Genomic DNA, 144179 nt, shown 5'->3' with positions numbered 1-144179 from the left:
GTTTATCTTCTTGCGTTGTTGTTTATTTCATGTGATACTGTCTCAGTTCTGTCCTCTACTGAACACTCCGGGACGAACCCATGTCTGAAATGATGGTATAGTGATGTACAATAGACATTAAATAAGACTGGCATGGAATGTCCACGGAACAGACAGTCTCTCGTGGCAAAAGAATGGAGTTATTTATAGACTGGAAGGTGACTGGAGAGAGATGCCCTGAGAGAAAGCAGACATTCAATGAAGGAAGTGCTGGCATGTGGGCAGCGTTGCCTTCGCCTTCCTTGGTGCCTCTACAGAAGCAAAGCCCAGGCAGTGCGGGCCCGCAGAGCCCCGCGTCCCGGGACGGCTTCTGCCCTTCCCTGCTGTGTGACCTGGGGGTGTCCCTTCTCTGGACCTTAGCGTGCCCAACTAGGAAAGGGAATTTTATGGCATGATCTCTCAAGTCCCTCCTGATGCTACAGTCTGGGAATTCACTCGTATCTGGGAAGGATACCAGAAAGACTAGTGTTACTCAAAGGCAGCATTTCCTGGCTGTGACAGTTGTCAGTACCTCTGTTCTCAGCTTTCTTTTTCTAATTTCAAATTATTCCTTCATTTAAAAACTCATTTTCCATATTTTCTCCACTGTTTGAAACCCCTTACAAATGAGAGGCAATACTGTTCAATGTTATATGTAGTTATTCTGAAACTTGTTAGAGCACTCATATTCCTTTCTGCCACTTCTTGTGAGAAGTGTCTTCTTTGAATATTTTTGCATCTGAGAATCTTCCTGAATTATTCTGCTTTATTATCCGGTCTTCTTTTTGCCAGTATCTATAAAACCATTTTCCACTTCATCTCACAATTTATTTTTCTTTTCCATTGCTCTGTAAAATGTGCATTTCATAATATACACATTATACAAGTCCCCAGGCTCCTTCCAGCCCTAAAAGAATGTGCATAGTTTTGTAACCAAGGTTTTTGTAAATAGATTCCTATTATTAGTCTAGTTGATATATAGGCATCATTTAAGTATCTTTACTTTTACAATAGAAATGATAATAAGCAAGATTACTTTTCAAATTTTCTTTATAATTTCTGCTGCAAGTATTTAAGAGCTGTAACTTTTTCTATCTTTTGTAACATAATACATTTTAAATGTTTAGTTTATTTAACTTTGATATTAAATATTATTACTTTTTATTATTAAGGCAAAATAACAAAAGCTAAAGAAAAATTTAAAAGGAAAAATATTTACCACAATTCCCTCAATTTACCACGGAAGTCTTCATTCACGCGCGTTGTTGACATGAATATTTTAACAAAGTTACATTCATAGCATAATGCCATTTTGTAATCTTTTTCACTTGCTAATGATTAAACATTGTCTCATAATCGTTATAATTTTTTTTTTGAGGAAGATTAGCCCTGAGCTAACATCTGCTACCAATCCTCTTCTTTTTGCTGAGGAAGATTGGCTAACATCTGTGCCCTTCTTCCTCTACTTTATATGTAGGATGCCTGCCACAGCATGGCTCACCAAGCAGTGCAGAAGTCCATACCTGGGGTCCGAACCGGTGAACCTTGGGCCGCCAAAGTGCAATGTGTGAACTTAACCATTGCACCACTGGGCCAGCCCCTCATTATAATTTTTAATGGTTGCCTAATGTTTCACTGAGTTTGTGTGACATATTTCCCTTTTTTTTGCACATTTAAGTTTATCTATTTTTTAAGTGTTTTGATACTGCTGTGAACATCTTCATGCAAATAGCTTTTTAAGATCATATCCTTAGGATAGGAGAGCTAAGTCAAAAGATAGAAACATTTTGGGGTGTTTCTGACAAAAATTATCATTATTCCTTTCCAAAATGAGTTGTATAAAGTTACATTCCCACCCTCAGTATAAATGCACTATGTAAACACAACCTTACCTTAAGCAGTTACCGGTATTTTAAAAGATTATGGTCAAATACATCTATAGCATAAATTTACCCTATTAACCATTTTTTAAGTGTACAGCTCAGTGGTATTAATTACATTCACAATATTATGCAATCATCACCACTATCCTCTTCCAGAACTTTTTCATTATCCTGCACAGAAACTCTGTATCCATGAAATGATAATTTCTCATTCCTCCCTCCCCTCAACACCTGCTATCCTGTATTCTACTTTCTGTCTCTATGAGACCTATTCTCGGTACCTCATATAAGTGGAATCATACAATATTTGTTCTTAGGTGTTAGGCTTATTTCACTTAGCAAAATGTTTCAAGGTTCACCCATGTTATAGCATGTATCAGAATTTCATTCCTTTTCAAGGCTGAATAATATTCCATTATATTTGTATACCACATTTTGTTTACCCATTCATCTATCGATGGACATTTCAGTTGCTTCAACCTTTTGGCTATTGTGAATAGTACTGCTGTGAACATTGGCGTACAAGTATCTGAGTCCTTGCTTTCAATTCTTTTGGATGTATACTGAGAAGTAGAATTGGCTGGGTCATTTGGCAATTTTATACTTAACTGTTGAGGGGTGCTATTCTTTTAATGGTTCAAAAAAGTTCTTCATTTGTCTTACTTAACATAAATTTTATTTATAAGATTTGAATATTTTCTTCACCTGTATTGCTTTGTATTGCATCTTCTGTGAATTATCAGTTCATGTTGTCTGTCCCTTTATTGATTTTCTCAATGTTTTTCTAAAAATCTGAATGAGGCTCCTGGTGGACATCTGTTCCTTTTGCCTGCCAAGAGTCTGTTCCCTTTCTTACCTGGATTTTCCTTTGGGAACTACCCTTCTTCTGCTGCGGGCTACCCTGGTGGAGCATCAAGTATGTCCCCACTCCCTGACCAATTAGGTGCTCCCTGCAATTTGAATTTTGAGAAGGATGAAATGAGAATAGAAAATGAGGACAGCTACATTATGATGCTCACGGCTTTCTGAAAAGACTGCCCAGCCGTTCGAGTTTCTGTTACCCATATTGACACACTTCCCCCATCTCATTCATAATGAGACCTGATTTTTTTCCAGTGTTTAGTTTTGCAAGCTGTATCATAATTCCAATAAAATTCCTTTTTCAAAAAAATTCTTAGCTAAAGTTCATTTCTATTGTTTATAATCAGACGATAGAACATCTGTATTATTTAATCCTTAATCAAATTTTGTATAAAATTTTTCCCACTTCATTGACTTCTTTTAAATTTTAGTTTTATTATTTTTTTCCACTGTTTAGAAAACTTCAATTTTGTAGAATTAAATCTCTAAATCTTTATAGGACTTCTTTTTCAATTGCTTCAAAGCTAAAAGATTAGCTTCTCTCCACCAGTCACTAATTAATCTCTTCACTTTCTATTTTGATTGTATCTAAATTGTTCTAATTTCTGCTCAATTTTGCATTATTCCTGAATATGTCATTTTTTCACATTCCTAGTAGCAAGTGACTTTGGGTTGTTTAATATATTTTTATGTAGCTCCAGCTCCCCGGGCTGTGAAAGTGTAGGATTTTAGGGTGCAATACTGTCCACGTGTGGAGGCATCCTTGCCAGAGCTCCTGAGGATCTGACGTGCTATACATTTTAGGGAGGAAGGAAGTAGTGGAAGCATGTGCATAGTCATTCCCCATCTCTCTTCCTAGTCTCATTTTTTCTGTTTCTTTCCGGTGTCATTTCTTCTGTTTCTTTCCGGTGCAGCAGGGATGAGAATCGTGGAGGAGGCAGGAGGGTGGCTCTGGATTATAAGCTGGAGGGGAGCGAAGGCCTCTGCTGTGACGAGTGCGCAAACCAGGAGCAAGGGCTGCGCGGGAGGATGTAGAGCGTGCGAGGGTTAACTAAAGGTAAAGACCAAGTATTGGGGGCTCACTCAGCCTCATGCTAAGGGGTCTAACCTGAGAGCCAAGAGCAGCGATGTAAAAACAGTAATAACAGTGATATGAAACTTTCATCACATGAAACCTTACACAGAAGCTACACGTCTACAGCAGGTAGCAGCAGAGTTGCTTTGTTGAAACCTAGCCCATCAGATCTCTTCTTACCCTGCAAGGATCCTTACGTTACCCTTGGGACTCTAGGAGTCTGCAGGACACAATTTGAGAACGACTGGGTTAAAGGAGAAAACGCAGCATACAGCATCACAGTTTGTACCCAGGAGAAAATGGCTGACAGGCGCTCCAGTAACAGCTCTGTCTGAAGGAGTTTTCATTGGACTAGGGCTCAAAGGGACCGAGGCTCGGTGGAAGAATTTCCTGAATCAATCAGAGCAAGCGGAAGAACTGGCCAGGGAGGGAGGTGGGGGCAGGCAGAGAATCAATTCAGTGGCTCTAAAATCATGTCGTACATCCTGTCACCTGTTTCCTGGCTGAAGTGCTGGCCACAGACAATTTATTGTGAGTCTTTGTCATCACAAAATGCTTGATACTTTTTTCTTTTTTTTAGGAGCCCTCTGTGCACTATTCACACAAATTAATCCAAATCCTACCAAATAGACCAACTTAGGTGTATACCTAATAATAAGTATACGTTTGAAATGATTCCTGAGACAGACTGGGAGAGGAGAATAAAATCTGACCACAATTATGGCAAATTAGAAAAATCTAATATTTTCTCCCAATCAATCAAACCAGGCTACCATATGTAAGGGGAAAATGGCAAGTGGTGATTATTTAGCGTCTGAGATCCTGACAGAGGGTTTTATTTGTACTCTCCGCCAAAGAACTGAATGTTCCATAATGCTGCTGAAGAAGAAAATGTCATCTGGTGGAATTAATGGCTGATAAATTTAGAGCAAGTTGAAGAAACGATTACTTTGTACCACATTTAGCCAACCTGTGAAACCCTCTGCCACAGGAAGTCATGGAGCTGAATACTCTCTTTGGATTTCAAGCAGAATGAATAACTTTGTGACAAAGAAATGCCAGTTCCACCTCTTCATACTAAGATAAAAGAGGTAATCAATGTACATATTTGAGAGCACAGGCCAATTGCTGCAGGGGTCAGAAGCAGGGACCTTGCCCTTCTAAACAGTGATAAATAATTAGCGGTACAGAACACAGGAAGCATTTTTGCTTCTCTCCTAGAGATAGGTATTGCCCCCTGCAGTAGCAGCCCCAGGAGAGGGGCTGCTGTGGAATTAAGCATGCAAGATGGTCAGTGAGGTGCCTGTGTGAGCTTCCACAACCCGTGAGCTACTCACAACAAACAAGCAAACACAAGTTAAGACTTTGCTCTTGCCATCCTTAGTTACCTATTCCACCAGCCTTCAACGTTTTCATCCTGGGCTCCCACCCTGCTGACTACAATAAATGTTGAGTCTCCCCTTTCACTGGCTGTGTAGATGCTTCTTGCTTGTTCATTCTTCTCTTAGCTACAACAAATGAAGATTCCCTATTTCTGAGCTCAGAATTCCTATGCATTCTCCCATTCTGCTGGTCTGGGATGGACCATGAAGAATTACAAAGGATTCCTGAACACTTTCATCTTACACAGGTGCTCAAAAACCAAAAGTCTGAAAATTCCAGGTGGGTGAGGTAGGTGTGTGCCGTAGCCCAACTACGAGAACATTTAACTTGCAGAAATAGAATCAACATTCTTTACTTTTACTAAGTTAGAAGTTCATTGCAAAATTTAAACATGTATGATATTTTGGATTTTAGATTGAATTCAAAATAAGAAGACAAAAATTTCTAATCCCAATTCTTCTGATTTGGAATTAGAAAGCTAACATTTTTTTTCTGCACAAGATATAAATGGACAGTCCAGAATTTGTTCTTAAATCCCTTAATTGGGAACAATATTTAGTTTTATTCCCATCCATAATGGAGAACAGATGTACCCAAATGTAGGGACTTCCAAACATAGTTTGGATTTATATTTAGAGTAACTACTCTGGAGACATTTGAGGAAATCTAATTTTCCAACACCATCATATTAGCTTTCAGTACCATATTGTACTGCTATATGATTTTATTTGATAACTCTTCATTCAATCTATCAGTATTAATTGCAACAGCAAAGTCAACAACATTAGTTTATTCTCAAAAAGTTTGAAGTAGAGAACCATGTTTGGAATGGATCTTCAACTGAGGAATTCCTATAATTTCCAATACTGAAAATTGATTTTAGATTAAGCATAGTAGATTACCTTATTTTTAAGAAAATTTTTTCTTTGGTAAGGAATAATCAAAACATACATTTTAAATTTATAAGCTTCTTTGCATTTTTATTGATAGATAACTTTTCATGGTAGCATTATTTATTTTATTTGCTTTCAAAATAGAACACCATTGAAATTCTATTCTTTTTCTCAGTTCATTAAAATTTCTGTTACACATTGCCTTTCTATAGTTTTTTCATGATGTCTTAAATTGCATTGTTTTGACACCGATATCCCTTGTGCATCAAACATGTAACAGCAGTCTCTAATTCCACAAAGAGCTCTGCTCTCTCCTACTCTTCTTGAGTTATATTGCCCGCTAGTCTCCGTCTCATTTTCCACTTACGGTAGAGACACGAGACACAAAACACTTCTTACTTCCAGGAAAACAACAGCACAACCATGATAAAAAATGAGAAGTGACTTTTACCCTCAGTGTCAGGCTCATAAAATAAGATACGTCTCTCATAAACTGGAGAGCGTGTGCCAGTCTGAAGAGAATGGCAATTACACAGCCAATTGCTGCCTTATAGTACGGAGACCCAGTGTTGCGAGAACATCTGAAGGGTTCCAGGAAAGCCAGATATCTAGATTTTTTTCCCCAAGTTTTAAAAGTAGCTGGCTAATTAAAAACTTTTAAATATAATACACACCACTAAAAACCATTAGGAGCACTATATTTCAAAAGATAGTAACAAGTGTTGGTGAGGATGTGGAGAAACCGGAACCCTCAAAACATTGCTGGTAGGGCTATAAAATAGTACAGCTACTTTGGAAAACAATTTAGCAGTTTCTTAAAAAGTTAAACATAGGGGCCGGCTCCGTGGCCGAGTGGTTAAGTTCGCATGCTCCGCCGCAGCGGCCCAAGTTTTGGATCCTGGGCATGGACATGTCACCGCTCGTCAGGCCACGTTGAGGCAGCGTCCCACATCCCACAACTAGAAGGACATGCAACTAAGGTATACAACTGTGTACGGGGGGGCGGGGTTTGGGAAGATAAAGCAGCAAAAAAAAAAAAAAAATATTGGCAATAGTTGTTAGCCCAGGTGCCAATCTTTAAAAAAAAAAGGTTAAACATAAATTTAACATACAAGCCAGTAATTCTATTCCTAGGAATTTATCTAAGAGAAATGAAACCATATGTCCGCACAAAAGCATTTTTGCAAAAGTTTATGTCAGCATTATTTATAATAGCCCCAAACTGGAAACAACTCAAATGTCCATTAACTGGTGAATTAATAAGCAAAATGTAGTATATCCACATAATGGAATATTACTCAACCATACAATATTATTACTCAACCATAGAAAGGAATGACCTACTGATATACACTATAGTGTGAATGAAATGCAAATCATTATGCTAAGTGAAAGAAGCCAGACGCAAAAGACTACATATTTTATATCTTTGTTTATACAAAATGTCCAGAATTAGACAAAGTACACTGACAGAAAGTAGATCAGTAATTACCCAGGGCTTCAGAGATTCGGGGAGCTGGAGCAAAATGGAGAATGACTGATAATGGGTAGGAGATTTCTTTTGGGTATGATAAAAACATTGTAAAACTGATTGTAGTGTTGGCTGAACAACTCTGAATATACTGAAAACCACACCACTGAATTATACACTCTGAATGGGTGAAAAGTATAGTATGTGAATCATATCGCAATAGAGCTGTTTTTATTTTTTTAAGTGTGAAAATGGGAAGCAAAGCCTTAGGAGAGGAAACAAGAGGAACCAGAAAAGAGTAGGAAAGAGGGCAGGAGTGAGACAGGAAGCTGGGCATTGAACACTGTGGCCTGGTGAGCAAATGCAAGGTCTGGGATTGGTGGAGTGATGGCTGAGAGGTTCAGCCCTAAGTCTGCCCAGAGCTGAATGCCTAATGGGTTCTGGAAGTTTAACGGTCATCGCATCATTAGGGAGCAGAAGGAGCAGCATCAACACTGGTGACAACCATGCCTAACCAGCACCTCCTCTGGTTTTCTGAATTTGCGCGATCGCATAGAGAGAAGGAGGGAGCCCCAATGACTGCAGAAATTAAATGTCCCGTCACTGATGCAAGTGGGATCTTGGTGTTGGCTAAATTTGACTTAGTGTAATTCTGCAATAAAGCTGGCTGAAGAGGGCATTATGATTGTCTCACTGACATTCACTCTCTTCCTCCTCCTTTGTGTAGTGGCCAAGCCGTTGGGGAATACTGACCACCAAGAACAAGTCCTGGTCAGTCTCAGTCAATCAGAGTAAATCCGTCTCCGTTGCCTCAGTACAAACCTGCCTCTCAGAAAATGTTCTGCTTTTAGCTATGATAGTTCTTGAAACATCATACTATTTTCATTCCTTTTTCCTATATGAGGCTTTTCCTTTTTACCCTAAAACACACTAAACAAACAATAGAAATAATAGTGGCTGTAATAAATTTTAAAAAATAAATAATAAAAGTAATATTTTTGAGATTATGGGTTTCAGGCAAAGACATTCTCAATTTACTCATCACAATATTTTCTAGTCAGACAATATCATCTGGATCTGATTTGAACTGCACGCAATGTTTAAATAAACCTAAAACAATTGACTTTGCTTATTATGTCAAATGACAGGGATAAAAGGTTTCCAGTTTCCACAACTCAATATGTTGTGAACATATGCTGTTTCCATGTGTTTCAAAGCATTCTTTTGCTTAGCTTTTACTTTATCCTAAAAGTTATATCACAGAAAAGTAGTTTTTTTTTTTTAATATTTTTCCTTTTTCTCCCCAAAGCCCCCCAGTACATAGTTGCATATTTCAGTTGTGGATCCTTCTAGTGGCATGTGGGATGCCGCCTCAGCATGGCCTGATGAGCGGTGCCATGTCCGCGCTGAGGATCTGAACTAGTGAAACCCTGGGCTGCTGCAGCAAAGCACGCGAACATAACCACTCGGCCACAGGGCCGGCCCCAGAAAGACACTTTTAAGTACAGTTGGAATGCAAGATCAACTGAGCCCCAAAAGGTTGAAAACTTGGTGAAGAAAATGGTACATAAGAAAAAGAATAAATAAACCCTTATTACATCCTATTTTATATATAAACATATTTACATTGAAATTATTAGATTTTCAAAAATTATGTGAACTAATTTGCATTGCTCAATTGCTATATAAAATAATCAGATAGCTTGAGTTGGGATGAAAAGCATCACAATTTCTCTCTTAAAATTAAAGGAAATATGTTTTCCATTTAATGTCTTTTCACTTAGTTTCAGGAGTTTCAGGAAGGAATTCGTCATTAAACAAAAGACAGGTGTTAAGTGTTTCAAGTAACTAAGTCAATCAGAACATGACGTTTCTCTGGCTGCAGGATTTGGTTCAGTGCCTGCTGGAAAAAATTAAGGGAACTCATTTGATGGTTCAGGAAGGGACTGACTCTCTCTATGTAAATGTGGACGAGGAAGTGTGTGGCTCTGCAAGTAGCTGGCAGCCACGTCTATCAGGGAGATAGACGGCTTTGGATTGAAGCTGACATCATGAAAGGCAGAAGGAAGACACAGAAATAATCTATGGCTTTGATGATATAATTTATCTGCCAAATCAAACTAAACAGAAAAATCACCATTTTTGTGGAGTTTCCATTTATGTCTCTTGTTTAAGGCATACTGATCTGGGTGTTCCATAAGTTACAACAAAAAGTGTCATAAATCGGCTCTTCAGTTTCCAGGAGTATGGGAGACTACATGTGCAAAGAAATCCTGTCAGGAATAAAAAAAATAATACAAAGTGAAATATTTTTTACAATCCTCCTCAGAGCATAGCTGAGCTGAGCTGGAAGTTAAGACGTGGAAATAGAGGAGACAAGCAATGAGAAAGTGTGATTCCATTAGGATGAGGTGAGCACTGGAGCTGGCGTCATCCCTGAGGCTACCTGCCAATTATAGTAGCCTCATCTGGGTTTTAACTGGCCATGTGTTTAGGGAACAGATGCTGAAACCTGGGGCCAGAGCAGAGTAGAAGTTAGGATCAGAGACACCTGCATGGAGCCAGGATCACTTGATGAGCGGTTCCCACAGTGGGTGAATAAGGAAACAAATGACTCGCCGAAGGAAAGATGCCTGTCTCAACCTCTCTGGATGGAGCAACAGTAAAGGAAAAACTTCCCCTTGAGATTTCCAGGCCACAAGCCATCTTCACTTGGGTTTGCCACTGAACTTTATACTGCCTGAATAAAACCCAAACTGAAAATGGAGTGTAAAGGGATCCTAGGTTGGTAACCCCTCAGGTACCACTGTGATGGAGAAATGCGCTTTAAACACATATCTCAAAGAATTCCCAGAGATAGAAACTCAAGGATCATGAAACCACAGGGAAAAATGATTAACACACAAGGAAGCAAGCAACCGTGAACCATAGCCAGAATGAAGTACGACGACAGAAGCCACTGTGCATCAACAAAACACCACAGGGCAAAACTTCTGGAATAGAGCAGAAAGTCTTTAGAGGGAAACTTAAAGCCTAAAACGCTTATATTAGAAAAAAGCAAAATTCAGAATCGATTGTATAAGCATTTATCTTAAGGAGTTAGGAAAAGAATAGCAAGATAAACCCAGAAAACAGAGAAGGAATAAAATAATAAAGACAAGAGCAGAAAGTAGGAAGTAAAAAAGATATGTGAGGATTAGCAAAACCAGAGGTGGTTCTTTGAAAATACTAATGAAATTGACAAGCCTCAGGCAAGATTGATTAAGGAAACAAAAGAGACGGCACAAAATATTAGGAATAGAAAAGAGGGCATAACTAAAAAGGCAGCGGAGATCAAAATAAGGAAATATAAATAACTTTGTTAACACATTTGAAAAATCAGGTGAAATGGACAAAATACTTTTAAAAGAGACCAAAATTGACTCAAAATTGGTCAAGAAATAAAAATCAAAATGGTTATCAATAGTTCAAAATTCCCCCTCAAAGAAAATAGCAGGACCAAGCGATTTTACAGGAGAGTTCAATGAGGCATTCAAAGAAGCAGGAACTCCAAGACTCAACTTCCAGTCAACACAATAAAAGGAAAGACCCAATTCAGTTTATGTATCTAATTTCTTTTGTTATTAAAAGAGAATAAAAGTGGGGCTGGCCCCGTGGCTGAGTGGTTAAGTTCGCCGAACTCTGCTTCGGCGGCCTGGGTTCAATTCCTGGGCATGGATCTACACTGCAGGTCAGTGGCCATGCTGTCGTGGCAGCCCACATACAAAATAGAGGAAGAGCTGCAACAGATGTTAGCTCAGGGCAAATCTTCCTCAAGCAAAAGGAGGAGGATTGGTGACAAATGTTAGCTCAGGACAAATCTTCCTCAGCAAAGAAAAAGGACAACGAGTAGGTGTTGGTAAGGTTGTGGAGAAAAGAGAACCCTTGTGTGCTGTTGTTGGGATTGTAAATTAGTGCAACTACTATGGAAAATAACATAGAGGTTCCTCAGAAAATTAAAAATAGAACTATATGATCCAGCAGTACCACTTCTGGGTATTTATCTGAAGAAAATGAAAACACCAATTCAAAAAGATACATGCATCTGTATGTTCATTGCAGCATTATTTACAGTAGCCAAGATATGGAAGCAACCTAAGTGTCCATCGGTAGGTGACTGGATAAAGAAGACGTGGTCTATATTTACGATGGAATACTACTCAGCCATAAAATGAATGAAATCCTCCCATTTGCAAGGACATGGATGGCCCCAGAGGCTATTATGCTAAGTGAAATAAGGTAGACAGAGAAAGAAGAATACTGTTCAATTTCACTTACGTGTAGAATCTAAAAAAAGCAAAACAAATGAACAAACAAAACAGAAACAGACTCACAGATACAGAGAACAACTGGCCGTTGCCAGAGGGAGGGGCCTGAGGGGAAGGGTGACACACGCGAAGGAGGTAAGAGGCACAAACTTGCAGTCATAGAATAAATAAGCCATGGGATGTAATATACAGCACAGGGAACATAACCAACAATATTCTAATCATTTTGTACGATGACAGACGCTAACTAGTCTTATCAGGGTGATCATTTTGTAATGTAAATAAACGTTGAATCACTCTGTTGTACACCTGAAACTAATATTGTATGTCAACCATACTTCAATAAAAAGAAAATTTCTTAAGTAATATATCACGTTAATGTATAAAAGGAGAAAAAGTATACAATAATTTCAATAGAGGCAGAATAAGCAGTTGATAATATTTACTAATCATTTTTGATACAAATTTTCAGCGGAAAGGTATAAAAAGGAATTTCTTTAACCTGAATGGGAATACATACAAAAAACTTATAGCAAACATTGTAATCAATAGTGAACCATTATAGTCATTCCCAATATAACTGTTTCAATACAACATTGGACTAAATATCATAGTGCAATAATAAAAAAGAAAGAGAAAGAAAAGCTCTAAAGATTGGAAAGAAGGTAAGTTGCTATTGTTCAGAGATGACACGATTTTCTATAAAATGGAAAACCCAAAGGAATCTACCCAATATTAATTAATCATAGCTTTTAGCAAAGTTAGCAGTTACAAGATCAATAACCAAAAGTCACTGGCATTTTTGTAAACCAGCAATAAAGAGCTAGAAAATGAGAATTTAAGAATATACTATTTATAACAGTAAAATATTAAAAAGTACCCAGATTCTAACAGAAAGTTTGCAAAAAAGCATATTTTTGTTTGTTTTGGTCATTTGGGTTATGCCTTAAAACAAAACAAACAGAATCCTAACCTGTCATTTAAGTAGAGTTTGAGAAGGGAGTGGAGGTAAATGGATACTTCTTAAACAGACTGTCGACCAAGCCTTTCTTCAGCCCTCCCCGTATCCTGCTTCCAGAATTGCTACGTCATGAATCTTGAACCTTTGCCGATTCTGCAAGCAAACTACTGTGTTTCTAATTCCACTAATGGTTTATATTCAGCTTTCTTGGATCTGTGAAATCTATTACCACATATCCACCTACCAGTCAGATTCCACTATCTTCTCCTTTCTCATTCTCTTTGTACTGGAGGGTTTATACTCCCCTTCCCGCCCCTCCCCCCCCCCCCCCCCCCCGCCCACACACACACCCCGCCCCCGCCAAATACCTTTACTGTTGTTTGCAAGAGGCCCCCGAAGAACATGGACGTGACTGTGTGTATTCAATTCACCGTTTTTCGCCTGAGGCCCTTTCTATGAGCACATCCCTGTGGGAAATAGATATGCACTTGGAAATCCGAGAAATCTGGTATTTACTCGGTAACTGAGGAAACTTTTCTGCAGCAGGGCAGATAGTTCCTAGAAACTCTGACCAGTGGACAGCAATCACATTAATTGGCTTGGCCAACATGCCAAGTTGATTTAGCCTAGGTTGAGGGTTATTACCAGTGGCTGAGTTGGGGTCAAGTCTAACAAATAGCTGGGGGTTGGGGAAGCCAAAATGTTGTTCTTGGGGCCCAGTTAAATGTGGCCTTCCTCTCAGGAGGAGGTGAGAGAACCTAGGCACCTGACTAGCCCCCTCAAAAATCCCCTTTCAAGTTGACTAGTACATCGGCTGCTTTTGTAAGGTGCGTAAATAAGGCCTGACCCCAGTAATCCGTCCCTTCCCTTCTTCCCGAGACTGAGAAGAAAAGGTTCAACGCGCTGACGTGCCTTTTAGATTTCCCTCTGTGACCCATGTTTAATACGCTCTCTTTGCCCCACTGCTCTTCTTCGGGTTTTTCATGTTACACATGGACCTCAAGGTGATTGCTCACAATTAACACAGTTTTAGAAATACTTTTGTGTGTGTGTGTGTGTGTGTGAGGAAGGTTAGCCCTGAGCTAACATCCACCACCAATCCTCCTCTTTTTGCTGAGGAAGACTGGCCCTGAGCTAACATCCAAGCCCATCTTCCTCTACTTTATATGTGGGATGCCCCCTCAGCATGGCTCGACAAGCGGTGCGTAGGTCGGCGCCCGGGATCCGAGCCGAGAACCTGGGCGGCTGAAGTGGAATGTGGACTTGACCATTGCGCCACTGGGCCGGCCCCTAGAAATACTTTCTAATGGTGATTTTAAAATCGTTATAAGAACTTTACTAATTTACGCTGTGGATCCTTTTCTATAGCTGAACGAAATTACACTCTAATTTCCTTCAAAACTTGTGATTCAGCACAGAATCAAATCTCTCCTTTCATCTTCAGACCCTCTGCCTAGTGTCCAAATCGCTTGAGATCAATCTAATCCTCTAAGATTTTCTTCCCTTTAACTCATTCCTTCTCGGGACCTCGAATCACGAAGCTTTCGCTCACCGCCTGTCAGCAGAGCCCACAGCAAGTCCTGGGCAACATTCTAAAGGCTGCACAATTGATCTAATGGCCGCTGATCTAAGAGGCCAGGGCTTTGCTTCTAAATTTATCCCAGGTGCCCTGTCCTCGGAAAACACCTTAACCCCAGTTTTTCTCCTCTTGTGAATGAAAATAATATTTATAATCAGTACCTTTATCTTTATAAATAAAGGAGTGTGTACAGGAAGATAAAGATATCATTTATATTATTGTTCCCAGTGCTTGATATCTGAGTACTGAAATATTATGAGAAAGAAAATAAAAGGGAGAAAAAGAACAATGTGAACTATGTATATAAAAGAATGTAAAGTGACTTTTCTAGAGAAAAATGTAGGCAGACTTTTTCAAGAAGCTTCTATTCCAATAAGTGATGTAGGAAAAATCATCATGAGCTACATAAAACAGCTTACCAGAAAGACTGACAGAACAGTAAACAAAAATAAGAGGCAGGTGTTACAGTCTTGGTTGGAGAAATGGGAAGTGGAAAGTTTATTTCATAGAAATAATTGTTTTAAACGCATTCAAAGATTTTCATGCTCAGAAAGAAAAAGAAATGGTGTGCTGCTGTATTTATACCTTTAAAAATCATCTGCTTGGCATTTTTTATTGAATTTGCACTTGTTTCGAACATCATACCCTACTTGAAGCCTTTTCCAACCGCCAAAACAAAATTAATTATTTGCCCCTTAGGGTCTCAGAGGCCTTCGGACTTCCTTTTCTTGCAGCACTTATAGTTAGCGTTTTTGGTGTTCTTCCCTCTGAGGCTGTGAGCTCCTCTAGGAAACAATTGTGCTCTTCTTTTAGCCTCAGTGTCAAGGTACATAATATGAGTAAAAGAATATTTTCTTTTTTATCCTTTTTCATTAATTATTGGCTTTTTAAGGTGAACATTTAACTGGACATTTAACTTGTGTGGTTTATTTATAATGTCTATTCACCTTCATTTAAAAATATATTTATCACTTCTTTCATGTAATTAAATATAATCTCTTTCTAAAATTCTAATTACATTGCACCAAGAGCCATAAAATAAAATGGCAATGATTTCTATTTTCATTTGGTGGTCTTTCTCGTAGACAGAGAATTCTTTATTAAAATATTACTACATCAAGCTAAATGTCCCAGTGCAATAAACAAACAAGCTCACCTGTACTTACTACAAGTTGCTTCCACATAGGACCTAGCCCATGATGATGGGCTGTTTTATTGACCAGTTTTTCTAAATTTGAAGTGTATCTGGTCGAAAAGCATCAGAGAAAAATCTACCCGTGCCAGACTTTCAAGACACAGTTGACTGTTTTACACCTCAAAAACTGTCTAAACGGAAAGAGTAAGAACAGTAGTGAGTTTTTGGGATTTTTTAAATTGCATTTCATTCAAGGAAGACAAGAAAGTAAATGACAAATAGCTCCATTAACAAAGCGTTAGGCTGCGGATCTTCAGGTTTCCTGTCTGGTTCCAATCTCAACACCTCTGTCATTAACTGTATGCTTTTGTCCATGACATTTTAATCTCAGACAAAAAAGTAAAGCTGTAGGACTAGATGCCGGCCAGCGTCCTTTCCAATGCTGCCGCGGTGCCGCCTCGTAACAAAGGCTGTTCCTGTTTCTGTACCCACAGCGCTTTGGATGGAGTTCTATCCCTACCCGCCCCACACAGCCTTTCAGTCCACACCAAGCAATAGCACAGGGAAGCTCCGGAGTGTGTGCATGCAGAATCACACTCCATGCCTGCAAGCCTGGAAATGCAGTTGTATCTGATGATAAAAAGCAGCTTCGAGCTGGTGATAGGTTAACATTAAAAGGATTAAGACTTGCTTTGACATGGGCTGACATCCAAAAATTAGATTTAACGTTAACAGCTGGAATGCTCAAGAAACTAAAGAGTGAGTAAGGAAGAGACAAATGGAGTTAAATTAGAGGAAGTGAGTGTTAAAGGCATGTCGCAATTATTTTCACCTCAGTTTAGAAATGTTTCATTCAATGGCTAAAAAAGGTAGAGTTGGCATAAATTCTCATCTATGATTACAAAGTATAGAAAAAATGCCTTAGGTGGAAATTTTCATCTTTCAAGGTAAGTATTGTACTATTGGAAACTTTTTTTTTTTTAGAGAAATGACTAATCCTGGAGCTTTTTTAGCACTTTTCAGCTTCACAGCACTTGAAAAACATGCTAATACTTAAAAATCAAGAAGACCTGTTAAGTCTCAGGAGGCAGATTTATTTTTCTCTCAGAATATTTGCCAGAAAATTAACTCACAGGTCTGAGCGGCACAGGTTAAGGTTGATTAAAAAGCTTTCTGATGGTTGACAGGGGTCCACCTCCAGGTATATTCAGCGAGCTGCAGGTAGTTGATAAGAACCTGGATACAAGTATCCACGAATGCCGTTCCACCTCCATCTCTGCCCTCAGTGACCACCTACAGCAGAGGCAAGAGTGGGCTGGGAGTTGGTAGGACTTATTGAAAATGCACATTTCTGGCCCCCACTGCAGACCTACTGGAGCAGAAACTCTGGGCATGGGAACAGAACAAGCACCCCAAGTGATCCTCATGCTTATCAAAGTTTGAGAAGCACTGATCTGCTTCTTGACCATTCTCAGCATTCCCTAGACCAGAATACTCATTTTCACTGAAAGCACGCTTGTTAAACACTGACTTACATTCAATTGTGTGGTGGGTATTACCAATTTGAGGTCTTCACTCTTGCCGGTCTGGGAGGGGAGACAAACATGAAAACAAATCCATGCCCATGGTGTTCACTCCGCTTGAAATGCCTCCATTACCCCCTGCACTGTGCAGCCCCGCTAAATTCCTTCCTTTTATTCCCAAGACCCAGTTGCCGCTTCTACTCCTCCTAACCTCCTACAGTAGAGTTGACTGTAACCTCCTCTGGGAGGTTATTTGGACTCACTGTGAAATATACCTGCTGTGGAAGTGCTATTGCAGATGACTGAGACTGTCTCCCCTGTGAGATTACTGCTCCCTTGATGGCAAGGAGAATTTCGTATTTTATCCCCACTTCGCAGTAGAGGCCCGGCACGGAGTAAATGCTCAATAATTCTTGTGTGCTCAGAGAGAGTTCACAGGATTTGGGGAAGTGACTGAATTTTGAAAACGACATGAATTGTAGAGAGATAATGAAATTAACACACAGTATAACAGCCTTCAAGAGTTATAGAGAGCCATGTTGCCTACAGCAGACACTTTACTGGGTGCATTGGTAAATTCCTCCGTTCTAGGATCAATTAAAGGGAGAGCCTTGGAAGCTCAAGGGCTGTAACAGACAGCAGCCTCATGTCCTTCTCTTTGGTAGCTCTGAGGGTGTGGGAAGTGCAGTTAAATACCTATTAGTTAACTCAATGCCGTTAAGAATGTTTCATTTTACTTTCAGCCATTCTCATCCTACAGTCTCTGATGAGTATAAAGAGTGTGGATTTCCTTAATAATTTTTTTATTTTGTTTTGCTTTGTTTTGCGGAAGATTAGCCCTGAGCTAACAACTGCCAATCCTCCTCTTTTCGCTGAGGAAAACTGGCCCTGAGCTAACATCCGTGCCCATCTTCCTCTACTTTATACATGGGATGCCTACCATGGCATGGCTTGCCAAGCCGTGCCATGTCCGCACCCGGGATCCGAACCAGCAAACCCAGGGCTGCTGAAGCGGAACGTGCGCACTTAACCGCTGCACCACCAGGCCGGCCCCCGTTAATAATGTTTTGATGCACATGAGCTATGTACAAACATTTTCTATTTTCTAGAGTTGACTCTAATATCTTTAATTCCAGCCTCCAGACCCCATGCTCTTGCATCCTCCTCCACCTACGGCCTTCACAGCCTATAGTTTATATCCTGCACTAGTGATTGTCATTAAAAATGCCACTAAATTATCATATTTCAGTGATTCTAAGATGCACGTTTCTCTCCACATTTTCACATGGCAGAAATCAAGACTGTCTTCAAACTGGCGATATCTTATTTTTAATGAAATGTAATAGCTTTATTCATATCAGTAGTAACCCTAAGCAACTACAAAGGATCTCAAACACTATATCTAAAACATGCCACATATATAGCAAAATACATTATTTAACACATAAAGAATTTGCTTATAAGAGAAATGAAGAAAGAATTCAACAAATTTCTGTATTTAAATCTTCTAGGGATAATATAGGAAAACATAATACTTTATTTCATAAGCAATTCTATGAAACAGACCACAAAGTTTAATGTAAACTTTTGCCTTCACACCTGAAGCTCTGACTTTGTGAATTATGCATCTTCAGAAATTAAACAATGACTGGAAGTTTTCTCCAAATTACATACACAGACAACCTCTCTTTGGGCTAAGGGCTGTGGCCTACGTTACAAGTACTTGAAAGAGACAGGTGTTCTCAGAACGAGGAAGTGAGGCAAACCTTGGTAATTAAACTAGTTAAAATTAACACAAAATGGATGAAAGTAGCTGTCTGTAGAAGTCATTTATCCTAAGAGATGACTTAAGTCATTCTGGCTGGAAAACTTCAGCAGTAGATAAGTCCAATCAAGGTGACTAGAGAGTAATCACGGGGGCAGGACCAGAACAGAGATGGCCCAAACCAAAGGTTTCCAGAACTGGATGCCTCTTAGGAGGCGAGATGAGAGGCCTCAGAAAAGGGAAGCCCAACGGGAAAATTTGGACGGTTTCTCTGTCATGGAATAGACACTCTAAGTCTGGCGGACACAAATATTTTAATCCTGAAAAGCTTATTTCATTTTGTGGGTCGGGGTAATTCACAAGTCTTTACCACATGCTACAAAACTCATTGTGCTGATTTTATTCTAAAAAATTTGATATCACTGCCATATTTTAAAAAAAATCAATGAGACATTCTATCAATTTAACAATCGTTTTTCAAGAAAAAAGTAGTGCATATATCAATGATAGTACAATGCATCTGATTTAAGAAAGACTGAAATACGAAACAGACGACGAGATGAGAGAGAGACTGTGAGCAGAGATTGCTGCCTTCTTCCTCCGACATCCATTGTCCCCTTTCTGCTTAGTAGCAAAATACTAATTTAATTCAGGACAGCAAGGCATGCATGCATGCATTTCAAGATTAAAATTTTAAGACTCTCTTGCACCAGTTACGATCATAAATTGTAGGGAATGTGATATAAGTGAAATCCAGTAAAGATTTGTTTCCTTCCTCTTTGCCTTCCTTCCTCCCTCTTTTGTGCTCCCTGGAATATGGAAGCAATGGCTGGAGTTTTAGCATCTTGAACTTCCAAAAAATTTTGAAGATGGAAGCTACATGTTGAAAATGGTAGAACAAAAAGATATGCGGTCCCTGATGACCCCATACTCCACAGCCATGCTGGACTGTGTACCCTCAAATTTGTTTACTGTGAGAAGAACATAAATTTCTACCTTGTATAAGCCCCTATATTTGATAGTTGTCTGCTATCTGCAGCCAAACCCATCCTAACCAGTATACAGGATGATTCTACTTCCCTGGTACCTGGTACCAGAAGCGGATATCTTAGAAAGTGGACATAGGGGCTGGCTGATGGCACAGCGGTTAAGTGCCCACGTTCCGCTTCGCGGCTGCCGGGGGTTCGCCGGTTCGGATCCCGGGTGCGGACATGGCACCGCTTGGCACGCCATGCTGTGGTAGGCGTCCCACATAGAAAGTAGAGGAATATGGGCACGGATGTTAGCTCAGGGCCAGGCTTCCTCAGCAAAAAGAGGAGGACTGGCAGTAGTTAGCTCAGGGCTAATCTTCCTCGAAAAAAATAAGTAAATAAAGTGGACATATGTATTATGGTCACTAGAAAGGAATATCTCCCATAATAGAAGAAGAAAATGTTCTCCAGTGGGCGCATTAGTTTCTTTTGAATCTGCCATTGTGTATCAGTTCCTGAGAGACTCATCAATTCTTAACAGCCCTGAAAAAGTGAATTCGGGAGTTCTGTAAAACTGAGAGGAACCTAGAAGGTCTTGCCCAGTTGATTAGCTGCTTTTTCTTTCTCTTTCATCTTTGTATTATCAAATTCTCTCAACAAACTGTACATTTGCTCCTACAATATTCACATGTAGAATTCTATATATGTTCAATATATAACATTCCATACTTTATAAAGCAAATTATAACTCATTTTTCATCTTATGAAGCCAAAAACCTACAAAATTTTAAGATAAGAGCCATCCACTGATTAAAACAATACCTGGCACACAGTTGCTTCTTGAATCAGTGTATGCTGTGTAACAAACCATGTTAAAACTCAGTGGCTTTCAAAAACAAGTATTTATTTATTTCTCCTTCATGCATTGGTGGGTTGGCTGGGTTTCAACTGATTTAGTCTGGACGTGGCTCTAAGCTTCAGGTTTGGTCCAGGTCTGTTCTGTGTGTGTTTCATCTTTCTTGGATCAGATGCTACATCTGAACCGTTTTTACTCACAACGCTTCTAACACCAAATATGAGACTTTTTTCCACACCGACAACCAGTTTGCCAACTCTCCAAGTGGGTGTCCTGCCATTCAATTCAATTCGGACACTAACCACCTGGAGTTAGCACAGACCACACAGGTTAAGGGCTCAGTTCTACAAGATTGCCTCCACTTCAGACACCAGCCTCAAGTCTCAGATTGCCACCTGTACTTCCAACCAACTGGCAATAAATCAGGGTTCCCAGAACTCCCTCCTCAGGTTTGCTGGTTTGCTAGAATAGCTCACAAAACTTGGAAAAACACTTTACTTACTATTTTTTATTTATTATAAAGGATACAACTCAAGAATAGCCAATGCCACAACTAGAAGGACCCACAACGAAGAATATACAACTATGTACTGGGGGGCTTTGGGGAGAAAAAGGAAAAAATAAAACCTTAAAAAAAAAAAAAAAGAATAGCCAAAAGGAGGCGATGCATAGGGTACAGGGCAATATATGTAAGGGGCCAGCAGGGAGCTTCCATGCCTTCTCTAGGTGTGACAACTTCCCAGCAGCTCGATGCGTTTCTCAACTCGAAAGCTCTCTGATCCCTATCATTCAGGTGTTTTTATGGAAGTTTCATTAGATAGGAACAAAGGATCAAATCATTGGCTATTGGTGATTAATGATTAATGATCAATATCTAGCCTCCCTTCCCTTCCCGGAGGTCAGGGGTGGAGCTGAAAGTTCTAGCCCTCTAATCGTGCCTTGGTCTTTCTGGTGATTAGCCCTATCTTGAAGCTATCTAGAAGCCCCTCAGCCAAGAGTCCCCTTATCAGCATAAACTCAGGTATGGTGGGAAGGAGATTGTCATGAACAATATAAGATGCTCCTATTACTCCTATTGTTCAGAAATTCCAAGGATTTTAGAAGCTCTGTGTCAGGAACTGGGGACAAAGGCCAAACGTATATTTATAACACTACCCAAAGCGCACTTTTCTCATGACAAAGTCAGGAGTAGAAGCCCATATCAAGCCATTGTTTACATCATATCTACTAACATCCCATTGGTTAAAGCAAGTCATATGGCCAAACGCAAATTCAAGAGGCAGGGAAGTACTGTATACTCTGCCCACCCGAGCCCACGCCGAGAGTGTGGATGTGCAATAGTAGGACAGGGAGTGAAGAATTGAGCACGATTATTTAATCCTCCACAGTTCTCCATAAACAGTGGTTAGACAAATGAATGACGATGGTGGCAGTTATAGTTGAAGTGTGTGGTAGGAGTCCAACTGAATCAGGCACTGTAAATGCCAGAGAAATGAGTACAAAAATTTTGAGATGAGTACAAAAATTCTGAGAACTGTAAATGTGGAGGTAATTGGGGCCGAGCCGTGTTTGGATATTTATGACATATTAACCAGGACCCAGCAGGAATGATAAGGTAAGCAACCGGAGACAAAGGAGCCATTCTAGGGTCAACAGGGTACCACAAAGAAAAAGTATACCGCCATCTGGAGACAGTAACTAAGTAATGATTTGTTGGTTCCAAATGAATCTGGGCTAGCTAAAATCTTAACCCTCTCCTTTGTCAAAACTTTATCCTTACTTGTTGAGAAATATTTTTCTCTATAGAAACACACCTCCGATTTTATAATGATAGTCAAAAATTTGATTCACTTTATGGAAATTCACTTTGAGAGAACGCATCTACTTTGCTTTGAAATACTATGGTAATGAACTGGACAGAAAACCGTGTCTCCCCAAGTGGCTAATTAATATCCAGAGAATGATTTAAGCATCAGGAAGAATAGAGATCCAAGAATCATCATCACTTGCAGAGAGGAAATATAGCATTGTGACGGCGAACACAGTCACTGGAGCCGTTTATCTTCAGTTCAAATCCCAGCCCAGCCACTTTCTAAAAAAGGAGCAATGATAACGATGCCCACCTCATAAGCTGAAATGAGAACTTGATGAATTGCATTAGAAAGTGATTAGAATTAGTAAGCAGTTAATAAATGTTAGCTATTATCATAGGCAGATGTTTCTATCTTCTCAGCCTTTGGTAGACCAGAAGGAACAGGTAACATTTAAGAATTAATTGTCCCATACAGGTTCAAATGCTTCTCTAGTGGACAGGTAAGCTTTGATACGGTTTTATACATCTATGTATTATATATATATTTATGTAAAATATATATACACAAACACACATATAACACAGCTATATACATACATATATATATATATATCTGTACATGTGTATCTGTCTAGAAATATTTTAAGAACGAACACAAAATTCTTCTGGCTTTCTCTTTGGGGAAGGAGTATTCATATTCTAAAGGTAAATGACTTGACAGTTTTATAAAAAGTAACAGAAAATTCTTGGCATCTCTTGATTTGGTACATTTAAAAACCGATATTGATGAAATGACATGAAAACAAGTAAATGAAAAAAACACAGAGCATCAGAATACGTTTTTTACTGTGATTTCCATAAAGTAGCCATGTTACCTCTTCTAAGAATGCCTTCCAGACTTTTCTAAACAAATTTTGTCCTACCTCATGATTCCTATAAAATTTGGTTGTATACTCATTCTAGCCTGCTTAGTATTAATTTTTTAGAAATCTATATCCCCCATTAGATAAGTTCTGGGACATAGGACGTCTGTTTAATAATAATGATGATAATTATAACTGAATTTAAACATTCTTATAGAGTTTACAAACAATCTTTCTTTCACAAAAGCCCTGTGATAGTTTTGCATTTTTATCAGCACCACATGTAATACTTTGTGTACAATAAGCTTTCAAAAATATTTTTAAGTTTAGTTAAAATTAAAACTGGGTAGTGTGGATTCCATTAAAATGTTGCCAATTCCCTGAATTTTTATTTGCTCTAAAGTAGTTGAGAGGGAAAGAAAGTTTTGAATGCTTTCACGTTTTCATTTGTATACAACCAATACATCCCTGAGTTAAAAAGTTAAGAAAATATTCATTTGACGATTAAAATTTCAGAAAATGACAACATCTAAATCAAGCAGGTTTTATGTATTAGGTTGGAATGTCTCTTTCCTGTTGTTGTTTTTTTTTTTTGAGGAAGATTAGCCCTCAGCTAACTGCTGCCAATCCTCCTCTTTTTGCTGAGGAAGACTGGCCCTGAGCTAACATCTGTGCCCATCTTCCTCTACTTCATACGTGGGACTCCTGCCACAGCATGGCTTGCCAAGCGGCGCCACGTCCGCACCCAGGATCCAAACCGGCGAACCCTGGGCCGCCAAAGTGGAAAGTGCGCACTTAACCGCTGCTGGCCCCTTCCCTGCTCCTTCTTGTCTGCTGATCCAGCGCTGGTCAGCTTTGTCTAAGCACCACATCCAGTGGTACATCATGAGGGAAATGAAGAGTAAGCCTCCAGGATAATAATTCTGTTGGTAATCCAGAGACAAGTCAGATTTCCCCATTCAATACTTTTCCTTTAGAAGACACAGCTTCCTGCAGCCCTTTGGGGCCCATTTAAATTCTGACATTCCTCTATTGGAAAACGAACTCAAGCTATCAACCTGCATTTCACTGCACAGATATCCTTCAATCGCCAGTAACTACAGCTGAATTATAATCTCCTGATAACTATCCCACAGGACAGAAGCTTTCTCACCCATTATCCACTCAAAGGCATCTGGTTTCTCTGCCAAGACTCTATTTTTCATGAGCAATTTAAAAATCACTTACAATTCAGAAAATAGCTCACCTCTTATTTAGTTCTTTAAGTTGACTATAAGTAGATTCTATGTTATGTCAAAAGCCGTTTCTTATTTTCACTGGACTCAAATTGCCCATGCTTCTCTGGAACATAAAGACCATTGAAAATGAAACGGAGTGAGAGGCTAATATCCAGAACTAGATTTTTTTCTTATTAAAAACAAAATTTAAGAAGAAGAGCCCTAGAAGCTAAATATTATTAGAATGAGAGGTAAGACCTCTGGAAAAAGAATAAAAACAGAGTCGAGTTGATCACCAGAAAGGAAAGCAAACAATTAAGAAAAGATTAATGGTATTTGCATGTAGAGTACATGCAAGAAGAAGAAAGAAAAGAATTGGTTTTGGAAGTCCATTTGCAGCTCAGACTTTTTTCCTGTAGGCATTGAGGACATATTAGACAAAAGTAAGACTTTGCTAGCAAAAGTGGCTGTGTTCCCATAAGCCCCCCTTGGGCCAGTCATGTGTGAAGGAAGAGTGATAACAATGAACAGGCCCCCGTCTCGCTCACAGCCTGATTAGGAAGACATGTGTGTACACCACACAGTGTTATAGAAATCAGAATGACAGAAATGCCCAAACTGAGGAAATAGAAATATTTTTTAAAAGTGCTCTGGGCGCATAAAGGTGGGAATAATTAATTCAAATTAAGGGGGATTAGGAAAATCATCATATAAGAGTTAAAATTTAATTTGGGCCTTGAAATGAGTAGAAATTCATTGGTAGAAAAAGGAGGAAACAGTAAGGAGGCATGAAAATGAATGTGCCTTCAGGAAACAGCATGTCATCCCCCGTGGCTGGAACATATGGGCTGAAGGAGAAAGGGAAATGATACCAAAACGTAGTTGGGAGAAAGTTTTTGTGTGGATGTGACACCATCATATTTGTGGCCTAGAAAGGCCCCCTCTGGCAGCATTATAAAAAAATTATTAGAAGGGAAAGACACTAAGGAAGAGGTTGCAGCCACTGCAATATTCAAGAATCTGACAGTGACCCTGGAATACTGGAGGCAATGAATAGACACGACATTAGGAGATAAATTCAGCTGGGCTTCATAACTCCTGGGCTATGGAAAGTTAAAAAGGAAGAAGTGAAGCTGGGAAGATCACTTAAACTTTACAGAGCCCTGGATGGACAGTGGACAAGCTGTGGGACGCACTGATTGGGAGATGAGAAAACAGGAAGAAGAGAATGCCTTGGAAAGAGAGACACAATAGACTCACACTCAGTGGAAAATGTCACATCATGGCACGAAGGCAACAGTTGAAATCGTAGCAGTGGACCTCACATCTTAGAACGAGTAGCATTTTAAAAACTTTGTGGAAACACATTTATACTAATCGACAAATTGCTATTACAATAGTTTAACTGATTTCTATTATTTAATACGTACATCATTAACCTCAGTCACTGAGATACAAGAGAATGGATAGGTGGGTTCTGCTTTACCAGCTTAGAGCTGAGGAAACTTCTAATATTCAAAATAATATGACTGAGCTCCTCCCCATCCTCCTTGTCCTGTGAATGTCTACTTTTCCTGCTCATTACTGAGTTCTAGGGATCTGTCCTTCTTCCAGCCTTCGCCGAGGGAAAAATGAGTCATCTCACTAGTCTACCAGAGGCCCCCTTCTCTGCCTCGCTGAGTCGCCTCCTGAAACTAACCAAGTCGAAGCTTAAGGGCCCCTCAGTCACAGGGGCCCCTTCTATGGTCCTGGGAAGGGTACTCAGCAAGTTTGTATTGGGAGTTTTTTATTCCTCTATTCTTAAAGGAGGAACCCAACATTTTATAAGTTCAGGTTCAACATCACCTTGATTGGCCCTCACCCACAGCCCCACCGCTGCTCTGAGAGTGGCCTCTCCACACTGGGGAGGGAGCAAGCAGCCCCCAGGGTCTCTGTCCAGTTTGGGTTGTGCCACACTATGGCAGACTTGGGCGTCTCAGCTACAACTCTTTAATGACAGCAGTGGAGTTTAACTGTGGACAAATGCAGGAAGCATGCGCTGGCCTCGTGGAAAATGCCTAGGTCATCACCTACAAGCTGTGATATGAAGCCCTGGTTCCCACATCAACCCAGGGTCTGGTGTGGAGTGCCAGGCACCAGTTCCAACCTTTTCTCTTCTAGAAGCTTTCCTCTCAGAGTCCTCTGTGGTTCATACTGCCAACTGGCCTTAGACTAGAGGGTTTCGGTAATCAGACACATTGTAGTGACATTGAAACTCAGAGGGTCAGAGTCTCATTCCTACTCCTCCCAAAAGGCTCCTTGGCCTTTATGCAAATATTACCAACTTCTTTTTTCTCAGGAACCTTCCAGTGTCACAGTTTTGAAGGGCAGACAGCCAGAAGCCATCTACCTTCAGAGCTAAAGTTCCAGGCCTTACAAGACTAAGGGAGAAAATTGTCTCCTTGTACCTTTCCTTCACAGAAATCAATGCCTGTTTAACTTATATAATGAAATGGGCCATTAAAATGTGTTTTCCCTGGGGCTGACCCAGTGGCGCAGCAGTTAAGTTTGCACATTCCGCTTCTCGGCGGCCTGGGGTTCGCTGGTTGGGATCCTGAGTGCGGACATGGCACCGCTTGGCACACCATGCTATGGTAGGTGTCCCACATATAAAGTAGAGGAAGATGGGCATGGATGTTAGCTCAGGGCCAGCCTTCCTCAGCAAAAAGAGGAGGATTGGCAGCAGATGTGAGCTCAGGGCTAATCTTGCTCAAAAAAAAAAAAAAATGTGTTTTCTCTAGAACAAAGAAAGGCAGTTTCAATAATACATCTTCTAGCTATAAGTACATGTGTTCCAAGCTTTAGATAGCCTGAACTCATTCTCAGTCTCTCTCTCTCACACGCACACACACACGCACCTTGCACCATTAAAATTCTGCCTCATTGAATTCATTTCAAAATAATTACATGGACATAAATAAATTTAATTAGAAACTTCACCAGATACAAACTAGGGTTCATTGCTACCTTCACACTTCTGGGACTTGTACAAGTCCTTTGAACTCCCAAAATATTGCCTTGATTTTCCCAGACCCACAGTGGAACTCTCTGGCTGTGAGGACTCTGGACACAGCCCTTTTGTTGCTGCCATCGACCTAACTGAACCTTGATTGGAACCTAAACTGAAAGTGACCGCCTTGTTTCAAACTTAGGAGGAATCTGAGTCATTAAGGCATATTCAGGATTTACATTTACAATCATGCACCACATAATGACATTTCGATCGATATGGACTGCATATCTGACACTGGTCCCATAAGATTAGTACCGTATAGCCTATGTGTGCAGCAGCTATACCATCTAGGTTCATGTAAGTACACTCTATGATGTTCGCACAATGATGAAATCACCTAACGATGCATCTCTCAGAATGTGTCCCCACTGGTAAGTAACACAAGTGTATTTCAGAAGAATAAATGTCTCACAGTAACTTGTCTTCTGATCCAATTAACTTAAATGATATAAGAAGTCATGCTTTAGCGAAATAGGACTATTTTTGACTCTTGATTTTTCTGGTAAAATTCTAAAATCTTATTTGATTACAAAAAAGTATTTCCAGAGGCAATTTTATCTTCTCTCTCTCAATCTTTAAAAAGCCAAATTGGAATTGACTTTATGCACTATTTTCAAAATGTGGAATAAGAAAACTCATAAACACGAAATTGAAAAAACAAACAGCGAAAATCTCTAAGAAAGTTTCAAAAACGTGTAGTTAGGGGGAGATTAATTCACAAGCTATTAAACGTGTTATAAAGTTAAACTGAACACATCAGTGTGGCACCGACAAAAAATATCATTAATTAAATACTTACTAGCGGTTATTTCCAATGACAGTGTTATGACAGGGACTCTCCGTGCCCATCCCCAGCACAGCACTTAGTGACTGGAGGTTCCTGAGTCCCCCTAGTCAGAATCCCGGTTTACAGGAGTGCACCTGCGCTTTTCTCCAAGCTCAACGCTGAGTCCTGACCCGGGTCTTCAGCCAACTCTCTTCAGGCCACTTGTTGTGCTTGGCCACACAGCCTCCGGCTTGGGAGCCCCTGCCGTTCTCCTCGGCAAATTCAGTGTGTTGGAGGATCTTCTTTTGCCTCCATACCAGGCCCTCAGCTCTGTTGTCTCAGGATTGATCTCTTTGCCTTTCCTTCATGTGTTCTAGAAACCTCTTGCTGCTCTGGATGGCAGGTGGAGTCCTCCTGGATTTCCAGAGTTGCTATGTATTTTATTTTTAAAATATATACTGTCATTTCATGCATATATGGTCAATTAATGTACAACAAAGGAGCCAAGAACATACAATGGGGAAAGGAAAGTCTCTTCAATAAATGGTGTTGGGAAACCTGGACAGTCACATGCAGAAGAATGAAACTGAACCACTTTCTTAAACCATACACGATAATTAACTCAAAATGGATTAAAGGGGCCGGCCCGGTGGCACAGCAATTAAGTGCGCAAGTTCTGCTTCGACGGCCTGGGGTTTGCCGGTTGGGATCCCGGGTGCATATATGGCACCGCTTGGCAAGCCATGCTGCGGCAGGCATCCCACATATAAAGTAGAGGAAGATAGGCATGAATGTTGGCTCAGGGCCAGTCATCCTCAGCAAAAAGAGGAGGATTGGCGGCAGATGTTGGCTCAGGGCTAATCTTCCTCAAAAAAAAAAAAAAAAAAAAATTGGATTAAAGACTTGAACATAAGACCTGAAACCGTAAAATTCCTAGAAGAAAACATAAGTGGTAAGCTCCTTGACATTGGTCTTGGTGATGATTTTTTTTAACCTGACTCCAAAAGCAAAAGCAACAAAGGCAAAAGTAAACAAGTGGGACTACATCAAACTAGAAAGCTTCTGCACAGCAAAGGAAATCATCAACAAAATGAAAAGGCAACCTACTGAACTGGAGAAAATATTTGCAAATCATATATCTGATAAGGTTGGCTAGGCCCAGCTGACTCCAGCATTTGCTCAAAAATAAGACCACAGGCGCACATGTCACTGTCTAGTTGCCCTGAGGAACTCAAGGATGGGTTTGGAAGCATTTAACTATTTTTCCAAATTGTTTTTTTCCTTTTATTAAAGAGATGCAACAGACCAAGCCTCACCACCAGAGCTACGCCAATGACCTTTGCCTTATTTTTAATGCTCAGATCTCTCCAGGAGCAGCTTAGGCCTTATTACTGTAACCTGCAGTGTGTGTGGAAGCATGTTTCCAACCGAGCCTGTGCAAGCGAATGCTTACCTCCCCCTTTTGAATATTCATCCCCATCTGAAATATATGTCCCTGCTTCCCTTTGTTCAGGACGCCACCACTTTGGAAATGATTCCGCATCGTCTCCTATTTGCTGCAAATACACTTTACTTTGTGAGACAACTACTTCTGGTGGGGAGTCTGATTTAACTCACGAGGAGAGAACCCACTTTGGTTTCAGTAACACACATGTTCACAAATTGAGTATTACTACAAAACAGTAGCAAACATGCGTTGAACTCTTTCTGTATGCCAGGCACTGTTCTAAGAGCTTTCTATGTGCTGATTAGTTTAATCCTCATAACAACTACTCATCACAATTTTAGACCTAGGGAAACTGGGCACAGAGTGGTTAGGTAAATTTTCCGAAGTCACATAGCTGTATGTGGCAGAGCCAGGATTTGACTCCGGTTGACCCGATATGAGGGCCCACCCTTCACCTGTGCTCTGCTGCACAGCCTGGAAGACCATTTGCTCCCCGCTTCCTGCAGCCACCAGCACTCCCGAAAGCAGAGCATGGATTCCAGCCACGGAAGTGAAAAGCCTCACTTTGGAGGGGAAAAAAACACCCTAAACATAAACAGTGCGTTATCCAAACGTTTGTCTAAAAGAACAACCTGGAAATGAAGAATCACCAATATTTGAGAAGAATCTACAGCAGAGAAAGCATAAAGGCCAATAAGGGAGAAAATTAACTCCCAAGAGTTAATATAGAAAATAGAATAAAATATTAAAAGCATGATTCATATTTTCAGAGAGATACAGGGTTGTGTTCACACAAACTACACAAGTCAGACTTCTTGGAAATTAAAAACATGGTTACTGAGATTAAAAATTGATTAACTGTATAGCAGAATGAACATAAAAGATCAAATTAGTGAACTGAAAGACTAACGAATTCCCTCAAGATGTTATGTAAAGGCAAGGGCATAAAAATATAAGAAAAAAGTGTTGAGATAGAGTCAGAAGTTCTGTGATGGGCAGAATAACGGTCCCACGGAGGTTTCCGCCTCCCCAGAACCTGTGAACATGCCACCTTACATGACCAAAGGGGCTCTGCAGATGTGATTAGACTCAGGATTTTGAGACGAGGAGGTTATCCTGGATCACCCCAGTGTCATCACAAGGATCCTGGTGTGTGCAGGAGCCAGGAAGGAGAGTCAGAGGCTTAAAACACACATGTATTATCTTACGGTTCTATAGGTCAGAAGTCCAAAATGGGTCTCATTGAGCTGAAATCAAGGAGTCAGCAGGGCTGCATTCCTTTCTGGAGGATTCTCTAGGGAAAAATCCATTTCTTTGCCCTTACCATCTTCTAGAGGCCATCCACATCCCTCGGCTCTTGGTCCCTTTCCATCTTCTGAGCCAGCAGCGGGGGTGGAGCTCTTCTCACAGCCTGTCATGCTGACTTCCTCTTTTATATTGAAGGACCCTTGGATAGATCCAGAAAATCCAAAGTCATCTCCCTATTTTAAGGTTAGCTGATTAGCAACCTTAAGTCCATCTACTGCCTTAATTCTCTTTGGTCACAAAACATAACATATTCACAAGTTCTGGGGATCAGAACATGAATGTCTTTGTAGGGGGCACTATTCTGCATACTAAAGCCCCATGCCCACCCCCAGCTTCAAGTGCCTTCTGCCTCTACAATGGAGATCATTTCAAACATGCTAAACTTTGACCTTTAAAGTGTCACATTCTGGGGCTGGCCAGGTGGCGTAGTGGTTAAGTTCAAGCACTCCACTTCTACTGCCTGGGGATCGCAGGCCCGGATCCTGGCCCCTTGTCAAGCCATGCTGTGGCAGCATCCCACATAAAAGAGAGGAAGATTGGCACAGATGTTAGCTAAGGGCCAGTCTTCCTCACAAATAAATAAACCAAAAATTAAAGTGTCACATTCTAATATTCTCTTGGAAGGCAGGGGTTGGGAAGAGGTGGCATAGATTGGTACAGGGAGACAAAAATCCTACTGGATGTCCTGTCTAACGTACTCTTCAGAGTTATTTTAGCCTGTCATGGTCTTTGAACTATTTTACAATTTTGTAAGTTGTAGAAAACTAGAAAACTGATAGTAGTGCAAATGAGCCTTCCTTTTAGAAATGCACAGTGTCCAGAGGAATGCCACAATTGTTGCCCTGTGGATAATGCGCTTTTGCCAGTTTGCATCCATTTGTCAGTTCTCAGTATGACTGTATATTTGCCTTCTCTTTGAATTTTCCTTTGAACCAGTTCTAACATTTTACCCATTCCCTCATTAACTAACAAGTTATATAAAACCTTTGACACCTTCAATTGACTCCAGAGTTCCAAAATAGTTATGTCAGACAGAGTCTGCCATCTAAGTGGGGAGATTCCCACTGCTCCCCCTCCACTGTCTTCCCAGAATCCTCTGCATCACTTTTAGAGATCACATTTTGCTGGTACATTTTTGTCCATTTCACCATTTTCCGTGTTTAAGGGATTTGGGGTGGGTATTTAGACAGACACTGAGTTCAGTTCTCCAGTTTATTTATTCTCTTTGAAGCCATTTAAGCTAATCATTTGCTGGTTTAGTTTAATCTCTTGCTTCAGGCCACAGTGTTATTACCTGCCCTGAAAATGTTACATTGACCTTTTTTATGTACTTCAAGTTCTATTTACATTTCTAATTAATCAATTAACATATGAATTGGTTGTAAAAATCCAACTAATACCGGTAATACAAAGACCTCCTTGACCTCCCACTTCCATCCTAGAGATGATCCCTATCACCAGCTTTCAGTGTTTGCTCACAAAATTTTTTCTATATATTTATAAGGCTATAGAAGATCACATAGAAATATACAGTTTTAAAACATAAATGGTAACTGTTAATTTTGTTTTGCAATTGTTTTATTTAACAATATGTCTTAAAGCTTTACCTATGATCAGTAAATATATATCTACCTCATTCCTTATTGACTCATAGTTTGGACTACAGTTTATTTAAGTATTGGTTTTGTTATTAAAACAAGCTGCAACAAATTCACTTCTACTTGTACATATATGTGAGTACTTAACCGGTCAAGAACAACGTTTCTGGTCATAAGGGTGTGTACATTGAAAATCCTCACAAAGGATTTTTAGATCCATAGGAAAAGTTTCTCTTTACCTTTGAAGGAGAAATGATTCGAGTAATACATGTACAAGTCTTTCAGGAGGACACATGAATATGATATCATTTTTATTTGGATGAAAATATATAAACTATGTTTTGAAGGACTATATATAATATTCTATTAAAAAAACAGAACAATGGTTGCCCCTGGGGAGGGAAAGAGAATGGAATAAAGAAGGGATATATAGGAACTGCAGTTTCTAATGTTTAATTTCTCAAGCTAGTTAGTAAGTTCATGGGTTTATCTCTACATTTTTTATGGTCAAAATGAAACTAAACACAAATAGGTAAAGGATTAGATTTGTTCTACTTAATTCACTGTTGGAAGATTGGAGATCCCCATTTGCAGGGAAAACAGAAAATGCTTACCAAAATATAGAAATCTATAACTCTGCTGGTAAGATACATGTATCTCATTGGGTTTTTTCTAGGTTGAGTGGAGCATTCAGGTAGAGAGAAAAAGCTTGACATGAAACTAGAAACCTGTTATAGATACCTATAGAAGTCAGTAGAAGTCTATTTATGGGACCGTGACACTTTCTAGAAACGCTGTCTGACCTTTATAATTCCACAGGGCTATTGCTCTGTGTGTGGTGTAATCTGCATGTAATTAATAAGCCACCAATGCCAGAGCCCACGATGCCCAACTTGCTATACTCTGAGATGTTCCTAAAATGAGACTGAATATTTTAGTTTTCCTAGGTAGCACTTTGGGTCCTCAGAGACTCTTGAGTCAGCAATTGTTATTTCTTCATCATTGCAGCCTTCAACCTACTAAACACCCGACGACTCCTGATTTTTTTATTTTTATTATTATTTTTTTTACACTTTTGGAAAGACCCATCCTTGTAAAAGAGGGTATTTTTATTAACAGAAAGATGCTCCCCTTCCTGCCCAGTGGAGCTTAATCTACCAGTTAGTTTGTAAAAGAGGAACTGACTGGAACAGTAGCAACACAAATTCCCAAGAGCTCAATGGCCTCCCCAGTAGAGAAAAGGCTGACCTCATTTCTGAATTGCTCTCTGACAAAAATTTCTCAGCCTTAGGATATTTTAGAGAATTTTACATGATGCACAAGAGAACCACATCCCCTTGCCCCCCATTTGACCTCAACAGAGGTTCATGCTGTGACATATTATATAGACTTTTCCATTATGCGCACTAGAAATGAAAAATCTCAAAATGGAAATTTGGAAACTTTCTGGTCTTACCACAATAGAAATGGGTTCTGGTAGAACTGAGTGATAAAGAAATTGCCTCTCACAAGTTTCAGAGGACAGATGGCATTTTTATGTGGGTGACTTTTAAGAACTAACAAATCACTACCTTAGAAGACTGGACACCCAAATTCCCAAACTTAAGTATCTATTAGGTTAAATTTTAAGGTTAAAATGCTAAGTCCACAAATACGTAGCTAAGAACACAAGCTTCTAAGATGAGCCAAGGAAAAAAAAAACACTGACGTGTGACTCAGTTAGCTATTCTTCCTGACAGGAGATTCAAGCCACCTGTGAGGTTTCTTTGACTCTGATTCATTTAATTCATTTAGACATTGCCAGCAGAGCAAGCTACAGCAAAGCAGATCCATCTTAACATGCTCACTCCTGGCTGTTCTAATAAAGAAAAATAATTGAATTGCTGATTTTGATTTTTTTAAATGCACTCAGCATTTGAGTATTTGGCTTCACACACCAAATAAACACAGAAATATTTATTACATCATCTTCTTCCCCAGAGTGGGGAAAAAACACCATGGAATTAGCTCCAGGTCTCCCTTAGACTAGTGTAGCACTAAAGCATCTTCCTTGTGTTTAGTTTATGATAATTGCACTTTCACACTGAACTTTTAGTGTCTTATTTGGAGCAAGCACCAGTTCTGAGCATACAGATCTACATGAAGAGGTGAATATGCTGACGTTAAGCATCTCTGTAATCAATGGATTTCTCAAGAGGCATCTGCTGCGGCAGAGAGCGTGTCTCCGTCAAAGTGGGCGGCATGGAGAGCTGAGGCAGCAAGCTGGTGGCCAAAGATATGGTTTATTCAACTCAAACGCTTTTTTAAAAAACTAAACCCACATTTTAAAAACAGGAGATTTCACATAAAAATTCAGACTTGCGATTCTCTTGAAAATTTACAACAACTAGCAACAGGGAGCCTCATTCCAAATCCACGGGAGCTGAGAGCAGCAGCCTCTCCATTGCTAATGGTACATGCATGTGGATTCAGCCCCATCGGCATCATTTGTATTCCCTGCCTGACCCCTGTAACACTTGAGTCTGGCACCACTAATGCAGAGATTAAAGCAGAAAACTAGGAATTAAAACACTTACACACTCATTCCAGATTTCTCAAAAAATTAAAAACAGAAGTACCATATGATCCAGCTATTCCGCTTCTGGGTATTTTTCCGGAGAACATGAAAATGCTAATTTGAAAAGATATATGCACCCTTATGTTCATTGCAGCATTATTCACAATAGCCAAGATCTGGAAGCAACCCAAGCATTCATTAAGAGACAAATGGATAAAGGAGATGTGGTATATATATACAACAGAATACTACTCAGCCATGAAAAAGACAAAATCATGCATTTGCAACAACATGGATGGACCTTGAGGGTACTATGTTAAATGAAATAAGTCAGACAGATAAAGACAAATACCATACGATTTCACTCATAAGTGGAAGATAAACAGACACATAGATAAAGAGAATAGATTGGTGGTTACCAGAAGGGAAGGGGAAGGTGCAGGGGGAGGGCAAAAGGGGTAAAGGGGTGCACGTGTTCAGTGACAGATGGAAACTAAACTTTTTGGTGATGAACGTGATGCAGTCTATACAGAAGTCGAAATATGATGATGTATACCTGAAATTTACACAATGTTATAAACCAATGTGACCTCAATAAGTTAAAAAATATATACTCATTCCACAGTTGGCACCAAGACAACCTTCATTCGGACAAATATATTAGCTACATCCCACACAAATCTACTTGATATATGTATCATCCATTAATTGGCAGCTCTACACAGCTATGTCCAATGCTTAGTAAACTTATTCAAGTAATAAATTACACTTTACCACAGCGTGGATGGTCCTTGTATCTTGACTAGGGTGGGAAAGGAAGAGGTTATCATTAAAATCGCACCTGTGACTTAGAACTTTAGATATTAGCTAATTTGAACCTCACAATAAGCTCAGCAGGTAGACAGGTTACAGACTAGGAAAGCGAAGTTAAGGGAAGTAAAGCAACTTACTTGATGCTAAACAATTGCTAAGTGGTAGGGCAACTATCCAACGCCAGGTCTTTGCGACTGAAAAAAAATCTACATTTTATCAATTTCACCACATTTTCTTAGACATATGCCACCACTCTACAAAATGAGAAAAATATTCAATGGGGGGATATTGGTTCATAGCACAAATATTTCAAGCTTAAAAATGCAGACCTTAAACAGAGTCTTCTCTTACCAGCCTCCCAGGGAGCAGTCACTCTTCCTTGCATTAGTTTGACAGAGACTCAAATTAACAGTGACTCAAACACATTAGAAATGTATTTCTCTTCACAGAATACTCTAGAAATAAGTCTACAGCTGCCATAGTGGTTCCAAGTGGTCAGCTCCCAGGTTCTTTTCATCTTTTTCCGCTGCCCTAGAGTGATACTCTCATCTCCGTGGTATAAGTTGGCTTGCCACCACTTCTGCAATCCAGGCACAGGATGGAGAGGAAGGAAGGAAAACTTACCCTTCCCTTTAAAGGTATGGTCCTGAAGTTTCACGCACTAATTTCATTCATATCTCATTAACAATAACTTAACCAAATAGCCACACCTAGGTAGATGGGAGTCTAGGGAATATAGTCATTAGTTAGGGGGCCAGCTTAAATTGTATTGTGAAAGGAGAAGGAAACCAATAGTGTGAGACAACTATCCATCCTGGGCACAAACTTACACATAAGATGCCACCAAACCACACTTCTTCCTTCTGAGGTGGATACATTTCTGTTTCTTACAACTTGACTTTGCCTGTCCTCATGTTTTTGTTTCACTGTCAAAGCCCTGAGTCTGTTGAAAAGTCCTCCCTGGGTTAAATCTTATGTCCACACTGACCCACATCAGATTTCTTGCCATTCTCTTTTTCAGTATTTCCCTCTCTTACCTCTGTATATTTTCCTCTATTATTCTCACTTGCGAATTCCTATTCCCCCGTGTCCCAACAAGCATCAATCTGACTCCAGCTTAACTCAAAATACGAGTTTCTAATACACCTATGTGGGGGTAGGATGATAATCTTAGGCGGTTTTTTCTTCATATTCAGTGGTGTACTATTTTGACTAAAAAAGGCAAGACAGTATACGTTTACATTTCTTTGTTGGCATCAGGGATGTGGATGCATTTAACAAGCAGCAATCCTTGAAAGCAGTGATCCTCACGCTCCGATAGCATCATCAAGCATCCATCAAGAAGGCACAACTGCAGTAGTCATCAACAATTAATACTCATTTCACAAATTGATCTGTAATACTCATTTCACAAGTCAATGCAGTCCTAATCAAAATCTCAACAGGCTTTGCTACAGACATTGACAAGCCGATTCTGAAACTCACATGGAAATGCGAAGGACCCATAACAGCCAAGACAATCTGAAAAAGAGCAAAGTTGGAGCATGACCACTACCTGATTTCAAGTCTCATCGTCAAGCTACAGTAGTCAAGACAAAGTGGTGTCAATTGGGTCACTGGAACTGAATAAGAATCTAGAAATAGACCCACACATATATAAACAACTGATTTTCAACAAAGGTGTAAAGGCAATTGAGTGGAGAAAGGATAGTATTTTCAATAAGTGGTTCCAATACAATTGAATATACATATGCAGGAAAATGGACTTTGATTATTACCTCACATCACATACAAAAATTAACTCAAAATGGATCATAGACCTAAATTATCAAAAGCATAATTCATAAAAGAATAAAGTGGTAAATTGGACTTCAAAGTTAAAAACAGCTGCTCTTCCAAAGTCACAGTTAAGAGAATGAAGAGACAAACCAGGCTGAGAGAAAACATTTGCAAATTATATATCTGATAAAGCACTTGTTTCCAGAATGTATAAAGAATCCTCAAAACTCAATAATAAGAAAACAAACAACCCAATTTAAAAGGCGGGGAGGTGGGGGTGGGGGGTTGGGGGAGGGGGAGAGGAAAAGATGTGAACAGATATGTCAGCAACGATGGTAAATAAGCATGGGAAAAGATACTTGACAACATTAGTTCTTAGGGAACTGCAAATGAAAACCACAACATGATATCATTACAAACCTATCAGAACACGTAGAATTTAGACGACTGACCATGCCAAATGTTAGCAAGGAGGTGGAGCAACTGCTGGTAGGAATAAAGTGGTACAACAACTTGGAAAACCGTTGGACAATTTCTTAAAAAGCATCCACGTACCACATGATCCAGCTATTCCACTCTTGGATATTTTTTTCAAAAGAAATGAAAGTGTGTGTTCAAACAAAGACTTGCACATGAGTGCTCATAGCAACCTTATTTTTAATAACTCCAAACTTAAAACAACTCAAATGAGTGGTGAAACAAATTGTGGTATATCCATGTGATGGAAAACTAATCAGCAGTAAAAAAGCATGAGCTATTGACACATGCAACAACTGTGATGAATTTCAAAATAATTATGCTGAGTGAAAGAAGCCAGACAAAAAAGAGTCCATACTATGAATCTCTTTATACAAAACTCTAGAAAATGCAAACTAATTCATAGTGACAGGAATCAGGTCAGTGGTTGCCTGGGGTGGAGCTGCTGCAGGGCTGACTACAAAGGAGTAGCAAGTGGAAATTGTTTGGAGTGGTAGAACTGCTTTGTATCTTGATTGTTGTAGGAATGTTACCCACTATTTGTCAAAACTCACAGAACTGGATTGCCTCTATGATAGTATAGCTTAAAATAAGTGTTCAATAAGTAAATTGATAGATCCTTTGTGTGTATCAGAAATAAAAGAAAATTCAGTTTTAATAAACAAGAAAGAATCTAAAATATTCATTACTGTTTCTCACTTTTTTCCTTAATGCTGGCCTATAAAATAATACCAAAGTATAATTCAGAAAAGGCAAAATTTGGGAGTTAAAAAAAAAACCAGAGATCTGAGAGTAACGATGACTTTACTTGTTCCAAAGAGAATTTCTGGTACCTAGAAGAATGAGCAGACTGCTTATCCCTAGGCAATTCCTCAACAAATATTATTTCTTACAACAATTCTTGTGATAAGCATTAAACAGCTGAGAGTTAAGTGCAAGAACCTGGAAGGCAGACAGTGTGTATTACCTTATGCAAGATAAGCAGCCCACCCAGGACACATCCAGTTGCAAACAGGGTTTCCTCAGAAAATCATGGTGTACATGAAAAACAAATGGATGAAGAAATTCTAGCTCCTAGGATAATAGTTTTGAAACTCTTAGCAAATTCTCCTTATGATGAAATATCAATAAACAAAACAGATAAAAATGATGGGCAGGGGCTTTAGTTAAGTTTAAATTTTCATATTTTAGCAGAAAATGTGTATTATTGCTCACATTTGAGTTACCATCTGGGCTCTAGAATTCAGAAAGAACTTGTTCATTCAATTATTTTGAAAACAGCTTGTGTCAAGCACTATGATAAATGAGAGGGATACAACAGTGAGCAAGAGAGATTCACACCTGCATGCAGTTTCCCTCCAGCGTGGTCTAGAATCTCTGCCAAAAAGCACGGCTATGGAGATTTTGACCTCGAAAATTTTCAAAACAAGAATAACCAATTACCAGTCTTAATTCCTTTCTCCCTCTCTCACACACAGACACACACACAAACACACAATCTATATATATTTGCATATGTATTTATAATATTTTAGGGTTGCCAGATAAAACACAGGACTTCTACACCAATTTGAATTTCAGATAAACAATGAAGAAAATTTTAGTATATGTATGTCCCAAATATTCCATGGGACACACTTATATTGAAATTTTTATTTATTGTTTATCTGAAATTCGAGTTTAGCGGAATGTCCTGGTTGTTGTTGTTGTTTTGAGCTAAATCTGGCAATCCTAATATTTATATTAGGGTTACCAGATACATATCTGTGTCTACAGTTATAGATGTACCTATCTATATGGTGTATGGCACGTCTATTTTTTTTTTTTTTTGAGGAAGATTAGCCCTGAGCTAACATCTGCTGCCAATTCTCCTCTTTTTGATGAGGAAGACTGGCCCTGAGCTAACATCCGTGCCCATCTTCCTCTACTTTTATACTTGGGATGCCTGCCACAGCATGGCTTGCCAAGCAGTGCCACGTCCACACCTGGGATCCGAACTGGCAAACCCGGGCTGCCGAAGCAGAATGTGCAAACTTAACTGCTGCACCACCGGGCTGGCCCCTCAAGTCTATTTTTAAGCAATTTAACTTCTTAGAAAAATTTGCAAGATGAACTGTGGGCAAACTATTATCCTAGGTAATTAAACACAGTGATCAGTGATTCAAAGTTATTTGAAATAAACCAATTAAGTGCTGTAGGCCAACTGCCAAAAATGATGATTTTCATTTGACCTAGTCAAATTAAACCATTATGATTGGAAATAGTGGGCTATCATACCAGTTTTCTTTGAAGCCACTGACAGTTCAAGAAAATAAAACATCATTCGCATATATCACAGGGGGTTCATATAAAAGTGGGATAAAAATCACTCGGCCACTGGGTACAAAAAGAAGGGATTAGAAGAAAAACATTTCCCTGTTTCACCGTACTAAAATGAACATCTTTTACACTATGAGAGGATTCTAGGAAATGATTGCTGCTGCCTCTCTCTACTCCCAATTCCAGGCTACATTCCTATTGTGACCAGCGGCTTAGATCACATGTAGCTGGGTGTTAGAATAGGCTTGGGCCCTGCGGGCACCCAGGGTAGAGACCCACATGAGGCTTTCCCCTGGGGCTGGCATCAGACTGCCCAGGACAGGAATCAGGAAGAGCAAGTTTTGGAAAAACTTGTCTCCAAGGGATCTGTTTACCATGGAGAAAAGGTCATTATATGCCCACATTAAGATATCAGATCCCCCTCTCCCCCGCCCATAAATAAGCCAAGTGAGTGCTGAATGGGTGTGCCATGTCCTCCACTCCTGAGGCTGGAGGTAAGAAAAGATCGAGAGCCTGAAGGCTGCTGTTGGTAGCTGACCTGGAAACTGGCAACCTGCCAGCCCATGTGGGATTGCCACTATCCATCACTCACCATACTGCCACAACTTGGGAGGTCCCATCAACCAGCCCAGAACAAGTCAGTGATGTAAAACCCAGCTAAGGGCCTAAGAACCAGAGAGAGAGAGATCAGTCAGGGCAAATACAATGCTCCTGGTGAAACAGAATTGCTGTAAGAGAAAGACAAGGGAAAAGTTGTTCAAAAAGATTCAGATGAAGCACATACACACATGCACACACACTTTCTGGAGCTAAAGCAAGCCATAATTTTCCTATGAAACAATTCAGCACGTTTTGAAGAGGATGATCATTATTGAGGCCAAAAAGAATGGCCTAGAAGATTATAGAAGCAATAGTTCAAAGCACAGCTATGTGAAATCATGAAAAGACAGATAAGACAATTTGAGGACAGATTTAGTAGATGTAACATCTAGTTGGAATTCCTGAAAGAGAAATAAATTATGAAACTAATAATAGAAAAAATTTTCTGTAAGCTGAAGTAAGACCTGAGTCTGCAGACTGAAAGGAATTGCTGAGTATTAGGCACGATTGGTGAGAAAAGGACAGGCACCTGGATATAACCAGGTCAATTCCTGAATTGTACAGATTTCCAGGCGGAAAAAGCAAGTTATTATCTACCTGAAAAATGATAGCACAGGAAAAGAGAAGACAACAATAAATAGAATCAATTAACGGAACAAATGTGACAGAAGAATAGAGTAGAACACGCACATTAACAAGTGAGGAAATGGCATGAAAAGTTAGTTGACCAAACAACAAAAATACAGAAAACAGAAGCAAAAATCATTGTAAAGAAGCAGAGTAAGACAGAAAAGATTCAATGAAGTATATCAATCATTACATTAAATACGAATGGGCTGATTTCTTTCATTAAAAGTCAGAGATTAGGGGCCAGCCCGGTGGCACAGCGGTTAAGTGCGCACATTCCGCTTTGGTGGCCTGGAGTTCACCAGTTCGAATCCTGGCTGCGGACATGGCACCGCTTGGCATGCCATGCTGTGGCAGGCGTCCCACATATAAAGTAGAGGAAGATGGGCACGGATGTTAGCTCAGGGCCAGTCTTCCTCAGTAAAAAGAGGAGGATTGGCAGCAGTTAGCTCAGGGGTAATCTTCCTCCAAAAAAAAAAGTCAGATTGTCAGATTGATTAAAATACAAAACCCAACTGCAAATAACTCAAAACAAAGCGATAAATGTTGAAGATAAAGGGATAGACAAAAATATCAAGCAACTGCAAATGAAAAGAAGGCAAGAGTGATGGCGTTAATATCAGACAAGCTTGATTTGCCATATGGTAAATTTGCTTTTTAGAAGCTAATTTTAACAAATTGGAGAATGGAAGAAAGGAATAAGATTGGATAGAGGAAGAAATAATACTAAGCAGTGACTTCAGTAGGTTAATTTTGGTTCAAATCTAATTAAAGTTGAGAACGTTTATTTTAAAACCTTGGTACTTCCAAGGAAATAAGCAAAATCAAATAGTATCTAATTTAGTGTGGTCTTCAGCAGCTTTAGCATCACTTCAGAACTTGTTAGAAATACAAATTTTAGGGCCCCACCCTAGACTTGTAAAAACTCTGGCTGAGCGGCCCAGCAGGCTGTTGAAATAAGGCCTCCAGGTGATTCTGATGTACATTAAAATTAAATACTCATCGCAGTCATTAGGCTGCTTTCTATGAAAATTAACTTCCCTCCTTAGTTACACTAATTTGTTTCTAATTTATTATTTTCCAGCCACACAATGGAATAAGGTCAGAAGTTTACATTTAAAATGAATACCCTTTGTACGATGACCAGTGGTAACTAGTCTTATCAGGGTGATCATTTTGTAATGTAAATAAATGTTGAATCACCATGTTGTACACCTGAAACTAACACAATACTGTATGTCGACTATACTTCAACAAATTAAAAAATAAAATAGGTATCAACTATTTTCCACAGAAGCAATGCCATGGAATACAAAATGTATTGATACTTTGTTTTATTCTCAAAAACTATCCTTGCTAAATTTACCACATTTGAGAATCCCTGGGTTGTAAACATTCTCAGTAAAAGTGGGTTGAGATTGTAAATGTTTAATTTGTGGAAAATTTTAAAAGCATCTTAAAATTAAAAAAAAAAAGTTAGTCACTTAAGAATGAAGAAGGACATTAGGTAATGATTAAAGGCTCAATACAATATGGTGGCTATTGGGCTTTGGTTTGCAGAAAGGACACCTGAGTAGAAGACAAACGAGAAAAACGGAGGTGCACTACTAGCTTGATGAGGAAGGAAAGCAGGAAGAAGTGGTTAAGGAGCCGAAAGAGCCTAACGGAGGCTGTGCCCTCAGAGAATGGACCGTGAGGAATTTCTAACAGTGGGTAACAAATGCTTTCTAAGAACAGGAATGGGCGACATTTAGCCGTGTAATCCCCCTCCATAATCCGTCCCAAAACGTCAGTAAGAGTCAGCTTTACGTAATACGGCAGCTAAAAAATATAACACAAAAATTATTAGAAACACAAAGAACTGGATCAAATTACTACGAGAGAGAAACTTAAATAGAGGTCTTCCAGAGTCGATTACACCTACTAGACCAATTAGTCATTTTATTTAATAGATGTATGTAGATGCTTAAATCCCTTCTAGTAGAGAATATACATATGTTCCCCCACAGGTTCATGAAACAGTGACAAAATCAATCATGTATTTGACCAAAGCAAAAAAGATCTTAACAAGTTGAAGTTTCAAAAAAACGAAATAGAGAATAAGATTTTTCAAGTTATCTTACTTGATCATACCCCAATGAAATTAAACATGAATTATAAAAGTTTTAAGTTTTGGAAAGTTGAGCCATGAATCAAAAAGAAATTAAAATTAGAAACTATTGAGAAAGCAATGACATGGAACAGCAAAAGGTACACTCCGAATTTATTGCCTTAAACATCTTTATTATTAAAGAAAAAAAAACAAATTTAGTACTCATTACCAGAAATTAGGAAATCAATAAAAAAGAATCCAAAAGAAACTAAGAAGGATTAATTATAATAAAAGCTGAAATTAATAAGATAGAAATCAAAAACAAACCAAAATGAAGCAGAAAGGATAAATAAATCCAAAAGCTAAAAAAAAACTAAGACCAATGAAGCAGATAACCTCTCGGTGAACCTGATTAAAGGAGAGAGTGCCCGTGGCAAGCGCGCACACGCACACACACACACACACACACACACACACACACACACACACGAGGGCACTTGGAAAATATGCAGGATTAAAAAGAAGGAGACAAACCACAGATACAGGCGTGATTAAAAGAATTATAAGAGATTACTGCTTGCAATTCTAGGGCTGCAAATTTTAAAACACAGAGGAAGTGAATGATTTCCTAACAAAATAGAAATTACTTAAATTGCCAATCATGTAGAAGATGGCAGGCTGGTGATTAAGAATCTATCATGGAAAAAGGCACAAAGACCAGATGGGTTTAATTTTTAAATAACAGATGATTCCAATGTTGTTTAAACATTTCCAGGCCACGGAAAAAAAAAAAAATTCTAACTCATTTTACAAAGCCAGATTAATTATAATTCCAAAGCAGGATGGTATTTTTAAAAATGCTCGACATTTTACTTAAAATTGCAGATACAAGAATTTTAAATAAAATATTAGCAAATAATATGCAGCTTGCTTCTGTCTGAGGTCAGGTTCCCCAGAGACTCTGAGGTAGAAATATGCATGCCTAAGGGTTTTAGGGGAGCGCTCTCAGGAACAACATCTTTAAGGAAGTGAGAGGCTGGGATTGGGGTAGAGAGAGAAGTTGAAATGCAATATAATTACAACAGTGGCTTCAGCCTAACCCACCGAGAGCTCTGAACCAGTCATAGGGGTGGGCTGCTGCCTGACGATAAACTCAGCTGTGAGCCATCAGCATCCTCAATGCTCCGGACAGCCAGGAGAATGTAAGTGCATCCTGCTGAGGGTGGCATCCGAGCAGCACCCCACAGCATCCATTAGACTCAGGTGACTAGAGTTTCAAAGGATACAATATGAACAAGTAGAATTTGTTCCTGATTCCAAGCGTGGTTTGATATCAAGGAATCTATCATTATAATCCTTTGCATCAAACTTAAAAAAACTATTAAGATCACATAATTATTAGATGCTAAATAAGGCATTTGAAAAATTCATTAGTTCATCAGTCATTTCTGACTATAGTTTTACATATTGCAGACATGTGAATACATCATATTCTGATTTGTGTGTGTGTAGTCTTTTTTCTTTCTTGGTTTTCCCTCTCTCTCTCCACCCACATCAACCCCAATACAGTGAGCAGAAAAGAAACAACTCTAAGGTACTGGCTCTGAGTAGATACAGATTGAAATTTGTCCCAGATTTGTTTCAGGAACAAGCATCCTGCACTACAGGCTCCCTTTTATATAGGCATGTGTTGGAGAATTTTTAATTAAACGTGTATCTCCAGAACCATTCTCTCTCTCTCCACTGAAAACACCACCAGTATTCCCTGAAGATAATTAATTCTGCCAGGATATAAATAACAATAAGTAAAAGCTAGAAATATCGTCAAAGTGTGGCCATACATCCAAACAGAAAGCACGTATCTTTAGTAGGAGAACTATGGGTATCCATTTAGAAATTCCCAGCCAATCTACCTTTATTAGTGGCAAATAGTCCCCCCCCAAAACACCCCCTCCTCTGCCTATAAGAGATTTTAAAAAGTGTAAAATCATAAATACGAAAAAACATATAGAATCTAGGTCTCTTGCAGATATACAGCACATATCAGAAATCAACCTGGATCCTTAACTTTGCAGATTCCACCTGGTGGTTTATAGATGGAGAATTCCAATCACCGGGAGAACTCAGCGCTTCTAAGACTGAAAAGCACATCTGGCCTCAAAGATTGCTTCATCTATAGGATTCACCAATGCCTCGGGAGTCCACCCACTCTGGGGGCATCTCAGAGGTGTACTTTCTGAAAAAGACTGAATGGCTGGGGTGGTTTAGCATTTGGCTCCCTGATCTGTTTGCACATGCCTCAGCCCAGGTGTGGGTGCCTAGGACCACCAGCTGCAGTTAGGGAGCAGAATTGATTTCACCTGTTTCACGTGCATAAGCCACAGCAACCTCAAACCAAAAGAATTTCTAGAGGCTGCTCTCTCCCAGAATGAGTCTCTAGATATGGCTCCAGCTAAGCACCTTATGGTCTGTCCAGGGTAGAGTTTATTTTGCTTTTGTCGGCAAAGCTTCATGGAAATCCAAATAAAACTTTTCTTCGTAAGTATTGAATCAAGGGGCCAATTGAATTTCCAGTTTGATGTCTGCAAGCTAAGTCGTCCTGATATACTGACCTCAAAGTTGACATGAGATGCTCAATGGGATCTGAATACTTCAGGTCTGATGACTAACACCCCGCTTCCTCTGGATGGCAGCTGAATGAGCACCACTAGGATTTTCTTCTACAATTTTCCTTTTTCAATGCCTTTAATTCTAACTAATCCCCCTTCAAAGCGGTCCACTCTTTTTCTATGTATGTAAAGCTAAATTTTAACATCTCTTGGGAAAATTTTAGTAAATTGTTGATAATCTTTTTCTTAGTATTGATATTACGTGAAACAGAACAAAACAGACCTAAAACTGTGTCTGAAATTTGTAATGTTTGGGGTAAATTGTTCTTTAAAGAAATTTTAAGACAAGGAGAAAAACAGGTCTTCACTTTCCGTTGAGTCGTTTGCTTGTTTTTACGTAAAAGGACGAGCTAGCAAAAGCAGACAGGAACCAATTACTTCAAGCAGTTGGGGCGTCCTCCGAACAAAACGGAGGGCTGGCCCGGACGAGCTCCGTGGACGCTGTCCCGGCTCTGGATTACACGGATCATGTGACAAAATTACTTCTTCACATGTTGCTGTTCCACTGACAGTGAGAACATTGCTGAAGAAATGTAAATAATTCTGAAGTTCAACAGATCTCTGATTCTTTATAAGAAACACATTCTTTTTGGACGCTGAGATAATTAATTTCATATTTTCCAACCAGTTGGGGCTACTTTCCCAAGACTTTCTTTTCATTTTAATTCTCCACAAATTCTTTGCTGGAAAACTGTAATTACAGTTAACTATAGGGAGGAAGTTAGATGGCGACTGCATACATTTTATGTTTTCATTATTCTTTCATCCCTTTCTTAAATCAGAGTAGTAAGTCTCTATTCAACTCTTCTAATAACCAAGGTAAATTTAGTTAAGTTGTAATGTTAAAACAAGTCAAAGCACGTTGTATTGAATGCATCATGCTAACAACATGATTGCCTTTTGTCTTTATTTTATTCCTATAAAAAAAAAAAAACCCAGGGGCTGGCCTGTGGCCTAGTGATTAAATTCGCACGCTCTGCTTCAGCAGTCCAGGGTTTCACTGGTTCGCATCCTGGGCACGGACATAGCACCACTCATCAAGCCATGCTGAGGCGGGCGGCGTCACACATAGCACAACTAGAAGGACCCACAACTAAAATATACAACTATGTACTGGGGGGATTTGGGGAGAAAAAGCAAAAAAAAAGAAAAAAAAGATTGGCAACAGTTGTTAGCTTAGATGCCAATCTTAAAAAAAAAAACACACCCTCACATTGCCAATTAGAATAATGTTAAGTGGCATTGAATTAAGGGAGGAGAATTTAGATGGAGGTTTAGCAATAGTGCTTTGCAAGCTTCTCAAATGCTATTCGGCACTAAAGAGAGTAATTGGTCCGTTCTGGCTTCTGCCTGCAGTCCTGCCCTGGGAGGGGTTCCGTGGCTCTACCTGCACAGCCACAAAGAGCCAGGGAGAGATCTTTTTATCAGTCCCGATCATTCACAACTCACCAATGGCTGGTTTTCTTTCTTTGCCAAAACTGACTATTTTTCTTTCCACTTGTGCAGATATTTTGCCCATGTTCTTTACATTCGACACTCATTCCTTTCACCCACGCTACGAATATAGGGGATTTCTCCTTCTAGCGCTAGAATTTGTCTATAGGAGGAACTTATGGACAGCAGTTGCTTGGGACCGGGAAAGGGGAGAAGCGCACACTCTGTTTTACTTAGTTGTATGTTAATTGAAGGTGGGTTTGTGGGAGCGGCTGGGAGTACGGTGGAGAGTGCTGAAAGAAGAGAGGCCTTACAGGGACTAGGAAGAGCAGGAATCCTGTCGCACTTTGAAGTGAGACTACCAGGGCAGAATACAGATCAAGTGCAGGGCCACAGCCAGGGAAAGGGAAGGAGGGCATGGAGCACGGTTGATGGGAACCACAGGGTTCCACTAAATCCCTTTGAGCCAGGCGCACCCTTTGGGCAGATATTGATTGCCCATTAATGCTACAGCTGAGTACCCCACAGGGGGCATGCCATAAATGAGGACTCCTAAGCCTCAGGGGTGAGAAATAGGCCCATTTGAGCTTCTCTGTAACACTGTCCTGAGGATCTGTGGCGAAATGAATGTGTCCCCCATTTCTACTTAGGACACATAAACCTTTGTACAGCTTCCAGAGTGTCTTATCCTAAGTTATGTTGCTTAATTGGCAATACAATAGAAAAATTCCATTGGAAGAGAGAAATGAAGAGAAAATATGCCCTTCTATGTCCCTTTTTTATATGGTTTTCTGTCAGGGTGACTCCACTATTAAGATGCTGTGATTTTTGCCGCTTTGCTCCCACTTTGCTGGAAGATTTCTCTTGCCATGTGTTCACAGCTGTGGCCTGGAAAGTGTGTCAGGTTTCCCGACCTGCCTTTCTCTGCCTTTTAAGAGGCAGCATGATATCGGGGACCATGTCCTTGGACTAAAAATCAGAAGAACTAACTGCTAGTCCTAGTTCTATTATTTTTTAATATGTGTAACTTCAAACAAGTCCGTTTGCCATCAGAAGCTCCATTTATAAAATGGAAGAGTCAGTAACTCTCCAGTTTTTTAAAACTTTTTTTTACTACTAGAATCCTTATTTGCAAGTAGAATTTTATTCAAAAACGCCAACACACAAAGCAGATGAAAGCGTACTCCCTTAGTGTGAAGTGAGGAAAGGCGGTGGCATGCGGAGCCCTGCCCATGAGATCCTGTGCTCTCCCTCCACGCCGCTGCCTGCGCCCCTGGTCCCCTCACTCAGGAAACTGAGAACTTATGATAAAACACAGAGCTAACTGAGCCTTTCCAGACTGAAATTCTGTGACTCAATGACCAGTGACCTCACTCTTCTCCACTTGGATGCGGAGCATCTGGCTCCATTTCAATTTGTGTGTATAATGTCAGAGAAAGGGAAAGTCAAGAAGTAAAAACCTTGCAAAATATAAAAAAGGAAAACCCTCTTTTCCTAACAGACAGCAGAAAATAGACTTCAAATCTCTGTAGGAACGTTTGTTCCATAGGTTGGACTTCTCCTCTCACATCTGCAGGCATCACTCTCTGGGTTCGGATCTGTGCGGGTACCTTAGGGAGTCGAGGCTCTCCCTCAGCGCTGTGTGCAAGGCCGACTCTCCCTACAGACGAAGGCTTGCGCCCCTTCCCAAACCTCCTTAATGGAGGCAGGCCCCACAGCAACAAACTCAGCCTCACCGCCCCTGCCGTTCCATCTTGCAGCACCCGGAACTGTCTTCCAGAATCCAGGGACCTAAACAACTCTGCAGTGCCCCTGTGTCTCCAGAGGCTTCTCTATGACCAGCCCAATAAAGGGCGGGAGCAGCATAAGAAAGCTCTGGTACAAAGAAAATAATTAAAAAAATAATAACTACCCTCATTTCTTGAGCATTAACTATACGCCAGATATTATGCTGAGAGCTTTATTACTATGCATATAGTAGCAACATTCCTGCAAGGCAGATTTTACTATCCCTCCTCACAGATGAAGAAACTGAGACTCAGTGTTTTTTAAGATCCAAAGACAATATCTAGGACACCAGTGATGAGCCCCGGGCACCCTTGCCCCGCCACATTGAGCTATGCCTAGGACGAACCTGCTTAGCTGAGACTCAGATCCTGACAGCCCCTTGCAGCCCTGGACGACTGGTCTGGCCTCTTCCCTGGTGGAGCCGACACTTTGGTCACAGGGGACCATCAATCAAATGCAGGCCATTTCCTCACACAACGACCGAACGTTTAAAATACCACTAGATGTTTAGAAAATAGTTTAGATCACTGACTATGGTGGAAAGTAATTTACATTATGGAAGCAATCATTTAATCACTGCAGTTAGATTATTACCTATTCAGCTAATTATCTTTTAATTATATAATTACAAAATTAAACATTATATTATTCTAGCCAATGCCAAATTCTTTCTTCATAATTTCCCAACGAAAAGTGAAAATTACTGTATGATACAATGTAATTTCCTACAGAAATTGTTTCATCTTATTCTTAATTATAGGATAAATCTTCCCATAATTATCATGACCTGTATATAACCAACGAGAGAACTCGGCCTTTCAGGAAAATGTAGTTGTGGAGGCCTGGCCGCAGCTCTCAGCCGGCTGCTCTTTAGAATTCTCTGTGGGAGTTAAAAAGGAAAATCCCCTTGTGCCCAGGGGTCACCACTATGGATTCTGACTTAATTGGTCTGAGGTGGGACCCATGATGTTTTTAAAATCTCTCCAGGCATTCCTGACATGCAGCCAGGGTTGAGAACCACTGAGAAGGTGATTTTAGCCTGTGCTCCCTTTAGCTGTGTTTCATTTGTTTGGGAGGAGTTGTTGGTAGACAGAGTCAAGAACTATTATGTTGGGCATGTGGGAGCGGTAAGGCAGATGACAAGGATGGCTGCAAAAGATTCCGACGACCAACCTGACTGTAGGTTTATAGCCTAGACAGTTAGGAGATTGCACTTATAGAAAAGTAAGACGTAGGCTACTGGCCAAGATTCTGGACAGTCACATTCAGTGGCCAAACACTCCAGTATCGTTTGTCAGGGACTTGCAAAACCGTCAGGAATTTGAGTAGATAATTTATTTGCTATGGGACTGTGCACCTTGGATCTGAAAGATAAAGTTACCTGAGTTAACAGGCTCCTTAGAAAATTCTGGGCCAAAGTAGACCTATAAGTGGATGCAATAGGCATAGATAAGAGCACTGATTCCACTCAATTCATTTCAGCGTACAAATCCATCCTTGACACTTACCAGGGCCTGGGTAATGCTCCTGTGACAACAAGTGGTTTCTGCCCCAGGGGGCTCACAATCTGGCAGCGTACTTTCTGCCATTGCCTGGAGAAAGCCTGAGGGAGGCTTGGCTACACTGGGTTCAGTCCTGAGGGAGAGAGCAAGCATGGTTGGGAGACGGTCTTCAGCCGTGGAAGATGTTTCCATGAGGTGAGCTCATGATCATGGTATTCCACATGTTAAACAGTTACATTAACCAACCCCTGCGGTCCCAAAAGCATGTGTATGAGACCTGAGCACAGAGCTCAAAAGGAGGCACACATGAGTTTGTTCCTTTAACAGGCTTACTGAGCCATAATGACACACAATCAACTGTACATATTGAATGTACAATCTGACAATTTTGATGCTCCTTTGAAACCATCACCACATTCAAGATAATTAACATTCCCATCACCCCCAAAAGTTCCCTCTTTTTAATCCCTCCCTCTACCCCTTTCTCCATTCTAAAGCAACCACTTATCTGCTATCACTACAAATTAGTTTGTATATTTAGAATTTCATGTAAACGGAATCATACATATGTACTCTTTTTAGTCTGGGTTTTTCGATCAGCATTTATTGCTTAGAAATTTACCAGTGTTGACGGGTGGAGCAATAGTTCACTCCTGGGGCCCCCTGGTGGTGGCAGCGTGCCACTTCGGCAGCCTAGTGTTCGCCAGTTCGAATCCCGGCTGCGGACATGGCACCACTTGGCAAGCCACGCTATTGTAGGCATCCCACATAGCAAGTAGAGGAAGAATAGAGGAAGATGGCAGGGATGTTAGCTCAGGGCCAGTCTTCCTCAGCAAAAAGAGGAGGATTGGCAGCAGATGTTAGCTCAGGGCCAATCTTCCTCAAAAAGAAAAAAAAAAGTTCACTTCTTTTTTGTTTTTTAAAGATTGGCACCTGAGCTAACAACTGTACAACTGTTGCCAATCTTCTTTTTTTTCTGCTTTTTCTCCCTAAATCCCCCCAGTACATAGTTGTATATTTTAGTTGTGGGTCCTTCTAGTTGTGGCATGTGGGATGCCACCTCAGTGTGGCCTAATGAGCAGCGCCACATCCATGCCAGGGATTCAAACCAGTGAAACCATGGGCCACCAAAGCGGAGTGCACAAACTTAACCACTCAGCCATGGGGCCGGCCCAGTTCACTCCTATTTATTCTGAACAGTTCGTTGTATGTGTAGACCATGATTTGTTTATCCATTCACCTGTTGATGGATATTTTGGATAGTACCAATAAAACTATTACGAACATTCACGTACACATCTTTGTATGGACATATGCTTTCTTTTTTCTTGGATAAATAAGAGGAAAATGACTAGATCTGTGCTAGGAGTAGGTTTAACTTAAGAAACCACCAAACTATTTCCAAAATGGTTACCCCATTTTCCCTGCAGTAATCTGTGAGAGTTCCAGTTTACCTACGCCCTCGCCAACACTGGATATGATCAATCTTTTTAATTTTAGCCATCTAAATAGGTGCGTAGTGGTATCTCATTGTGGTTTTAATGTGCATTTCTCTCATGAGTAATTATATTGAGCATCTTTTCATGTGCTTACTAGCCATTACCTATCTTCTTTGGTGAAATGTGTATTCAAATTTTTCACCCATGTTTTTCTTAGGTTGTTGTTTTCTTACTATTGAGTTTTAAGAGTTCCATATATATATATTCTGGACGTAGCCCTTTATCAGGACTATGATTTGCAAATATTTTCTCCCAGCTTGTGGATTATCTTTTTATTATCTTAGTGGTGTCTTTTGAAGAACAAAAGTTTTTAATTTTGATGAAGTTTAATTTATTAATTTTTTATTTTATGGATCATAATTTTGGTGTCATACCACAGTTTTGGTTACTGTAGCTTTAGAATAAGTCTTGTAATCAGGTAGTATTAATCCTCCACATTTGTTCCTTTTAAAAATTGTTTTGGCAACTCTAGATCTTTACACTGATTTGAGACTGTTCTTCTTTTTAAGGTAGATGTTTAGTTTCATAAATTTTCCCCTTACAAGTTGCTTTAAAGGCATCCCACAAATTTTGATATGTTGTGTTTCTTTTTCGATCAGTTCAAAATAATTTCTGATGTTCCTTTTGATTTCTTCAGACTATGGATTATTGATACCAGGCAAATATCTGCATATCTGTCACATATCTTTCTGTTATTGATTTCTAACAATTCCATTGTGGTCAGACAACATGCTTTATGTGAACTGAATACTTTTAAGTTTATTGAGACATTTTTATTACCCAGAATACGGTCTACCTTGGTAAATGTTATGTTTGCAACTTGAAAAGAATATATATTCTGCTTTTGTTGGATGCAGTGATCAATACATTTCCTTACATAAGTTTTAATTGGCCATTCATCATTAGATTTTGAGACCATTTATAAAAACTACTGAAGATTTTTGTGTCATCTCTTTTAGAAAAATAATTTCTTTCTAACAGTTTTCTTTGAAATAAATGCTTGTTTTGTGGATTTCCCATGCTGGCAAAGTACAAAGCATTATTCGTAGTTTCTAAATAATATGCTGAACAATGGGTTCACATCAGAGAGCTAGATACCAGCCCATGCAGAGAGGGCAGTTCTGAATTACCAAGTCCCTCTAATCTGGAGAAATATAAGAACATAGAAGTTATAAGAACACAGAATTAGCAATTATTTATTGATGTGACTCTCGGGCAATTTTTGTCAGTATATTAAAAAATCAAGCTTGTGATAATAGCTAGAATTGGGAGAAATCTAAATGCGTAATCAATAAAATTGCTTCAATGTATTATGATGTATTTACATAATTCTATATTAAACTTTTTATTAAACTTACTCCAAATACTCTCTTCTAAGAACTTCACATGGATTATGTCACTTAATCCTCACAATCCTACCTGATGCCATAGAACTATGGTTTTCTTCATTTTATAGATGAAAAACTGAAGCACAGAAAGGCTATACAGGGGACTCAAGACTCAAGCAGTCTGGCTCCAGAACAGCACATATCCTTAGCCACCCTTCCACGCACGCCCCCATATTTAATTATGTAGAAGAAGTTAGAGATATCTTAAGTGAAAAAAAGTTATGAAACAGTTCATTTAATATATTCCATTTTTAATATTAAAAAAAACATGCACAAGGAAAGAGTGGAAGAGTACGTTTCAAATTATGTACCATGTTATCTCTAGGTGATACAATTGTGGGTGACTTTAATTTTCTTCTTTGTGACTTTTTTTTAACAAAGAGCATGTATTTTACAATTAGAAAAAAATTTAAAGTATTTTAAAGAAAAAGTCCTATTGTCATGTGAATATGGGTTCATCAATTTTGAAATGAGTTTACTAGCCATTGCCAAATTCATCCTTAACCTTATTCTTCATACAATTCAAAAAGATTACAAACGTCTAAAGATAGCCAAGTGCTCTAACTTCATCCCCAAACACAAATTCATAACCAGGAAAGGCAGGATTTATGGAAATTATTCTTGGCTCGCAGGTGTGGTGATTTTCAAGGCTGGAATCAGAACCTACCAAGGTTGGAAAGTACATTAAAAGACACACCTCATATAGTGCTTGGTACTCCTTGCATTCCACCTCAGGGCTGGCTGACCCTTTAGCTCTGGACCCAACTGTGCCTAAGATGGAAAGACCAGAGTTAGTCTAACAATACCACCACTCCCGCCCTTTCCTTCCCCGATCTCAGGAACTGCTGGATCATCCTCTCACCACTGTCTGCTCCAAGCTGCTCTCCCAGATCCCCACCCATTTAATCCTGCCTTACTCTCTTTGGATTGGCAGTTTGAACTCAAACTGACCCTTTAGTTGAGATCCAACATTTCAAGAGGTGGTTTTCAGCCGCTGCCACTTGGTTCCAGACATCAAGGCCCCTGGTCAGACGACGTCAGGTTCCACTCCCAGCTCTAGGCTCAGCTGTTGTTCCTACCCCCAGGCCCTCCCAAGCCTGCCTTATTCCCGCAGAGGTGTCAGAAATTTAGCCCAACACTCTCCATGACTGAGAACTCACTATCGCTAAAGGCATCCCTTTCTCTTTAAACAGTTCTGCCTGTTAGAAAATGAGTTGGGATATGACGTTCAGATCTGTCTCCCAGTAGTTGCTACCCTGTAGTTCTGATGTGGGCTCAGCGAGCTGAAGAGCCGAAAGATTTCTTAGACTCTCGAGGTCTGGTAGTAGTGCTCTTTTATTGAGAGAATAGCATGGAGTAGCATGGGGACAGGACCCATGGGCACTGAAGAGCTGCAGCATGGGGACAGGACCCACAGGCAGTGAAGAGCTGCAAACATGGGTCGAGGGTAGGACTAAATTTAAAGCATAGGTATGTGAGTTATCTCTTTACAAGACAAAGGAAAGATTATGTAAAAAAGTCGTTAAAATGGTATCAGTGCAGGTGGGGTCTGGTTATTGGGTGGTCCTATAACTTTAGATAAGACTCAGATCAGATCAGGTCAGGACCTCCTATGCTTCCCGGAGGATGACATAGATCAGTATGTAGCGCAGGACGCCTTGGGCTTTTTTCCCTGGGGCAGGCTTGATTCTCATTATAAAACACCCCCTGAACCCATTTGGCCCTGAAAACTTTTGGGGATATGGACAATGGTCAATCTTTTGTAACTACTTCCAGCTGTGCAAGGTCATAGAGCTGTCCCTAAATGGGGGCCATAAGGTACAGGCAGGAAGTTCAGTGGACGGGTATGTTGTGCCCAGGGAGTCCAAGGCTGACAAGGTTACAGATCCTCTGGAGATGAGAGAATCATTTGATCAGAAGTGGTCCAGGAGGCGAAACTTTGTTGACATGTGGAAGATAAACAATAGACAACAAATTATAATAAGAAATACAAGCAATATGATTAACCTAATGAATAAGGCTTTGGTAGTAGTCCAGAGACCTGGTCCTGACCAGGAGTTCAACCAATCATTTCGGGATAGGGTAGGGTCAAACATGGATTTAATTTGGTGGCTCATATCAGATAGGAAATTTGTTTAGGGCTTCCATGTGCCAGACGACACTTTCGATTCCTAAGTGGGGAAGGAAAATTGAGGCAAGGTGATCATACCAGTGGAAGACAGAATGTGTCCAGCACTGTTGCAGGTTGGGTAGGTTAGCAGGAGGAGATATAGTAAATGTAGTTCTACCTTGCATGCAGACAAAGCCTAGGGTGCATCATCCAATCCATCCAGGTGGCAGCCAAGGCCATAAGTTGGAGCCACATAACTGTTGAGTGCCGTTAGGGGCTAACCAACGTGTGCTGGGCTGTGTATCCCAGTTAGTCACAAACCAATCAGTATTTTTTAAGGCTATGATATGAGAACACATGCAATGGGGAATTTGTCGCATAGGTCAGGTGCTATTAGGCCACGTAACACAAGTGTGATTGGTTTGTTCCCAACATAGAGTGCCCTTTTGACTGAGTTGATGACTAGTAGGAGTGAGCCAAATATATTCGGCCCAAATTTGATATAGTCCATCCTGTGTATTGATAGGTTGGGGACTTTACCTTTGGAACTTGTCGTTTATGATCCACCTGTGACAAGGCAAATTTAGTTAGTATTTGGGCCGTAGAGTCAAAAGAAAAGATTTGATTGTGGCCAGGGAACTCCCAGGTATCAGAGATGGATGGCCACAAGGAGACATTATGGTTCGTAATAGACGAATCTTGTAGAAGAGAAGAGCTAGAATCTAATATCCATGAATGTGTACTATAGCTTCTGCTGAAACATAATTTTTGTCTCTAAAATCACCCTCACTTTTACAAAAAATAGCCAAATTAAGATAAACTGGTTCGCAAAATAAATGTAGTTTCAATACAACTTGGTCCAAGTATTCACATAAGTGCAGCAAGGATAGCAATTAATCATATAGGCTCTTTCAAATCTGCTTTGCTGGAATTTTAAAATAAGGAATCACGGATTGAACTTTAAAGGCCTCTCAAGGCCAGAAAAGCCCAGCCAAGGACTTGCTGTCAGATTTTGCCTGCAGTACGCACAGATTTGGGTAGACTCCTCTCTTCTCGAGGTTCCCCAAAATATTTTGAGGTTCCTTACCTACCAGGTAAGATTGCCAGAATCTCTGTAAACAAGGTACCAGGCCAATATTTCCAAATGGCTTTATTCCAGAAAGTCCAATCTTTGTTCCAGAAAAGCTGTCTTGTCATATCTGAGTCTGTATGTTTCTCTCAAATATGACATTCCAGTCAAAGCCTTGGTAATATAACCAACGTGTCCTGTTATAAGGAGAACAGATTCCTATTGAATTTATGCAAATAACTATATTGCCAGGAAATAACCATACTCACTCACTCACTGAGTTTCCAAATTCTGGAGGGATCGGGTAGGGAGAAAAAGATAAATGTTTCAGCTCTACTTACAAAGGTATAATTTCACCAAATTGCTATAAGTAGTGAGCATAAGAGAAAAGAGAAAAAGATTTCCTTAAATCTGAGAAAACAAAACATCAAAATCAACAATGTTTTACACAAAAGTCATAAAAAATTATAATCATCCTTATCAGTTCATACAGTCTATATAATTGGATCTTGATCTTAATTTTCTCTTAGCTGATTTATAAGGTCCTTCATTCAGGATTTGAGTATTTTTTGAGGGAGAAGCTTGTCAAAAATGTCAAAAGATTTTAAAACACCTGTTCAAATAAGAAACAATGCTCATTGTGAAACAATGCTCAGGTGTCTATTCAAAGTGACAACAGAAACAGTCAAGAGCAGTTAAAACAATCAAAAAATCTTAAGAGAGACCTCTTTCTTTCTGCACATAGGAAATTATTTTAGCAAAACATAGATTTTCTGTCTTTTAGGTAGAGTTACAGCAGGCCAAAAGTTCAAGAAAATTACCCTTTGAGAGAAAACCAAATTTTAATGTCTACACCAGCTTATTTTTAACATTAAAACTCATTTACTTAGTTGGATTTATTTTAATCTTAGCCGACTTGACCAGGCATAAAACTCCTTTCTGAATTTCTCTTTCACAAACCTTCCACAATTTTATTTTTAGATTCAGAATTTGTCCCATGCTTTCTTTCTTCCCTTCTAGTACTTTAGGACAAATTTGTCTGTCTTAACCCAACAAACAAAAAAACTTCCATTCTTTATACCCTCTTTATTGAAAACATACATTTTTACTTTCCTTGAATACAGAGCTGTTTTCCTTATTAATTTCCAGTAGCTTTAATTACATATATTAATTACAATTTTTAAACCCTAACAGACCCTAGTAAAGACTAAAAAAACCAAGCAATTATGAACCGCCTTTTATATCAGCATTCTAAACACTTTTCATAATTTCCAGAAATATGTTACTTCATGGTAATAAAACACAGCTATGTATGCTAATAGACCCAAACATCCTTTAGCCTCTCCGCAATAAGAAGCCAAAAGTAGAAAACTTAGACACGTTTAGCAATAATGTTTGTGTTCCATCCTATCCAAAAATGCCCCAGATTCTCAGATTTTTTATCATTTAACTTAATTTAGCAAAACTCTAATGTTTTAAGTTACTAAAAAGAACTGGGAAGCTGTTTTTTCCCCAAGTCTACAGAACATAAAATATAATTATTGTACCCCAAAACTCGTACCCATTTTTGTCCATTTAAATCACGTTTCCAACAATTATGTTAAGATTACCCATGAAAACTTCATGAGACATTAGACAAAAATAGCCATCATTTAAAGCTATTGTTTTACTGACTAATTTCTAATAGACAACGTGAGCTTATTTGACTAGTAAACCCAGGCTGCATGGCTGCATCGTATCCAAATACCAACAACTCAGAGGACACGCCTATTTCAATCCAACCAACAAACTTAAACAGCTTTCATTTACCAAAGATTAATCTATATCATGTTAACTTGAAAGACATCGGGTTAATTTCTATTACATTTAGAATTTATGTAAGTGCTTACTTTAAGCCAATTAAACAGAGCTCTTGATTTTGGCCATACCATCAGGAGGTAAAATGCCACACACATATAACATACATACAGACACACATACACAGAATCTCCACAGCTATTGTTTTAAAAATTACTACCAAATCAGGTACAGTAACATAAAGCTCCATAGTTATGAATCCAAATTTTGTTGTAAGCCTTTTTACCACTATTTGTGGAGAAGACATTTAAGATGCTAGATTTTTTTTTTTCAAGGGCATGCTTATGGCTGTTTTTTCCTTTTTCCATTTTTTTTCTTCAGTTCTTGGAGTTAACTACATCACAACAGCACAGAGAAAGCACTCAAGTTTTCTCCCAGATGGAGTTTCTGGGGCATAAACCATCCAATTGAAAACATTTCCAACTAGTTAAAATGCACCCAGGTGGTGAGTCTCCAGGGATGCTTGGGGAGTTCCCCATGGCAGTAAAGCTGGTGTCTGACAGTGGCTGGAGAAAGGGTGTAGAGGCAAATTGTGGGAGTCAACACAGTTATAAGATTTAGTCAAGTCCGGCTCAGCCAGGGCACTTAGTCCCTGAGCCAGCACAAGGCAAGCCAGAAAGGAGGAAGCAAAGGCCTGGAGTTGGCTGGGGGCTGAGGCTCCAAGCACTGGGGTTGAGGGTTAAGTTCCTGGCAAAAGGTTTTCAAGCTTTTGTTCTTACAGAAGGTCCAGGTTCTGCTCAGGTCCAGCCTGAATTTAACCTAGAACTTGGTGACAACAGAGGAGGTGATGAACAAGACAGACAAAGAAAGGAAAAGAGGAGATGAGGCCTCGCTCTCATGGCCTCTTCCAGAGGGTTATCAAGATAAGAGTCATACAACATTTCCTGTGCTGGGGCACACAGCCCAGCAGGACAGTTCACAGAATGAATCACAGGTTTCCTATCTGCATAACCGATTCAGCAGGTGCCTAAAATACTCAACAAGTCAACTGCCAAGAGAGGGCACCTCACTTGGGGTTGCTGGGGTGATCAGGCCCGGAAAGCCAGAGTAGGGGGCTCCCAGGGGTGGAGGCTTTGACTCTTTAAAGATTTTTGTTTCTGGGTTGTGAAGCTCAAAAGGAACCGAAAATGGCCACTGTAACTTTGAGATAAAAGAAAAGGGTCCATTACCTTGAAATCCCCCTGAAGCTACGGCATCGTCCTACCCATTGTTCCTCCTGTGGGGTTCCTATAGCAAGGGGTGATGGGGGCATCCCCCAGCATTGCATCCCTTGTATACCTTCCCCATTATGCCTAGCAGTAATAGGTGCCTGGTGAATGGTCACAGAGAAAAGGATAGAGAAAAACAGTGAAGAATTTTCTGCCAGCTGGGGGACATTCCACCCAATTGCATCCTGGAGCCATTCTCCCATGGGGTTCCCATACTCAACCAAAGGTTAGAATTTGGTACTTTCCATGAACCAGAGTCCCAATTGGGACTTTCCCACGGTTCAGAGTGTGGTCAGGAGCCATAGGAAGGGATGCCAATCCAGACTTAGGAAAAGAAACCTGTCACGGGAGTCTTGGAGATTGGTGACCGCCCTAATGACTTAAGTGGTCAACCCGCCCCCATGTAAAATTTATATATTAGAGATTGGATTAGGAAGGAATGGATTGATTCATTCTCCATCACCCTCAGGCTTAAGGTACTGATGCTCTTTGGGCTGAATGCCAAGATTTGCCCCATAGAGTAGCCATGGGCAGCAAACTTGGATTCATACAGCTGTCCGAGAAGGTTCCCGATAGAAAAGTGAATTTAGATCCATCCCTGAAAAAGAGGAAGGCACAAGGAAGAAAAGGGCACTTGCCAGAACTTAAGCTCACAAGCTGATGAAGCAAGATCCCCATACTGGCCACCAGAAGACATGATGTGGGCTCCATGAGCTGAGGAGTTGCAAGAAAGATTTCTTGGACTCTCAAGGTCTGGCAGTGGGGCGAGCCCCGGGGCCAAGTGGTTAAGTTCACGCTCCACTTCGGTTGTCCAGGGTGTCGCTGGTTTGAATCCTGGGTGCAGACATGGCACCACTCACCAAGCCATGCTGATGTGGCATCCCACATGCCACAACTAGAAGGACCACAACTGAAAATACACAACTATGTACCAGGGGGCTTTGGGAGAAAAATGAAAAATAAAATCTTTAAAGGCCTGGCAATAGTGCTGTTTTATTCAGATAATAGCATGGAGCAGCTAGGGAACAGGACCCATGGACAGTGAAGAGTTTCAAACATGGGTTGAGGGTAGGACTAAATTTAAGGCTTAGGTATGTGAGTTATCTCTTTACAAGACAAAGGAAAGATTATGTAAAAAAGTCGTTAAAATGGTATCAGTGCAGGTGCAGGTGGGGTCTGATTATTGGGTGGTCCTATAACTTTAGATAAGACTCAGATCGGATCAGGTCAGGAGGATGTCCTACGCTTCCCGGAGGATGATATAGATCGGTATGTAGGGCAGGACGCCTTGGGTTTTTCTTCCTTGGGCAGCCTTGATCCTCATCAGTCCTATTTCTTCCCCTTGGGCCTGGGCAAGTCCGAGTCGTCTTCCACATTTCAATGCTCTAAGAATGTGAAGAACCCTCCTGAGTTTTCTCTTTTATCTAATATCCCAGGTATTTAAAAGCACTCCTTACATGACATGATTTATAGGTTTTTCCACCTTCCTGCTCCCTTTCCTAGAACCTGATCCATTGGTCTATAGGAGGGGTAGCCAACTCAAACATCTATGAGAGCTTGTCTGAAAATGTAAATAAGTGAGCTGAAGGCTGGAGGGTACAGGCCTCTAAAGGGGCCGGCAGCTACTCATCTCCAAATGATTATTGCAAGGGGAAGATGGGCTCAGATTTGCCAGATCTTACCAGTTTTTAAGAGAACCTGAAAACCAAGATTATATGAAATTTCTTGATTTTTAAAATATTGGCAATATTTCACTTTTTAGCTACCACCCCTCCACACCCACACCATTCCTCCTGTCCCCCAGGACCAAAGATCCAGCCTGTGGCCACCAGTTTGAGACTTCTAGTCTACAGCCTTTTTAAAGAGAGGCAGCCAGAGCAGATTCAGGACGTTAGGTGTGATCTGAGCAGTGCAAGGTAGAGCTATTCTAGACCAATGGTTCTCAACCCGGGTAGAGGCGTGTGGTACATGAGGACCTCAACCCCAAAGGCTTATCACAACCTTGGGAAGAAGGGCCTCTGCCGTGCATATTTTGAAAAACATACTCTCAGGTGTTTCTAATGTCTCCTGCTCCCAGTTAGAAACCATTATTCTATTTTTTTGCTCTCAATTCTATTTACTTGTTCTCCAATTTAGCTGCACATTGGAATCATCTAGGAAGTTTTAAAAAATACTGATGTCTAGGTCGCACCCCCTAAGATTCTGACTTATTTGGTATGGAGTGTGGCTTGAGCAGAAGGAATTGTAAAAATTCCCCAGTTGATTCTCATGCACAGTAAAGTTTGAGGACCACTGTTGTAGATACTCTGATCCAATTTAATCAGTCTAAACTCTCCCTACCTCTGCTTAGCGGCCATTTCATGCTGTTGACTGATACTAAGTTAAATATCAACTAGTTCCTATAAGTTTTTTCTTTCTACAATCAATTGCTAAGGCACATTACCCCATCCTGTACTTATACTGTGGAAACTTGAATCCTTTTTAAATTTTATTTTATTAGATAGAGCCTGTGGCTTTGGTCAGTCAAAATTCTCTCACATCTTAATTCTTTTATCTGATATATTTTCTGTTCCTGTTAGCTTCCCACAGTCCAAACGTTTAAGGAGGGTGTCTTTAATCTAAGACCTTGATGGAAATGTTGAATACAGAGGAGAGTCTTGCTACTCCACTAGGGTCCTCCCTGCAGGCTGACACTGGGCATTCATCAGCACCTTTAGAGATGCTCACTCAAATGGTTTCAATTTACCTTATTTTTCATGTATCCAGACAATATTTATCCACTTTCATAAGCAATTTATGGAAAACGGGCCCCCTTCCTGACTTTTTAACAGTTCCTTCTTGGTATCCTGTATAGGTTACCCTTTGTGCCCTCCCCCCAACCCCCCTTTCCCCTGGTAACCACCAATCAGTTCTCCTCGTCTATATGTTAACTTCCACCTATGAGTGGAGTCATACAGAGTTCATCTTTCTCTGTCTGGCTTATTTCACTTAACATAGTACCCTCAAGGTCCATCCATGTTGTTGTGAATGGGATGATTTTGTCCTTTTTTATGGCTGAGTAGTATTTCATTGTATATATATATATATATATATATATATATATATATATACACACCACATCTTCTTTATCCAATCATCAGTTACTGGACACTTAGGTTGGTTCCATGTCTTGGCTATTGTAAATAATGCTGCGATGAACATAGGGGTGCATGGGACTCTTGGAATTGCTGATTCCAGGTTCTTAGGATAGATATTCAGTAGTGGGATGGCTGGGTCATGAAGTATTTCTATTTTTAACTTTTTGAGAAATCTCCATACTGTTTTCCATAGTGGCTGCACCAGTTTGCATTCCCACCAACAGTGTATGAGGCTTCCTTTTTCTCCACAACCTCTCCAACATTTGTCACTCTTGGTTTTGGATATTTTTGCCAATCTAACGGGTGTAAGGTGATATCTTAGTGTAGTTTTGATTTGCATTTCCCTGATGATTAGTGATGATGAGCATCTTTTCATGTGTCTATTGGCCATCCTTATATCTTCTTTGGAGAAATATCTGTTCATGTCCCCTGCCCATTTTGTGATTGGGTTGTTTGATTTTTTGTTGTTGAGCTGTGTGAGTTCTTTATATATTATGGAGATTAACCCTTTGTTGGAGCCATGCTTTTTTAATCCACATGCTTTCTACTACATTTTTAACCACTACTTGTACACTGATGGCTAACTGGCCCCATCTTCCCCCTAAGTTTCAGAATCATATATTATAACTGCTTGCCGGAGATCTCCAAATAGATAACCCACAAGTTCAGAAGTGAATTGATCGTCTCTCCCCTGCCCAAACCTGATTCTCCTTCTGATTTCCCCATATCAGCTACTGATAACAGCATTTATGAAGGTACCATGCCAGAAATCCATGAGTTATTCTTGATTTATCATACTCTTTATTACTAGATCCAATGTCACTAAATTACGCCTACCTTGTAACCTCTATGTCTCAGATCTGCTCCTCCTCTCAACCCATACCATCACCACCCAATCCAGGCACTACCCTCTTCTCGATTGGATTCTATCAATAACCCCCAACTTGGGTTCCTGGTTTCCTCTTTTGACTCACACCATTGCCAGACGGGCTCATCTAATTTGCAAATCTGACAGTTTTACTCCAGCAATTAAAATGCTTCAATAGCTTTTCTTTAGTTCTACAATCAAGCCCAAGCTCATCAGCATAGCAAAATGTTTTTCTCTGAACCTGGCCTCAACCTTCATCCTGTGCCATTTCTCACTTTTCACTTTATAACACTATTACACCAAGTTTTATTCTTGCTACCTTGTGCCCTGGACCACTGCTGAAGCGGATCTCTCTGCTTCTAATACCATGCTTCAAGGAGCTGATTCCCGCTCAGGCTTCAGTATTCAACTTGGACCTTGTCTTCTTCTAATTGGTAAACTCCCCCTGGAAGCTCGCTCACCATTCTGGATATACTCCTCATAGTAAGTACTACTGCTTTTTGAATTATCCTTTTATGTATGTGCCTCCTCCACTAGACAATCATTCATCTTTACACTCCCAGTGTTTGGCTTATATTAAGTACTCAAGACATGGTGGTTGAATTTTTAGTGAAGACCAGGTGCTCAGTGTGAACATTTCCCTGATCTGTATATCTAGTAAACCCGATCAAAAAAATATTGTTTCATTGGCCATAACTGTTCTCAGCACTCTCAAGTCCTAGTGTGCAATGCTTCTTTACCTAGAACATGGATCAGCAAGCTTTTTCTATAAAGGGACACATAGTAAATATAGTAAATTACACATATTGGGGGCCGGCCTGGTGGTGCAGCAGTTAAGTTCACATGTTCTGCTTCAGCGGCCTGGGGTTCGCCGGTTCGGATTCTGGGTGTGGACATGGCACCGCTTGGCAAGCCATGCTGTGGTAGGCATCCCACATATAAAGTAGAGGAAGATGGGCACGGATGTTAGCTCAGGGCCAGTCTTCCTCAGCAAAAAGAGGAGGATTGGCAGCACATGTTAGCTCAGGGCTAATCATCTTCTTCAGAAAAATTACACACGTAAAAATAGGCCTTTGCAGGCTGTATAATCTGTGTTGTAACTTCTCAAAAATGTTTTGTAGCGTGAAAACAGTTGTAAACAAATGAGCATGGCTTCACTACAATAAAACTTTATTTACAAAAATAATCAGTGGGCCAGATTTGGCCTATGGGCCACAGTTTGCCCACTCCTTACTCAGAAGCTTCCAAGCCAACTCTTTAAAAATCCAACATCTTTCTCCCACAGCAGACCTACCTGCCACTGCCATATCTCTTCTTGAAAATAGGGATGGTACTTACCCATCTCCAGGAAACCAGCATTTCTACCATTCCTTGTAGTTCTACTTCTTTACAGATTAGATCAGCAATGTAATTTGACCATTTTTCACAGAATAGTGGGAGGCAATTTATTAGAGCTGGGAGGCTATTTAGAGTAACTGGGTTCTCCCACCTCGGGCTTCTCTTTCTCTTGCTGATGTGTCTCTCCTGTCCTCCACGCCCCTCCCTACTCTCCTCACTAAGAAGACAGAAGTAAAACCGACCTTGAACAGCATGGTTTTTCCTAAGTAATCTTTCAACAATAGATCACTGCTGCCTGGACTCCACCCAAAGCGCCCGCTGCCTCTTTGTTCCTCTTTCTCAATCAAACTTGGAAAGTTGTATTTATTGTTCCCTGTACTTTTGCAAACCTCAACACATTTTGATTTCTAGGTTTGTGATACCCCTATGTACTTGCTTTTGGTGGTGTGCGCTTTCTTCATATGATACTTTTTATCCTGTAACAGGAGTGTTCCCTTCACTGCAGTGACACAGCAGCCGACTGTAGAGAATTAGGACCTGGAAATAGGGTTTTCAGGCGCAGGGAAAAGTACCCAGCTGTGCTGGACGAGGGGGTAAACCAGTTCACCAGGCCTTGGTAGCTACTAGAATGTGAAGCTCCATGAAGGCATGGTTTTTCGTTTTTCTATTTTGTCCACTGTTATATTTCCAGGTCCTAGAAAAATGCCTGGCACTTAATAAATATTTGTTGAATACATGAAAAATGGTTATCAGTGAACAGAGCAACATACAGGTGATACTTAAGCCAAACATCAGAGAATTTACCACCACATAACCCGAGATTCTAATAGGGAGGCAGGGCCTGATTATGGAGGATCCAGGACAGGACACTTGAACAGACAGCACCAGCTGAGTCCGCCGGCAGGCAGCAGGGCTTCGTCACTGCCAAGGGCTTAGGGATAGAAATGCAGACTCTGGGACAGAAGTGTCCTACGGAGCAAGGAAGGGCTCGGTCTGAAAAGCACGCTGTACATGGCAGCTTCACTCACAGTGGGCTTCAGGCCCAGGGGCAACGGCAAACCCAATTCTTAGATCTGGGCCGTGTCACTGGGAACAGGAGCAGAGCCATCTTGAAGCTGCTGATTTCCACATGGGCAAAAGTTCCTTAAATTCCTGCTATCTAACTTAGCTCTTGATTCTAACCTAAAAATTTGAAATAGAATTTCCTAAAACGCTATTAGTCAGAATTTTTCTTTAGAATCAAAAGCAGAAGTAAGGCCTCTTTGAGAACTTTCCCTATAATCCCCTTTCATGCCCAAGCAGAGGACCCGCACAGTAGGATGCCAGCGGCCATGGTGTTTAACGTCCTGTAGAATGACCATGGGCAGTGAGATTTCAGACGCCTGGGGCGCGGGTGTGGCAGGCCTGCTGATTCTGTAGACCACAATTCTAACTTACCTATACTAAGTTTCACATTTGCTAAGTGAATTCCTTTTAGATGAGCGTATGTAAAATATGAATATACGGGGTCGGCCTGGTGGTGCAGCGGTTAAGTTCGCATGTTCCACTTCTTAGTGGCCTGGGGTTCGCCAGTTTGGATCCCGGGTGCGGACATGGCACCACTTGGCAAAAGCTATGCTGTGGTAGGCGTCCCACGTATAAAGTAGAGGAAAATGGGCACCGATGTTAGCTCAGGGCCAGTCTTCCTCAGCGAAAAGAGAAGGATTGGTGACAGATGTTAGCTCAGGGCTAATCTTCCTCAAAAAAAAAAATACTGTATCATGTACCAAGTATGTGGTAGTTGAGGTACTATCAATGTAGGAAAAAAATGAAAAGACAACATAATAAAAATCTACGATAAATTATATAATACTTTAAAATCTATTTATAACTTTTTAATCAAAACACATAGAAATATTTGTAAAAAAGTGATCACACATTTGTAAGAGACATAGCATGGTTAAGACTGTAGACTTTGAGATTGCATTAGCTGGACTGAACACAGTTTACCCATTTGCTAGCTTCCTGATCTTGAGCAACTTATTTAACCTCTCTGAGGCTGTTTGCTCACCTGTAAGATGGGGTTATCGTTTTGCTTACCTCACAGCATTTTTGTGAGGATTAAATGAGATAATGCATGCAATGGGCTTGGCACAGTGCAGAATATAGCACAATAACTCGTCATTAACATTGTTTATTCAGGTTACAGACATACTTGGTGTAACAGTGATTCATATGTTCTTGCAATAATTCAATGGCTTCTTAGGAATATGAAGCCCACAGGTCAGAAAACACTGCAACAAAGCAGGAACTGTGCTGTGGGGCGCCTTTAGAAAGAATAATAGAGAACTATCTTGTTACTGAAGGAGCTGGAGTTTGGAACTTGGAAGACTCTGGAAGAAAGTCCCTCCTCAGGAACTGTGGTTGGCCAATGGAGCAGCCCCTGGAAAGCCCTGTCATGAGGAACAAAGAGGGGACCCCACTAACTGGATTAGCTCCTGGGAGATGGCACCGCTGCTGACAAGAGCTCTGTCACGACGCTTGGTAGTGTTCTGCCCCAAGGACCTGCTGACCACACAGGCAGAGAGGGTTGCTTACAGAAGGGGCACTGGGGAAATCCAAATATTCAGGCTTTCTGATTCTGTCTTCCCATTATGGCCTCTTGCTTGCAAAGAAGAGTGTTGGCCCCAATTCTCGATGCAACATCCAAAGGAGGGGAAAAATCTACGCTCTGTCCACATACCCTCGTGGGGAGGGTCAATAATCATTTCCCACCAGGAAAGTTGGAGGCCAGAAACTGGACTAGGATTCAAGCCAGTTTAGAAGTTTGATCTAGAATCTGGTCCTCAGGCTTCTAGAAAATTATTCGAGTCTTTTATCTGGGGCGGATGCCAGAGTTTTCTTTTCAAATACTCCGTGAAAATAGCGATGCTGCTGCTGCTGCTCATTTTTATGCATTTACATGCATCCACAATATCACTTTTATTATAAGAATACCTTAGCAATAACTAATGAGAACATATCAGGTGATTTTAAATAACATAAATGTTTTCCCAAGACTGGGGACAGTTTCTCAGTTCAAATCCCAGTTCTAGCACCAGACAGGTTTTCTCTAAGCTCAATTTGTTCTCTGAAATTGAGACAGTAGAAGCAGAGGTTCTCAAGGTCACTTCCGGCTCTCACATCCTCTGATGAGACCACTCTATGATAAGGTCCCAGACGTGAGGGCCAGGGCTTGCCCTCCCTGGGTCTCCTCTGAAGCCTTTGGAATCTCTCCCCCCTCAGCTTGCAATGCTTCCAGGACGTACTTCAACAGGGCCAAGGAGAACTTATGACTGGAAACGTGAGGCTGGAAGGATAGCGTTCTTTCTCAAAAAACAACACTACACATCGAAATCATCCAATGAAGCTGACCTGAGAAAAGATATCACAGTTTTCCTAAAAAATCAGAAGGATTGTCAGTTGGAAGTAGATTAGATATGTTTATAATGGAACCAGAGACTACAGTTTAAACAAATGAATTGAAGTTAAAGTCATATTTTTTAAACATATGAGTTTATGTTTACATTAACTATTATAAGGAGGCTGTTTTATAGGTTCTTCAAGTATAAAGGGATGGGATTTAAATTTCATGACTTTCCAGTTTGAGGTTCTTTTCTTCTACTCCAGAATCATATGCAGGTGGTGTTAGCATTCTGCTAGTGTTTGGTGAACTGTTTAAATCTAATAACTTGATTTCAGAGTATAACAAAGGATACGCTTTCTGATCTAAGAGTCTAAGCCTCTAGGAAATAAGAATGTATTTAAATGAACTGTTAAACCAAATAAAAAGTAGGTATTTAGTTTATGTGATTAAATCTTAATATTTTTTGTCAACATGAACACATAGCTTGAGATTTAAAGTTAATATGGTTTCTGTTCACATGTTTCTTGAGAAACTGAAAATGGCTCAAGCTTTAGATTTGAACTTGTATAAGGAAATGTCAATGCAAATAATCCATAATCAATCTATAAATCAAAATTGGGGTGAGTATATTATGAGCCAGATCTGAGGACTAGCCCAGGGCCTTCCTTCCCCAAGGAAGGAAGGGCACCAAAGAATTGGGGTGTGCAGAGTAGTTATATACTGTCTTGGAACAAAGAGCATACATCACAAATGATAGGAATGTCCCATTTACGATTGTCATGAGATGTTTAGCTGGCACAGCAGATCGGTGGTCAGCAGGTCAGTGGTCACAAAGTGAGTGGTCACAAGGTGAGCACAGCAGGTCAGTAACGCATCCTTAGTTTAGGGAGAGATGCTTATCCTAAAGGAAACGCCAACATGAGGGAGGTTACATTCCTGTCTTTGGGTGCATCATTCTTGTCATTGGGACAGAGTAAATATTTAAAGCAGATGTACAACACATGCTCAATAGGCCACGTCAGGCATCTTTTGGAAACACAAGGTCAGGCCAGATTAGTTTTAACTCAAATGGCTTCCTCAAATATTCCAATATATCCTATTGCTTGCCATTCATTTCACATTTTCCCCCTTTTGATCTATAATCTTTTGATGGAAAGCACTCATGATCAAAATACTGTCCCTCAGTGCCAGGGTGGTTGCTGCCACCTCAGTGCTAGGCTTTTCCCTCACTTATTTGCCTAGTTATCCATGTTGGGGGGAAACAGTCAGACAAGCATAGAGGTATACATTAACAGAGGAAGCCTTTAAGAGGCTTTAATGTTATATAATGGACTCATGTTCACATTGTTTACAATTACGAAAGATTCATTTAAGACATTCACCTGCTGTTTCATGTGCTTTAGCAGAGATGACACATTGGAAGATTCATCTGGTATGAAAACACAGCATTCAGTCTGAACGATTGTATATGTACCACCTTGGGATGCATTTAAGATATCTAAAGCCATTCTGTTTTGAAGGACAGCCTTTTTCATTAAGGACATTTCAGTATTTAATAAGGCTATTCCTGATTGACTGTCATTAAGGGCTTGTTGACTTAATTTAGTCAGGGCTTCTATACGTGATAATGACATCTTCTAGCCCCAAGGAAGGAACAAATATAGCCACTAGGTGGCCATACCAGTAGAACACTGAATGAACCCACCTGGCCTTAAAGAGAGGAAGATTGTTGCAGGTGTTAGCTCAGTGTGACTCCTTCCCTGCATCCAAGGGAAGCTCAGGGTGCAGTGTTTTAGTCATCCAGACAGTAGCCAAGGCCAGAGATTTGTTCTACATAACCACTGAGTTCCATTAGGAGCCACTCAAAAAATGCCTGCCTTTCAGACCAGTCTGTTCCAAATCAATCGCTTTCTCTAAGTATAATAGTATTCTGAAAACCTTAAAAGGAACAGTTATAAAATAGGTACAGTTTAAGCACTACAAAGGTTTAAATGAGGAGATATAAGGTCAGGAATACAGGCCTGGTCCAGAGTCTTGGGACAGCTGTCTACAACAGAGGCTGTCTTCTTTTCATCCTGGTTTGGAAATATTTGCATTGGTCAGCTGAAGTCAAGTATCAGAAACAGGAACTGAAAGCCACTCAGGTGCAGAAGCCTTTTTTAAATGAAAAATGTGAATCCATGAGTCTATGCCGTTTGATTCTGCAGCGCATATGCCTTTTGATTCTGCAGCGCATGAATTGGTTAAAAGTACCCAGTATGGTCCTTTCCAACATGGCTGCAGAGAGTTCTTTTATTTGATGCCACTTCCAAGAAATAAATTCTCCAGGTTATAGTCCATGATCCTTAAGGTCTTCATCTACCAGGAGCTCTCTGTGAAAAGAATCAGCTACCAACCTCTCAATTCTTTTAAGTGTCTCGATGACACCTTGACAATAATTAAGCTATCTCCTTTAAGCAAAGTTAGTTCACACATTCCTTCATCTAATTGCATAGGCCATTCCATTATTATCTCCAGAGGGGACAGCCGATGTTCACCAAAGGGTGTAGATCTAAGATTGAGGAGCACGAGCAGGAGGGCTTTTGGCCATGAGAGATTAAATGCTTCTGAAAGCTTTGCCAGTTGGGTTTTGATTTTGCCATTAGCTCTTTCCACCAATCCTGAGGATTGGAGATAGTAAGCATAGTAGAAATGCTGCGTTATTGGCCAAATGTTACAAATAGATTTAATTATTTGTCTGGAGAAATGAGTTCCCCAGTCACTATGGGACTCCATAGGAATTCTCCACACAGGAACTATTCTCTCCAACGATAATTTACCTAAACCCATCACTCTTCTGCAAGGAAAGGCCTCAACCCAACATGAGAACATACAGGTCACTACAAGATATATTTATCCTTGAGATGGTGGCATTTGAACAAAGTCTAATTGCTATACCTCAAAGGCTCCCTTAGAAGGGGGAAAGTGGCCTTGTGATTCATGAAATAGTTTCCCTGAATTTTACTTTGGCCATATAGTGCAACAAGTACAGGCTTTATGGGTCACTGTGGGAGAAAGTATCCAAAAGTATTGTTTTCCCCCTTTTATTGTCACCTTTATTTCTCCTTCTGTGGTGACTTTTTTGAATATTTAGAAGGAAATCTTTTACTGGGTTAGCAGAGTTAAAAGAAAGTAGTGGGCATTCTCGAGGCTGGACAGCATATCCAACTTGATAGCATCCTTACTTATTGTTTAAGTAAGACCCATCTCCAAGCTGAATTAGATAATAGAATACAGTCATGGTCTTTTCCTCTTGTGATGTTGGAAAGAAGGTAGCAGGCTTAAGATAGTGAATAATATTTACCTATGTAATACAACCTGAGAAGGTTTATCATCATTTACTTGACAATGCTTCACATGCAATTTAGCATACCAAACAAGCCTAATAAGTATCTCCCTCTTTATAGGAAGAGAGAACAAATTTCTTTAAGTTCCAGGGGTCCTCTGAAAATTCTCAGAGAAATTTTTTTGAAGTCCAAATAAAAACTTCATTTAGGATATGAATTTTGGGGGGGCTTATCAGAAATATCAAAAAGTTTTAAAGCACTTGGTCAAACAAGATCAAGGGGTTGCTGATGTTGCCGAGAAACAAAGGTCGCTGTAAAACAATGCTTAGTTATCCATTCAACCAAAGTAAGACTCACTCAAAAGTAAAGAAAACCTGTTATAACCTCTATCAAAAACAGACTAAAAGTTCAGGAAAATTACCTTTTTTTTTTTGCCTTTCCTCATGGATCTTTTTTTTTAAATTGAGTTCATAATAGTTTACATCATTGTGAAATTTCAGTTGCACATTATTTCTTGTCTGTCACCACACAAGTGCCCCCCTTCACTCCCTGTGCCCATCCCCCTCCCCCCTTCCCCTGGTAACCACTGAACTTTTCTCTTTCTCCGTGGGTTTGTTTATATTCCACATATGAGTGAAATCATCTGGTGTTTCTCTTTCTCAATCTGGCTTATTTTGCTTAGCATAATTCCCTCCAGGTCCATCCACGTTGTTGCAAATGGGATGATTTTATCTTTTTTATGGCTGAGTAGTATTCCATTGTGTATATATATACCACATCTTCTTTATCCAATCATCAGTTGACGGCACTTGGATTGTTTCCATGTCTTGGCTATTGTGAATAGTGCTGCAGTGAACATAAGAGTACATATGTTACTTTGGATATTGGTTTTAAGTTGTTTGGGTAGATACCCAGTAGTGGGATAGCTGGGTCATATGGTAGTTCTAGAAACTTATCCTTTTTAAGAGAAAACCAAATTCTAATTTTTGTACCAGCTTAGTTCTGACATTAAAACTCATTTACTTAATTAGATTTACTTCAATCTTAGCCAACTTGACCATGCATAAAACTCTTTCCTCAGGATTCCTCTTCAACAAACCTTCTATACCTTTCTTTTTGCATTCAGAATTTGTCCCATGCCTTTCTTTTTTCCTCATAGTACTTTGGGAAAAATTTATCTTTCTTAACAAAACAAACAAAAATATTTCCATTCTTTATAACTTCTTTACTGAAAATATACATCTTTCCTTGAAAAAAATTTATTTTCCTTAATTTTTAGTAGCTTTGATCACATATATTAGAATTTTTAGCCCTTAGAAACCTTAATTTTTAGTGAAAACCAAGAAGTAAGCAATTATAAACTTTCTTTTACATTAGCATTTTGTGGCTTGGAAAATTTAAATGTATCTTTTATAATTTCTAGAAATATGTTACTTTATACTACAAGTTTTTAATAAAACACAAAACATGGGGGCTGGCCCAGCGGCACAGCGGTTGAGTGCACACGTTCCTCTTCTCGGCGGCCCCGGGTTTGCCGGTTTGGATCCCACGTGTGGACATGGCACCGCTTGGCAAAAGCCATGCTGTGGTGGGCGTCCCACATATAAGGTGGAGGACAATGGGCATGGATGTTGGCTCAGGGCTGGTCTTCCTCAGCAAAAGGAGGAGGATTGACAGTAGCTAGCTCAGGGCTAATCTTCCTCAAAAAAAACCAAAAAAACCCCACAAGATATATTTACCATTAGACTCAAACACCCTTTAGTTTCCCTGTAATAAGATGCCAAAAGTAAAAAAACCTATATTTAATAATTACTCTCTAATATTTTGTCTTATTTGTAAATGATCTAGATACTCAATGAATTTTTATCATTTAAATTAACCTAGCAAAACTTCAAAGTTTCAAGTTACCAAAGAGATTTTGGAAGCTGTTTTAAATACTTAAACCATAACACATAATTTTCATTAAAAGTTCACCCAACACTCATCTTTTTCACATCTATTTAGTTACTTATTCCAAATAATTATTTACATTGTCCACACGGCTTCATGAGACATTAGGCAAAATTAGCCATCATTTTAAGTTATTACTTTTTGTTAACCAGTTTTGTAATTGAGATAACACCAGATTATTTAACCAATAAATGCAGAATAAAGGCTGCATGTCTGCATCATAACCAATGCTGATAGGTTGGAGGACATGCCTATTTTAATCAAACCAATAATCTTAAATAAGCTTTCATTTACCAAAGATTAATTTTTCTTCTTCTTCTTTTTTGGCACCTGAGCTAACAACTCTTGCCAACCTTTTATTTTTTTCCTGCTTTTTCTCCTCAAATCCCCCCAGTACGTAGTTGTATATTTTAGTTGTGGGTCCTTCTAGTTGTGGCATGTGGGATGCCACCTCAGCGTGGCCTGATGAGCAGTGCCATGTCCATGCCCAGGATCCAAACCAGCGAAACCCTGGGCTGCCAAAGCGGAGTGTGCGAACTCGGCCACAGGGCTGGCCCCTACCAAAGATTAATTTCATCATGTTAACCTAAAAGACATTTGGGTTAGTTTCTAATACATTTAGAAATAATTTGTGGCAGTGGTTACTTTAAGCCAATTAAATGAAGCTCTTAATTTTGGCCATATCATCAGGAGGTAAGATATTACACACATATAACATACATAGACACACATACACAGAGACTTCACAGCTATTGTCTTCAAATTACTGCCATGAATGAGGTACAGTAACACAAAGCTCCCTAGTTATGAATCCAAATTTTGTTGTAAGACTTTTCTACTCATATTTGTGGAGAAGACACTCAAGACATTAGATGTGGCAAGGGCACTCTTATGGCCATTTTTCTTTCCTTTTTATTTCTTCAGTCTTAGGAATTGGTGATGGGCTAGAAAACAGTTCCCAGAGAGGCAAGACCATAATCCTTCTTGAGATAAAGGAACTGAGTGGAATCTGAACTGCCTTGAGAGCTGCTTTTTAGTTTTGCAAGGGTTTGTAAGATGGGAACAGTTGCTCTACCTGTCCAACTGCATCACCCTAATTTGTTTTTTTCCCTCTAGGTGCTTAGTTTTATTTTAACTTAGGGAAGAAGGCCTGGAAAGAAAATTCCTATCAGGCTCTGAATATCAGCTTCCAATCTGGCTGAATTTCTGATCAGAAGTTGCTAAATCCTTTCGAATACCTTGTCAGGTTTCAGCCTAGACAAACAGTAACTACCTGGTAGTACTGAACACTTCTAGTAATCTTTAACGTAGCAGCTTCCCAGAAAATCTCTCAGAGTCTCATTAACTCTAGGAGTAGATTATGCAGGTGTCTGTAAAGCCATGGGCTAATATTTTCCTTTAGTTATCTTTTATAACAATTTATATTAGCTTTGCAAGGAAGCTTTCAATAAGGTTATTTTGGAGTTTTGAAATCTTTGCTTTTAAGTGCACTTCTCAAATGATCTTATCTAATTGGAACATTCCTTCTAAAGGCCAATGGAATTCCCCTGAAGCTGGTGGCAGTTTGGTGGGACCCTTAGCCATGAATGGAGTGCAGCCCACATTTCTGTCTGACTATCTCTGATGACAAAATGGGGTGCAACCACATTTTGTCTGACTGTATTTTGGGACCTCCAACCTGACAATTATTAAGCAAAGCCCTGAGGACATGAAACGAGCTTGGTAAGATTTTGTTGTTGTTGTTCTTTGTAAATATTTACAGCTTCCAGAACCTTTAGTTTGAGTAATTGTGCCGGAAGTTGACGAGCTCAACTCTTTAAAAGTTTCTCTGTTATCTGGCTCCTAAAAAGGAGCCCCACAGTGGCCACTGTAATTTTAAATTATCACAGGTTATTTTTTTTTTTAAAGATTGGCACCTGAGCTAACATCTGTTGCCAATCTTCTTTTTTCTTCTTCTTCTCCCCAAGGCCCCCTGGTATATAGTGGTATATTCTAGTTGTGAGTGCCTCCGACCATGCCACATGGGACACCACCCCAGCACAGCCCAATGAGCAGTGCCACGTCTGTGCCCAGGACCTGAACCAGTGAAACCCCAGGCCAACGAAGTAGAGTGCATGAACTCAACCACTCTGCCATGGGGCCAGCCCCCCCATGTTATCTTGCCAGCCTTTTACAACTACCCTCATTTTGTTAAGCACTTGCAAGTTTCAGCATGAAGCCAGCTGGAGTTAAGAGATGAGGCTGCCCATTCGGGAACTGGTCAGCTTTTAGAGGTTCAATTTCCTACTTTTCTTTTAGTTTTGTTTTGCTATAAAGTCTGAAGAATTTCTAAGGACAGTGTCCTTAGTGGGTCAGAATTGTGCTGCTTGTGAGTGTTACTCCCTAAAGAAATGTTATAAACACTCTCTTACATGCCTCAGTTTCTCCTACCAGCTGTATAAGACCACCATGGGGGCTCAGAGCTTGAGTGACCAACCCGCATATGTGCTTCCCCAGATGAGCCTTTAATTAATTAACATGAATGACAGTGGAGTTCCCTATAGGACCACTATCCATAGTGAGGAATTTGACCCTCCAACACTGCCACTAAGCTTCTAGGTCACCTGAGAATGTCCTTCAGCTGGGAGGATCTGTGTCCCTATTCTTTGGAGCTGAACACATTCAGTCTTTCATTTCTCTATCAAGCAGTTTGCTCAGACTTTATAAACACAATTCTTTCCAATTTAAACTCAAATTAAAAGGTGAGCCTGTCTCATTCACTCCAAAGTTCCCCCTAGGCTCCCCTGGCCAAGGACATTCCCCCAGGGTTCTCTTTTCTAGGAATTCCCCCTAACTTCCTCTTACCTAGGGTATGTACCAGTAACCCCTTAAGACACCGAGTCTTAAGGTTTGAAACAGCTCACATAAACTCTGGACCATTGCTTAAAATAAGGAGATCTGGGTTTCAGGAGAACTCACCAGGGACACCTGAAGAATGCAGTGACCTGGGGTGGGGGGTGCTCAATGGGCCCCTATTGGTACTGAATGCCAGTTCAGTGTAGATTCCAGGTGGTCTCTGGTGGGTTTCTCTGAAACCCTGCCAATTGCGCAAAAGAATTTTGACACAAATAGTCCATAACCAACTTATAAATCAAAATTTGGGTGAGTTTGTTATGAGCCAGATCTGAAGACTAGCCCAGGGCCTTCCTTCCCCAAGGAAGGAAGGACACCAAAGAATTGGGGTGTACAGAGTGGTTATATACTGTCTTGGAACAAAGAGCATACATCACATATGACAGGAACGTCCCTTTTACAATTGTCATGAGATGCTTAGCTGGCACAGCAGATCGGTGGTCAGCAGGTCAGTGGTCACAAAATGAGTGGTCACAAGGTGATCACAGCAGGTCAGTAATTAATCCTTAGTTTAGGAAGAGCTGTTTATCCTAAAGGAAATGTCAATATGGGGGAGGTTACATCTCTATCTTTAGGGGGATCATTCTTGTCTTTGGGAGACAGTAAATTTTTTTTTAATTTTTATTGAGTTACCGATAAGCTACAATCTTGTGAAATTTCTGTTGTACATTACTGTTTGTCAGTCGTGTTGTAGGCACACCCCTTCACTCTTTGTGCCCACCCCTCACCCCCCCCCCTCCCCTGGTAGCCACTAATCTGTTCTCTTTGTCTACATTTTTAAACTCCTCATATGAGTGGAGTCATACAGAGATTGTCCTTCTCTAATTGGCTTATTTCACTTAACATAAATCCCTCAAGGTCCATCCATGTTGTTGCAAATGGGACGATTTTCTTCTTTCTTTATGGCTGAGTAGTATTCCATTGTGTATATACATATATACCACATCTTCTTTATCCAATCATCTGTTGATGGGCACTTAGGTTGCTTCCACATCTTGGCTATTGTAAATAATGGGGCAATGAACATTGGGGTGCATGGGATTTTTGGAATTGCTGACTTCAAGCTCTTTGGATAGATACCCAGTAGTGGGATAGCTGGGTCGTATGGTAGTTCTATTTTTAATTTTTTGAGGAATCTCCATACTGTTTTCCATAGTGGCTGCACCAGTTTGCATTCCCACCAGGAGTGTATGAGGGTTCCTTTTTCTCCACAACCTCTCCAACATTTGTTACTACCAGTTTTGGATATTTTTGTCAATCTTATGGGTGTAAGGTGATATCTTAGTGTAGTTTTGATTTGCATTTCCCTGATGATCAGTGATGATGAACATCTTTTCATGTGCCTATTGGCCATCTGTATATCTTCTTTGGAGAAATGTCTGTCCATTTCTCCTCCCCATTTTTTGATCAGGTTAATTTTTTGTTGTTGAGTTGTGTGAGTTCTTTATATATTATGGATATTGAGCCTTTGTCAGATGTATGACTTGCAAATATTTTTTCCCAGTTAGTGGGTTGTTTTTTTGTTTCAATCCTGTTTTCATTTGCCTTGAAGAAGCTCTTTAGTCTGATGAAGTCCCATTTGTTTATTCTTTCTATTGTTTCCCTTCTCTGAGAAGACTTGGTGTCCGAAAAGATCCTTTTAATACTGATGTCAAAGAGTGTACTGCCTACATTTTCCTCTGGAAGCCTTATGGTTTCAAGTCTCACCTTTAGGTCTTTGATCCATTTTGAGTTTATTTTGGTGAATGGTGAGAAAGAATGGTCAATTTTCATTCTTTTACATGTGGCTTTCCAGTTTTCCCAGCACCAGGGACACAGTAAATATTTAAAGCAGATGTACAATGCATGCTCAACACGCCATGTCAGGCCCTTTTGGAAACACAAGGTCAGGCCAAATTAGTTTTAACCCAAATGGCTTCCTCATATCCTCCAATACATCCTATTGCTTGTCATTTATTTATCAGTACATTAGCCAGTAACACAGAGACCTGATGAAAGTGCCTCGGGCTGTTCACAGGTGGGCTGTGAAGACCGGTTCTTGACAGTTTCTTATTTCAAAAACTGTGCTATAAAAACTCACCTTTTTAGATATGTACTCTCAAAACAATATAGAGCTTTAAGCAGGTTCCTCAGTTAATCTATACCATTTTGGGGACCTGTTCTATAAAAGTATTTCTCCTAGACATTAAAATAATAGATTGTCTATGCTAATTACGTAAATAATATAAAATTTAAAATAGAACTAAAGTACAGAACCACTGCGTAAACATCAAATTAAAGTACCAAGAGTGACTATTCCATCCCTTCCTCCATGAAGCTCAAGTGATTGCCAAAAGCCTGTATGGAATTTCTGGCATTTAATTTTTCTGACCTCCAAAAATGGCAGTTTCACACAGTCCAACCTGATATGAAATGGGGATATGAGCAGCAGGAGAGTGATTTAAGCTAGCTGCTCAGAGAACATTTTTCCAGTTGGAAGAAAATCATTATTGGATAGAGCCTTAGAACAGCCGCTAGCAAGTTTGTGTCAAACGGTGCCACTCAAATGCAAAGGTCGCTATGTTTTCCTTTACAACACAATGAGAATATTTATGTGTGCTCTCCCTCCTTCCTCAGCCAGCATGACTTCTCAACAAAGGTAACTTGGCTTCCTCTCAGCACTGCTCTGAGCTGGTCTGATGAATGTCACCAATGACCTTCTCGGTTCCAAGCTCAAGGTACACTTTGGAGTTCGGTGCAGCACTGGATACTTCTTGGAGCTCTCTCTTCTCCCCCTCTGCCACTTCTCTTTCCTGGTTTACCCCTGCCTCCTTCCATCTTCCTCTTCTCTGGTTCCCCGTTTAGGTGTTGGTGCTCCCCAAAGCTCTTCACTCATTTTCATGAGTTTCTCCATGCCTTTCTCCGAACTCACAGCTTTCACTCCTATCTATATACATTCCTATACCTACAGCACCATTCGGGTTGTCTGCTCCAGCCTCCCACCTGGAAACCCAACTGTCAAGTGTCCCAAAGACATCTCAAATCAAACATAGCCCTAACCTCTCCACCCCTCTGTGCTCCCATGGCACTGTGCTGATGACTTGTCCTAACATCACACTACACTGCTGGGGCTTAAAAATACATTATCATCATTTTATTGAAGACAGGGACTCTTTCGTATTCAACTTAGAGTTCCCAGCTCCTGGCAAAGCACTGGTGCACAGGAAACACCCACTAAATATGAGTGAGCAAGTACAAGTCTTGTGATGCTGCTGACTTGAACTTGACACAGAGCATCTCTGCTCTGCCTGGAGTGCTGCCTTCTTTCCTTGGCTTCTTAATATGTCTGGGTTGTGTTTTGGTTACTGGGTTGCTTTGTTTTCAACTTCCTGATTGTTGCTGGGTGATTTCCTTGGGACTCTCTCCTGGTTGCTATGCTTCACATACTCTGAGATTTCCATTTGTAGCTAAATGGTCACATTTTTTATCAACCTCTGGAATGGAATAGGGCTTCAGAGAAGCTGAATTGCAACCACACACATATTTGTGGACTCTAACAGGCAGGAAAGGAGTTTGGCAGAAGTCTCCTTATCTCTACCCAAAGTCATCCCATGTGTCTTATTTCACTGTCTGCCTCCTCCAAAAGGATTGCACTTTCCCAACATTCAACACTCTGGTTTGAATGTTTATTCCGTGGTAATGAATCTATGAACTTAAAAAATGAAGAGGTTTATTAACCTCAAAACAAAAATGAGAAAGCTGAAGGTTTTTTCTAGCTTTTGTGGGATAAAGCCTTTTGTTGTTGTTTTGCTTTTAAACTTTAAAACATACTCTATAACTGATTTTTTTTTTAATGAAAGACTTCTACTAACATCAGAATTTGGGAAAGACATCTAGATTATTTGCCTTTTACAAACATGTTATAGTAAACTTGCTTTATCTGGAAATGTTGGGAACTGAGATATCCTGATTAGCTGGATACTCTAATCAACCCAAAACCGTTTCTTAAATGCTTTCTCAGCACTGTCCTAGACATCCAGGGAAAATTCGAAGAATTTTAAAGTACTGTTGGGGCTGAAAAGTCTAAGACGTATGTAGTAATTTGTGAACAATTCAAGATGATAGTGGTAGAACAGATAAATCCTCGAATACGCCTTCAAAACTGACCAAAATACTATAACATCCCTCTGGTCAATCTATTCTCCCCTTCTCCAACGTGCGTATTCAAGCCTTCTCCACTCTCCTTGAACTTCTGATTCAGTGCTGTGGCTGCCACCACCTCAACCACTACCCTCCACTCACACTCCTTCCCCCTCCCTCCTTCCAGCTCCCCCACCCTCAGAGGGGTAACCTTGGCTCACATTCACAGGAGAGAAAACAACACAGAAACTTCCTCATCCTCCTGATGCCAAAAATATCCACCTACCCCCATCCCTTTCACTCCATTCTAATATAATAAACAAAGCACCCCTTTCCTATGTAAGGTCAATCCATCCACAGTGTGAGGGATCCCTCCGCTCCTTTCATTCTCAGAATTCTTAAATAGGGACACCTATTCTCTCTTATGGCTTTTTTCACCATTTTCTTACTTTCTCCGTCAGAATTTCCCAACAGTTTTTAAACATCTTCAAGACTTCCATTTAAAAATTGCAAGTTGCATTCCCCCACACAGAGACTCTCCCCCTTCACAGGCATATTTTGCAGAAACGTTGTCTACACATGCAGTCTCCGTTTCCTCAACTCTCGTTCACTCACCAATCCAGTCTGGCTTCTGCCCCATCACTCCAGCAAAAGAGTTCTAGCAAACGTGACTGACGCACTCCATGAGGCTAAAGTCATTTGTTGTCTTCAGATAGCTTCAATTATCACTTACATAACAATAATTCACAGATCTATTTGTGAGAAATGACTCCAACTCTGAAGCCAGACTCCTCACATTTGAGTCATATCTCTACCACTTAATACTTCTATGCCTCAGAGAATTTCCTGAACCTCTCAAAGCTGTGGTTTCCTCATTTAAAAAATGTAAATAATAAGTAAGAACTAACTCAAAGACCTTTAGGGATCAAATGAATTGAGTCTTTCACATACACATATAAATTAGTTAGGACAAGCCTAGAAACCACTATTATATGTTTAGCTCAAATCTTTATTCTGAACCCTGGACTCACATATTGAACTGCATACTGGACACTTCCACTTGGATGTCTCAGAGGTACTGTATTAGTTTTCTATTATTGCTATAACAAAGTACCTCAAACTTAGTGGCTTAAAGCAACTTAAATTTATTATCTTACAGTTCTGAAGGATGGAAGTTTGGCGTGGGTCTCAATGAACTAAAATCAAGGTATTGGTATGGCTGATTTCCTCTCTGGAGGCTCAAGAGTGGAATTTGTTTCCTTGCCTTTTCCAGGTTCTAAAGGCCACCTGCATTCCTTGGGTTATGGGCCCCTTTCCCCATCTTCAAAGCCAGCAACATTGCATCCTCTCTCTGAGTCTCTTCTGCCCCCCTCCCCATATTTTTTTAATTGAGGTGTAATTCACATACTATGAAATTCACTATTTTAACGTGTAAAATCCAGTGGTGGTTAGTATATTTACAAAGTTATACAAGCATACCACTAATTCCAGAACATTTCCATCACCCCAAAAAGATATCCCATACCCTTAGCTGTCCCTCCTCAGTCCTCCCTGCCCCAGCCCCTGGGAACCACTAGTCTCCTTTGTGTCTGTATGGATTTGCCTATTATGGACATTTCACATAAATGGAAGCATACAGTATGTGGCCTTTTGTGTCTGGCTTCTTTTCACTTCTTTCACTTAGTATGTTTTCAAGGTTCATCCATGTGGTAGCATGTATCATGTATCAGTATTTCATTCCTTTTTATGGCTGAAAATACTCCATTGTATGGATACCCCACATGTTGTTTATCTATTCATCACTTGATGGATATCTGGGTTGTTTCCACCTTTTGGCTACTATGGATAATGCTGTTATGAACATTCATGTACAAGTTTTTATATTAACATGTGTTTTTAATTCTCTTGGGTACATATCTAGGAGTAGAATCATATTGTAACACTATGTTTAATCTTTTCAGGAACTGCCAAACTGTTTTCCAAAGTGACTGAACCATTTTACATTCCAAACAGTAGTGCATGAGGATTTCAATTTCTTCAAATTCTAATCAACACTATTGTCTTTGTCTTTTTCTTTTTTATTTCTATAGCCATCCTAGTGGCTATGAAGTGGTATCTCACTGTGGTTTTGATTTGCATTTTCCTAATGACTGATGATGTTGGTAATCTTTTCATATGCTTATTGGCCATTTATGTATCTTCTTTGGAGAAATGTCTACTCAAATCTTTTGCTCTTTTTTAATTGAGTTTCTTGTCTGGATATTATACCCTTCTCAGATACATTATGTGTAAATATTTTCTCCCATACTGTGGGCTGTCTTTTCACTTTTTTGATAGTGTGCTTTGATGGACAAAAGTTTTTAATTTTTATGAAGTCCAATATATCTATTTTTCTTTGGTTGCTTGTGCTTTTGATGTCATGTCTAGGAAGCCATTACCTACTCAAAGTTCATGAAGATTTACACTTATGCTTTCTTCTAAGAGTTTTATAGTTTTAGCTCTTACATTTAGGTCTTTTGATCCATTTTGAGTTAATGTTTGCATATGGTGCAAGGAAGGGGTCCAAATCCATTATTTTACATGTGGATACCAAGTTGTCCCAGCTCTATCTGTTGAAAAGACTATTTCTTCCCCATTTAATAGTCCTGGCACCCTTGTCGAAAATCAACTGGCCATAAGATAAGCTCCTTCACATTGGTCTTGGTCATGATTTTTTGATTCGACACCAAAAGCAAAGGCAACAAATCAAAAATAAACAAATTGGACTACATCAAACTTAAAAGCTTCTGTACAGCAAAGGAAATCATCAAAAAAATGAAAAGGCAACCTACTGAATGGTAGAAAATATTTGCAAATCATATTCTGATAAGAGATTAATATCCAAAATATATGAAAACTCATCACAACTCAATAGCAAAAAAGCAAACAATTCAATTAAAAAATGGGCAGAGGATTTGAATAAGTATTTTTCCAAAGAAGAGACACAAGTGGCCAACAGGTACATGAAAAGATGCTCAGCATCACTAATCATCAGGGAAATGCAAATCAAAACCACAATGAGATATCACCTCACATCGGTTAGAATAGCTATTACAAAAAAAAACAAGAAATAAGTGTTGGCGAGGATGTGGAGAAAAGGAAACCCTTGTGCCCTGTTGGTGGGAATGTAAACTGGTGTAGCCACTATGGAAAACAGTATGGAGTTCCCTCGAAAAATTAAAAATACATCTACCATATCCAGCAATTCCACTTCTGGGTATTCATTCAAAGAAAATGAAAACACTAATTCAAAAAGATATATGCACCTCATGTTCATTGCAGCATTGTTTACAATAGCCAAGATACAGAAACAACCTGTTTCCATCAAGGGATGAGTGGATAAAAAAGATGTGGTATATATACACAGTGGAATATAATTCAGTCACAAAAAAGAAGGAAATCCTGCCATTTGTGACAAGATGGATGGACCTTGAGGGCATTATGCTAAGTGAAATAAGTCAGACAGAAAAAGACAGATGCTGTATGATCTCATTTATACGTGGAACCTAAAACATTAACAACAAAAACTCCACCAAGCTCATAGATACAGAGAACAGACTGGTGGTTGCCAGAGGTGGGAGTGAGGAGTGGGGATGAGTGAAATGGATGAAAGAAGTCAAAAGGTACAAACTTCCAAGTATGAAATAAATAAGTCCTGGGGATGTAATGGACAGCATGGTGACTATAGTTAATAATACTGTATTGCATATTTGAAAGTTGCAAAGAGAGTAAATCTCAGATTTTCTCATCACAAGAACAAAATGTTTTGTAACTCTCTATGGTGACAGATATAAATTAGACTTATAATAACGCTATATGTCAATTATACCTCAATTAAAAAAAGAAAAGAAAAAAGTCGATTGGTCATAGATGTATGAGTTAATTTCTGGACTCTACCTTCTATGCCATTGATCTTTATATTTATGTTAATGCCAGTACCACACTGCTGTTTCTTTGAAGTAAGTTTTGAAATCAGGAAATGTGAGTTCTCCCACTTTGTTCTTCCTTCTGAAGATGGTTTTCACTATTCTGGGTTCCTTGCAGTTCCATGTGAATTTTAGCATCAGCTCGCCTGTTTCTGTAAAAATGGCAGTTGGAATTTTGACAGGGATTGCATTGCATCTGTAGATCAATTTGGGTGGTATTGCCATCTTAACAATATTAAGTTTTCCAATCCAAGGCCACAGGACATCTTTCCATTTATTTAGGTATTCTTTAATTCTTTTCAGCAACGTCCTGCAGTTTTCAGTGTTCAAGCCTTGCACCTCTTTGGTTAAATTTATTCCTGAGTATTTTCTTCTTGTTTAAGTTGTTGTAAATGAAGTTTTCTTGATTTCATTTTTGGATTGTTCCTTATAATGTATACAACACACCTCACTTTTGTATATTGATCTTGCATCCTGCAAATCTGCTGAACTTATTAGCTATAATAGCTTTTTTTGTAGCTTCTTTAGGGTTTTCTCTATATAAGATCATGTCATCTGCAAGTAGAGAGAGTTTTATTTCTTCCTCTCCAATCTGGATGACTGGTTTTTGCTATTTGTTTGTTTGTCTGTTGTCCTGTTGAATAGAAGTATTAGGAGCAGAAGTCCTTTGCTTGTTCCTGATCTTAGGGAAAAACTTTAAGTCTTTCATCATTAAGTATGATGTTAGCTGTAGGTTTTTCACAGATGCCCTTTATTAGTTTGAGGAAGTTCCCTTCTGCCTCTAGTTTGTTGAGTATTTTTATTATGAAAGGGTATTGGATTTAGTCAAATGCTTTTTTTGCTTCTATTGAAATGATCATGTGGGGTTTTTTCCTTTATTCTATAATATAGTATATTTCATTGATTCATTTCGTCTGTTGAAATAATCTCAGATTCCTGGAATAAATCCCACTTGATTTATTCCATTAAAAAGGTGTATAATCCTTTTTACATGTTGCTGAATTTGGTTTACTGATATTTTGTTGAAGATTCATAAGACATATTGGTCTGTAGTTTTCTTTCTTATGATATACTTTTCTGGCTTTGATATCAGGGTCATAGTGGCCTCACAGAATGAGTTAGGAAGTGTTCTTTTCTCTTCTACTTTTGGAAGAGTTGTGAAGGATTGGTGCTAATTCTTCTTTAAATACATTGTAGAACTCACCAGTGAAGCCATCTGGTCCTGAGCTTTTCTTTGATGGAAGGTTTTTGATTACTGATTCAATCTCCTTACTTGTTATATAGGTCAATACACATTTTCGACGTCTTCTTGAGTCAGTGATGGTAATTTATGTCTTTGTAAGAATTTGTCCAGTTCATCTAGGGAATCTAATTTGTTGGCATATCACTATTTATATTATTTCACTATAAGCTTTCTAATCCACCTCTTCCCTATAGTTATGCAGCACTGATCTGGCATACATTTTGTGTATCTTCCATGAATTCAATGCTGATGCTGCTCATGTGATGCTCCAAAACAACACCAAAACGATTGCTTAGTCATTCCTTCCTCAAAGGATCCTTTTCTCTTATCCTCAATTTCATCAAATCTGCCTTTAATAAGCTGTGGCACCACTAAACCTTCCCTTCAATAACACTCATCACAATTGTAGTTTTATGATTATTTGTGCTAAGTTTTATAGTCTCTATGTTTTGTGTCTTTTTTCCCACCAGTATCTCCCCAGTATCTAGCATAAATCTGGCACATAGTAGATAGTCAACGAACTTATTGAATAAATAATTTCATTGAAGTGAATGAACGAATTGATGAATTAATTGTGTTTAAAAGAACTCAAAGGATTGCGTAGTTCAAAGAAGTAAAAAAAAATCAATGAGAACCATACCATAATAGTCAGCAAAGGCCTGATGAGGCAAAAGTAAAACTGTTATAACAAGTTATAAATCATAAAAACAAGCAGTATGACTCTAGACCTTGAGTCCTCCATTGAATTGCATTCCAGAAATCTTATTTTAAAGTCCAATTAAACAAATTGTATTTGGGTGAGAGTTGCCATAGTGTCATCTTAGAACGCTATCACGGGTAGTAAATATTAAAACTGTTCCAAATATGATAATTCTTGGATACTTCAGATCACACCCTGGGAACGTGCAGTGCCTTAGGGACATCACAGCAAACTACAATTATCGCAGCACAACTCAGCGGTTACAGACAACACAGGCTTGCTTTCAGGGATCTGTCAAAAATGCTGCACCAGCATTGGGCCTCCCAGCCTTCTGCTATGCTCTGGGCTGAGAGAGACAATGTCCTGGCATAAAGCAAGCAGGCAGAAGTAGCTCTTACAATCCTTAGGGTATGAGGGCAGCCACTAACCCTTTCCCCAGAAAACGGCCTTCACACCACTAGCAGCACAAGTGTTTGATGTTATCCATGCTAATGACAGCATTAATGTAGTGGGAAGTATGACAAGTTTTGTCAGAAATTTGGGAGGGACTTAATCCTGCCTCCATCATTACCAGTTGCATGACCTTGGAAAATGCATTTGACCTCTGTAGAACATTAAGCCAGATAAGTCGTTGAAACATTTTCAGTAAGCTCTCCTGTTAACAATTTTTAACCATGGACCTTGTGCTTCAAAATATTATGTCTAGAAAAAGTCACTTAGTGAGCAATAATTAAGTGTTTCACTTTCTGTTTTGTGACAAATTCTGACAAATCTCTAAGGGGGATTAGGAATGGTGGTGACACAAATGAGGGAAGCTGTAGCAGGCAGAGAGCAGCGCAGGCGACTGGGCTGGAGGGAGGTGTCAATCTCACCGAGTAATTCAGCAACAATTTGATGTCCTGTTTTTATGGAACAAAGACCTATAAAACTGAACACATTAAGGGAAAAAGCCCAGCAAGAGTATGATTTCGTCTAGGGATTTTGAAATCTTGAAAATAGCTCACGACACTCCATTACTATCTTCGTAATTATTCAAAGATCTCAGGCTGGACACCACCACACAGGACATCCCAGAAGTCCCTAGGAAACGTGTGCTCCAGGACGAATTTCTATTCACTGAGCTTTGGGGTCCCGGCCTTCTACAGTCAAATTAAGGAATGTTTTTTTAGAGGGGGGTAGTTATCCCTTGTACATAGAAATCACATGTAAGAACCCTCCAACAATGAAATTACACAACTGTAAGGAAAATATATCTTTCTTGCAAATATTTACTTTATAAATATTTTCTGTCAGTGCTTTAAATTTGTATTATGCATTCTCAGTGGGGCACTACTACACCAAACAGGACAAAAATTGTTCCTTGGGGAGTGTTAAAAAAAATCTTAATATTGCAATGTTATATAGCCCTCTGAAGCTCAACCCTATCTAATAAAACCTTATTCCTTAGTATTTAATTCCTCTTGTTGGGTTTTGGGTTTTTAGGCGTATCACATGAGTAGCATTGACACTGAAATCATGGAAGGTACACAAAATGTATGCCAGATCAGGTCTACAGAACCACGGCTAACAGAAGGCTGAGAATCAAGGACCTGCTCTTGCTCGACGGTTCCATCTCAGAGTCACATTTCAAGAGATGGCCTGCACATGGCTCTGGGCTGCTGCTGGCCTGCTGAAGGCTGTTGATGTTTATTCTTCACGTTTCTGTGTGTGAGTGGACTTTGAGAATTAAATAAAAATAGTTTACATTTTATTATTTAACTCTACAAAAATTATTTGATACATTATCAGTTATGACAAGTGCTGAAAAGAAAAAGGTCAACAAAATCTGCGTATCTAGTAGCTAAATTAAAAGCTATGTTCTCACATCGAGCAAAAGTCTAAAGTTAAGTTTACTAAAAGTAATTAAGAAATTAATTTTTCAATAGTTTCACTCTTGCCAGAAAAATAACACTTTTGAGTGATTTTTTTTAAAAATTTGGTTACATTACTATCATTATTATGTATTTATATACATTGCTAGAATTTGTCCCCTTTCTGGAATTTAGTTCCGTTAGACTTCTTTGAGTTCCACAGCCCTCTGTTTTTTTTTGAAATATGATTTTCTTAGTTTGTCTAATTTTTCCTCATTTAAGGATGGAAGTGGGGCTGGCCCCGTGGCCACGTGGTTAAGTTCCCGTGCTCGGCTTCGGTGGCCCAGGGTTTCACTGGTTCGGATCCTGGGCATGGACGTGGCACCGCTCATCAGGTCACGCTGAGGCGGCGTCCCACATGCCACAACTAGAGGGACCCACAACTAAAATATACAACTATGTCCTGGGAGGCTTTGGGGAGAAAAAGGAAAAATAAAATCTTTAAAAAAGAAAAGGATGGAAGTGATTCTCTGTCACAACTTTCTACATTCTAACTGGAGCAGAATGCCATTTATTTTAATTTTGCCATTTTGATAAAGGGGAAAAGCCAATAGTATACAGGGATTTTATATTTGATTTAAACTTTTAAGGACATAAGGGCATGGCAGCATCTGTGATGAGAATTTCTCCAGTCCAAAGACACACTAGGCAATTTACTCTGAAGGGAGTCTCAGTACAGGGAAGGAGCCAAATGAAATTTTTAGAAATGGGCCACAACACTGGGGACAATGCTGATTCTCAGACTGTGGGGCTAAAGCTCTTCAAGCCCTTCTTATGTAAAGTCACTTGGTCCTCACCTTCAGACTAAAGTTTCTCATGGTTTCCTTTTAGCATCACAAGCATATGTGAAGCCTCATTGGCTTTTTCTTTGGTCTAGCAAGAGATGTTGGTCAAAACAGTGTAAATGCCAGACTAGATCGAAGATCGAGAGAGGAGTTCTAGTTTCTGATTCCCTGTGTGGTGACCCTGTGTGGGGCACAGATTATGGAAGCCTGGAGCTAATCAGAGCATGTATTCTTCTGAAGTTCTGAGTTCTGAAAAGTGATCATTTTCCTCAATTGAGGGGTTCTTGTACACCAAGTAAAGGAAGTGATGAGTTAGCTGAAAACTGAATGTAAAAAAATCTGAATAGAAAAAAAATATAACATTTTGCTGTGTAATAAGATTTGATTTATTTATAACCCCATTCATCCTAAAGCTTTAAAATACTTCTTTGGAAACCACTGATCATTTCTCGAAGGTTCCTTTCAAGGCCAAGGTTATAAGTAAAGCCGCTAAGCTCCTTCCCCCTGGCTTTGGGAAACAGAGGCCAGTGAAACTCCCAATTTGTTCAGAGTCCAAAATACAAAAAGCAGTTCCAAACTTAATCAAAACGTTCAAAGCTCTTCCCATCATTAAGAGAGGCAAACAGCTTGTTCTGTTATTCTACTGTTACACGGTTAGACCCGAGACAAAGGAACTGCCCTGGCATCTGGTCCCCCCTTATGACCAAAAGGATGTATTTGTGTCACAGCTGGCCATGGTGAAGGTCACTGACTCTGGTCCCTCGGTTTTGTAGAACTTTGTAATCTACGATGCACACTATCCAGTTTTCACGAGGTAGACAGCTAAGGCAAAACCCATCAGCATCTTTGGGAAGCTGACAGGCATAGCCCAGTACCTCTATATTTCGACTTGCCCATCAGATAGCTAATACAGAAAAGAGTCAAGGTACCCAGAATGCTAATAATAAAGGACTCGGACATGCCAGCCATGCCTCCTCCAGTTCTTTCCTTGGTTTTGTTACTATGAGCTCTCTCTACGTTTGAATGACAAGATTCACCACTCAATGATCCAGTTCAGAAATGCAGCATCATCCATTACAATGCAGCTCCACCTAGTTCTACTCACCAAATTCTCTGATGTCTACAAAGCAAAGCAGAGTAAAGCAGAGACTGCAGCTAGCTGCCACCTACTATCTATTTATACTTCTCCCTCAGCAATGGAAGCCCCAAATGTTGGCTAGGCATATGGAACCCCAAAATAAAGATGACATTCTCCCTTGTAGCTTGGTGTAGCAATGTCAATAATTTTTCACTAATGGGACAGTAGATGTGACTTCTGGAAGTTGCCTTTAAAGGGAGACTGAAAGCCCTTTTCCTTCTCTTTTCCTCTTCTTTCTTCTATCTACTGGCTAGAATGCAGGTATGAGGGCAAAGGTGGAGCAAGCAGTGTGGACCCCAAAATGGGATCTACATGGTGAGGATGATGAACCCTGGGAATCTGATCATCGTGCAGCTTCCCATCAGCCCCAGATCTGACTTTCACTTGAAGTAGGAAAAAAACCTCTACCCTGTTTAACCCTCTGTTATTTTGGAGTAGCTGATGCTCACAATCAAATCTAATTAGAATTTGGTACCCAGAAGTCTGGTTCTGCAAGTAACAGAACTAGACATGACTTAATGAAAGCGCTCAAGCAGTGAAAGACAAGCACACCGGAAAACCAGTGATGCTTGCTATTCTGTGGCAAATATTTGGTAGTAAAGTGACCATAGAAACCTTGACAGGCAGGGTCAACGGCAGGAGAAATTCAGAACGTAGGTGTGTACTGGATGATTCTTGCTGCCTTCAAGGAAAAGATCAACTCAGGAAGAAACTGAATAGCGTGAAAGCAGAGAAAGTAAAGAAGATAGCTCGGCTAACAGAGGGATATCTGCCTGCAGCCTGCAAACTAACTTCACAAAAAGTCTGGTAACGTGGGGTTTTGCAGGGCTAAGAAAGGTGGTATGCTCTGAATCAACAGTCATAGCTGGAAATAAGACTGTGGCCCCAAGTGTTTTGCAAGCTATTTCTATTAAGAATTATCTGTCAGACAATGAGAGCCAGTCCAGCAGCAAATATCAGAATAAAAATATTTTCTTCCTACCTAAGCCTATTGTTCCCTATGCCCTCTAGGTAGCTGTCATTTTGTTGAGAGGAAGAGATGGGAAGAGCATGGAGGTCAGTATTTAAAAGAATAATCTTAAGGCTTAAAAATCATAGGGGCTGGCACGATGGTGTAATGATTAAGTTCATGTGCTCTGCTTTGGTGGCCCAGGGTTTGCAGGTTCAGATCCCAGGTGTGGACCCACGCACTGTTCATCAAGCCATGCTGCGGCAGCATCCCACATACAAAATAGAGGAAGATTGGCACAGCTGTTAGCTCAGGGCCAAACTTCCTCACCAAAGAAAAAAAATTACATATAGACAACATCTGCTATTGTTAATTGCCAATGAACTGGCTGCAAGTAAATAAATTGGAAGCCTACCAAGCATTTGGAAAAGTATATTGCCAAGAAACTGCAAACTTTGAAAATCCAAAACTGTTTAACCTTCAAAGCGATCCTTGGGCACTCAAACTCATAGCAGGAAGAAGCAGGATACCAAAGTTTAGCAGCTTCTAAATGCGATGAACTCTTCAATGCCCACTTCATATTGGCCCTGGAGGATGCAGCACAAGGCAGACTTCCCAGAAGGCAGAGTTAGAGAGTATGCAGGAAAGTGGGCATCCTCCTGATGAGGATGGCCTGCCATCAAGGCTGCCAGATGAGCCAGTCAAGGAACTCAGTGCTGGAGAAGAAGCCTCATCCACCCATCACAATATACTCGGTGTTTGGAGAGCAGGTAACTTGGCTCCATCGAGATCTGATGGACAGGACTGAATCCGTCCTGGCGGGCCTGGACTTTGAGCTGCACACTATAAATGGAAGAGATGGATGGGATTTGAGGTGTCTCTCCGTTGGATAGGTAAGTCTGTTCTATGTGTGAAAAAAGAGTATGCACAGATACTTGGGTGGCCAAAGGGGAGCACTGTGGCTGAAATCTTAGTGCATTCATTTTCCAATGCTGTTCTAGCAAATTATCATAAGTTTAGTGGCTTAAAACAAAAAAATGTATTATCTTACTGTTCTATAGGTCAGAAGGCCAACACAGGTCTCAGTGGGCTAGGATTAAGGTGTGGGCTGGGCAGTGCTCCTTTCTGGAGGCTCTACAGGAGGATTCGTCCCCTGCCTTTCCCAGTTTCTAAAGGCCACCTGCATTTTTTGGCTCATGATCCCCTTTCTTCCTTTATAAAGCCAGAAGTGGTGAGTGAGTCTTTTCCTCACGGAATCTCATTGACTCTCCTGTAGTCACATCTGCCTTCTGACCACAGCCAGGAAAAGTTCTCCACTTTTAAGAATCCACATGGGCCAGCCTGGTGGCAGAGTGGTTAAGTTCATGTGCTCTGCTTCAGTGGCCCAGGGTTCACAGGTTCAGATTCCGGGCATGGACCTACAGACCACTCATCAAACCATGCTGTGGCGGTGACCCACACATAAAATAGAGGAAGATTGGCACAGATGTTAGCTCAGGGACAATCTTCCTCAAGCAAAAGAAAAAAGAAAAGAAAGAATCTACATGATTAGATTGGGCCCACCAGGATAATCTCCCCATCTCAAGGTCATTACCTTAATCACATCTGCAAAGTCCTTTTTCCATGAAAGGTAATATGTTCACAGGAATATTCTGGGAATTAGCATGTGGATATCCTTGGGGGACAATCATTCTGCCTACCATAGCTAGTTATACCTCCATGACTGTTTTTCTCTTCTTCAAAAGTAGAATCTCCATGTTATTTACTGAAAGCAGAGAACATCACTGCCCAAAATAAAGACCATGTTTCCCAGTTTCCTTTGATGTTTGATGTGATTGAATTCTACCATGGAATTTAAGTGGAAAGAGTATATTCAGCTTCTGGAAGTTGCCTTAAAGAGAGATGCATTTCTTTCTCTTTCTCTTTTATCCTTCCTGCTGGCCAACATGCGCACACGAGGAATAAAGCTGGACCAGGTATCTTGGACCATGACATACAAAGAAGCTGCATAATGAGGGTGACAGAGTAATGAGACAGGAGACTGCCTCCCACTTGGTCGTGAAACCACCATATCAACCCTGTGTTTTTAATGTGAAGGAAAACAATTAGCTTCTAAGCTTCTGTTATTCGGGAGTTTTGTGCTCAGAGTCAATCCCACTCCTACCAAACATACAAGGTACAGTGATGTTGCCAATCCAAAGTGGAGAAAACGAGACAAACGGACAGGGAATGAGAAAAAGGGATTTGGGATTTCTCCAGGCTTTGGCCAGCTAAAGGAGGAGAAGTGACCGGTATGGCCATGGCCACAAAAAACAAAACAAAATAAAACAAGAAAAACCTCAAGAAGAAGGTGTAACCAAGGGGACACAACAGAAGCATAGGACTCAAATACGGGAGCCTTCCTCACTATGGGAGTCTTTGATGAAGTGTTTGTCTCTGCAAACTTTGGAAGAGTCAAATTTTAATTTTAAAAGTTAAGATCTTATCAGTTTTCACTGGGGAAAAAAGAACTAAAATCTCAGTGGCTTTAAACAACCAAAGTTTATTTCTTGCTCACTGTTCATGTCCAACAAGGGTCTGGAGTGAGCTCTGCTCCTTTTGCTAACTCAGGGACCCAGGCTGCAAGAAGCTCATCTTAATGTGCACCTCCTGCTCACAGCAGCAGGAGAAAGGGAGCATAGTGAATCACACCCCGGCTCTTTAGAACAGTGCTCAGCAAAACAGCGCTATTCTCAATAGCCAAGAGGTGGAAGCAACTCAAACGTCCACTAATGAATGAATGGACAAACCAAAGGTAGGTTACTCATACAATAGAATATTATTCAGGCTTTAAAAGGAAGGACATCCTGTCATGCTACAACATGGATGAAACTTGAGGACGTTATGCTAAATGAAAGAGGCAGTCACAAAAAGACAAATACTGTCCGATTAATTCCACTTAGCGGAGGTACCTAGAGTAGTCAAATTCATAAAGACAGAAAGTAGAATGGTGGTTACCAGGGGTTGGGGAAGGCAGAAAAGGAAAGTTGTTTAATGGGTACGGAGTTTCAGTTTTGCAAGATAAAAAAGTTCTGGAGATCTATTTCACAAGCACATTCATGTGAATATGCTTAACACTACAGAATTATACACTTAAAAGTGGTTAAGATGGTAAATGTTATGCTGTGTGGTTTTTACCGCAATGAAAAAAAAAAACAACGGTGCTCAGGAAAGACAAATGTCACTTGTTCACATTTATTAGCCAAAGCAAGTTACATAGCTATGCCTAACTTCGAAAGCGGGGGGGAGGGAAAGCACAGTCCTAGCAAGGACCCACAAGGAGCACGGCAGATGTACTGGTGCACAGCACTAATTATTATCACAAGCTCCTCTCCTGGGCACGAAGCATTCCTCTCACCTTCCTTTCTGCATACGAAATGCATTCACTCACTCCCTTTCCAGGGAGGATAACTCAAAAGTCCCAGTGATGGCATCAAGCCCAAAGCCTGGAGTCTCTGGGTGATCTTCCCATCAGGGGATAACGGGCAAGGGGCCTCTGCAGCAGGTCCGTCTCCTCTTGATCCAGAGATGCGCCCTCCCCAAACACACACACACACACACACACACACACACACACACACACACATCCAGAGGGGGAGCAGGATCAGCATAACTGATAAACGTTCACATTACAAATAGGAAGAACGGGGGAACTGGCCTGGTGGCGTAGTGGTTCAGTTCGCACGTTCTGCTGCGGCCACCCAGGGTTTCGCCAGTATGGATCCTGGCACAGACCTAGCACTGCTTGTCAAGCCATGCTGTGGCGGCATCCCACATAAAGAGGAGGAAGACCAGTACATACGTTAGCTCAGTGACAATCTTCCTCAAGCAAAAAGAGGAAGATTGACAACAGATGTTAGCTCAGGGCCAATCTTCCTCACAAAAACAAAAACAAAAGGAAGAACGGAAACGTGACAGTCACTGACCTGTTACAATTCTGATGTTAGACTGGGCAAAAGTTTAGACCCCCCACCCCGAAGGTGAGAAACGTTCTCTGAATAGCTCCATGTGGGTTTCCTAGCAGGGGCTCCTCTGCCTATTGAGCTCCACAGTTCTTGGATTTTCCCTTTGGGAGGCTCTTCGTTTCCCATCATCCTTCTTGGCCTTGTCTGAGGTAGGTGTTGGAGGAGACAGCTGCCTCAGAGGTGGAGCTGCTTTATCAGCCTACTACCCACCTATAGATCCTAGGGGGTCCGAGGGTCATTTTAAGGCTCAAATAGCCACAATCACATTTAATCCCGGTTGGTGCCTCTTTTAGCGGTAAAACTCTTCCAAACTTAAACTTGGCTGACTTGTACCTACCCCCATGTTTTCTTTCTCCCATATTCTTTCATATTTTTTTGCCATATTTCTGCGCTCTCTTGCCCCAGTGACTGTCTGTTTGTCTGTCTGACCCTCCTTCCCTCCCTAATTGTAGGTTCCTTGAACCTAGCAGTGGGAGCAACACTTTTTCCCCTGTTTAGGTCATTTTGAGTCTTTTGGTCCAATTGAAAGGAATTTTAGGGCCCCGCGTCCTAATCCACGCTCAGTGATCTTATCAGTGCTGCAAAGCTGAGTTTTAATAGGCCTTTGTTGCTCCAAGTAGCAATTTTATCTTCCATGTTTGTGTGGAACCAGTGCGTTTTCCAACCTTAAAAGTCTCTGAATTTGTAGACTCTCTCGTCTCTTTTATTCTTACTAATTGACCAATTCTTCTCTGAACATATCTCTTTCTTGTAAGATCTTACCAAATGCAGCTATACCAATAGCAACCAATAAACAGTAATAATAATTTGTTTCCAACCTCTTCCCTAAAATTAGGTGTGTCTTTCGCCTTCCAATTTACTGCAGACAACACTTTTACCAAACGTTTCACCACTAGAAAATGTGGATTTCCATTCCTCCAGTCTTCACTACTAATTTCTTTGACTCACCCTGACCAGCTGTTATGTCAATGCCACATATTTTAGGGTTTATTTCATTATTAAAGCAGCATCCCACTCTTGGGTTCCAAGTTCTGTATCATTTCAGGATAAGATAGATAATCCTGTGGTAACAAATTTCCCCCAAATACCAACAGCTTAAATAAAAGGGTTATTTTCACTTGTCTGCTAGAGGGGGTCTTCCAAAGGCTCTGTTCGCCGTGGTCCCTCAGGGACACAGACAGTCTCCATCTCAGCATCTGCTTCCATTCTCATAGCTTCAAGGGGAAGGCAGGGTGCTCCTTAAAGCTGGAAATATTTGGTAAGCAACACTGATAGAAGCTCTAAAGCTCTGGGTTCAGTTGCAGAAAACAGAACCCACTGTGTCTAATTTAAGGAGGAAGGGATTGACTCAAGGATTCAGTGGCTTATGGGATAGCTGGGAGGACTAAAGAAATAGACTCTAGGTGAGCTTTCAGATAACTCTCCCAAGTCACACCCCAGAAGCAGGTCATCAACGGGGCTGTGCTCCTTCTGCAAGCAGGAATCCACTAGTGTCAGGACTCCATGAAAATAAAAACACTTTCTCAATCAGGAAGCCACTCTCGCTGCCGGTTCCAGACCATACCACTCCTGCTACAGTGTATGTCTACAGAGTGGATGCGGGGAGCCCTGCCTCTCCAAACCCACAAAGCTCGTGCCTGGGAGTTCTGCTGGTGTTGCCAGAGGTAAACAGAAAGCAGCAGACACAGTAGACATGGCTAAGTGTGGCCTTCTCCTAATCTTCAGCTTTCTGAATCTCATGCTAGTGCATCTGATTCACCAAATCCAAATCACACCCAGAACCCGGGGTGCTGTGGGCTCTGGAATACGGTTTTTCAACTCCAACATCTACAGTGCAGGGAGGCACGCTACAAAGACGGGGCTGAGCAACAGTCAACACATCCATCCCCTCACACATGGCAGTAGACCACGGTGCAGGGCAGCACATTCCATGGCAACAGCAAAGCTGTAGAACTTAAGCATAAAACGTAAAGGTTATAATTTTTATCCCAGCCTACATCAATTTTAAGAGGTTTACACTGATTACTCCTAGTCAGGCCCCTAGGGATTCAAGAAAAGTTAAACTTTTCCTGTGCTCTCCTTTATAATCTATGGAGGAATATAATATACTTTGTTCAAACAAAATATGTTGAGTACTAGGCTTTGGGCACACATGCATTCCCATAGTTTAGTGTCTTCAATTTTAACACTGATTCTATCAGGCAGTGTATCAGTCAGGGATTGTATTCAGCGGTATGTCACAGACATCCATCTGCCGTGGCTTGGTCAAGAACAGTGTTTCTTTTCCATACCTAACAAGTAGCCTGGACTGGGGCAATCCAGGGCCAGTACAGGGACCCAGACTTCTGTCTTTCTCCTCCTAAACTTGTGGCCCTCATCCTCACAGACATAAGATAGCTCTTCTACTTCCAGACATTATCATCACCTTCCAGGATGGAAGAAAGGGAAAAACAGAGGCCGAAGGCAGCTGCTGGGCTGGGACTGCCCCGCAACAGTGGTGTTTATGCTCCTACCTCCTGACTTCCGCTCACGTCTCAGTCCCCAAAACAGTGTCACACAGCAACCTCTCTCTGCAGGGGAACTGGGGAACTAAAGTGTTTTAGGCTAGGACTATCACCCAAGTCAGAATCCTGTTAGTAAGGAAGAAGGCGAGCATGAATACAGGGAGACAACTAGCAGAGCCTGCCTTGGAAAAACATTATCATCATCATTTTACAACAACGAAACCAGGGTCCAAAGAGGTTAAGTAATGGATCGTAGCTGAATGACTTGGGATTTGAATTCTGACAGCAAATTCAAGGCATTTATTTAAATAGCTAAAACTTTAAAAAAATTTTTTTGACATATAAAGAGGCAAATTGGCTAAAGATTCTGGAGCACAGAAGTGGGAACAGCAATGAGAAAAGGGGAAAGGATGAGGTCTTCTGTGGAAATAGCACAATCCCCTGCTTAAAAACAACAATAAACTCAAAAAAGCCTCTGTGCTTAAAAGCAGCCTTAAAGATTATGGCACATTTTCAGGCTAGTTTTCCACTGCTGGGTAAGAATTTATGGCCTTGTGGCTGGAATTCATTCTGACCTGTCAAACTCATTTTACTGCCTCTATTAACTCTTACCTAGTGTTTGAGAATTCTAATAGTTATTAACCAAGCTAACCTGAAAATCCTCTCCAACTGTCATAAGGTGTTTTCTGGAATGACTCATTTGATTCTCATTTTCCTAAACCCAGAATTTTTTGCTTTCTTTGAGAAAAGGAAGTGGTCTGATCTACCCTGAAAGGCAGGACCCCGTGAATAGTGACACATTCACAGATGTGAATGGATGAGCTATTGGATGTTTTTTTTTTTTCTGCTTTATCTTCCCAACCCTCCGTGTACACAGTTGTATATCTTAGTTGCAGGTCCTTCTAGTTGTGGGATGTGGGACGCTGCCTCAACGTGACCTGATGAGCAGTGCCATGTCCGTGCCCAGGATCCAAACACTCGGCCGTCGCAGCGGAGCGCGTGAACTTAACCACTCAGCCACGGAGCCGGCCCCTATTGGATGTTTCTTAAAGCGCCCACGGTTTGAAAGAAATGCAGAAGACATCACACCTGGGTGACCAACCTCCCCCCTTAGAGGGCAGGAGTGGCCCTGCGTGAGAGTGTGCTAGCAATGGCAGTAGTCTACAAGGATGTGTAACTCAGCCGAGGGCTCTGCCACAACCCCTCACTGCTTTTGGCACCTTGCAGCTTGTGGTTTTCCCCTAAGGGGATGGGATGTGTCCCTACTTTGCGGTGTCCTCCCCATGAACCTTGGGGATTCCCCTCCCTCAGCTCTGGCCTCCTTGAACCTGGCTGGCTCTGGCACCGGACATACTAACTAACGATCTGGCAGAAAGGGATGGCTGAATGAACGTAGCTCAATCCCCAGTTCTAGCTACTGAGCATGGCTAATTCACCCCCAAATAGTCATTTGGGAGCTACAAAGACCAAATTAATTACACTCTTGTGAGTTTAAGCAGCAATAACAAGAAGAAGGAGAGGAAAATAACACAGAGATTAAACCTGAAAAGGACTTGGGGGTGGGAAAACTGTCTAAAACATACTTGGGGTAAAGAATCTTCACACAGATTAAATTTGATTGAAAGCTGGGAAAAACAAAAACTGGGTTCCTGTTGGAAGATCAGAGAATGCCCTGGACGGTCTTGCTGTTAATGCAGTTACAAGGTATGCTTGTATAATCATTGAAATAATAAAGCCTTGAAAGGGTGGGGCTTGTGGGCTTTGTGCAAGTTGGGTTCCCTTTGAGGCTGTGGGGCCAGGGGATTTCATCTTGCCAGGGGCTCCAGGAACTGCCTAGAGCACTACCAGAGAAGATGGGAGGAGGTGCTTTTCTAGTGTCAAAAAACAAAATTCAACTGAGTATACTGGAAGATCTAATTGTCTTTACCAAATGATTCAGGAATCTAGCAAGCAGAGATGCCCCAAGGAGTTACACAAAATGGAAAGCTTTTATAGAAAGGACAGTGGGGCAAGGAAGTCATTAACAAAGGAAAAATGAAAGTTCCTTGAGGAAAGTAAGAGTCCACGGTGACAACGGCTGCTCATTGGCTGAGCTGGGGTGTTTTCCATTGGCTGCGCTTGTTGCTGGGCTAACAGAAATCTCCCTTTCTCCCGCCAGGGTAGTAGAGAGACTTTCCTGTCGGAGATGTGAGGGATAACGCTTCCCATCTGGGCTGACTGGCACAAGTGGTAGGGCATGAGGGCTCCCTCTAGAGGCCTCCCCCACTCCACTCTTAGTTGAGGTTTCCTTTATTAATTTTCACACCAGGAATCTGGAGGTGTGCTGTTTTTAGTCACCCTTCAGGCTCCTTGCACGTAGAGAAGAGGAAAGTGAAGGAAGCAGTTAGTGCCAAGCACCACCTGAGGAGAGATGGAGCACAAAGCACAAGGTGAGGTCTATAGGGGAAGTTGCACTCACACTTATTAACCCACTTCCTGCTTTGGAAGTGGGTTAACAGGTCAACAGGCTTTTACAGACATATGTCATTAGAATCTAAGTACCAGCATTCAGCAATTATTTGTTGAAAGTTAAGGCCTAGTCTAGAATTCTCAAATTCTAGTATAAGAATCACATGAGAAGCTAGTTTGAAATGCAGATTCCCAGGTCCCGCCATAAAAGATTCTGATTCAGTAGGTTGGGGGTTGGAGTCCGGGAATCTGCATTATTATCAGGCAGCTCTATGATGTAGGATCTCTTGGACTATCCTCGTTACCTAGTAAAAGCTAAACGTGGTCTCTTCAAAAGTTGGCATCCAATTAAATAAGAGACTTGGCTAATAAAAATACAAACAAAATAGAGTACTCCTTTGCCACCTCCTGTCTCTCTCCTCTCTCCTCTCTCTCTCCTTTTTCTTAATGACAGTCATGACACCATAAATGGTGTTGTTTTCGATGTTGCTTTCTTACATTTCTGAATTCATTCACCTTTGGAATTCTTTGGCCTATTTACTGAAGAACAGTAACCGAACCTGGAATCACAGTGCTGTCAGAGGCAACAGCACAGATTCTAGACATGACTTCTCCAGCAATCCGCCATCACTTAGAGCAACAGCCGAAGCAAGCCTGCCTGTGCCTGCTGAAAGAGGGAAGGAGGGACACATCAACAAGGCGGTGATTTGCAAGTGATCCTTTCCTTTCAAAATTTCCCTTCGAGATTTGAAAATTAAGCACCTTTCTTCCAGAGGAAGAAAGTGCTGGAGCCCCAAAGATCCACAAGATTCATTAGGGCTGTGCAGTACCTTTAAAGTTTTTTCACTAAGACCCATCCTAAAAATACATTTCAAGTCAAAACCTAGAACACATACATACACACAAACACACACACCACACATATGTACATGTGTGTGTTTATGTGCAAATGTATGGGAAATGGAAACATTTTATAAGCACTACTTACTTTACCATGTGAAATGCACTCTGACATTTTCTATGCTCTGCCCTTTCTTTTCTTTTCCTTTTTCTCCTCTCTCTCTCCTTTTTCTTAATGACAGTCATGACACCATAAATGGTTTTGCCCTGCTGTGTGAAAAATGCTGGGGTTGGTGTAGGATTCCAACAGTTTTGAGTAGGAAAGAAGGGAAGAGGAGTTGGAATTGGAAAAGAAGTTCGTTCACTAATTTGTCCTCCCTTCTTCCTCAGGCAGTAACTCCCTTAATGTACCCCTTGTCTGTCTTGGCTAGGATAGTATCCACATCCTGTAGAGAAGACTTGACTGTCTTCTGCTCCTTTCTGCTCAGGTGTCTTTATCTCCTAACCTGGAATTCTAGCCACCCAACCAAATCATTCTCTGTGCCTACTCCTCCTACCCCAGGGCTGCCAGCAGAGGGCTGTGGTTATTCCCCGAGACCTCGAAAGCTCCTGAAGGTACAGGCTGAACCCTCCTTTGCCCAGAGTCCTGCTCAGGCAGGTGCAATCCTCTTCAAAGGGAAGAAAACCAATGCTGTTATCTATTTTGCAACTAAAGCTGCTATCTTCATCACTTGTAAATGAACTAAGAGACTCAAGGGACGCACGGTCCCCACAATCAACTTCTTCATGCAACTAGCAAGCTGTACTTTCATCGTAGCTGTTTTATTATTTTGCGCAGTAAAAACACTCACAATTTTGTTCGCTGTTGTTGAAAGTGTTTAGCCTTGAAAAATATCAACTAAAGAAGCCAACTTTACGAGTTATTTTTCATCACAGAAGGAAAAAATTCACCGTAGTCCCACCTTCGTTGTGACACCTTTTTATCTCCATAAAGAGAAACAATCCAACCCAGATTTCACACACTGCCCAGCATCTGTCCCACACAGATCTTCTTATTAAAAAGGTCTTCACCAGCTTTTTTTTTAAAAACCATCAGGCACTTTACAAATTAACTCTTTTCTAAGCTATCTTTATTCTAAACATTACTTTTAATGGTAAAATTGTTAACCTCTAAGTTTTTATCCAGCTCTAAAGCAAATAACTGGTTTTATCCCAGTTCTTTTGAGTATACTGTGATGCACTGAATGCCTGAAAGCAAGGAATCTATCAAGACAATTGACATCATGCCAGAAGGGCATAGGCACTAATTCAAAAAGGCTTTCACAGCAGGGCAATATGAGCGTCAAAAAAAGAACTGTAATAATTGCAGTAAGTTAAAGCACACCAAGCACATAAAAATCCATGAGTTCCCAAAGATATTCCAAAACAGAAAGTCACTGCCACTTAGAGTTTGCTAGGATACCAATTCATTATTCTGAAAATTAATAAAGAAAAAGTCAACCACTAAAATTAACTACTTGATGACATTCTTTAATATATATTTGCAGCCTCTGTATAACCAAACTAGATTTGGCAATATTTGTAACGTCTTTAGTACATTTTCCTAAGATGAAAACTTTTGCCTTCTAATGCGAGTGTGAAACTAACCTTGGGGCCAGCCCCATGGCTGAGTAGTTAAGTTCCCACACTCTGCTTCCGCGGTTCAGGGTTTTGCCTGTTTGGATCCTGGCCAAAGACCTAGCACGGCTCATCAGGCCACGCTGAGGCAGTGTCCCACAGAGCAGAACTAGAAGGACCTACAACTAGAATATACAACTATGTACTGAGGGACTTTGGAGAGAAGAAAAAAGAAAAAAAAAAAAGATCGGCAATAGATGTTAGCTCAGGGCCAACGTTAAAAAAAATAATAAAAAAAATACTAACCTTGCCTACTTTCACTTTTTCTATAATTTTATATGAATGGAATTATCCAGCATGTCTTTTGTATTTGAACTCTTTCACATAGCATTCTGTTTCTGACATTCATCCCTGTAGAAATATTTTGTTTTTTTATTGCTGAGTAGTATTCCATTGCATGTATTTACCACAATTTGCTTAGCCATTCACTAGTGCTTTTCCTGTGTCTGTTAAAATGATCATATTGGGTTTTTTCCTTTATTCTATTAATATGATGAATTACACTGATTGATTTTCAGGTGTTAAACCAACTTTGCATTCCTAGGATAAACATCACTGGTGATGATGTCTAATCCTTTTAAATGTTGTTGGGTTTGATTTACTTACATTTTGTTCAAAATTTTTGCATCTATGTTCATGAAGGAGATTGGTCCGTAGCTCTCTCTTCTTTCCAGGTCTTTCACTGTTTTAGTATCAGGATAAAACTGATCTGATAAAATAAATTCAGAAGTGTTATTGCAATGCCAGTTTTAATGCCTTGCAGTACTTTGGGAAATATTAAATTATGCATATTTAAATGATGTATATTTAAATACATGTTTAAAATATAAAATAATCTCTTCTGACCTTGTTTGTTTTTCTAATTTCCATAACAAACATACTCTATTCATCTTCAAGCCTAGTTTGAAGTACACTGAATTAGTGAATGACTTGTAATCACAGATTTTTAGGAAATTCGACCTAAGCAATTTTAGGGATTATTGTTGTGAGATATCTAGAGGGGGGAAACCAAGACCCTTAGAGACTGCCAGACTCTTCCAGAACAGAACCTTCCCACTCTTACAGGTCTCTGTCATATATGGGTAGGAAGCATATAAAGCGCCTGCTATGTATATACTTACGTTTTAAAGTTAATGTGTCCCTGCACTCTTCTTCCTCCTTGGGAAGGCCCACACTGCTCCTATTTATACAATCGAAAGAAGGAGCAGCAAAACAATGAAACTCCAAGATCGCGTGGTTTTGGGGGGGGGTGGGGTGGGGCGGTCACTAGTTGAACTGGGCATGCTCAGTCGCCAGGCAGATTTTTTTCGGTCAAGTGGAAACTACAACAGCGCGTACCGTGCGCGCGGAGAAGGGCGCGCCCCCGTGGAATTTAGAACGTTGCCGCAACCAATGGGGCCTCGCGGCCGGCTGCCGGGGCTCCTCATTGGAGGAGTGAGCGGCAAGCGAGTAGAGGGCCCCTGGGGGGGAGCCGGGAGGTGCAGGTCGGAGAGGCCGGGTGCGCCGTGCCCTGCGCGTGAGCGGCGGCGGCAGGATCCAGCGGCCGTGCCAGCGCTTCCAGCACGTTGCTTTACTTTTTAGCTGCACGAACGTGGTCATTATGCCGAAGAGAAAGGTAAGTCTTACCAAAAAAGATTTCACAGGCCTTCAGATTGTGCTTACTGCAAATCTTGTCACTGCCATGGATTGCGCGGAACGCGCTCGGTAGTAACTGGGCGACGCTTGTTTTCAGATGCCTGTTGCAGACATTTCTCTCTCCCTCTCTCCGTCTTCATCGATCTCTGATTACTTTCCCTCCAGCGGCGCGGCTCCCCCTCTTTTTGGAACTCATTCTCTCTGGAATGGTTTCCACCTCCAACAAGAGGCAAAAGCGCTTTCCATTCCCCTTTCCAGGAGGGGAGTTTCCTCTGCAAACTGCCAGGTTGTGATTCGTGTGGAGGGAAAGCAGGGAGAGGGGGGAAACAAGTACGCGCAGACGGAGATCGGAAAAAGTCGGACAGATGTTGGGTTATTCCCGTGTGGGCCGTGGCCCCGCCGGGTGCGCCGCGATGGCCCCGAGGCTCAGGCAGGAGGAAAGCCATGTTTAAAATAGCGCTCACCCCCCGCTCGGCGCCGCCGCAGACCCGTATGTACCCACTCGGTGTCAATCAGGGCTGCGGGCGGCGCGGGCGGGGCCGGGACCTGCCGGCAGCTCGCGGCCGGAGCGGCGGAGTCGGCGGCGGCCGGGCGCCCACTGTGGCTGCCAGAGCAGGGCCCCGGACCGCGCCCGCGCGGGGAAGGCGGGCTCGGCGCTCTCCGCGCCCCCCGCTGCGCCGGGCCGGCTGGGGTCCTGTTAGGCTCACCTGCCGCTCCTTGCGGACTGTTACGGCCCCTTGCGCGCGGGCGCGGACGCCAAGTGTTTGGCACGGGGACGCGGGTTTCCCTCCGAGTCCGGCTGCGGAGGGAAGGGAAGGCTTTGCTCCACCCTAAGGAAACCGGTGAGCGGCCGCTGTGCCTAAGAAGGTGCCTGGCAATCTCCCACCGCCTGGCCCGGTGTCTCCAACTGTGTCAACCAGCGAGGGTATTACATTTGAAGCAGAATTACAAGTAATGTCCTGCTTTATCAGTTATAGACTGTAGACTGATTTGTGTGTGTAAGGGAATGTATTATTCAGAAATTTTAAAAATACAGGAGCTTTTGCCTTTCTTAGAGTTTGTTGTGCACGTACTGTGTGCCTCTGACTGTGGGAAGAGTTGAGTTCCGTTGTCTCATTTAATCAGAGCACCTTCAGAAGTGTTCCCTCCATTGAAATGGGGCTTCGAGAGGTGAGTTACCCAACATCTCGTCAACCAATAGCTAGTACCAGAGATTTAATTAGATACCGTAGGTCCACAGTCCTTACTTTCACACATTATTTACTCATTCTCTTCATTTAGTAGTGAATGGGTCGAGAGGAATTTAGAAACTCCAAAGAGACTTCCAGCCTACGAGGATGGATGGTGTATTGAGAGAACTGATACTTGAGGTTCATTATTTAAACTTAATTTTTATGAAAGTATTGTTTTTTCAGCCTTGTTGTACTAGAATGAGGATATTAAAACCATGCCACCGTTTTCATCATTTTCTCTGAGGTTTAATGACAAGGTTGGGAATTCTAGTAGAGTCAGAGGAACTAGTCATCAAGAAATGGGCTACAGAGTTAGTTGGTGCCAACTCCTTTCCTGGGAATTATTAACAAAGTTAGATGAACAGTAGGTTAAGTGTGCATGAGCTCTAGGTATAATGAACCCTGTCTGGCGGAATCCTTGTGGTTCAAGGGCCAGAGCTGATGAAACCATTCCTTTTACTTCTCCTCACTGTCCACCTCTCTTAAGGAAATAGAAGGGGAGAAAAGAACCGTAAAGGAACTGGCTTTTGATTATTAGTTTATTTGTCTGGAAGGCAGAGCCTCCATGAAGAAGCTAGCCAGGCATCGTGGGACTAGAGGCAGACCTGTATACAGGCACCTGTGTGTCATTCCTCACTACATCCGAGGGCTCTTCAGAGATGGAAGATCTCTCCTTGGTTAATAGGAAGGGTTTTCATCTATACGTGGAGGCCGAAGACCTGGGTTGGTACTGGACAAGCAGTCCCAAAATAAACGTGGCTACCATGGCCATCCAATCTATCAGTCAGACCTTAGAGTTGCCTCATGGAATTCTCCAGTTCACTGGGACTTACCTTGGAAACCATTGTCGTTAGGTAAAGCCTGCCTAGATGCAGAGAAAGAAACTGGAAACGATCCATGCCTAGCTCTTGGAAATCTACAAAGCTGGGGTAACTGCCAGGACATTTACATGCTACTCCACTATATTTTTCTTGACTAAAGGACTGCTTGTTCTACATTATAATAAGTTTTAAAAGTGCTCCCCCCAATACTTTTTGCCATCTTGGCCCGTTTTTTCACCTTTTCTCAGAAATCAAGAAATGTTATTTAATGAGCACCTGTTTAGTTTGTTCTTGAGCTAGAAGTGGCGCTAACAAAGTCGATAAAGAACATCTGGAATCCTAGCACTGCTTTCATGCCAGGGGGATGTGCGGTTTGAGCTCATGGAACTTATATTTACTTCAATGAGGTGATAAGACGAGCAGGCTCAAAACAACGGAATAACATTGAGCCTGTGCATATGTTCCAGAATGTAGAGTCTAGATTCTACAAGCTGCAGGATAGATAAAGAAAGAAGGTTGCATTTGCACTGGTCTCGAAAGTATGGGTAAGGACTCAAATTAACAAAGAGGAAAAGCGTCATTTTCTGTTATCAGGCATCTGGATGCCTCTTTTGATTGTATTATAAGGTGACCAGCTCTCAGTTTTCCAACTTCAAGGCTGTAGCATCCACATCTATGTAAAGCATCCTGTGACAGCTCTTAATCACATCTGTGTGAGTTTTATCTATGTTTTTGTGTGTGATGGTTACAGCTACATTAAACTAAATGGTTTTTGCTGACCGCTGTAGTATTTTTGAAGCAGTACACCCCTCAGCAGTGAGATGTTCTTCAGGTAGCGTTAAATCACTTTCTGAGTTTGTGAGATTTAAATAAAATTGAGGTTCCTGTATTTATTACCTAATGGCTGGGTCATGACCATTAATAGTGACTGGAATAGCAGGGAAAATGATAATATTCACAGACTCAGGTGGTGGTGGGCTGGTGAGTGACTCTTCTGGTCAGCCGTCCACGGATGCTTGCAGTGGTCACGTTGTGACGTGGTGATCCGATGTGCTACAAAGGCATCGGCAGTGAGGCCGAGACTCTGGTCCTGGCATGGTTAGCAACAGCAAACACATTTGCACATCCTTTTTATTTTTCCAGTTCCTCATCACTAGAAGTATTGGAAATGTCTACCGTATGACATCAGAAATTCTCCAATGAGGCAATTTGCCTGAGTTTGGGAAGTAAACAGTAGTGTCTCTTTACCTTAAAATAAAAGTTTAGGGAAGAAAAGGCTGTCTGCCTCTAGCTTTGAAATTTGAAATTAAGTTATATCTGTTTTCTTACAGTGGAAAGGCCGGTAGGGCTGAGGGTGCCTGACTAATAATACTTAGAGTTTCTGATTACTCTTTCAAAGGAATATCGCTTCTCGTAACACAGAGACAGATGCTGAAATGAAAATGATAATATAGATAAATGAAAATGTAGATACATTTACGTACATGAAAATGAATATTTCAATATGGCCCAAAAAACACCGCTGTTAACAGTATTTTAAAACTTAATGAACAACTGGGAAAAATATTTGTACCACATATGACTGAAGAAAGTTTGCTATTTTCAAAAGGTAGTTTCACATGTCCTTAAGGAAAAGATGTATATCCTGATAAGAAATGAACAGATTCTGGGGCTGGCCCGGTAGCACAGCGGTTAAGTGCGCGCGTTCCGCTTTGGCGGCCTGGAGTTCGCTGGTTCGGATCCTGGGTGCAGACATGGCACCGCTCATCAAGCCATGCTGTCGTAGGCGTCCCACATAGAAAGAAGAGGAAGATGGGCACGGATGTTAGCTCAGGGCCAGTCTTCCTCAGCAAAAAGAGGAGATTGTCCACAGGTGTTAGCTCAGGGCTAATCTTCCTCAAAAAAAAAAGAAAAGAACAGATTCAAATAGGTGAAAATGTTCAGTTTAACTAGAAATCAAAGCAATGTGTACTGTTAAGAATGACAAGATGTGATTTTTTTAAACCAATCTGATTTAAAAAAAGGTTGATAGTATCACTGCCTGGTGCTGAGGGTGCTGACACTTCAGCACTGTCAAGCGGTGTTGATGGCAGTATAATTTCTTTAAAAAAAACAAAGCTTCATTGGGGTCTGACCTACTTACCATAAAGTCCATTCATCTATTCAAAGTATACAAGTCAATGACTTTTAATAAAATTGTAGAGTTGTGTAACATTATTGTAGTCCAGTTTTAAACCATATCTAGTCCCCCCTCCCACCCCAGACCCAGCAGCCACTGATCTACTTTCTGTCTCTATCGCTTTGCCTTTTGAGGAAATCTTATATAAAGGGAATCAGGCAGTATGTAGTCTTCAGTGTCTGGTTTCTTCCGGTCAGCGCAGTGTTTCAGGGTCCATACATGCTGTAGCCTGTGTCTGTGCTGCATTCTTTTTTATTGCCCACTGATACTCCATCGTACATATAGACTGCTTTTTGTTCATTGTTTCACATGGTGATGGAAGTTTGAACTGTTCCAGTTTTCAGTTATTATAAATAATGCTGCCAGAAATTTGTATGTAAGCCTTTGCATGAACATATTTTCATTTCTCTTGGGAAGTTTCCTAAGGGTAGAACTGATGGGTGGTTTAAAAGTCTGTCTTTAACATTTTAATAGACTACAAACTGTTTCCCTACGTGATTGTACCAGGATGCACGAGGGTTCCAGTTTCTCCACATCCTTGCTTATACCTAGTATTTGTTTTTTTTGCTTATAGCCATTCTGATGAATTTAGTTTACATTTCCATAATAGCTAACCATGATGGGCAACTGTTCCTGTGCTTACTAGCATAATGTGTATCTTAGGGGAGATGCCTATTCGGATATTTTGACCATTTTTTAATTGGATTATTTGTCTTGTTATTGAGTTCTAAGAGTTCTTTATATATTCCGGATTCAAGTCCTTTATCAGATATATGATTTGTAGATATTGTCCTCCATTCTGTGGCTTTTTAAAAAAATTTGACTTTATGTTTTTTGAAGAACGGAAGTTTTTTAACTTTGATGAAATCCATTTAGTGTCATATCTAATAAATCTTTGCCTAATTTAAGGTCACAGATATTTTCTTCTGGGAGTTTCATAGTTTTAGCTCTTATATTTAGATCTATGATCCATTTTTAGTTAATTTTGTATATAGTGTGAGATAAGGGTTTAAATTCATTTTTTTGCATATGAATATCTAGTTGTTCCAGCACCAATTGCTGAAAAGACCATAGTTTTCCCACTGAATTGCCTAGGTACCTTTGTCGAAAATCAATTCATCATAATTGTAAGGGTTGATTTCTGGGCTCTGAGTCATGGTCCATTGTCTTTTTGTCTATCCTTAATTACACCAATACCACATTATCTTGATTACTGCGGTTTTATGGTAAGATTTGAAGTCTGATAGTGTCAGTCCTCCAATAGATTCTTTTTCAGAATTGTTTTGGCTGTTGCATCCTTTGCGTTTTCATATACATTTTAGAATCAGCTTGTAAATTTCTACAAAAACGCATGCCATGATTTTGATAGGAATTGAATTGAATCTATAAATTGGTTTGGGGAGAATTGCCTTCTTAACCGTATTGAATTTACCAGTCTGCGTATGAAAGGGCTTGACATGTAGTAGGCCATTTATAAATGCTTGCTGAGTTTAATTGAGTTAATACTGATATAAAACCTGGTTGAAGTAAAGACAAATGTGGCAGGGTTGTACATTTTATTCATCCATGAATTCACTGACTCCATGTTAAATACACATTTATTGAGCATCACCTTTATGCAAGATACCATCACCTTGGGAAAGTAAGTGAATTATTGTTTTTTTCCAACTCATTTTGAAGTGAATGAGTAAATGGCATTATTTTTAAGGATCTTTCAGTCTGACAGGGTAGGTAATATACATATGCAAGTATTTATAATTTATGGCAAGAAGTGATCATGAGCCAAAAGAAAAGATATGAGCTATGAGCGTTCAAAGGTTTGACCAGACTGCATGTCCGAAATAAACACTGACAAAAAGTTGTTTGGTTAAAAGGGTTTGGGGTTATAGCTTTTTTCTTTTTTTCAATCTCAAGAGGATCAGGGCTGGTTTGTAACTGAAGGAGATCGGTCAAGTCTTGCTTTCTTTGAACTACTGTCAGGAAGTTCAATTCCAGGCCTGTTAGAACAGTTGAGATCAGATCGTGTGCAGTAGCTGCCTTCCCTCCTTAGGAAAGATTCAGTGACTTCTTGGTCCCTTTCTTTTAACCACTCTCTTGTGTTTTAAAGGTGGTTGTCTGGCATCATGTTTCTAAATTGGCACATGATATTTGAGTGATTACCTATTTTGAATTAACTGTGTGATCTTCCTAATTCAACTTGCCCATGAAGTCTTTGATGGCCCTGATCTCTCTTTTATCCCCTGTAGCACCTAGCACGGTAGTGTAACTTGAGCAAGTGTATGAATGAGTTGTTTTCAAGAGAAGAAAGGAGTAAGTGTAATTATTTCATATACTTGTTGGAGAGATGATCCGGTATTGTTCTGATGTTTACTGTTTACTAGCTGTGTTACTTAACTTCTCCCCGAACTTCTAAATTCCTAATTCTGTAAGACTCAGTTTTCTTATCTGTAAAACTGGGAGAAAAATATCTTGTACCTCATTGGGTTGTTGGGGAAATTAAGTGAGATGCTGAATGCAAGTACTTAGCACAGTGTAAAGCAGTCAATGGATGTTCCTTATCTTGTTGATATTTATGATTATTAAGAGAACTGCAGTGAAATAACAGGCTTGCAGTAAGCACTAAGCTTCCATTTTGTAGGAGGACGAATGGCACATGCAGTGGATAGGGAGCAAACAGAGCTCACCCTGGATGTTTAATTCACTGCAGTTACACGAGTAGACGTTCAACAACCAAATAACACAGGTCGTGTTTCTGAAAGAACATAAGCTTTAATCTGGTGCATTTTTACATGGTTGATTTTTCTCACAGGAAAAAAATATGTTTAAAAATATCTCTGTATAACATTAAAATTCCTTTGGCAAATCAGTTATCAAGTGATCCTCTTTTCCTGTATTTTCCCGGTAAAACATTGCTTTCGTTTACACCAGAGTTAAATATATTCCACTTTCCTGCAGGGTACAATTTGGAAATGGTGACTGAAATAGATACCATTTAAGCTGTCTGCTTTCATGGTACCTAGTATGTTGAACCATGATGTTAGTCTCCTGAGTAATTTAAAAATCAGTGTTGCAGATAACAAATCAAATCAAAATGTTGAATTCCTTTTTCACCGGCTGTTTATTTATTGTACATTTCACTGTCTTCTTAGAAGAGTTCAGTCAAATCACCTATTGGTTCCTAGTCAAGGTATTTATTGAGTCCAGTATTCTTAGATCTTGTGGACATGTCCAGAAACACAGCCATTTAGATAGGTCCAAGGCAGATGCATGTTCAGTTACACATAAGGTAAATGACATGTAGATTCAGAAGTAGGGAAATAGAGAAAAAGGTATTAAATTTCAAAATTGGTTTCAAAATTTAATATTTTAAGAGAAATATATCAGTAACAACATACAAATATATTTATTACCATTAAAATTTAAATAGCTACCATTTAATAAACACCTGGATGTTCCAGGCCTGATCTGTGTGCTTTATATTCATTAGGCACCTTAGTGTAAGTGAAAATACACATAGTTATTAGAAATAAACATATATGGGAAGTATTGTGGTATAATTTCATTACTTCATTTTATTCTCACAACAATTCTATGAGACTGTGCTCATCTCACAGACAATATTGACAGCCACGGTAAAGAACATTTAGGTGTCTCTCTATGACTCAGGCACTGTTCTGAGCACTTCGCATTAATAAGCTGAATCCTCCCAGCCACCCAGTAAGGTGTATACTCTTCACTCCTCCGTGTTAAAGATGCCCCCTGGCAGGGAACGGCTGAGCGGAGAGTGCAGGCCTGGCAGCCCGGCTCCAGACCCCATTCTCTTAACCACTGAGCCTGTGTGGCCTTTCACACACACACTGAGAATATTGGGACTTCGAGAGATTCAGGAATTTCCCCTGGGTCACAAGCTAGGAAGTGCTAGAACCAGGAATTCTAAGCCAGCCCTCTTTCACTCAAGAATTTTGCTCTTAACAGTTACTCCATAATATTTCCCATTTATGTTTCTTTCTTTCTTTCCCTCTAGTAACCATCAATCCAGTCTCTTTCTATGTGTTTGTTTGTCGTTCTTTTTATCTTCTTCTTATGAGTGAGACCATATGGTATGTGACTTTCTCTGTCTGACTTATTTCACTCAGCATAATACCCTTAAGATCCATCCATATTGTCACAAATGGCCAGATTTCATCATTTCTTATGGCTGAGTAGTATTCCATTGTGTATATATACCACATCATCTTTATCCATTCATCTCCTGATGGGCACCCAGGTTGCTTCCAAGTCTTGGTTATTGTGAATAGTGTTGCAATGACCACAGGGGTGCATGTATCTTTATGCATTCATGTTTTCATCTTCTTTGGATAAATATCCAGCAGTGGAATAGCTGGATCATATGATAGATCTATTTTTAATTTTTTGAGGAATCTCCATACTGTTTTCCATGGTGGCTGCACCAGTTTACACTCCCACCAGCAGGGTATGAGGTTTCCCTTCTCTCCACATCCTCTCCAACACTTATTTCCTGTCTTGTTAATTAGAGCCATTGTGACAGGAGTGAGGTATCTCATTGTAGTTTTGATTTGCAATTCCTTGATAGTTAATGATGTTGAATATCTTTCCTTGTGCCTGTTGGCCTTCTGTATATTTTCTTTGGAGGAATCTCTGTTCAGATCTTCTGCCCATTTTTCAATTGGGTTAGTTTTTTTGTTGTTGAGCTGTATGAGTTCTTTGTATATTTTGGATATTAACCCCTTATCTGATGTAGGGTTTGCAAATATCTTCTCCCAATTGTTAGGTTGTCTTTTTGTTTTGTTTATGGTTTCCTTTGCTGTGCGGAAGCTTTTTAGTTTGATGTAGTCCCATTTGTTCATTTTTTCTTTTGTTTCCCTTGCCTGGTCAGACATGGGACTTGAAAATATGCTGCTAATAAGGCCAATGTCAAAGAGCGTCCTGCCTATGTTTTCTTCTAGAAGTTTTTGGTCTCAGGTCTTACATTCAAGTCTTTAATCCATTCTGAGTTGATTTTTGTGCATGGTGTAGGGTGATGGTCCACTTTCATTCTTTTGCATGAGGCTGTCCTGTGGGAAATTGTTTATTACTATTCCAAGAGGCACAGGAGTGAGACGGAATGGGAGCATTGCATATTATGTGCTCCTTGGCGAGGTCTACAGATTAAACTGTTCCCCAAACTGGAAGCCCTTGGCTCTTCTGTCGTCCCAGATCTGCACCCAGTCTTGGAATTAGGAAAACTAACGCAAACCACTTAGAGTGGTGTAGTGGTTAAGAGAATGAACTCTGAGCCAGCCTACCTGGGTCTGAATCCCAGCTCTTCCACTTACCAGCAACATTACCACCGGGTAATCTTTGACAAGTTACCTAACCTCTCTGACCTCGATTCCTTATTTATAAAATGGATATGATGCTATTTTACCAACCTCAGAGGATTGTGGTAAGGATTAACTCGCTTAGATCATTGCCTTGCACATAAGTGCAGTATACATGTTTATTAAGATTATGATTATGATTATTTCTCTGGGTTTCTTCTCTTGTCCTTTTCTCTTGTCCAAGACCCCAGACCTGGCATCCCTCTGATATACACATGACCCTTCCTAGTGTGATTAATAAGGACACAGCAGCAGCTAAATCAGTCAGCGAGTGAGATCTGCAGGTCCCTCCTCTTCGTGTTACTTGTGAAGAAACTCAGGCCCAGGGACACGAGAAATGAGCCAGGCTGGAATGCAGGCTTCTGACCTCAGCCAAGTGCATCCTCTGTGGTCCTATCCATCCCAAACCACACCACCTAGAAAAAGGGAACGCTCATGAAAGAGGCAACTCAGACCGGAAGAAGGTGCAAAATATTTTAAATTTTTTATTTCATATTGATGTCATACACCCATTATTGAATTATGTATAGTTACACTAATAAAATTTCACCGAATATCCTTGACCATGGCTTTTTCTTTTTTTTGGTGATCTTTTATATCTGAATACAATGTGAGATATTTTCTTAAAACTATCCCTTAGAAAAGAGAGATGCTGTTTATTTCAGTTCATCCAGAGTCTTTTACAGCAGGATTCTTACTCAGTTACTTTTATCTTTGATAAAATTGTGAACAGCAAAATATTATTTTGGGAAGACATTCTAGCCATAACCTCAGTAATAAGTAAAATTTGGGTTTTTAGACATTGATGAACTTAATAGACACAGGCAGGGGAGGAGGTAGCAAAGAAATTGAACGTCAGTTTGATTATTAATCCTCTGCATGTGATCTCTTAATTCTGAATATTGGATTTTTAAAGATTCTTTTAAAAAGCAGTTGCAGTTTTGGAGGCTCCCAAACTTGCACCCACAGGAAGAAGGAAGCACAGCCATGCCAATGTTAAGCAGTGGTCCTGTGGCTCTGAGTAAAATTTTCGGTGTCTGTTTCATGTGTCATAGGAATATTTGGATTTAAGGGAACTACGTGTTATTTGAAAAACTGCATAAGAATTTCATAGACACTGCCCCCATCTGTGGAGGGAAATTAATGTTGTGTGAATCAAGTAGTTGAGTTGTGTGTTCATTTTAGCAGAAAAGTGACATAGTTATAGACAGGTCTTGGTCTTTCTCTGCATAGGTTATTTGGATTTTTTGTCCTAGAATGCTTTTCCTCTGCTAACCAGCTCACTGTTGGACTACTTTCTTTTCTCCAGTCTTCGGTTTGTAACAGAAAATATAAATTACTTTTAAAAGAAATTTTAAATAATAAAAAACCAATAATTTTAAAATATTGACCAGCAAGTTAGAGTAAAATCATCTCAAAGTAATATGTCCCCTAGGTTAAAAGAAGTGATTGCTGAGAACGACCTGGTGGTGGTGTGGTTAAGTTTTCACTCTCCGCTTCAATGGCCCCCAATCCGGGGAACAGACCTACACACCGCTCATCAAGCCGTGCTGTGGAGGCATCCCACATACGAAATGGAGGAAGATTGGCAGAGATGTTAGCTCAGTGACAATCTTCCTTACCAAAAAAAGAAGAAGAAATGATTGTTGGTTTATCTGCAGTGTTATATCTACTCCCAGCTTTTCCACGTTAGCATGGATAATCCAGGAGTTGAGACTGGAGTTGTCCTATGGCTGCTGCAAATGATTACTTGAATTTCAGACATACTCTAGGCTCTCAACTAATTCACTTAAGTTATGAAGTAATAACTCTTGTCACTTAAAATCTTGAAAGTAAAGCTCTTAAGAGCCTACGCTTACCAGTAAAGACTTTTTCAACTTTAATATAAGGTCCAGCACTCAGAAGCCTGAGCTGCCCTGTTTCTTCTCCTGTGTGGCTAAGAAACATGGCGCCAGGAGGTACTAGCCTTACTCTTCCCAGCCTCCTGCCACACCCTGTGTCTTTCTCTGAAGTGACAAATCCACATGCTGATGCCGTCTAGAGCTGTTCCCAACCAACTGTTGAAGGTCGTGAGGATTTTCCTGTCTTCTCTGATACCTTCCTCAGTTTGGAGAGAGAAAATTGGGCTCATGACCCCAACAGTGACCCTCTGGATGGTGGTAAGTGCCATATATTGAAAGAGAAGTTCAGCGTTGGGTCGCTTTTCCTGTTGATTCCTTAGGGGTGGTCTATAGATAAAAACTCCGAGTTTCTTTTCTTGGTTTCCTGATAAGAACTGCTGGTCCTGTTGTAGTCCTAAGGAAAAATACAGTTGTATCCCCTTTGGTCCATTTTCATGTTCTCAGGCATCTTTGTGTAAAGAATGTGTATGGTACAGTTCGTGAGCTGCTGAGGACATTCTTGCCCTCTCTGCCCAGCTCTCCTGCCACCAGCGCCAGAGCGAGAGTTCTGAATCTGCGTCTGAGGGCTCTTGGCTTCCCTTCTTGCCCAACTCCAGTTTCTTCATATTGGCACAGATGAAGCAATTATGAATTATACGCCTTGAACAGAAAGGAGGAGGCAGTGTATGAGCCAGATTTATAAGCCATTGAGGACGTACAGAAAATGCCATGAGTAAATCTAGTCACAGAGCTCATGTTAGGGCATGGTTAAACTAGACTTAGTGGAGCGAGTTTGCTGCTGGTCTTTTTTTTTCCTATATTGATAATATTTTTATTTGGAAAAAAATTTAAATATGGAAAAACTCAGGAAATAATATAACATACCTATTTACCCACCAATCAGAATTCACTGATTTGCACATTTTATCATATTTGCTTCAAATCTTTTAAAAAAATAAAATGTTACAAATCAAGTTTGAAAAACCGTCTTGGTTCCCTTCCCTTATCAGCCTCCCTAGAGATAAGCATTATCATGAATTTGATGAGTATCCTTCCAGTCCATGATTTTAAGCCTTTACGATATGTATGTCATATATAAATCCTAATACTGATTTGTGCCTGTCTTAAAATTTGTAAAAGTGTAATCATACATGTGTATTCTTCTGCTGCTTCTGTCACTTGGTATCATCATGAATGAGAATAATTTGTTTAGCTATACTGTGATTACTAATACATTGGGACTTTTCTTATTTTGTGGTTTCTATTTATCCTATGTTTGCCTTTGTTTTGTGCTTTCCTTCGCTGCCTTTTATTGGTAAAGTTTGCTTTATTCTACTCTTCCTGATTTGGAAGTTTATAGATCCAGTTTCTTCTGAACATTTTTAATAGCTATCTTTAAATTTTATTTTAACAGAATCTAAAATTATTCTGTGTCTGTGTCATCCTCCAGAACAAAACCAGGCCCTAGCATGCTCTGACTTCTGATCTGGTCACCTACTCTCATCCTTTGTGGTGGTTATTGTCTAAAACTGTGCTATCTAGTATGGCAGCCACTAGCTGCCTGCGACTCTGAAGCACTTGAAAAGGATGAACTGAGTTTTTCAATTTTATTTCATTTTAATCAATTTAAATTTAAAACCTGATATTAGATTCAGATATTAGAAAATTTTAAATATTTTGGGAACAACTTGGGTATGTGAAACTACTAAATATCTTATGAACACTAACTACAGATCAGATATTCTTGGTGAAAATTTAGCATTTGAATAGGGATGTGCTATAAGTGTAAAATACATGCCAGATTTTAAAGGTTAGTACAAAAAAGTTTGTGAAATACCTTATTAATAATTTGTGTATTGATTTTGTGTTGAAATAATATTTTAAATATGTTCAGTTAAATAAAATATATTATTAAAATTAATTTCACCTGTTTTTTTTAAAGATTTTATTTTTCCTTTTTCTCCCAAGGCCCCCCGGTACATAGTTGTGTATTTTTAGTTGTGGGTCCTTCCAGTTGTGACATGTGGAATGCTGCCTCAGTATGGCTCAATGAGGAGTGCCATGTCTGTGCCCAGGATCCAAACCGGTGAAACCCTGGGCCGCTGAAGCGGAGTGTGCAAACTTAACCACTCGGCCATGGGGCCAGCCCCCTCACCTATTTTTTTACTTTTTTTTTGACGAAGATTAGCCATGAGCTAACATCTGCTGCCAATCCTCCTCTTTTTGCTGAGGAGGATTGGCCCTGAGCTAATGTCCATGACCATCTTCCTCTATTTTGTATGTGGGACACTTGCCACAGCATGGCTTGATGAGTGGTGTGTGGGTCTGCACCCAGGATCCGAACCAGTGAACCCCAGGCCTCTGAAGCAGAGCGTGCAAACTTAACTGCTACACTGCCGGTCTGGCCCCTATTTTTTACTTTTTTAAGGTGACTATTAGAAAATCTGAAATTACATGTTGTGCTTCTATACAGCACTGGTATAGGATTTCTATTAAAACATTTTAAACACACACACACAAAATAGGTATTATTATTATCTACAGGTAATGGTTAATTAGATTACCTGTGTCTTTTATACTTTCTGCTTATATAATTTCCTTCTATCTGAATTCATTTTTGTATTTCTGAGTTTGATCCCTTACTAATAGACCCTTGTTGAAAGAAAGGCTCTGTTGGTGGTAAACTCGCTTAGTATTTGTATTCTGGAATGTCTTTGTTTTGCCTTCACTCTCGAATAATAGCTAGGTATAGAATTCTAGGTTGACAGTTTTCCTCAGCTCCTTGAACGTTACTCCATATTTTCTTACATTTGTGGTTGCTGGTGAGAAGTAATTCTTTCTAGATAGTCCATCTCTTAACTGATAACTTTTAAGATTCTTCTGTTTCTTGACGTTCTGTAGTTTTATTCCCGTATGTCTCATTGTATTTGTTTTGTTTTGTTTTGTTTCCAGTTTGTTCCCTGGTGTGAGCTTTCCAACTGGAGGCTCATGACTTCAGTTTGGGAAAATTCTCATCCGTTAATGTCTTTTCCTTCCTACTAGTTCATCTGTTCTCCGCTTCTGAAATGTCTGTTAGGGTATATGTGGAGCCCTGCAATGAGCCACCACGTGTCCTAACCTCTCTTTTATGTTGTTCATCTCTTTATTGCTCTTTGTTGCATTCTGGGCTGATTCCTCAGCGGTCTATGACAGTTCATTATTTCTTCTGCTCTCGCTGTTCTAGAGTTTATGTTTTGAGGTATTTTTATTTCCATGAGGCTACTTTTATTTTCAGAATTTGTAATGAAAAAAAATTCAACTTCCTGTTGCTTTTTGCCGAAGTTCGGGCCTTCTTGGCCAATTCTCTGTCCCCATCCGGTCACCAGTTGCTCAGTGATCCACCTGCCTGCTGACTTGCCCTCAGGTCAGCCCTCAGTGGTGTTCCAGGCTCCCCAGAATTCCTGCTGTGCCTTCCATCTGGTCACCATATGTGTCCCCCTCCCCTTTGCTGGCTCTCAACTCAGTACCCAAGCCATTTGGTTGCTGAAGGAGCTTCAGATAATGGGAATGAGACCCTGTTGTTTGACCATGGTTCTCTGCCCTCTTGTCCATTCTGGGTTCTAACTGGTTTGGCATGAGCTTGCCCTGTCCTGGGGAGTGGAGCAAGAACCCCTCTGCCTTGGTATTCCTCATCTTTCCCATCAGCCCCCTAGAGGTTGAAGCACATCTGAGGTCATGTGTGCACACCCCCAAGCCTTGTTTCCCCCTCTTCTTTGTGTTTACTCCTCCCAATCCCTAAGGACAAAAACTGGGGTCTTTTGTTTTCAACCCTTCATACCATGCCCTCCTTCCTGCCCCCAGCCTGATGGCTAAGTGTGCATGGTGGACCGGGTGTGTGATCAGCCAGCCTGAAATGGTAGGTCTTTCTGAAAGAGTAGTATACCTATTCCTCTGTCCAACAAAAACAGATGACAAGATTGTGGGGAATCTGGATGTAAAGAAATGTGCTCAGCTTTAAGGCTCTTGAATATAATTTCATATTTGATAATTCAGAAGACTCATTAAGATCTTGTATCTTTTATTGCATAACATCTGCATAACAATTCACAATCTATGAAATTCTCTCTCCGACATCTTGCTTGATTGTAAGCATCACCCTTTCAGTTAGATGTCGTTGCCATCTGTCACTCACAGATGAAGAGACTGAGCCACTGTGATCAAGTCGCTGCCGCAGATCACACAGCTCCCAAGTGGAGAGCCGGGGTTCAGGCTGGTGTCCTGACCTGCATTCAGGCCACACTGCTGCACTGGCCCCAGGGTAAAGATCAGTTGGCTTGTTCCTGACTGTAAATTTGTTGCGTGCTTGTTAGTAGAAAGCGCTGTGGAAAGATTGCCAGAGAAACCAGCTTTGCCTGGAATTGTAGCTGTTCACATCTAGAGTCTTACATTCATTCGTCTGAAGGCATTAACACCTTTGGTTATACCTGCTTTTTTCATGTGGTGTCGTTCCAAGTTTCTGTTTTTCAATAATTTGCATCCAATACAAACATTATTAGATCAGTGTTTAGAGAGTGAGGTCTTGATCATATTCCCTATCACTAATCCATTGCATAGGAGAATATTGAAAATAATGTTGTTAACGTAAGTTTTTTTATATTTTTAAATGTCACTTAACATCAACCATAGCTATGCGCTGCTTCTTTAAATGCCTGTCAGTTACAGGTGGAGGGTTCCCAGGTTGAAATCTACCGAGTGGCCTGACAGGTATGGACAAGAGCCCAGTGCTCCTGGACAACAGAGGCGCGAGTTTGTAGCCTTGGAAGTGAGCAAAGCCGAAGGCCCACCTAGGGGTTGTCTTCATGTGCTCAGACTTTCTAAGATTTTGCTGTCTAACTCAGCTGATCTCTGGAACAGGAGATCTGTGAAACAGACATTCCTGTGCCTGAGAGTCAGGAACAGAAAATGGAAGCTCTGTTTCTCTTCATGGAGAAGGTTCCATGGAGGAGGGGAAAGTGGTTGGTTGATTTGGGAAACGGGAGAACTGTGTGGACCTGGAAGGTTCTGGAGAGGAGCAGATGATAGACTGTGGGTAACAGGCAGCCCTCGGGGAGAAGAGGAGGTTCACCGTGTCCTTTGCCTTGAAGAAGAGCTGTTGTCTTTCCCAAAGACTTAGTATACTTCTGACCTATGTTTTACATCTTATTTTGTAATCTAAGTTTTTTAACTTAGCATTATTTTATGTGGACTTTCCATGTATTCACATAGACTATTTTTAATCTCATTGCATTAATGGTTAGTAGTTTGCTTAAAGAGTTCTCTATTATTAATTGATCAAGTGAGTTGTTTCCAGTTACTCCATTTTAGAAACAGTACAAATAAAACCATACTTTTACAGTTTCTTTTTTTGAGTCGTGGTTCCAAAATTGGAATTACTGGGTCGTCGTCTGATTAGTCCTCTGTGTTTTTTTCATATTGCCAAGTTGTTCTTTGGAAATATGATGTTAATTTACAGTGTCACCAGCCCCACCAAGCAGTGGGTTCCATGATCTTTTAACTTTTTTCCTCATTTTATCGTATAAGGTATTACCACATAGCTGTTTTATTTTGCTGAGCCAAACATTTTGCCCAATGTCAGTTTGCTATTTGTATTTTTCCCTGGTGGGAACTCTATTCATATCTGGTGTTAAATACTTTAATTTTCTAATTAATTTAATTGTTTGAATCATATTTATTGTCTTTAGCCAATAAAAATATATTGAGATAATTGATGTGTCATATAGATCTAGGTATATTTTCCCCATTGTGTGCAGCCTGTGAAGGAGTTGGGTTTGAGCTGTCATGAGAGTGGGCAGGTGCTGCCTCAGGGGATGGATCAAAATGAGGAAACAGATCAGCTGGGGTGGCAGGGCCCTGAGCTATCCTGCAGAGGCTGGGAGCGTGGTAGAGACGCTGGAGTTGATAATGGAGATACAGTAACCCATGACACACTGTCAGGTCATATCAAGAAATGGGCTAGAAATCAAAGCCAGCGAGTCTGGGATGAAAGCATGCTTTGCACTTGGCTTGGGCTTTCCCAGCATCCTGCCCTCATCTTAGAGAAGCCAAGTGACTGGAACGTGCGCTGCATCCCAGGCACCCCTGCGTCTGACTGCTGGGTCCCTGTTCTTTAACTGGTGGTAGAATCATCAAAGATCAAGGAAAATTCCTTAGGGAGAGTGTACCTTGAGAACAGGGGCTCATCTCAGTTCTTTCATATTCCTGGTCTAAAATTAGAGCAGTTATGCAGATAAGTGCAGTGTGTGTGTGCGTGTGTATGTGTGTGTGTAAAAACACATCCTTTTACAAATGTACTTTTCCCCCACAAAATATCTGTTGGCTTATGTGGTCCAGAGAATTGAAATAGCTTTTTTTTTTTTCAAATCTCCCTCTAATGTGTGTTTTCCAATTTAAATACAATTTACTGAAATATTTTCTTTCTAGTCTCCGGAGAGTACAGAGGGCAAGGATGGATCCAAAGTAACTAAACAGGAGGTGAGTGTATCTTTGACATCCTGTATTTAGTGATTTAACTGGAATTTTTGATATTGTTATGATTTTCTGCGTCTGAATGAACGTTCTCCTAAACAAGGCTGTTGAGACCGCAGAAACCAGACAGGAGTGTCGCTGTGTAGTCTCGCTTGGCCTAGTGTGTTTCAGTGGGGTACATGGATGAGGCATTTTCCACTTACAACTTCCAGGTTGTTTATATTTCTACCTGTTGGTCCTGCTGTCTGTTAGAGCAGATACTTTGAATTCCTTCTGGGCAAAAAGCAAGATAATAGGTAAATTCATCAAGGAGAACAAAGTCTGCCTTTCACAGCAAGGAAATGAAAGACTGTTGATTTAATAAATTCTCTGCTCCAGTGAGTGAATTATAAATTACTTTTTAGGTTCGGAATATTTGCCTAAGAGGAATCATCTCTGAAGTCAAAAACTACAGAAGGATACACAAAATGTCAAAATGTTAAAGTTGGATATTTTTAATCGAGAAAATTCTTAGGACTTGAAATAATTGCTTAGGCAATAATTCAGGGAAATGTGTGCTAAATACAGAGACCTCTGAACACTGGGAACATGGAAGACAAGCTTGCCTTTGACCCTCCGTGGTAGCATCGTGAACTTCTAAGAGGAGATGGATGAAAAAGTAGCAAATGACATGGTAACTGTGATGACAGCCATTCACTTTTGCACAGAGCTTTACAGTGTGTGGAAAAACTGCAGCTCTTCCCCTTGAAATTGTAAACTAAACGGGGTCATGAGAGAGACAGAAACAATGTCTAGTTACAGGTTCTTTGATTGGGTGGTTCATATTGTTAATAATTCAGAGGAATTTGTCATGATGGCAAAACCCCCTACACAAGATTTGTACAAGGAAATTCATTCTGCCACATGGAGAATCTTTAACAGTATCTATAAAGAAATAAGCTAAAAGCAAAACAAGCAAAACTGCCTGTAACCAAGTCCCCACTATCCATTTACCAGCTTTCAGTGTCTAACAATTTGGGAGGTGAGGTTTGTGATCCAGAATCAAGTCACTAAACATGCTAGAACCAAGCGAAAAATGATAAATGCTTCAATTTTCTTGGAAATGGCAAACTGTAGTTTGTAGGGCAGTTGGCTAAGTGTAACGAGCCTTAATGTTTTTAGATTTGGGCACAAAACGCATTTGGGTTTCTCCATAAGGACTGCTGTTTAAATTGACCTTTCACTCAGAAGACGTACAAACCCTCGCACACAGCAGATCTTGGTGGCGAAGTCTCTCCAGTCCTTCTACACTGAAAACACGAAGATATGTGAAAGATTTTTGCTTATGCAACTGTCTTAGACATATTATTGTAGCCCCAGTTTTAATGATTTCTACTTTTAAATTATTTTTAATATTTTGTATTATTGCTAACAAAAATAATTTATCTTATTGCCAACAAAACCTTTCCTAGATGAGACTACTTCTCACTTAAGCCAAGACCAGGTTAAAACTCGTAATAGGTCTTCAGGACATCAGCCCAATTGTTTGAAAAGTGAAAAGGTCGTTCAGTTAGCTGCTGGTTTAGGATAAGAACTGTCAGACAGTCTGTTGATTGATTTTTTTCCCCCACTGAATTGACTGACTCTTCTAGTTATGTCATTGAGGATGCACAGACTTGATTGTATTGAATAGATGTCAGTTCCAGGGGGATCCTCTTTTGAAAATCCTTTTCCACTGTCATGATATTTGAAGGGCGTGGTACAGAGTATAGTACTTGGACAATAAATGGCCAAAACAATATATTACAGTTACTACACTCGGCAGTTTACAAAGCCCTTTCACATCCATTGTTTTATCTGATCCTTAGGATAACCCTAAAAGGAGAGCACAGCAGATTCATTCCTCAAGAGAAGTCAGTGTATTGAGCACCAGTACTCTGCTGAGCACTGCTCTGGGCCCTGCTGATTCCACAGGGATCAAAAGAAGCTACAGTCTGCCTGCGTGGAGCTCCCATCTTAGTGGGGGGAGAAGGGGCATAAAATAAAATAACTGGATATTTGCTATGAAGAAAAATAAAGCGAGGAAAGGGAATAGCGAATGTCAGAGAAGTGCTATTTTTGATAACAAATAGGCAGATGATATTATCATCCCCATTTTTACTAATGCAAACAAGGTTCTCAGAAAAATACATGATTTTCCCAGTGTCATAACCTGTTAATTGCAGAACCAAGAAAGATATCTGAGTCTCCTGATTCGAAATCCTCCGTGCTCATGCCCCCTTTGTGGTAGTCATAAGTCTGATTGCCCGGTGCTTTCTCTCTGTCTTTCCCGTTCCCTGCCACGGCTCTGATACACATCTTTCCCCGCTTCCCAGTTTTGCAAAGAAGATAATTTCTATTTAGCTCCTTATTTGTTTGGGGGAATTAAAAGCAACTTGACTTTTGGGTTTTGCAGGGAAGTACATGGTCAGGCTTAGGAACAATAAGAGATCTTGTAAAAATAGAAATGCTTCCAAATTCCAATGGAACAGCCCACGTGCATCAACCCGTATTCAGCAAAGTCCAGTGATTCTGCTTGAATCTTGCTATCCCAGTGAACTTTGTCCTGGCGAGATTCGACTTCCATGTTGCATTTGAAGTCAGGACATTAAAATAAAAGACTCTCTGTCTTTCAGAGTAGGCTTCACCAGAATTTTCTCCAGTCCAGGGGTGATCATTTACTCTTGCTGAGCAATTCCTTTGTGCCCAGCACCTGTAAGCTGCCTGACAGACCCTCGCATTCCTGTTTCTGTGGCTCTCCTGGTGACTTTCCGTTCTGAAAGTCTCCCTTCCTTCCCTGAGAATCACTCATTTGACCACTTTTCCTGAAGATTCACACTTAATCACAAATGGAGGAAAGTTCTTATCTTTTTTTGTAGTAATCCTACCCAACAGCCTGAATCCCAAGTAAGTACCTCAAATTCTAGTGTTTGGAAAAGGAAAAAATAGCAGTCTAGTCTATTTTATATCCAGTAAATATAGTTCAGTCGTTCATAGGTTTTCAGGCTGTGAAAGCTGCTGGAACTTTCTGGGAAGGTGTTCACACTTGCATGCATAACCAGTACCACTGACTGACTGAGGGCAAGGGTCGTTCCACTGTTTGTAGTGAAAAAGAAATTCTCTTACCATGGTTCCTGGAAAGGAAAATTTAAGAAAAGTCTTTTTTTTTATGGCATAGAAAGAAGAGCTGGTAAATTTTAGGCAGGAAGTCATAAAATGATTTTACAATATAAGAAGGATGTGCTTTTTGGAGATTGGTTGGTTTAGGCAGCCTAGAGAGACAAACTTCGCTTTTGCCTTCATTTCCTCGGCTTTTTATCTCGAATCTCTTGTGCGGGTCCTGAATTAGAAGGAGGTAGTGAGCTCTTTGGATCAGCACAGCCTCAGGCCCTGCGGAGTGGTGTCGTGGGTGGAATGTCTCTCTGGAGATCTGAGGGCGCTCTGGCATCACGCTCCCTCTTTGGCATGTTTGGGTGGAAAGGAGAGGAGCAAGAGGAGGGCAGTTGAGGAACTTTTCATGTTTTGGCCTCACTTCAGTGATATTTTACTCAGGACAACCAGTGGCGGATAGGGAGGCAGTTATGAGTAGTGGTTAATGTTTAGCTCCTTTTCTGGACCCAAATTGGGTAGTAACTGAATTGTGGCCTGAGCGTTTCCCCCCAGTTCACACTTGCTGCTCATTTCTGGTGCCCACCCGTTGCCTTCACCTCAGCATTTCCTGAGGGCCCCTGCTGGGCACTGGAGCTACAGGAATGCATGAGAAAGACGGCCCTGTGCAGTCAGGGTACAGACATGAGACAGATGAGGTGAACGGTGAGGTAAGGCCACCATGGTACACTAAGTTGACGCCGAGTGGAGAGGGCTCGTTGAGGTCCAGTCACCCCTCTGTTTCCTCTCGGAGGGCATCTTTTTGGCAGTCTTCTGCTGGCTGCACTTTACTTGGGAGATGCTGTGGATGGTTCTTGAGGCCACACAGAAGCTTCCAGGTTGAGCTCTTTTTGGTAGCTGGCAGCGTTCCTTTGCTCCTCCACGCTTGGAAAGCATGCTGAAGAAGCAGAAGTTGCCCCTTGCTGCCCAGTTTAATTTGATACGGTTGCCTTTTCTTCAGTGGTACCCGTTCACGCAACTGAACAGGCCTCACAGGATTTGGGTTCTAGTTCCCAACGACTCGTGAGAGCATCGCTGTGAATGTGCCCACCATAATCCAGAGGCTGCGGCACTTCCTGTGGAGCATCTGATACAGGCTCTCCTCCCCACCTGTGTGCCGAGCTGTGCATCCTCTTATCCAGCGCAGTGAATATATCACAGCCACCACTTAACCTGCAACGCCTCCTGGCCTCTGCACCTTCTACTGCCCGGCCTCATGTCCAGCTGTGATCTTTCCTCGAGACCCCAGAGTTAAAATTATTCATGGAGCCTCTGGCCCTTTATTTCCTTCTATAGTCTAAAGAAAGATAAGTTTACCTTCCTCTGGCTGTTTTCAGCAAGAAAGTTCTTAGATGTGGAGATGGCAAGAAATATTTCTTCCAGTTTGGCCTGCCCAGCTGACGTGGACTCACCCGAGCGGGCTTCAAGAATCTCCTGATTCCCGGCAGCCAGGGCCCGGGCTCCTACTGACCATTTTTGCTGACTCCCTTAAAAAATTATTTAAAACAAGCGAAGTCTGTGTAAGGCAGCAAGAATAAGAAAAAAGCTCGAGTTCATTTATTCAGCAAATATTCTTGAGCATCTACTATATGTTAGGTGGTACACTCTTCTACTAAAAAAGGAACGGTGAATAAACGGGTGAAAAGTGTGGAGTGTTCACTTCTGGAACACTTGTGGGGAAGGCAGTTGTCCTTTGAGAATGTGAAATCCTTTGGGGAGCCGTCTTTTGCGGATGGTAAGCAGCGTGTCAGTTCTGTATGCTTCTTCCTGAAATGCCTAGAACAGTTCTGATATTTTAAATTCTCTTGCAGTCTCATTTGCTGTTAACTTGTACCATCATTGAAGAAAAGATTTCCTGAGAAATACCAATCTCAACAGTTTCTCTAAATTTTCTAAACTTCCAAATTAAAAGATTAGTGAACTTTTTACTCTATTTAAATTTTTAAACATGTGCATTTGGTAGATAAATAAATGTGTTTATTTTGTTACAGGTAAAAGGAAGTCTTTCTTGTTAACTGCCTAAGATTTGTAGTCACTTTCTTTTCTGACATAGTAACAAGGCAGGGAACTCCCGCAATTTTGGTTTCTACACAATTATACGTGTCCTTTGTATTAACTTATAAGCTTTAGTTGCATTTGTAAGGAACAAGAGTCAGGCTGGAACCAGATCTTAAATAGGACCTCAGTGCTCTTGCTGTCAGTTTCGTCACAAAAGTAGATTATGGTTTGAGTCAGAGCGTAAATTCGTCTTCCTTTCCTTTTCTTACCCGCCACACCCTGAAGTGGGAGGCCGTTTCTTGGGGCCGTGTGCCTGTCCCTCTTGGGAAACACTTCCTCTTGAGATTTAGGGTGCCTGGGAGACGTGGGGTATCTTTCACAGTGCTCACCTAGAGAGGGTGATGGGAGTCAAACGTTATATTCTTTCAACAAGGTAAGATGTTAAAAATGATTTTTTTTTAATCTTCTTGGTTGCGTATAATCACAAAAAGAATATTTTCCCTTTTCTTTTGTAGCCCACCAGACGGTCCGCCAGGTTGTCAGCGGTGAGTACTTCAGACCCCTTGGTGTGAGTTCTTGGGAGCACACGTTCCTTCTGTCCAGAGCACAGCAGCCAAAGGAAGATTAAGGTGGTGATTCCCTTGAGTTGTTGTATTGACTTTTTGGAACTTGCCTGGCTCACAACTTCTAGCAGATTTGACCCGTGTTGCCACGCAATTCTGTTGACGAGATGTGTTGGTGAAAAAGTGGCCAGCCCGTTGCTGGGAATATGAAGCCCAGGGAGGTCTTTGATGTTGCTGGATCTCTCAGTGAAAGAAGAGCATTAAGCCCTGGCCTTCCAGTTCCACATATGATGTGCTCAAGTGGACAGCAGTTCTGCTCCTCTGTCCAGGACTCCTGCTTCAGTCAGAATGTTCAGAAGGTTGTCTGAATCGTGTACTTTACCTTCATTTCGAAACTAGAGATTCTTTGAAAAAGTGGTGATTCTGTTTTGCCGCTCAGAGGCTCGCTCTTGGCCGGGCAGGGCAGCGTTAGATTGCAAAGCTGGGATACGCAGGGCGACTCTGGCCTGTGGGGAAGCCTGGATGCCCTCCTCAGCCAGCGCCTGTGCCCGGCATGGTGGAGGGAGGCACAGCAGAGATGGGTGTTAGGACTGCTCACAACTCAGAAGTATAGCTGAGTTTTGGGCTGGGTGAGCCGCTGTTTCACGGAGTCCCAGCCTAAGGAGGCGACATCAGAGCCCCCAGGAAGATTAAGAGCTGGGAGGAGCGGGTGCGTGCGTGCACAGTGACTCCCGATTCGGCCGAAACCCCCCCAGGGTGGTGTGCGTGTCCAGCAGTAAATTTCACCACGTTTCAGAGGTTAGGTTTTCACTCTTTGTAGATTTAACTCCAGATTATACTGAAGGCCATTGTATCCATGGGTCTCTAACCTGTTAAGGGGGTAGACTTTGTAAGTCAGAAACCAAAATTTAAAGCCAGGCCTTTCCTGAGCCCTGGGAGCCAGGAACGTAAGCACCTTCCTCGGAGGTCGTGCTGGCGGTGCTGCCGCAGGGCCTCCTGAGAGGCCTTGCCTTCCCTGTCCCGTGGAAAGGCTGCGCCAGGAGGGGAGGGGGGACGTGGCTGTTTTACAGAAGATAATATAAAAGGAAATTATTTGCTGCAAATTGGAAAAACAAGCGTATGGTAGTACAATATATCAAAGCGCAGAATAACAAAATTTTTAAAATCCTAACAATGAGGAGCTATGCAAGCTCCTGTTTTGGGGAAGCGGACTACAGATTTAAGGTGATAAGAAGATTAATAAAAACATTTCTTCCTTTTCAAGTTCAGTTTTCTTTTTTTATTTGAAAGGTGATATCTAACAGCCAATGTTCCAGAATTGAACTATCTGCAATTTCACTTCAAGCCCTTGATGAAAAGGGCCAGATTTCGAGATGAGCCTGCACCACCGCAAGGCACTGGGGAGACCCTGGCCCGTGTTCTCTATTTAAAAACTGTTCTTCCTAGTGCCAGGAGAGATGTACACTTACTTTTTTTCTAGCTCAATGAGAGAGAGATTTGCCCTGAATATCCATAGAAAACCTGTGGTTTAAACTGGTTATCTTGCCCAGCGTCCTCGTGTGCCATGCAGGGTCAGGCCCCAGGGAAGCGGCCAGGGCCGAGGCTCTGTGGACGGGCCAGGGCCACAGGGCAGGCGGGCACTGCTCACGGGAGCGGGAGGAGAACCACACGAGGCAAGAGAGAAATAGTTGCCTAGTGGGCTCTTTGGCTAATAAGATCTGTGAAAACTCTTAAACTTTGGGAGCTAACCCTGGACATTTTCTCATTATAATGCTGTTCTTAATAAAAAGCTCTAGGGACAAATGAGCCCAGTGTCTGGGTGGGCAATGGCGTCTTCCACCTTGGGCTAGTGTTGGAGGATGAAGGTTGGAAGAAGCTCGGCTTCAGAACTGGAAATCCACGTCAGAGCTGGAAGGATCTGGCCGATTTGAAATCCTTCCCTGGCGGCTATCTTCATTACCGGACGGGCTTTGCCTGTGATTGTGCAGTGATTTCTAGACTGTTGGAAGGCCAGTGTGACCGAATTCGTTGAGTCATTTGGCCAAGGGCCTGAGTCATTCCTCTTGCTGCTGTGCTGTGATAAAAGGAAGTACAGAGACATCGGCGAGAGAAGCTTAAACCTGTTCCCGGATTGCTGTTGTGGACCAGGGAATAATGAGTTGGCTTTTAAACCTCACCTGCCGTTCACTTGAGAACCCAGGATGAAAACAGTCACAAAATACAGACTTCTTTATGCTGTTACTTGATGCTGAAAACAGGACAAAATATTTTTTAGATGACGAAATCATAGAACGGACTGTTGTCTTTTGCAGTCTCTGTGTTCCTTTTGGTGCTTGAGGGCTGTTTTTTTTCAGTACGTGTATGATTTATCTTTGCAGAAACCCGCACTACCAAAGCCTGAACCTAAACCAAGAAAAACGTCTGCTAAGGTAAGAGGTGCTCCCTCCCCAACTTTGGCGTGCTTTTTTTTTTTTTGGCTGAGGAAGACTGGTCCTGAGCTAACATCCATGCCCATTTTCCTCTAATTTATTTGTGGGACACCTGCCACAGCCTGGCTTGACAAGGAGTGCTAGGTCCTCGCGGGCAAACCCTGGGCCTCCAAAGCGGAACGTGCGAACTTAACCGCTGCGTCACTGGGCTGGCCCCCCACTTCGGCTTTTTAAACAATGAATAAATTATAATTCCATGTCCAAAAGTCATCCAAGGAGAGAGCCCATTTAGTGATTCAGGCTAAATATACTGACTAGAAAACTGTGACCGCTGCTGCGGGCTTTCTGCAAACGCACAAAGCACAGTTTTATGCTTTACCAGGAGTGTGTCTTCCATTTGGTCAGTAAAGCAAAGGAGATCAGAGCATGTTGCTCTGAGAAGCCTCATGTCCGGGGGGCTTGGTGGCTGCCTTGGGATCGTGCCGTCCACTTGACCCTCAGAGGGGTGAGCCTGGGCCTGGGCGACATGCCCGCCCACAGGTCGATGAGTGGCAGGGGCTTCTGACTCCGCATAATTACTCCTAGTGGGCCAGTATGATGACTAATAATAATCATATAATGATTAATACGAGCAAAAATACCCACAGACATTTATGTGGCCCTTATATATGCCAGGCCCGTTCTGATTGCTTTTCTCCTAGAACCTTCGCGTCAGTCCTGCCAAGGTAGGTACAGATAGTCTGCTTTGCTGATGAGGAAACTGAAGCACAGAATTATTAAGGAGCTTAACCCCAAATGGCTTTTCTATACTCTGCCCTTCAGAACATGATCCCGTGTTGTGAGTTATTTGAAACTGTGTGTCTTGTGGCACGAGTAGGTGATTCTGAAGCAAAACTCGCTTCTGTAGTGTGGTCTTAAAAGCAGGCACTTTTCGCCATCTGGTCCTTCATTTTCAAGTGCTGTCTCAGCTTTGTAGTCACCCGAGCCCCGGGTCCCCATGTGAGGTGTTGCGCTTCTGGGTTCCTGCCCACGAAGCCTCGTGCTTCCCTGACGCCGCTGTCACCCTCTGCACGGCAGAACCCTGCGGCGGGAGGGAGGCCCCCCACATGCAGGACGGGACTCCGGGCTTTCCTGGAAGGGAAAGTCTGTGGACTTGCTGGGCAGCCTGTTGCATTTTCACAGAGACTCAGTGTAACGCACTTGAAGCCCAGCAAAATTGGGTTCCTATTTCCCCTAAAAGCCATCGTACCAGCCACGGGGGGCCTCTCCCCGTGTTTGGAGGGAGGCTGACTGAGTTCAGCCCACATCGCACCACATGTAACACGCTCTGTTTGCCTGTGCTTTGATCCTCTGTCAGAAAGAACCTGGGACAAAGATTAACAAAGGTGCTAAAGGGAAGAAGGAGGAAAAGCAGGAAGCTGGAAAGGAAGGTACTGCACCATCTGAAAATGGTGAAACCAAAGCTGAAGAGGTACTTTTCTGCAAACACCTCCCGCCGATTGAATCAGTGTCTCAAAAGAAATTTCTCAGTCCTTCAGCCGGTGATAGCACGTTCATAATGTCTCTTCTTATTGCCTGTAATGTTATTGCAGATCCACATCTCTCGCTCAACCGTTAATGTCTCAGCCTCCAGAGGTACCCCACCCAGCACACTGTCAGTAAAGGGGCAGATTGAAACAGTGAGAGTTCAGGGTACAGTAGAAAATTCTGCATGTTTGCAGTGACTAGAATCAGATCGTAGTGTGGTGTTCTTTATTCTGAACAGTGGGAGCGTGCAGGTGGAGCTTCTGTGGTCGTTTGGAAAGCAGAAAGCAACAAATGCAGCAAAGTGTATGCGTAATAAATCCTGCCTTGTCTGTTTTACACTCAGAGGTGAAATAGGTTTGCAGTAGAGCTGCTAAAAACAGGTGTTCAGAAGTGTGTGTGTTGATGGGGTGGACTTTTCTTTGGCTTCTAGAAGTTTTAATAGTAACTATATCTCTTTTTTCCTTTTTCACAGGCACAGAAAACTGAATCTGTAGATAACGAGGGAGAATGAATTTGTCGTGAAAAATTGGGGTTGATCTTGTGTACCTCTTGGGACAACTTTTAAAAGCTATTTTTACCAAGTATTTTGTACATGCTAATTTTTTAGGACTCTACTAGTTGGCATACAAAAATATATAAGGATGGACATTTTACTTTCTCATAGTCATGCTTTTTGGAAATTTCCGTCATCCTCAAGGAAAATAAATACAGATTTAATGTTGGAAGCTGTGTGTAAAACTGATTGAGCATTCCATGCACTTGGTTTAAGAATTTAGTCCTGTGCATACTGTGGTGTTTTTACGGTGCATATTTGAATTTTTCACGCAGTTTTTCTAGAGCAATAATTAGTGGTGCTTTTGTACCTAGGTTAGGTTTTATGTGGTTTTAATGAAACATGGATAGTTGTGGCCACCTGCTGACTATTTGTGGTTTAAAATAAAAGGTTTTCTTGCCTGCAAAATACCTGCCTCTTAGTAGTGTCTTTACTGAATTTAATCAGTGTTCTCATTTTATTGTTGCAGAAGATGTAAAGAATTTCTAGTCTGTACCATAACAGTATCTCTAATAAATCAAATAGGATTGCTTCTTAGTTGTCCTGCCTTTAAAAATGTTAGTGTTTTAATAAAATCACCTATGAGCACCAGTGTAAAAGAATTACCTCTAACGTACTTTATATCGGGAGTGCCCAGCAATGATTACCGCAAAGTAAAACTTCATAAAACTCTGCTTTTTTTTGAAATCCTTATAAAGAGGATAGTGTTCTGCTAAACCAGAGCTCGGGAAAAAACATAAACTAGGTCTCATCCTTGAAAATCTCCTACTAAGTCCCATTCATTGAGGACGTCACAGCTTTGAAAGCTCTCAGCCCACGTTAACCACATTTCAGCTTTGCATCAGCCTGAGAAAGGCATTGGCACAGGTGTTGTTAAAGCTCCTTTTCAGGCAAAAAAATAGGGGCATGGAGAGTATGTGACTCACTTCAGGCCCACAGCGGGGAGAGAAACCAGGACTTGAACCTGGTCTTCTCAGTTTTAAACATAGTGTCTGTCTGAGTCAGTTCAGGCTGCTATAACAAAACACCACAGGCTGGGTGGCTTATGAACAACAGAAATTTATTTCTCACTGTTCTGGAGGCTGGAAGTCCAGCATCAGGGTGCTGGTGTGGATGGGTGAGGGCCCTCTTCAGGTTGCAGACTTCTCGTTGTGTCCTCACGTGCTGAAGGGCTAGGGAGCTTTCTGGGCCTTTTTTATAAGAGCACTTATCCCATTCGTGAGGGCTCCACCCTCATGACTTCAGCACCTCCCAAAGGCCCCGTTTCCTAATACCATCACCTTTTGGGGTTAGCATTTCAACATACAAACTTTAGGGGGACATAAACGTTCAGCCCGTAGCAGTGTTTCTCTGTTTCTGGAAGGACGTAGCAGTGCCAGAAACTGAGGAGCTCTTCTGTAAATGTATTTTTCGGTTTGCATTCCTGAGAAGTTTGGTAATGGCACGAGCACCCTGGGGAGGCTGAATTCTGGGGATTCCTCTTAGATGAAGAAGTGAATCTTTTAAGATGGAGAGTGGTGCCTGCACTGCTCAGGGACTCTCGAAGAAAGGCTGTTGTTCCTCAGAACTGAGTACACCTGGGTAATTGTCCCAAGTCTGTCATTAAGGTGCTGCAGATATCAACCGTATTATAGACAGAGTAATCTCATTCAGAGTTTCCTTGGCTTCTGATTATGAAATGTACCCTAGTTCCTGTTGGACATGCTGAAATCCACTTTTACCCCAATAAAAAATAGCTGGTATCCTGTGAACACTTCACAAAAATATTGTGAGTATGCAGTTAGTACATTGTTGAAGTACATTGCTGGCTAGCTTCCAGTTCAGAAAAGGAGTATGAAATTCATAGGTTTACTTTTTCAAAAATTACAAAAGTGCTACAGGTGATATTTTAAAAAAATCAGACATTACAATAATATACAAAGTGGAAAAATGTCCTCCTTTCTCCCATTTGTATGTCCCTGAGATAATCACTGCATATCATGTTCTCTGTGACATGACAGCATATAAATGCCATCTCTTCTTACCTTTACCACCACTTTTATTTTGGTCAGTCTAATAAGTGGAAAATAATGCCTCACTTTTAATTTTAAATTTATTTCATTACTAGTGAAACTGAGCTTTTCATGTATTTGGTGGTTGTTTGAATTTGCTCTGTGAGTTGTGATTTCTTTCTGTTACTCTGTTTGGGAGTCCGTGTGTTTTAAATCATTATTCGCAGTGACCATTGATGCCATTACTTTTATTTCAAACACACAAAGATCAGGGATTCTGTCAACCGTTAGTATGTGTCTACTAAAGTTTTATCATTGCCGCATTGACAAAGTGAGGGAATACTGTAGGGCAGATGGCTACCACAATAGCCCAGGACCCTCAGAGTGGTTCCCCAGAACTTGAAGACCTGACACATGGAGGGTTTGGGAATACCCACTACTACCACATTGCTTACCCCTTTGGAGAATTTATACATGTTAGGAAAAGGGCCCCCTTCTCCAAAACACGTGTCTGCTAATCTGCTGGAAAATCCTAAGAACCCTGAGTCTACAATGACTTTGAGCCAATTGGCGTCACCTGTCGTCATGAGTGGTAGTCCTTAAATTCTCCCTGGAGGCTGCCCCATGGATTGTGGTGGTACAGAGTGGGCTTTGAGGGACAAAGAAGCCCAGAAATTCCCATTTTTAAATTCTGTGAGAAGATCACCTGAACCAAAAGTCAAGATCCATTGGTCCAACAATAGGTGAACTGTCTTATAAAATCTTGAATGTACATTTACATAATTAAGGAGTTTGAAACAAGGTTTTGAAACCAAGGCTTTTTCCTGTCCTCAAATTTTCGGAGGCTTCACTCTTGGCTAGAGGTGCAAGTGCTGTCCCTTAGGTTGCCAATCTTGCAGGCACAGGGATGTCATCAGATGGTTTTAGCTGTCAAGTATCCTAATGTTTCTCTTTGCTTTGTCTTAATCATGAGTTCCACACTTTTATTACTACTTTCTACTTAATATTTTATTCAGAACATTGATTTAAAATCTTTTATAATAATTATATGATTAAGGTAATAATAGTAAATAGCCACAATTTATTTGATGCCCTGTAATAAGCACTTTACATAAATTAATTGGGGAGAAAATTTGTAAATTCTTTCTTTTAATATAATGTTCCCATCCTTTAGTTAAAGTAAGCCCAATTTTCCAATGCCGCATTCAGGTTTAGCTTCCTTTAAAACTGCAAAGGGAACTTTGTGATTTCAGTCGTCCGCTGGTGTCCTCAGGGAGTTGGTTCCAGGACCCCGCATGGATACCAAAATCTGCTGATGCTCAAGTCTCTTCTATAAAATGGCATAGTATTTGCATGTAACCTACACACATCCTTGTATATACTTTGAATCATCTAGATTACTTATAACACCTAACACAATGTAAATAGTTGTTATACTGTATTGTTTAGGGAGGAATGACAAAAGAAAATGCTGTATGTGTTCACTACAGATGCAACCATCAAAAGCCTTTCTATCCTTGGTCAGTTGAATCCACGGATACAGAATCCGCCCATACGGAGGGCCAACTGCCTACATATCTCCGTAGTGGGAGAAGAGAAGTCTTTGAAAGCCCAGTTTTAAAATGATACATAACATAAATTTCGTGACTTTGAATTAGGCAATAGTTTCTTAGGCATGACACCAAAAGCACAAGCAACCAACAAATTGGCCAATGTCAAAATTAAAAACTTGAAGAAAGTCAAGAGAAAACCCATAGAATGGGAGACAGTATTCAAATCATATATTTGATAAGGGTCAAATATTCAGAATATATAAGGAACTTTTACAATTCAACAATAAGCAATTTTTAAAAAACAATTTTAAAAGGGACATTTAAAATAGACATTTCTCCAAAAACAGTTTCATATCAATAACCAATATGTAAATGAAGGGATGCTCAGCATCATTAATCATTAGGGAAATGCAAACCAAAACCGTAATAAGATGCTTTACATGCACTAGGATGACTATTTGAAAAAATAAGTGTTGGAGGGGAAGCGGAGGAGTTGGAGCCCTTATTCATTGCTGGTGGGAATGTACAATGGTGCAGCCTCTCCTAAACAGTTTAGAAGCTCCTCAGAAAGTTAAATATGGAGTTATCTGTGACCCAGCAACTCCACTCCTGGGTATATACATACGATCACACAAAAACTTGTGCATGACTGTTTATAGCAGCATTATTTATAATAGCCAAAAAGTGGAGACAATCCAGATGGCCATTCACTGATGAGTGGATAAACAAAGTATAGTCTATCCGTACAATGGAATATTGTTCACCATAAAAAGAAATGAAGCACTGATTCATATTACCACATGGATGAACCTTGAAATCGTGCTAAGTGAAAGAAGGCAGTCACAAAAAATCACTTATTGTATAATTCCATGTATATGAGATGTCCAAAATGGGCAGATTCATAGTGGCAGGAAGTAGATTGGTGGTTGCAGAGGCTGAGAGGAGGGGAAAGTGGAGAGGTGACTGATAATGGGTACAGAGTTTCTTTTTGGGAATGATCAAAAGTTCTAGAATTAGTGGTGATGGTTGCACAATCTTTGAATATACTAAAGACCACTGACTTGTACGCTTAAAGAAAATGACATTTATGAGGCTACTGAAGGCTCAGGCCTTAGAATCAGGTCTGCGTTTAAGTTGCAGCACTATTTTTCTCACTAATTACGTGAATCCGGACAGGTCCTTTAACTTGTGCCTCTCAGTTTTCTGATCCTTAAAATAGAGATAATATTTATTTGTTAGGATTGATGACATGGTCACTGTGAAATCTCCTAGTGCAGTGTCTAAAATACAGCAGGTTTTCCATAAATGCCAGCTGAATTGAAACTGGATGAATACGGATGGGATGGAATGGGCTGGGTAGACGTACTCGCCTGAGTGTGTATCGTGTGTGTTTGTCATAGGCAGGCAGCCTCAGGTCAGCGAGTCTCTTTGAACAGTGCAAAAAGAAGTGTGCTTAGGGCTGGCCTGGTGGTGCCGTGGTTAAGTTCGCACATTCCCCTTTGGTGGCCTGGGATTTGCCAGTTCGGATCCCGGGTGCGAACATGGCTCCGCTTGACAAGCCATGCAGTGGTAGGCGTCCCACATAGAAAGTAGAGGAAGATGGGCATGGATGTTAGCTCAGGGCCAGTCTTCCTCAGCAAAAAGAGGAGGATTGGCAGCAGATGTTAGCTCAGGGCTGATCTTCCTCAAAAAAAAAATAAAAGTGTGCTTCACTTAGAAGGCAATATTCCTTGAAATTAATGCAAGAATTAAACCATCTTTATTTCATTGAGTTTGTATTTAACCCAAAGCCTTTTAAAACACTAATACCACAACTTCAGGAACATTTTTCTGTTGGTTCTGGTACTATTTTGGGGACAATAGTCTTCTACGTGTGTACTCACATATTTACTTTTAATTTAGACCTAACCTCACTTTTCTAGAAAAATTACACCATGATCTGTAATACCTTTCTTTCTAGATCACAAAGTACTTAACAGTTGAACAGGAGATGTTCACTTAGAGATAAATACACCTGCACTAGAGTAATGAGTATCATTGAGTTCCTTGAAGCCAAGTCATCAACTCTGAAAATGGGACGAACCTCTGAGGTCATCTAGTTCCTCTCTGATGTGGCTTAGATTCCCTTTTACAACAGGACCAGCAAAGAGTTTCTCACACTTACTGAATACCTCCAGTCATGACGAAGTTATCACTCAAATCGCTCTGAGAGTTAGAAAGTACTTTCTTATTGTTGAGCCAAGAACCATCTCCTGGCAGCTTCCAGCTAGTGATCCCCGTTCTGCTGGGATCAGGGACACACAGAACTAACTGATTCTTCCCCCAGCAGTCCTTCAAACATCGGAGGACACCTGTTACCCGTCAGAAATACCTTGGTTTCTCTCACCTATCCTTATAGATTATGGTCTTAGGACATAGATCTCTTTAAAAGGTAATGCATTCAAATTAGTTTCATAAATTCAGACAGTTGAGAAATGAGAGCAGAAATTTTTCAAAATGATCACATTAGGTTGAACTATGTGAAATGCTCATTGTATCTTCTCTTTTACACCTTCAAAAACAGCAATTTCATGTGGTTCAACCTACACTTTTCCCTGGTTTTTCTCCACTCTGCAAATTTGATTAGTGTATCTTCTGTGAGCCCATCTTGACCTCTATTAAGTATGTTCAGCAGGCAAAGAGCACTTCAGGACTGCACCAAAGTCTGTCTTCCAGGGTCATCCATTCATTAGAAATAGACTGAACATCCAAATGCTGGGCATTTTGCAAGGTATTAGGGATACAGGGGTGAGAAGGTCAGTATCCTTGTTCTTACGAGTCTAGTGGGAAAGCCACCATTAATTACTTAGTAACACAAATAAATGTATGTTTATAAGAGCCATGACCGAGTCCTAACGTCTTCCACAGTAAACTCTTCATATAAATCCTCTAATAGATTTCATTTTAACAACTGTATCTCAGTGACCCTAACATACATTAGCCACAAACAAATCCACAAGAAACTAAATAATTTATTGAATAGCATTTTTAAAGTAGTATTCACCTGGGTTCTATAGAATGCCTGTGACAAAATCATAATTTGGCTTGGCATAATTAATGTTTAATTGTACTTCCAGGAAATAATTAGTCCTGGGTACTTCTTGTAGCTCTTCTACTGGTATCTTTTTAGACCATAATACTCCCATCTCTCACACAAATGACCTGTGGAATTTGAATGACTTGATAGGTAAAATAGAATTTAGGGGAAGTGGTGGCTGGGAGAAAGGTGGCCTCAGAGTTGGAAATCACAGAACTGGGATTGACCTTTGCGGATATCTGGTATAGTTTGTTCTTAGAACTGAGTCTCCTTTGAATTCTAAAATAATTGCTTTTGTTCCTGTGAAATCTTTGACGTCTTGTAATAGTAGGCTCTAAATGAACATAAAGTGATTAAAAATCTGCATTCACTCTCTTTGATGGAATTCAATTTGAGAAGTTGATAATGAACGGTACTCTCAAAAACCAGTTTACTCAGCAGAGTAACCCGTGAGCTGCGTTTAACTAGCAACTGTTAAGCAGCTCCTATGTTCTGAGAACTTCGCTGCAGAATTTATAACAATCCCGAGAAGAGATGTCATTTTGGGGTTTGTTCTTGTGAGAGAAGACAGACCTTTGGCCATATCCACTTGTGGATTTTTTTACAGCAAGCTGAATAACTGATTCACAAAGTGACATAGAGTAAAATCCTCAGTTAACAACTGGTGAGTGTCCACAATGTGCCCCGTGGTGGACAGAAACAAATGGAAACTTTACTGGCATTATCTGTTGCAATGAGTTGCTTTTCCTCTTGCATTCTCATAGTACCTTTCTTGACCTATATTTTGCACTTACTTCATTCTGTCTGGTACCGTAAAACAATATTTCCTTATCTAGTTCCTCAAGTGGAATTTGAGCCTCTAGAATCGCAGAGCTTTTCATCCTTACATTTTCCGAATCACCTGCCTGGAGCCAGTACATGGTAGTTACTCAAAGAAGGTTTATTAACCTGTTTAGGTGGACTAAGTTAAAAATCCAAGTTGTTCTCCTGACTTTCAAAGTACTACTGACCTTGAAGGGAGTCCAAACTAAAACACATAAAAGAGGAAAAAAGACTCAGGGTACAAAATTAAGTGTTAAACGTGTGCTGTTAGACTAAATGGGCTCTAGGAGACCAGAGGAGGGAACCGTCTTGAGCAGCTGTGGAAAGATTTCACGGTAGAGAAAGCATAGATGCTCCTGATTTTTCAGATTAGTTGCCGAGGAGCTGAAGGATCTGTCCGACAAGGTAATGGCAGTTGAAAAGCCTGGAGGGAAGAGCATGGAGTTAGATACACCTGGAGTAGGTTTGTCTCCCAAAACCTTGTTTCAGATACCTGGGCAATTCAATTCATCGTTTCCTGCTTCCGTTTCTTCTGTAAAATGATTAAGTTGGATTTGATTAATGGCTTTTAAAACTATTTTTTTAAAGCAGTAGGTTACCAATAATTCTTTCTTGATGGTGGTTGGGGAAATTGCAGGATGTGTATGACCCACCCCTTGGCCATCACCTCACCGCTTGGAGCAGCTCCTAAGGCTCATCGGCTGAACCCATGGGACACAACTTGAAGACTACTGAAGGGGAGGACCTCTGAAGGCCTGGGTGACGGGATGGCTCCTCCCAACTATCACCATGCACAGTGTAGGGGAGGAAGACATTTCCTCTTCCCAAATGGGGGTTCGTCTGGCCGGAGAACGAATTAAATTCACATGAGACAGAATAGCAAGAGAAAATTAAACAAAGCTTTATGAGGAACCATGGCCCGGGGCCTTTCTTCCTGAAGGAAGAAAGGGCACCAAAGAAGTGGGGTGCACATAGTGGTTATATACCCCCAAACAGGGTGTTTCACATGTGATTGAAATGTCCCTCCCACAATAGTCACAAGGTTGCCCTGTCGGCACAGCGCTTGATGGACACAGCAGGTAATGGTCTGCTATCTCAGAGGGCGTAGCAGGAGGCTAGTCGATTGTCTGGAGCTGGGCGATCACAGGTGAGCTCAGCAATCAGTTCCTAGCCTAAGGAAAGATGCTTAATCCTTAAAGAAATGCCAACGTTCGGAGGGGGAGGGAAGTCAGTTACAGGAGGTTACCAGACTAGCACAATAAAATGCAGATTTAAGTCCTTGCCTTTGGTATTGATTAAGAGTTTCTAGAGAGAAGGTCATCTCCTTTCTTTTTCCTGGTACAGAGAGGGAGGCACCTTTACAGACAGAGATTTACCTTACAAACGTAAATGTGTCCTAACAAAGGGCAAGTTCCATTCCTCTTTCCCTGTCCCAGCTTATCAAAAGCAATCAGCCTCAAATAATCCTGACGCCAAAGAGACATATCTTGGGGTGGCCAATTTCAGGTCCCCACAACAGTTTGTGTGGAAAGACAGGGAGACACCAGGACCGGCGTGGAGGGTTGATGGTGGGAAGCGGCGGGTACCGAGGCTGTGAACGTAAAGCACTCAGCACGGCGCCCGGCAGAGATCCACATGGTCCTAGAAGCCTTGACTGGCAGTCACCAGTGTTTGGATATGATTCAGCCAGAAACACGGAGCCACCCCCGATTCTTCCACAAGGGAAAGGCATGGTGTCCGCGGAGGGGAATCGCAGCTAACTGGATCCCTCGATTAACTAATATTTTCCCTTTAATTAGAATATGATCTAGATATTACATATTAGGGAATTATTATTAGGTTTCTAAGGTGTAATATGGTATTGTAGTTATTCTTAGGAAATGTGTGCTGAAGTCTTTTAGGGATGAAGAGTTGTGATAGCTGCACCTTATTTTCAAATAATTCACATGTATTTAATGTATGTTATACAAACATGTATGTCCATATATACATCTACATAATTACAACAAATACGGCAAAATGTTAATTGTTGGATCTAGTGGTGAGTATACAGGTCTTCCTTATATTATTCTTTTCTGTTTGCTTGCATTTTTCATAATAAAAATTTGGGGAAAAGTGGGAAAATGTGTTTCTCTTTGATACTCTTACAGGAGAAAAAGGACAGTGAATGATAATCGCAAACATCAGGAGAGTACTTCCTTTGTGCCAGGCTGTGTAGTAAAGAGTACTTTGTGTCAGGCTGACCCAAAGAGAAGTCTGGCCTTTGTCTCAGCTCCTGAAAGGTAACTTTTAAACCCTTGGAATTTCCCAAGTGACAGGAGGGTCTTTGTTATTCATGGTGGGCCCCTGGGGCCATGTGGTATCAGCCCAAACTCTGGGGAAGACTGGAGACAGTTCAACCACATGGGCAATCAATCAGTCATGCCTGTGGAATGAAGCCCCAACAAAAGCTCTGGACACCAAAGGGGTGGTGAACATCCCGGGCTGGGTACTCCGCGTGTATTGTCACACGTCAGTAAAAGGAGGTAACACGTCCTGAGGACAATGACAGCTCCTAGACTCTTCCCTCCTTGTCTCTTCCTTTCGCCTACTGTAACTTGTATCCTTTCCCTGTGATAGACTGTAGGTAGCCATGAGTGTAATAGCTTTCAGTGGGGTCTATGAGTCCTTCCCGTTTTCTCCCATTATCAAACCTAGGGGTGGTTTTGAGAACCCCCTGAACTTGCAGTTGTGTCAGAAGCTAGAACAGTCCTGGGACTGTGCCCTTAGACTGTGCCCTTTGGCTAACACCCGGCACAGGCACTCTCCTTAGTACTTTTTTTCAGTTGAGGTATAATTGACATATAACATCATATTAGTTTCAGGTATACAACAAAATGATTCAATATTTGCGCATATGATGAAATGATCACCACAATAAGTCTAGTTAACATCCGTCAGCATACATAGCTACAAATGTTTTTATGATGAGAACTTTTGATTGACTCTCTTAGCGACTTTCAGATATGCAATACAGTATTATTAACTGTATTTCTCCTTAGTAATTTCATATGAATAGTCAATGCTCATAACACGAGCATTAATAAGTTGTGATAGGACCCACTATTTGGTCTACTTTACAGATAAGGAAACTTAGGAACACATAACTATCTTGCCCAT

At 40.8% G+C, this 144179-nt stretch overlaps 1 protein-coding gene and 1 long non-coding RNA gene across 13 annotated transcripts; one reads left to right on the top strand and one right to left on the bottom strand.

Annotated features, from left to right (window-relative positions):
* Positions 1-31163: 31163 nt before the first annotated feature.
* On the bottom strand, positions 31164-104968 carry LOC123280398 (uncharacterized). 3 transcript variants are annotated; one of them, XR_011497825.1, is made up of 7 exons: positions 104833-104968; positions 104318-104420; positions 70005-73433; positions 55241-69269; positions 54987-55060; positions 51409-51535; positions 31164-31286 (listed from the first exon to the last, which is right to left on the bottom strand). It is a non-coding gene; the product is annotated as an uncharacterized lncRNA (long non-coding RNA). The 3 variants fall into 3 exon arrangements; XR_011497826.1 differs by having other exon boundaries at positions 55241-70162; positions 70967-73433; XR_011497824.1 differs by having other exon boundaries at positions 55241-73433.
* A 35-nt stretch (positions 104969-105003) lies between these two features.
* Positions 105004-133986, top strand: HMGN3 (high mobility group nucleosomal binding domain 3). Of its 10 annotated transcripts, none has more exons than XM_014829356.3 (7): positions 105015-105326; positions 123299-123349; positions 129022-129051; positions 131448-131498; positions 132856-132969; positions 133091-133133; positions 133498-133986. In XM_014829356.3, exons 1-7 carry the CDS (start codon positions 105312-105314, stop codon positions 133509-133511), a joined length of 318 nt encoding a protein of 105 aa, XP_014684842.1. In that variant the 5' UTR covers positions 105015-105311; the 3' UTR covers positions 133512-133986. The 10 variants fall into 10 exon arrangements, with proteins under 10 accessions (XP_014684843.1, XP_014684842.1, XP_070352681.1 ...); XM_070496580.1 differs by having other exon boundaries at positions 105018-105326; positions 133091-133177; XM_014829354.3 differs by having other exon boundaries at positions 105018-105326; positions 133091-133190.
* Positions 133987-144179: the final 10193 nt, after the last annotated feature.

The sequence above is a fragment of the Equus asinus genome, chromosome 24 (genome assembly GCF_041296235.1).
Source record: "Equus asinus isolate D_3611 breed Donkey chromosome 24, EquAss-T2T_v2, whole genome shotgun sequence".
Lineage (NCBI taxonomy): Eukaryota > Metazoa > Chordata > Mammalia > Perissodactyla > Equidae > Equus > Equus asinus.
The sequence above is the reverse complement of the archived record's forward strand: the minus strand, read 5'-3'. Positions and strand labels throughout refer to the sequence as shown.

Coding starts and splice junctions, on each gene's coding strand:
- HMGN3 (XM_044757382.2), top strand. Junction 123,350..129,021: donor CCAAAGTAACTAAACAGGAG/GTGAGTGTATCT, acceptor TTTCTTTTGTAG/CCCACCAGACGGTCCGCCAG. Junction 131,499..132,855: donor CAAGAAAAACGTCTGCTAAG/GTAAGAGGTGCT, acceptor ATCCTCTGTCAG/AAAGAACCTGGGACAAAGAT.